Source organism: Girardinichthys multiradiatus, chromosome 5 (genome assembly GCF_021462225.1).
Source record: "Girardinichthys multiradiatus isolate DD_20200921_A chromosome 5, DD_fGirMul_XY1, whole genome shotgun sequence".
NCBI lineage: Eukaryota > Metazoa > Chordata > Actinopteri > Cyprinodontiformes > Goodeidae > Girardinichthys > Girardinichthys multiradiatus.
In genome coordinates this window covers 13,607,501-13,751,679 of record NC_061798.1, presented here as the reverse complement: position 1 = coordinate 13,751,679, position 144,179 = coordinate 13,607,501, and the positions used below count along the sequence as shown (strand labels likewise).

The window sequence follows — 144,179 nt, the reverse complement described above, 5'->3', positions numbered from 1 at the left end:
ATTGAACAAGGAAATTAGACTTCACTTGAGAACAAATATTGCTTTATTATGGTGTTTTTGACCTCCTCTAACTTTGTGTTTTTCTTGTGGCTGAAGAATAAGCCACGTGCTTGTTAGCATAAAGCCTGTTGGTTCCAAAATCTCCTTCAGTCACTGTTCTTCAATGTGTTTTCTTTCATTTGAAAGATTGTGGGTTTATTGGTGTGCTTTCTTTTTTGGTGTTGTGCATTAGCTACATTACCCTCATAGTAGAGTTTGATAGTGCTGCAAGTCAAACAAATTATTTGGGAACAGCTTGTCTCTCCCAGTCTGTTGGGCCTCTGTGTTTTAGATCACATTATGGTGACATGCCTTGGCTGTTCAGGAGGTGATTATATACCTAATGAAGTTATTAAATGTCTATCCTAATTTCTAATTTATTCTAACTCAAGTAGCTTTAAAGGTATTTACTCAAGAAAAGTGGGAATAGAGTACCAAAAGTTTAAGCATCAATATGATTGTTAATGCTTACATTTAATGGTAAGCGGTTTGAAAAGGTACAAGCATGCAAATGAAAAGTCAGTGTTTTGGCAGATTGATGACACAATTTTAAGACCTACATAATTAGTTCAAGAGAATTTATACACAGTTTATATGAAACAAAAAGACAATTTTAAAAGAAAGTATTGGATTTGCAGTGTTCAAAGACAAAATCTACAATTTAAATACAGCTATAACACACTAAAAGATCTGAAAGATTTGAAGAGTTAATCAATGTCTCACCTACAGGTTGCTGCTGCTTTTGAGCATCTGTTACATTTTCTGTAGTAAAATGAAGAGTCAAGTAAGTGAGTTCAAAAGAGGACAAATTGTTGGTGGACGTCGTGCTGGCGCATCTGTGACCAAGACAGCAAGTCTTTGTGATGTATCAACAGCCACGGTATCCAGGGTAATGTCAGCATACCACCAAGATGGACAAACCACATCCAACAGGATTAACTGTGGACGCAAGAGGAAGCTGTCTGAAAGGGATGTTCGGGTGCTAACCCGGATTGTATCCAAAAAACATAAAACCACGGCTGCACAATTAAAGGTGCACCTCAACTCTCCTGTTTCCACCAGGACTGTCCGTCGGGAGCTCCACAGGGTCAATATACACAGCCGGGCTGCTATAGCCAAACCTTTGGTCACTCATGCCAATGTCAAATGGTGCAAGGAGCGCAAATCTTGGGCTGTGGACAATGTAAAATATGTACTGTTCTCTGATGAGTCCACCTTTACTGTTTTCCCCACATTTAGGAAAGTTACGGTGTGGAGAAGCCCCAAAGAAGCGTACCACCCAGACTGTTGCATGCCCAGAGTGAAGCATGGGGGTGGATCAGTGATGGTTTGGGCTGCCATATCATGGCATTCCCTTGGCCCAATACTTGTGCTAGATGGGCGCATCACTGCCAAGGACTACCGAACAATTCTTGAGGACCATGTGCATCCAATGGTTCAAACATTGTATCCTGAAGGCGGTGCCGTGTATCAGGAAAACAATGCACCAGTACACACAGCAAGACTGGTGAAAGATTGGTTTGATGAACATGAAAGGGAAGTTGAACATCTCCCATGGCCTGCAGTCACCAGATCTAAATATTATTGACACTCTCGGGTGTTTTGGAAGAGCGAGTCAGGAAACGTTTTCCTCCACCAGTATCATGTAGTGACCTGGCCACTATCCTGCAAGAAGAATGGCTTACAATCCCTCTGACCACTGTGCAGGATTTGTATACGTCATTCCCAAGACAAATTGACGCTGTATTGGCCGCAAAAGGAGGCCCTACACCATACTAATAAATTATTGTGGTCTAAAACCAGGTGTTTCAGTTTATAAATACAGGTCCTTCTCAAAATATTAGCATATTGTGATAAAGTTAATTATTTTCCATAATGTCATGATGAAAATTTAACATTCATATATTTTAGATTCATTGCACACTAACTGAAATATTTCAGGTCTTTGATTGTCTTAATACGGATTATTTTGGCATACAGCTCATGAAAACCCAAAATTCCTATCTCACAAAATTAGCATATTTCATCCGACCAATAAAAGAAAAGTGTTTTTAATACAAAAAACGTCAACCTTCAAATAATCATGTACAGTTATGCACTCAATACTTGGTCGGGAATCCTTTTGCAGAAATGACTGCTTCAATGCGGCGTGGCATGGAGGCAATCAGCCTGTGGCACTGCTGAGGTCTTATGGAGGCCCAGGATGCTTCGATAGCGGCCTTTAGCTCATCCAGAGTGTTGGGTCTTGAGTCTCTCAACGTTCTCTTCACAATATCCCACAGATTCTCTATGGGGTTCAGGTCAGGAGAGTTGGCGGGCCAATTGAGCACAGTGATACCATGGTCAGTAAACCATTTACCAGTGGTTTTGGCACTGTGAGCAGGTGCCAGGTCGTGCTGAAAAATGAAATCTTCATCTCCATAAAGCTTTTCAGCAGATGGAAGCATGAAGTGCTCCAAAATCTCCTGATAGCTAGCTGCATTGACCCTGCCCTTGATAAAACACAGTGGACCAACACCAGCAGCTGACAAGGCACCCCAGACCATCACTGACTGTGGGTACTTGACACTGGACTTCTAGCATTTTGGCATTTCCTTCTCCCCAGTCTTCCTCCAGACTCTGGCACCTTGATTTCCGAATGACATGCAGAATTTGCTTTCATCCGAAAAAAGTACTTTGGACCACTGAGCAACAGTCCAGTGCTGCTTCTCTGTAGCCGCTGTTTCTGGTTCAAAAGTGGCTTGACCTGGGGAATGCGGCACCTGTAGCCCATTTCCTGCACACGCCTGTGCACGGTGGCTCTGGATGTTTCTACTCCAGACTCAGTCCACTGCTTCCGCAGGTCCCCCAAGGTCTGGAATCGGCCCTTCTCCACAATCTTCCTCAGGGTCCGGTCACCTCTTCTAGTTGTGCAGCGTTTTCTGCCACACTTTTTCCTTCCCACAGACTTCCCACTGAGGTGCCTTGATACAGCACTCTGGGAACAGCCTATTCGTTCAGAAATTTCTTTCTGTGTCTTACCCTCTTGCTTGAGGGTGTCAATAATGGCCTTCTGGACAGCAGTCAGGTCGGCAGTCTTACCCATGATTGGGGTTTTGAGTGATGAACCAGGCTGGGAGTTTTAAAGGCCTCAGGAATCTTTTGCAGGTGTTTAGAGTTAACTCGTTGATTCAGATGATTAGGTTCATAGCTCGTTTAGAGACCCTTTTAATGATATGCTAATTTTGTGAGATAGGAATTTTGGGTTTTCATGAGCTGTATGCCAAAATCATCCGTATTAAGACAATAAAAGACCTGAAATATTTCAGTTAGTGTGCAATGAATCTAAAATATATGAATGTTAAATTTTCATCATGACATTATGGAAAATAATTAACTTTATCACAGTATGCTAATATTTTGAGAAGGACCTGTATATATATATATATAAACAATATTAGAGAACATTCACATGCATTTAATGATTTCTTAAAGATGAATACTTACTTCTAAAGATGGCATTGTACTTCTGAGAATCATTAGAAGCAGATGCAGCAATTTCTTCGTTTCCTGCAATATGTACCGACATTTGTTTTTTTCTGTACTGGTATTTTCAATGTAACAAGTTTTTAAACTAGAGTTCTACTAGTATTTTCAGTGTAACAATTTGAAACCTTTTTTAGCAGTACCAGACTTGACGCTTGACGATGTAGACAACTCTGATGTCTCTGCTCTGGGACTACTGTGAAACTAAACCTGTTTTTTTTGCCAGCACCCTGAAATGCAAAAAAAGAGGTCCAATTACCATATTAGCTATTCATTGCACTGTTTCTTGTGGACATAACTCAGTGAGCTCTGACATGGGAGGCTGTCTCTATAAACTTGACCAAAATCAAAAAACAAGAATTTCCTTTTAGAAGCACGTATTAGCAATGAGAAACCAGCGAACATTGACATACATCAGGCCCTGGGAGTCTCACCTGTTCATGAACCTATGTATTGACTCTTTTGGAGGGGGGTTGAGAGAATTCTAATTACTTTATTGCCCTGTGTCACACACTTGGTCAGGAAATTGAATCAGAAGGCCGAGGGTGAGGTTGACTGGGAGTTCAGTTACAGAATAACTGTTTCAGTAAGACCTTCAATAACCTTTGCTCTAAGATGAAAAAAAAAATGTTTTAGAAAAGCTACAGGTAACTAAAATTATCATTCCTTTTCCTAAAATGGAGTCTCTCATGATTCAAAACAAACACATCATTGCTAGATTCAATTTATAACTTGGAAACAGTATACTGAGGGTTCGTAAAGTTTTTTCTGTCAATTTCAAATTTGTCTTACCTCTTTCTCCTGCTTTCCAGTCAGTCTGTTGACGCAGAAGTGGAAGGTTTGCTCGTTCTACCAATGTAGGGAAGCATAAACTTTATTTACTTTTAGGTCTTTTCTATTTTGAACTGATTTAGACTGGCTCATATATTCAGCATATAGGTCCTGCTGTAAAGCAAAATGAAATTCTGTCAGGTTACACAGTTCATTTTATTGTTAGGATTTCATGTGACAGGTCAGCATTAAGTTGAGTATACCTTTAAAGTATAAAGGCTGCATGTATTTTTTAGATGTATTAACGCCTGAAAAACATACAGATTATTAATAACACCCTTAAACAGACCCCTGGGTTGTAATTAGTTCATTTAAGGTATTGCCCTTCATGACGACAACCAATCAGCATGCACAGTTACGCCCCTCGGACACACCCCTGTTGACCCCATGACCTCCCCGCCCCCATGACCCCATGACCCCCCTGAAGTTCAAAAGTTCACCTGGCAAACATTTGATTAAAGGGTGTATTTTAGTCTCTATTGTCCAACCCCTGTATAACAACAGTAACATCTACAACAAACTGATATGGTAGAACTACTATATGTGAGGCTTGAAGTTATTAGAAACCCTCAACAACCAGACTTGACCTCTGCACAAGGTAAAGAAGCATTGAAATTTACCATGCTATGTGAGTCACACATTTATGTGAACATCGTAGCTGAATCAGCCTAATAGATCTCAACAAGGCTCTACTTCAGCCTTTAAACTGTTGTTGAAAGTTGCTTGACATGCTCTATTTTATAACTAGAGATAGAATATTATATATTACAAGACAATTGTCCAAACAGTATCTATCATCTGCAAAAAGGCATAATTCTTTTATCTAGTTATGAGCAAAAGAACAGTAATTCTCATAATTTATAGCCACAGAGGATAAGGCAATAAAATTGCTACCATTAAATGAGGTTTTCAGATATGAAATTAGTTTTCATGCAATTATGAGTCTCCGCTAATTCTTGACACACTGGCACAAAGCATGGAGAGGGGGAGGTGCGGTGCGTCAGCACAGGGGCATATTCGCACACACGCCCATGCAGACATACACCTCTGCATGTTCACACACCCGCAAACATGCACGAGCACACAGACACATGTTTGAACACCCTTCTGTAGGCATGATTGAGTGTCGACGGTCTTGTTAGTACCTTGTCGTCACAGGAGAATGTAGTTAATTAAAAGTGTATGTGATGTTTATTAAGTTTGCTAGCAAGACATCCACCCACACTTTCTCAATTCTTTTTTTCTTAACTTCATTAGCTGGAGCCAACACTTACAGCTCTACAAACTCACAGTAGATGATTGCTATTTCACAAGCTTTGTGTCGGCACACTTTTGCACAACCTTACAGAAGGAAGAGATTTGGCATGTATCAAAATAATCATATCACATTTTACTATTTAAAATCTACGCCGTGTGTATCCATGTGTGTTTGTGGGGGCTTGGGTGTGTGCGTCTCATGTACATAAGTGTAAAAGGTCCTTTGATTGAGGATGTCAAAGGTGGCTGCCCACGCAGCAATTAGAGGTGCCAGGAGAGTGACTGAATGTAGTGTAATTGTGGTTTTGGTGAAGGAGTTTTTAATAGAGGTGCAGAAACAGATGGCATGCATTCATTACCGCTTGATAGCTTAACACATCTGATAGCTATACTTCTTTCCATCTATTCCTCTAAATCCATTCTTGGTTTGCCAGCACGAAGAAACACAAGACCTACTCCCCCTTCATCGGACATGTATTTTTCTTTTTCTCTCCAACGACTAGAAGCAAAATGATTAAATATGCTGGAATGATGCTTTTTCAGCTAAGAAAAACTCAAACCTTCTTTAGTGCGAGAATAGGTTTCAACTCTAACTGCATTCACTGCTTTGGAGGGAATGTCTTTCTCAAAAAGAAAGCTCTGTAGACACTCTGCTGCAGTCCAGACCTGTAACACCTCACTGAAAGAGCTGAAATATTAAAATGCATCCTATCAATGGAACTCCTGAAATGTATGATATTTCGTCCCTTTCCCACCAGCTCAACCACCCCCATGCTCCAGTTTCTTTTCAGAAGAGATTGAAAAGTCTCTTAGAGTCTTCGTTCTCATTTCTATGGCTGTCTGGGATCTCAATGGTGAAGGAGAAAAAAGTGAGAGAAGATTGGAGGGAATATAGATCAAACACTTTATAATGTAGTCCAATGAAACTGGGAACTCCAAGCGCCATTACTGGCAATGACACGCTCCCAAATCACCATCAGAACCTCCTCTGTCTGCTTTTGAGGAAACTGACTTTTTTAGATAGAAGGGGGTTTAGACAGTCATGGGGTGTGGCTGAAAAAAAGGATCTGCTAAAACTCAGAATAGGAGGAGGAAACTCTAGATAAGAGCAGAAGATGAGAGGTAATTGTGTCTCTTATAGCAGAGTGGGGAAAGACAAGAAATAGTGTGAGGGGGAGAAGACAGAGAAGAGATATATAAAGTCATGCAGCTTTAAAAGGTCACCTGTGATATATATGCAGCTGTATTAGCCTTTAAAAGGTACACACAGATGTGCTATATCAACTGAACGATTTTCTGTTGCTTTATTGCTTCATGCCATCATGTATTCACATATAGCCACAAAGATTTGAATTTTTAATGTGAAGAACTGACAGGAAAGTGCTTACAGTGCCTTGCAAACATTCCTACCTCTTGAATCTTCGTTTCACATTCGTCATGTTACAACCATAAATCTTTATGTGATAGACAGACATTATAACTGTGCTGAACATGATAAGTGGTTTAGAATATTTTTGACAAAAAAAAAATTAAGACCAAGGAACAGAGTTCACAGGTCTGGGATAGTTTAAGAAATATTTAGTTTCTGAAGCATTGTCCTGAGTTTTGACCATCTTCCATGCCACCTATTTCAAGTACTCACCAGTTTTTCTAAATAAAATTACCATATCAGAATCAGCTTTATTGCCAAGTTTGTACAGACAAACAAGGAATTTGACTTTGGTACACTTTGCTCTCAGTGAGGAATTTGTTTTTTGGTATATATAATAGTGGAAATAAATAACATGTTTTTTAAATGTACATATATACACAACTAACTTTTCAAAATAATATAATGCGAGATCACTCCAAGTATGCATGGTGTTGTTCTGGACTGTCAAGTGTTCATCAGCGAAACAGCCTGGGGAAAGAAACCCAATAAAATACATTTAAATGTGTAGTTTTAATATGACAAAATGTGAAAAGGTTCAATGGGCATCCCTTTTACATGGCCTTTTAAATACAGTAGCACAAATATCTCTCAAAGGAGCAAATTAAAATGAGCATCCGTCTCACAGATAAAAGCTATCTCTGACCTATTTATATCTCTCATCTGTATCAGCTTATATCTCTGATACCTGGATGCATACGTGGTCAGCCTGCTTTCACCTCTGTTTAACTTTTTCTGTTTCTCTCTCTCCGTCCTTTACCAGTCCTTTCAATCAGAGAACCCAAAGGAGGTTTATCAGCATGTCTTTTCTCTTGAACCTTATTTGTTCTCCATCCCTGCCTCCTGTAAAGATCTCTCATCTTATGCTGCTCTTGTCTTCATGTGGGACTGGTGGCCTAGTGGTTAGAACAGGAGGTTTATGTTCCGGAGGGCACACAAGGGACCAGGTTCGTATCCCATAGATTGCCAATCTGGGTCCCTAAGCAATACCCTTAGCCCCAGAATGCTCCCTTGGTGCCTCACAATGGTGGCCCACTGCTCCCTATAAGGGATGGGTTAAATGCAGAGGACAAATTCATTGTAATGTGCAATGACTGATGATGATTATTATGTTCTTAGTCATCGGCATTCCTCCACCCCTTTCATGTTGCCCTTTTCTAATTTGGCTCAAATAAGTCCTACCATTCTCCTATATCAGCCTTCTTGCCTTTATACTCTACCCTCTTTTTTCTCCTTTTTATTGCTTTCTAACTCTTTACTTCCTACTGTCTGTTTCTATCTATTCTCTTTTAAATGTTAATCTTCATTCAGTCACAGTTTTCCGACACTCTTGCTTCTCTATTCCCCAGTTTTACTATCCTTTTGAAACTTTAATCACAACACCGCTCATCTTCTGTTCCCTATATCCTCCATACTGACTCCCCCCCTCCGTTTACTGCTTCTCTTTTTCCAGCTGCCATAGAGTCAGTGCAGCTGTCTGTGAGATAAGCCACCCTAGTGTAGAACCATCAGGTGCCTGACAAGATACAGCTCAATGTGTTTAGGTATGACCCACAGCCAGGCAGCCATTGAACCTGTCAGAGAGCCACTGGCAGTTTGGGGCACAAGATGGCTGCCAGGCAGACCATGTAGAACTTACAGAGGGGGATTGAATGAAATATTAAATTGTTGTGTAGACTCACTGGGGAAGTTTGACCTTGTTCAGTTCAAGTAGGCTGTCAGGAATTGTTGGTTAGATAGGTTTGACTAGAGGCCAAACACAGAAAGTTGTAGGCAGTAACGAGGCACCAGCATTAGATCCAGATCTAAGATCTTGCTTACTTATACACAGACCGACATAAAAGTAAAAGAAAAAGAACTCCATTAAGGGATTTGGCAGATAATGGCCTAGAACCACAGACATGACAAGGCTTGTCCACATACAAAATTATTGTGCATACATTTCACATTTGAAGCCACCATCATTCTCAATGGGGACACACACCCACCCATCTAGTGTCTGCTCCTGAATATCTAAACAGCTCCCCCGCCCTACATTGCACGCTTTCACAGAGGAGTTCCGGTGGGCCTGATTGTGTTGCATTTGTCTTGTAGTTGGGCCTGTGGCTCTAACCAGTTATCAGAGCAGAAGACAGAGATTTAAAACAGGTTGACACTGGAGTGTATTTTTCATGCTACAAGTCACACAGGCCCCACAAGCAAAGATCACAAGTAATCAGATCAGATTAATGTGCCAACATTGGCCAGATGACATATATACAGTAAAAAAAACTCTGCTTGTTAATTGTGAGTGTTTCTTCTTGAGGGTTTAGAATGAAAGGTTTCAGAGTGACGGTAATTGGGTGGATTCTTATGTGATGCTGGATGGATGAAGTTCCACTTCTTTTTGTGGCACTAAATAAATCTGTGATCCGATTTTTGAGTCACATATGTTGTTCAATACTAATATCAAGAAACCATATTTAGGGTGATGTCACTATTTCATGTCATAAGCATTTCATTAACTCCTGTTGGATATTGTTGTATTGTATATTGGACCAAAAACCTTAAACCTACAGGCATGTCGGCAATGGTGGCATAATTATTGGCAACTCTACCAACCTCTTATCTGGATTACTGGGGAAACTGAACCATTTTTTCATTTATACCTTATTTGTTTGTTTCCCTGGTTTAATAACATGACATGATACATAAGTCTTTTCCTATAAGCCAGTGACCACTAGACCTGACAAGGACCCATATTTATCTTGCTACCACACATAATGTGAAGGATAGAAAGTCAAATTTCACTGTTAGATAACTGCAGGGAAGTGTGGTATCTTGGCATCACCAAGTCAACATAACAAAAGTGGGATACAATCTAAATACCTTCTGGTTGTTTGGAAGACATCTGTCAGCAAAAGTCCTTTTCTGTTCTACCGTCACACATTTAAACCGGTGTAAGTAACTACACTTAAATGGAACTTTAACTGGAGCCATGTGCTTTGGTCAGATGAGACTGAAATTAAGCTTTTCAGCAACAAACACTCTAAATAGGTTTGATGTGAAACTACATAAAAATATGGAGAAACACCTCATGTCCACTATTAAGAAAGGTGGAGGACTTGTGATACTCTGGGCCTGTTATCAGGCTTTTTACACTGTTGTACCAGGGCTGGCAAAATAATTGTCTATAAAGACCTTAAATGTGAACCTGTAAGTTACTAAAGGTTTAGAGGGTACAGTAACATGGTGTTACTGCCTGTTCTCAATTCTTCAGCTAATGCAACGTTATCAGAGCTGGACATGCTAAAAAGGCAATACTACAGATGGCAGTTTACTGGCAGACCATAGTGCAGCATAGTTCTGCAAAAAACATGCAACCACATCATGCAGGATGTACCTCAAATAGAACCCAAATTATTGTGGACCATCTTCAACATTGTATTAGATTTTGCTGATCAACAGTGATCAACACTGTAGGATCATACTCTGCTCTCTTTGCAAGCTTGGACTATGCACCTGCTACTGCTGTTTTTACCTTGTATCATCATGTCAGACTCTCTCTGCAATCCCATATTACCCATTATTGGTGTGCTGAGAACTCCCCATTCTGTGTCGGGATCTATCAGCTGATTGCGAGGTGTACAGCACACTTCTGGATCGCCCAACAAAAGAATGATATGAAAGTGGTCTATTAAATTTTATGGTATTTGTTTTTACAAAAATATGGATTGTTGGAATTATGAATCTGAGAATATTATTTAATATTTAATATTAATATTTTATCAAATAATATTTTGGTCTGTTAAGGGTTGCCCTGTGAATACCAGCCCAGTAAGGCGATGGTATTAGGACAAAATAGAAAGGTGTGAGATGAGCTGTGACATTATTGAACAGCATAAACTGTGCACACATGGAATTAATTCACACAATTTCTTAAAATACAAAACTTTATTAACAAAAATAAGTAAACTCAAAGTCAAACATATTTCAATCAACAAACTCTTTACTATGCTAAAACAATCCAACTAAACTACCAAGCAGAATTAAAGAATAGGGAAGACTAATGGGCAATGTACAATATAAACAAGTTGATTAAAGATGATTGGAAATTATGACCAAAAGTGTGATGCAACATTACCATGCAATGTTTATGTCTGAACCAAGGATTATCTTGAAGTATCTGGAAATGAAGTTAAGTTAGTCTTGGAACCAACTTAACCAATAATCAGCAAACGCTTAGACAACCGCTCACAATGCAAGATCAGATAAAATATTATTTTATTAAAATAATGTTTTAAATAACGATCTGCTGAATAAAACCCACCTTCTGGATGACCAGTTCTCAACGGTGTCTAATTAGCTGCCTTTATCTATTGAAATAATATTTGAAGAAACATTATTAAGGGAGTATTTTGGAAAAGAGCCAAATCTTTCTGGAGAAATGGGGCTTAATGGTGTTTACTTAGTTACCAAATCTAGTAAATGATGTTTAGGGACTATTATTCACTAGCTTGAAAACTAACAACCTTTCTGTTAAATACTCTTTAGTAGCAAGCATGTGTTCTGACCAGTTAGCATTTGATCTAACAAAACAAGCTGATAGCTTAGCACCAGAATCAACACATACCTTTAAAATATCGTTAATAAAAGGGTTAAAATGCATAAGCGCGGACAGCGCGGTATGATCAATCTTCTGTTTAAAATCACCCTTCAAGTAAAGTTTGTCTTAACTTTAAAAACACACAAAGAACCCAACCTGAACACGTGTGCTGCAGATAGCCTGCTAGCACCAAGATAGCTAAGTTCAACACAAACAAAATTTCATAAAATGAAAAACGTTTAGATCATTTTATTCTAAATCTGTCTCTGCCCAAAACACCTAACCTCATGAACCGTGGTGAGGAATGTTGTCCAAGCGATGAAGTTTGAAGAAGGTATCCACAGTGAACAAAGGTTAGCCTCAGCTGACCTCCTTAGCTGTGGGGGGGTTGAAGGTGCTCTGGGAACAAAGGGTTAGTTCCCGCTAACCTCCAGCTGTGGATGAAGAACTGCTCGTTGTGTCCGTCAACCACACTGCATGTTACCGTTACCACGGTGGTGCGGTCTCTGCTGTCTTCTTTCCAGACTGGGAGACCGCTCCGCTCGGCTTCATAGAGACCGCTTCTCTGTAGGAAACTTCTGTGGGACAATTTGTTTCTGCAAGCCTCAGAGGAAAAAGTAAGCAACTCTTACGCCTTAATTTCCCCGTTCATGACTGAAAATACCGGATACACAGACAGTATTTCATTCGTACTTATCTTTGCATATGATCAATGATTGTATGGCTTCCTTGGATCCAGTTGAAGAGTTTATGTCTGTTTGCCAGCAAAGAGACATCAGTGCGCTGGGCCTCCCCTGACCGGTCCCACTAGAGGCCGTGTGGAAAGAGATCGGTTTGTTGGAGAGTGGGTGCTCTTATTCAGACATAGGCATCATGGGAAGTCCACTGCTACCCCCGATTCCTAAGTTGTGCCGGAAGTAGGATAATGCAATTTATTTTGAAAAGTTCCAGAAGAGTTCGTACCGGAGTTTAATGTTGAAATCCATGGCTATGGGTCCAAACAGGATGTTATTAAAAGAATCCAAAGATGTGAAAAAGTGAATTAGTGCATTTATTTATCGATTTACCTTTGACTGTTGGTCAAAACTAAACCCATTTACTCACATAAAAAGATTGTTAATTTAGTGATGGTGATAGTTTCTTCTAGTGAATATAACCAACTGTGAACATTACCTATGTGTGACTTTCACTCACGTACGTACCACACCATGCCTAATAAGATCTGTTTAGACCTAAGAGAATTACTGCATAGGAGGTTATGTCCAAGTTGACATGGTCTACATGAAGGCCCACACTGTGAAATTCAGCTGAGAGTACAATTTTGGACCAAACAGTTCAAACCCCCTGTCCTTTGAGGGTTGTATTGTAAAGACTTTTATTACACATGTAGAGCAGTTACAGTATTTGATCCCATACACATTTCTCCTGTTTTTTGTCACACTTGAATGTTTTGATCATTTATTAATTAAATATTATTATCAAACAAAGATAACCAGAGTAAATGCAAACAACAGTTTTCAATCACTGTTTTCATTGTATTAAAGGAAGAAAAGCTATCCAAAGCAACCTGGTGCTATACAAAAAGTATCCCTTTTAAATCTAACATTTGGTTATGCCAACCTTGGCGGTAACTGCTACCATCCAGCATTTGTTATACTGTATCAGTTTTTTTTTTTTTTTTTGGTAATTAAGGTTTTTGAAGAACTATGGAGATACATTTTCAGAGGAATGCTTAGTTCTCACAGATGGCAGATGTGATGGGTTCCTATCGCAACCAAAAAGTAAGGTTTGCATTGATGTTGTTTGAGAAGCTGCCAACTAAAAGAACATGTAAAATTAACACCTTTAAACTGAATAAAGGTCAAAGATAACTGCATGTACAAAAATTACATTTCAGAGAAAAATTGACAGATAATAAATGATTGTGCTGTATACCCGCAGCAAAATGTTTGGTCAGAGGACTGAGGTGAGACATTTAACCTATTGGAAGACTCTACCAACCAAATATTATAGAAGTAGCATCATTATGTAAAATACAAGCTTCATTTCCAGAAAATCAGTGCAGTTTGGTAACATTCTAGACTTGTTCATTCATGAACTTATTTTATATTGTTCACTTTCTTGGGCTCTGTCTTAAAGGCATTTCTTTATGGAATGTCTTTTGCCCTCATACTCCCAATACAAAGTTTCCATCTCAGACAAGGTTGCCACTTTGGATTGTTTCTATGAGGTTTATTTTAATAAAATATTCAACTATTGCATAATATGGCGTTAGGTACCTCACAGTCATGGTAATATATTACTATGCATTGTTTTCTAATTGTAATATATTAATACAAGTTTGGACCAATGTATAATTTCATTTAAGGAAAAACTTTTAAAACTGAACTTGGTTAAAATGGGATGATACACAAAGGTTAACATGTGAAAGGACAAAGAACTGAAAGGTAATTGTATTTTGACTACAATATAAATGTTACATTACTCTGATTAAAAAATAGTCATTTGAAAGCATGTTATGCATAGAATACCAGCACCTGTAGGCTAACAACTTTTAAAATAATTATTTTTGAAATCTGTTCACATGTTTTCAATTTGGGAGCCTTCCTATTTAATTTGAAAGCTATGTATTTTGTGAGACAGAGCAAGTGAGACAAAAAATAAAATCCAGCCTCAGTTTTAAAGAAAAGAGCAGAGACTTTCAAAATATAATATAATTATCAGACCGCACAAGAAAATAGAAACACAATTCAAGCCTCTGCTGGGCCCTGTGTAGACGGCGCATCATATCACCTGCAAGGGTGGTTTGCAGTAATAGATTTTAAGCATAAAAGTGTTTTTCCTACCTTTTACATTCATTACTTCTTCAAAACTTCTTCACCTGCTGACTTTATGGTGACTTGGATAAAAAATAGGGGCTTTTTCCTTTCCTTTCTCCTTGTTGGAAGCAACAAGTGTGTTGTCAACACCTTTTAAAGGGAAGTAGATTATCACATACCATACAGTCAATCTTACATCAATGCAAACTGTTGTGCTTAAGTACTGCTTCACTGTGTAAGTTATTTGGGATTTATGATGGCTGACAAACAACAGCTGTGTGCACCCAAATGCAATAAAAAAATATTTTTGTGTGCACCGCTGGTTTTTATGCACAGATTTAGAGCTTTTCATATGCAGTTTAAGAAATGAGGCCTGAGGTCAGTGATCCCAGAGTCTAGCTTTCCTCATTTCAATCGTGCACCAAATCTGTTTAATTGCTTTTGTGTCCCGTTTGCTTCTTTTCAAGAATGTATTTCTCTGCTTTAAACCCATTCTACCATTGAAAAGGACAATGTGTCTAATTCAGGGTTTGAAGCATATGAACATTTTCTATATTTGGAAATTGTTTTTTTTGGGAAGGCACTGTTAAATGTAAAAAGCCAGCTGTCTGACTCTGGTACTCGTTATAAAGTACATTTTAAATCTTTTCTGTGTGATATAAAAGATTTACATGTAAACAAAGCAGAGTAACATATACTGTAGGTATACTTAAATAAGACGTACATATTGTCCATACTTGTATTTTTTTTTTAGCATTTTTAGTAAAGTAAGTAAAGTAAAAACATGAGAATATCTAAGTATGTGACCAGTCCTGTCACCCACTACTATTCTTTTTTGTTTTACTTATTTTTGTTGACTTTCTTTTTTCTGTTGTGATTGTAGTATACTTTCTCTGATATGTTTACCTGTTTGTTTTACTGGGGTTTCTGCTTGTATGCTTTCAAAAGTAAACTAAATAAAAAGAATAAAAAAAGAATCTGCCTGTTCACAAGGTGCTGTACCCAAGCATATTCATGTTTGTTGAGTGGAAGGAAAGGTGTGTTTGGAAAAAGATAACACCAGCAATAAGGATAACCAGGACCTTGAGAGGATTGTCAAGCAAAATCCATTCAAGAATTTAGGGGAGCTTCGCATGTAGTGGACTAGGCTAGATTCAGTGCATCAAGAGCCGTTACGCACAGATTTATCCAATCCTGAACCTGAGATAATTTCAGTAAAGTCGTCACCGGGCTAAAGAGAAAAAGTAACTTTGGAAAGTAAAGTTTGCATTTAACTTGTAAATCAAGGCCCAGAGGCTGGTGAAAGTGTGGAGAGGCACAGAATCAACATTGCTCAAAGTCCAGTGTGACGTTTTCACTGTGTTTTATAAAGTCTACGGTCAACGCAGCCATCTACCACAAACCTTTCAAGCACTTCATACTTCCCTCTGTTGACAAGCTTTATGGAGATGTTGATTTTATTTTCCAAAAGGACTTGGTGCCTGCCCACACTGCCAAAATACTGGCTTGATGACTTACTGTGCTTGATTGGCCAGCAAACCTTGCGCACCTGAAGCCCATAGAGAATCTATGGAGTATTCTCAAGAGAAAGATGAGAGACACCACACCCAAATATGCAGATTCCACTACATCTCAGCAGAACCACGGGCCTCCATGCCACACAACACTGATGTAGTAATTCATGCAAAAGGAGGTCCAACTAAGCACTGAATTAATTTTTATTGGTCTAATATAATATTGTAATTTTCTGAAACACATAATTTGGGGTTTTCTTTATCTGTAAGACATAATCATCAAAATTACAAGAAATAAAGGCTTGAAATATTACTCTATGTGGAATGACTATATGAGTTTATCTTTCTGAAATAAGTGACAAAAATATTGAAATTCCTTACGACATTCACTTTTGTTTTTACCTTTTTGAACATTTCAGGATATTTTAACTTTTTTCAGGGGTTCCTGTATGTTCATTGAGTTCAATATGTTTTAATGAGTGTAGACATGCAGGTGCATAATAAGAATTTGTGTTCATATCCATCATCACATGTATTATATTTATTTAATACAAATCATCATCATGTCGGACCTTAAAGCAGATGTGCTACAGCAGCAGAAGACGATGCTGGGCGCTAGTCCTATCAGCTAAGAACTGGTAATTGGCAACATTCACACGAGCTTACCAAAATTTGGCGATAACAGTTTGGAAAAATTGTGACTTGGCTCATAAGTCTCGATTTCAACTTAAAATTCAGATAGTAGGATTATACTTGGGGAAACAACATGAATCATTTATCCATCTTGCCTTGAACCAACAGTGTAGGCTGCTGGTGGTAAAGTAATATTACTCGTCCTAAAAATACATTGTTACAGATTTTTGTCCTGAAGTTGGAGCTAGGAGAAAAAGGCAATAATTTTCCTATTTGTTATAAGCAATGTTAAAGCTTATATGTGGGAGTGGTGCCTTTGAAGTGGAAAGAAAGTGATTTTGGTGAGTATGCATTTGATAAGTGTTTTTGCTTGTTAGATGTGGTTCATGCAAGTGCACTGAGATTTGTTAGGAGCTGAACAAAAGCAAACACCAAACCACAGAAGTCAATACACATTTTTTGTGCATGTAAATGCTCCGGCACAGATGTATCTCATATTTATGCATGAATCCACTTCTGTCTGTTCATCCCTTATTTATGCATTTAAATAACACAAAACTAAAGAGGTGGCTGAAGCATAGGTTCCCATGATACGCTTCTGCTTACTGTCCCAAAAGCTTTGTCAACAAATATGGGCTTGAGCTGTATCCTGCTACTTGCCCTGACTAAGAAACAGCTCGCAGGAAGATTTCAGATTCAAAAAACATACTTTTCTCTCAGAGTTCAAAGCACTTGGAACAACAAGGAAACACAGAAAATAATTATTTTGGGAGTTGTTAAAGCTTTGAATTAGTTTCTGACTTACGTTAGGACCATAGGCATTTATCCCTAGCCCTCCGTAACCATTTTGCTCCAGCTGACACAAGTTTCCTATTTCTCACTTTTATATTTGAGCTCTTTTCCAGACTTATTGTTTTCCTTTGTAAGATGTGTACAGTATGATATGTCATCTTGCCTGCTTGCTAATCTCACAAGGAATTCCCTGTGGGAATTATTGCTACATGCCAAAGCTGTGAACAGCTAACTTTGTAAAATACCTTTCACAGTGCCTTTCAAAGGTATTCACACCCCTTCATAAACTGAAATGTTTGGCATGTATCTGTTTTCAGGTCAATTAATACTTTGTAGAACTACATGTTAATGTAAATAAAGCTGAAATTATTTCTTAGTATACCAACTATGCTTATTTAGAGAATTTGTATGCCCATTCTTCTTTGCAAAATACCCCAAACTCAACCAGGTTGGTTGCATTTCATGAAAGATTCCCAGTTGCATTTAGGTTTAGACATTGAGCCATTCTAACAATGGCTTTGATTTTAACCCTTCTATGCTAGATCTGCATTGTGTTTAGGGTTGTTGTGCTGCTGGAGGCAAACCTCTTTCAAAGTATCAAGACTTTTGCAGCTTCTGACAGGTGTTCTTCCTAAATTGTCCTGTATTTTAATCTGTTTCCCATGAACTCTGGCTTTCTTGTTCCTGTTGTAGAAAGGCATCTTCACAGCATTATGCTGCCATAATCATATTTCACTGTGTGTATGGTGTGTTCAGTGTGTTCTGCAGTGTAGTTGTTTAGCAGAAAGCTCTCTTCTTCAATATAGGCATAACCATACCCTGTCCTGCTGAGAGATTCTCCCATCTGAGCAGTGGATCTTTACAGCTTCTCCAGAGTTACATTGGCTCTCTCGGCCTCTCTGGTTAATGTTTTGATTGCCTGGCCTGTGAGTTTAGGTGGATGACCATCTCTTTGTAGTATTACATTTGAGTTAAAAGCCTTCCATTTCACATAAAGGATTGAACATAGCTCTGTGAGATGACCAAAGCTTAATGTATTGTTTTATAAACCACTCTGCTTAAACTTTTTCACATCTTCCTCCCTGACTTGTATGTTGTGTATCTTGGTCTTCATGATGCTGTTTGTTCTCTAGCAATCCTATGAGGCCTTTAGAGAACAGCTGTATATACTGAGATTAAATTACAGACAGCTGGGCCCTCTTTACTTATTAGATTAGTTCTGAAGGTAATTTGTTGCACTGTATTTTCTTAAATGTATCAAAGGCAGCTAAATACTAATGCACACAAGTCTTTTGGTGTAACGTGACAAAATGTGAACATTTTCAAGGGGTCTGAATATTTTTCCAAAGCTCTGAATGATCGTTTTGCACGTCCAAAGGGCTGAACTTGTGTGTGAGTGGTTGTGCAACTTCAGACCAATTTGGTGGTAAAGTAGCCCAACGAGGGGGGGACGGGTGGCAATGAAACCTCTCAGAGGATGGATAAATAACCTCTTTCTTCAGTGATTCCTGATTTGTGTTTTTTCTTTACTATCTCAGTCTGTTCCTGATTCCAAAAGGGGAGCTTTTTAGTTATCTATTTTTAATGTTGCTTGTGCGGTTTTTTTATCAGAGGAAAAAGTTCATTGTAAGCGTTCTGTGTCCCTTGAACCCCTAAAAATACCCCTCCTAATACCAACCACAACCTGCAAACCTCCATCAACTTATCCTTTCTTTGCCTCAAGAGGGATTTATGTATGGAACACTCTGTGTGTGTGTGTGTGTGTGTGTGTGTGTGTGTGTGTGTGTGTGTGTGTGCATGTGTATGTGTGTCTTTGTAGGAAAAAAAACAACAACTCATCTCCTTACTCATCTTCTCCCGGAACCAAAGCTTCCTGAGTGAATTTCACTTTCAGAGGCACAATATCCCCTCCAACAATAGCACTACATTTTAAAGATAGCATGCAGAACAAACTAGCGGAGATACATGAACATTTCAGTGAACAAAAATGGGGCCGGAGGGTCGGCGGAGCCGGGTGGGGTGGTGGTGGGGGATGGGGGGGGGGGTGGGGGGGGGGGGGGGGGGGGGGGGGGGTGGGGTGGTGGTGGGGGGGGGGGGGGGGGAGGGTGGGGGGGGGGGGGGGGGGGGGGGATGGGTGGGGGGGGGGGGGGGGGTGAATACACACAAGCATCATGTCAAGAATAGAATGGCATTAGTGGAGAAGTGAAGTAGAAGTTATACAAGGCGTTTCTGTGACGCTCAGAGGGAATGGGCAGATTTTTATGGATGAACACGTTTTCTGTGCTTCTTTCTTTGTGTAAAGCTCAACATATGTGATCTGCTTGTGGGTGTGAGCTTGTATTTTGTTGTGTGTGTGTGACAGAGAGAGCAATGAGCTGTCATCTCTGAATTGACAATACACATTCTAAATTTCTATTTTGATTTTTGCTGAATCCATTTTGCTGATGATACTGTATTAATCAACTAAAACTTACAAATATACAAATAATTATCTTAGCCAGGTGTCATCCTCATTACCGTCTCACATTTTATCTCTCCTGCTAAAATGAAAAAAGAAAAACTAATAGTTTATTTTAAATAATAATGCAGCAGATGTATAACTAAACAGAGTTGATTAGAGAGTATGTGTATGTGTGAGCGAGCTTGTGTATTTAAGGTTTCTCCATCAGAATATTCAATAGCGGGTGTGAGGAGCCACAGACCTGACCTTCAAGACACAGAGGAGATCAGAGCCACAGAACCCCCTACGTCAGAGCAGATTCGGCCATGGACACAAAGACCCGAGACCCAAGGACACACCACCCCCCAGCAGAAGCCCAACAGAGCCAGGGGCTCCACAAATTATGGGGCCTAAAATGATCCAGGAGGCAGCCCGAGTCAAGTCAAGTCAAGTGTATTTATACAGCGCTTTTCAGCAACAAGGCATTCAAGGCGCTGTACATAAGGAAAAACATTACAATGATACAGAAAATCAAACAACAAAGGTAATAAAAAAAAAATAAAGAGAATAGAATGATGGATAAGAAAACCAAAGGAAAACGGACTGAAAACTTAACTAATTATGTTTAGATAACACATTCAAAGGCCACTCTAAACAAATAAGTTTTTAATCTTGATATAAAGCTTAGCGTTTCTGCGCTTTTACAGTTTTCTGGGCGTTTATTCCAGAATAGTGGAGCATAAGCACTAAAAGCTGCTTCTCCATGTTTTGTTCTGGTTCTGGGTATGCAGAGTAGATTTGAGCCAGAAGACCTGAGAGGTCTGGGTGATTGATACACTGACAACAAGTCTGTAATGTATTTTGGTGCTAAGCCATTCAGTGATTTATAGACTAACAGAAGTATTTTAAACTCTATTCTCTCAGCTACACGGAGCCAGTGTAGGGACTTTAGAACCGGGGTGATGTGCTCCACTTTCTTAGTTATAGTGAAGACGCGGGCAGCAGCGTTTTTGATCAACTGCAGCTGTCTGATCGACTTTTTAGGCAGACCTGTGAAGACACCGTTGCAGTAATCAATTCTACTAAAGATGAACGCATGAATTAGTTTTTCAAGGTCCTGCTGAGACATTAGTCCTTTAATCCTGGAGATGTTCTTTAGGTGATAGAAGGCTGACCTTGTTACTGTCTTTATGTGCCTCTGAAGGTTCAGGTCTGAGTCCATCACTACACCCAGGTTTCGAGCCTGACTGGTGGTTTCTAGCTGTATTAACTGAAGCTGTGTGTTAACTTTTAAATGCTGCTCCAAAGATTATTACTTCAGTTTTGCCCAAGACCCCACTTGCCAAAAACAGGCACACACACTTACATGTTCCCACCCTCATGCTTATACATACAAACACTCACACCCACGCATCCAACATAAAGACATACAAGAATGGACACCATACACTCATTCGCTAGCCAACCAGAGTTGCCCCAGGATGAAACAGTCCCAAGTCCCCATTGAAATCCAATCTCAACCCCATGAACCTCCCAACCCCCCATTAACCCCAAAATTAACTTCTCCACTGAGGACACAGATATCAATCACATGCCTCCGAACACAAATGCTATGAATCTCCTCCCCACAGAGGCACAATACAACAAGAGAGCTCCTCCCCCAAAAAGCCAATGAAGACACATCCACACAAGGCGAGCCCCGCTCACAGTCCCTGCTCCAATCACCCCTGCTGCATCCTGCCCCCCACCACATAGCACGCTGTGACAGCAAGGCAACGGCCTGGTGCAACCCCAACACTGGCCACAGCACGGCTACACAACAGAGCAGGCACCATCGAGCTCCTTACCCAGACATACCCCCTGACCCTACATCAAGGCGGAATCAGCTCACTTGCCAAGCAGTCCCCGCTGGCGGCATGTGTCCAGAGCCAACAGTCTACAAACACACAACATCACTGCCACTGCAACAGTAGCCCAGGGAGAACCATCAAGTAGCTCAGCTCCATCATCCCTTCCAAGTCAATCCAAATGCTGGCAACCCCACATCTAAAAAGGCACTCAACACCCCCACTATACATGCTGCAAACCCTCCGCGGTACCCCCTAAAACGTCGCACCGACACCCTTTCTCCCAAATGAGCATGCTGCCAAGCCCAGGGCTCCGCAGTGTGCTGCTCCGAACGCTCGGCAGCTAAAAATCTCAAACGGCACCGTACAGACTATCACATTGCACTAAGTGCATCGTCTGGGAGAAAGCAGCCAGATAACTGCCTTTGGAGACCCATTGTTGCAAAGTTTGAACTTTAAAACAGAAAGAACAAGTCAAAAGCTGTGGTCGGGAACTGCGTGGAAGGAGTTACAGTGTAAATGATTAATTCCCAAAGAAGATCCTTGACCGCTGACATGCTAATTTTCCTGTGAGAAAGAAACTCATCACGAAGCACTGTAGTTACTATTGACATCAGATAAAGAATTAATATTTTCCCACTGGTTCACCACTCTTACTCCTGTATAGACATCTTTCTAATCAGCAACTCTGTAATGAAGGAGGTATGTCAGGCACAGGTTCATGCCATTTCCTTAAGCGACCATGCACCAGTAACTATGATGGTAATGGAAAAAGATGAACACAACCTATAAAACTTTGGAAGTTTAACACATTATTACTTAAAAATGAAAATGTCACTGAGTTATTAGAGAGAGAGTGGACAAACAAAAAAAATAATCAACCTAATATCAGTTCTGGTGTCCTCTGGGAGGCATCAAAAGTCAGTCAGTCATTTTCTACCACTTATTCCATTGTGGGTTGCAGGGAAGCTGGTGCCTATCTCCAGCAGTCTACGGGCAAGAGGCGGGGTACACCCTGGACAGGTCACCAGTCCATTGCAGGGCAACACACAAACCATGCACACACCTAAGGGCAATTTAGAGTGACCAATTAACCTAACAGACATGTCTTTGGACTGTGGGAGGAAGCCAGAGTACCCAGTGAGAACCCACGCATGCATGGGGAGAACATGCAAACTCCATGCAGAAAGACCCCTGGACAGGAATTGAACCCAGGACCTTCTTGTTGCAAGGCAACAGTGCTACCAACTGCACCACCGTGCAGCCCTACATCAAAAGTTATGTGCAAAATAATTTCTTATTCATCATACAAGATAAAAAAGAAAAACAACTGAATTGGAGCTAGAACAGAAAAGGAAAGACTGAGAAACAACTTATGCTACATCCCAGAAAGAGAATCTTTTAAATGAAAAAGGAAAAATAAAACTAGAATTCAATAAAATACTAGAGGCAAGAATATGATTTCAAAGACTGAGAGAATGGAGAACTTTGATCACAGAAATAGATATATCAAGCATTTTGCAAAGCAGTTGAAAAGGAATAAAAAAAGGTAACAATTTCAATAATACCCGACAGTTACAAAATCTATACTCAAATAATATATCTCTCCTGTTCTGACATAGATCATAGAAGAATTTTAAATTAAATGAAGAAAAAGAAAAAGGTTCTGGAGCAGCAGCTGAACTCCATGAAGCAGTTAAAAGTATGCCTAATGGCAAAGCTCCAGGACCTGATGGCTTCACTGTAGAATTCTACAAAGAGCTCTGGCCACTGCTGGCCCCCACATTTAAACAGGCAGTCATAGGAATTCAGAAAACCTTGATACTCTCTCCAAACATGAATTGTGCTAAAATAAATCTTATCCTCAAGCCAGACAAATATCCATCATTTCCGTCTACCTAAGGCCCAATGTTGTTTATAACTGCACATCCTAAAATCATCTGCAAGACGTTGGGCACAAAGCTTGAAAAGACAAGCTCTCATATTTTATATCCAGGCCAGACTGGGTTTCTTAAAAATCGGTAAGCAATAAATAATGCAAGAAGACTCATATATCAAATAGACAATTGCAACAACCAAAACAAAAATGGTTTAACTGTTTCATTAGATGCAGATAAGGCTTTTGAGATTTATTAAAAATGTGTATTGCTACCCTACACAAATTTGGATTTGGACATATTTTTTATGCTATGGATCAGGTTACTATATAGCTCATCCAAAGCATGTGTAAAGAGCATCAGTAAAGAAAGAGGCTGTAGACAGGGTTGTCCCTCTCCCCCTCACTGTTCACTAAATTCATTGAACCATTTACAGCTGCAGTTGGTCAAAGCTAAATTATTTATGGAATTCAAGCAGCAAATATAATTCACAACATTTGTTTATATGCTGATGGTGTGTTGTTCTTTCTGGAAAATACTAATAATCTTTTACACAGATAATCACCCTAATAAATACGTTTTCAACAATTTGAGACTACTGTATCAATTGGAACAAATTGAAGTCCTTCTCTCTCCATCCATGCCTTCACAGATTGGAAACATAAGGTACCTGGGCATCAATATTTCCAACAGGCTGAAAGAGCTGAAACAATTAATTTATATCCCATTACTTAAATTAGTAGAAGACGACCTCATACAGTGGTGAACCCTCCCTTTGTCTGCAATTAAAATGATGGTCCTCCCTAAAACAAACTATATTATCTCCATAATCCCAGTTAAACCAACCCAGACTAGGTTCAAAAACATGAATTCCATCATCTCAAAATTTTTATGGACATCTAAACCTCCACACATAAGTCTAAAACCTTTACAAAAGGCTAAACATTTAGGAGGATTGGAATTTCCAAATTTGTATAAACATTTCCTGGCACAAAGATTGCAATATATTTTAAGATTGCAATACTGATTTTTGCAAGCAGTCTATGGATAGAATTTGAACAAACACTATATAAGGAAATCTGTGTCTCAGGGGTTCAGCCTTTTAATTATGAGGCATAGCTGCTTTCAAAGCATCAATATCGGTACATCTTTGACAGCCTGGTGGAAATATCTTAAAATGAATAGGTCATCAATTCTCACATTTTGAACAACCTAAACATCCTGCAAAATCAAAAAGGCTCTTTTTAACATGGAACACTAAAGGAAGAAATCATTTAGAGGAAATAATTGATGAAAAATATTTCATACCCTTAAACGTTTTAGAAGATGACATTCATGACATTGGTAAAAATAAATTCTTTGAATTTCACTAACTAAAATCTTTTATCAAGTCCAAATTCAAGATTAAAGAAATAAACATAGAATTTCCTCTGCTAATAGTAAATCCAAATATTACATCAGTTTTTCTCTGCGGAATAGCTAAATAAGGTCAGGGACTTCCGGTTGATCAATTTCGCGTATCCGCCATATTTATTTCTTGCTGCGATTTTGGGGTCCAAGATCAAGCATGTCTACGCTGCAAGAGGATAAATTTGGTTCGGTTCTTAGGTGTATTAACACACCCTATTTATCACACTTCCCCCAGCATCAGAACATCTTCGAAGGGCCTGGTTAAATTTTATTTTTCATGAAAATCTACCCACATCAGTGGGGAAATTCCTATTTCCCCCACTTCAAGGATGAGTGCCTTCAGCAACTGCCGCCTGTATCATGAAGGATTTGCTGAAAGACTTCATCTGATCAAGGGGTCAGTTCCTTCTGTCTATGGAGGCGACGGACACAGCAAAGCAGTAAGCTCCAAATAACACTAAAATGAAAACAACTTTTTTGTAGACATGAATTTATTGTGTGTTGATATGACTTCCTGGCCAACGTTTTGATAGCAGTAGCATTGTTCCTTCTGCTAATGTTAGTGCTGTGTGCTCGCTTTTAGCTCCTTGAGGACATAGCCATACTGCATGTTTTGAATATTATTATTACATAAACAGTTTTGCAATGTTTTGCTGTTTTTGTCTTGTTTCTGAAGCACTAGATAATTGTTATCAAACTACAAAAATGGCCAAACGGGTCAAAGTGCAGCGGTCTTTGACCTTGAGGAGGGCGTGGTGTGAAGTGCCTCAACAGCATTTACAGAGAGCACAACAAAACAAGTTGCTCTCAGACGCACCTCAGAACAGGGGTAAAAGAGGGGCCTGTGGAGCTACAATAACAAGAAATTCAGACCAAAGCATTGGAGTTCCACTTTATATAGATCACAAGTGAATGATCTATGTATGAAAAGGAAGGATTTAAAAGCTTTATATGTCCCCTTTAATAAGTGTCAGTTGTTTTTAGTGGTAATGAAATTAACAACAGGTGCACTATAGGGGCAACAATGAAATGACCCCATAAACAGAAATGGTTTAGCAGGTGGAAACTGTACACATTTTTTTCCTAGTTTGTTTTTTTTTTTGCCTACTTTTCAGTAGTTTGGCATTTGACCAGGATCACTGTCACTACTAGTTTGCATGAAGTCAGCCCCTACCGAGGTTGCACAGGCAGTCCAACTCCACCAGCATGGCACATTAAAAAGTGCCATTGTCCGAAGATTTGCTGTGCCTCCCAGGACAGCCTCAAGAGCATGGAGGAAATTCCAGGAGACCCTCAGTTACTCTGGGAGAGCAGGACAAGGTCTTTGGAGATCCTTAACCTATCAACAGGACCAATATCTGCTCTTTTGTGCAAGGAGGAACAGGATGAGTACTGCCAGTAAGGAAAGTCACCTCCAGCAGGTCACTGGCGTGAATGTCTCTGACCAAACCATTAGAAATTGACTTCATGAGGGTGGCCTGAGGGCCCGACATCCTCTGTTAGGCTCTGTGCTCACTGCCCGTGGACTGACTGGCATCTGCCACAGAACATCGCAATTTGCAGGTTCAGAACTGGCGTTCTGCTCTTTTCACAGATGAGAGAGTATTCACTCTGAGCTCATTTGACAAAGGGACTAGAGAAGACCTGTACAGGATAAGCCATAAAGGATAAACGATACAGGATAAATGAATTGCTGATTTAGGTATTGTAATAAAATCCTTAGACCCATTGTTAGAGGTGGTCCTGGGTTTCTCCACGTGCATGATAATAACTGGCCTCCTGTGGCAAGAATATGCAGGGAAATTCTGGAGGATGAAGGACCTCAGACTTTCCAGGAGCTCAGTGATGACCTACTCAGAATCTGGGAGGAGATACCCCAGGACACCATCCTTCATCTATTTAGGAGCATGCCCTGATGCTGTCAGGTATGCATACCAGCATGTGCAGGCCATACAAACTACTGAGTACCATTTAGAGAATTGGATTAGTTTGCTGCATCCGTTTTTTAGTTTACATTTCTCTGTAAATTCGGATTAAGTTCTCCGTGGGTTGATCATTTTCATTTTCATCACATAATGTGAAATCATTTTGTCCCGAACACATTACCGATTCCATATCAGTGTGGATATCCAGCATGATTTTTCCCATTTGAGATCTGATGTTTTTTCTGAATCGTTATTTTTTTCGTAAATTTTTTTGAGCAGTGTAGTTTAACCTGCCAATCAATACTACACAGCAGAAATGCAAGTTAAGTTATTTTAACCTGATAAAATGTGCAGCAGTGGATGCACAATACATGCATAAATTTGAAAGTTAATATCATTGAGACTTATAGGTAATCTATGAAAACACCATACCTAAGCACAGATTGAATACTTTAAGTACTATAGTTATCAGATTTTAACCTAAGTATAAAGATCCGTATGCACATTATAAGCTTGTATTACAGGGTTGTAAGGATTATGATTATTGATTAATGAATATTCATCAGTCAGTCAGTCATTTTCTACCGCTTATTCCATAGTGGGTCACGGGGGAGCTGGTGCCTATCTCCAGCAGTCTATGGGCGAGAGGCAGGGTACAACCTGGACAGGTCATCAGTCCGTCGCAGTGAATATTCATCAAGAATTATAATTTAAAATCATAATTTGAAAAAAATGTATTTCTTAACCACAAATCATTACTTACGAATAGAAATCAGAGATGTCCTCTGGTGTTGTGATTATGGCTCAAAGCTCTTTAATAATTACAAATTATTAACCAAACCACAAACTGTCACTGTTTATTCAACCACTTCCCTTCAAGGTGGGGAACTTCGACCTTGTTTTGACAGATAAATCACTCTTGCACGAAATAAACACAAACGCTTCTCTTAATTATATACATGAAGATTTATTGAAACCAAATAATGCTGATATACCCTTATTCTGGTCCAAAAACCTTCACCTAACTAAAAAGCACCATTCTACACAAAGGGAATTAAAAATGACTACCTAACAATAATAATAAAAGAAAAATATATATATGCATTTACTGTCTATGAAGATCAAACCTGCAGTTTTATGGACAAAATGTGTAATTTGGGTTAAATGGAAAGATAAATCCTCCTGGTGCTGATGTCTCGATCGCAGCGATCAGCTGATAAAACGGTGGTGCCACGCCCCTTTAGCCACAACCAGCTGATCGCCCCAAATCCCGAACAAAGCGTCATAAAACTCTGAGGCGGGAACTCAGTGGAAAATCTCCAGCAATAAAATTGGAACAAAGAGTGGTCGGGCGAGGCCCAGACCGCAGTTGATTTAAATGAAAAACTTTTAAATGTCCAACTTCTAACTCCTGACCGATTTGAGATCAGCCGGATAAAACATTAACTACGCACGATTCAGCAGCGCTTGCGCACCAAATCAAAACACAGTTCAGCATAACATAATTCAATCGGTATTGCATGCAACAAGTTAATACCTCAGATTAACTACTGGTGATCCTAAATCACCTTAACTATGCCTCATCCTACTCAGACCTCTAAATGCACCTATCCGGTTTAATATGAAAAGAACAAAATTACTTTGACGTGGATTTATGCTCTCCACCGGTTGAGGATGGATCAGGTCTGAAGAAAAAGGAGGGGAGGGTGACCACGCGTCCGTGATCAAATAAAAAAAAAAAACGGTAATTTCTCATCCGTCCAGGAGGGAAAACGATGAACCATTAGTCGGCTGCATTACACAAGGAGGTAAACTCATTTCCTTGGACATAGAGCCTCTGTGGGTTTCCACCTGCACCAGGTGTCGGCGCGTTCTTCGATTGGTAAATAAATCTCCTCATCTTCTTGTATCAGACAGATTTCCAGCTTTCAAGCTCTTCCGGGAATGGCCTTGTGGAGCAAAGGTTCACCTGCGAGCTCGTCTCTCCAGATATGCGCCTCCGATGCGCTGTCCTGTGAGACAGGCGGGAAATGGCAACGAAACTCTGCATCTCAGCCGGTTTATGCTCCCAGTGATGTCAGAGCTGTGACGTCTGTTGAGCTGTGCATGTCAAAATGTGTGACCAAAATGGATGACCCCAACAATGTAATACAATATATATCTTGGTGTAGAGGAATAGAAGTAAACAATACAGCACATTAAAAGGCATGATCCATAAAATGTGTGATTTCTATTTACCCATGCTTTACCTTTTGAGTGAACTGGTTTCACCATTACTGTGGAGAACTTAGAATTCTTCCTCTGCCCATTCTTTCTCGGGTTCTGTTAGAGACCAGCACATCGACAATACAGAACAATGAACTACTTCAGGTTTTACATTAATCTATGGAACTGCTATAATTACAATGCCCTTGAAGCGTTTTATTTTCAGCATACTTTAGTTTCTATATTGTTATCATATTCTGTGAATAATTCCTAAAATTGCTAAATGCCTTGAGGGAATTCCTTCAAGTAAATCAATAGTGTCTCTCTTTCTACCTACAACTGAACACATTACTCAAATAATTGCATTTGTGCGCTTTGGGATTGTGATGTGGTCACTGTATTTTAGTAGGTTAGAAAGGCAGCAAAAACCTCCAAAATCAATGTTTAAATTTCAGATACTACTCTCCTATCTGTATCATCTTTAAATAGTCTGCCATCTTGTAGGAACATCTCATTTTGGCTATCACACTGTGTGACATTTTACACCGGCTTCAAATTAGAACTGGTGGGCAGACAGACAGTTTTACAGTGTTTAACAATAGTATTCACACCGCCACATTTTTTTCTGATGTTGTTTTTTGTTTCTTACATGTATAGCAAGTGTTTTTTGTAATTTTTCTTCCAGATTTGCACATGTAAAGCAGACATGTTCAAGTCTGACCGGAGATTCTGAACTGGATTTAGGTCTGGACCTTAACTGGTTCATTCTAATATTAGTATTCTTTTATCTAAGCCATTCAATTGTAGCTGGGTGTTCATTTAGGGTCGATGTCCTCAATTCAATTCAATTCAATTCAATTTAATTCAATTCAAAGATACTTTATTGATCCCTGAGGGGAAATTAGAATTGCAGTACAACCCATCCAAACATACATCATGACACAAGACAAGGGGGGGACGGGTCACCGAGGCTTTGCTGCCCACTCACAGGCGCTGCCCTTGTTAGATGAGAAAAGAGGCCACATTAGGTAAGTAGAGGGAAAAAAATCATATTTCACACTTTATCCTTAGCAGGATACAGTTTGAGATTGCAAAAAATCTCAGCACAAAGAAGCAACAAGTTTACAAAACAACATCATGCTGGGAACGGTGAAGGTGGTGTGAGGGGTGCATATGTTTATCTTGAGCATGTGTGTGTGTGCAAGTGAGTGTGTGCAAGTGAGTGTGTGCAAGTAAGTCCATGAAGCACTGTCCCAGAGGCCATTGTCCTTGATGGTACGTTGGAATGTTCATCAACCAGCCGTTCTGAGCAGGTCCACAGATGTCCTCAGGGAAGGGAGGGGGCAGAGGGAGCAGAGCGTCCTGTTTATGTCCTGCTGGAAATTGAACCTCTGCCTCATCTCATATCTTCAGCATCTAAAAGGTTACATTACAGAATTCCTCTTTATTTAACATTCATCCATCTTCAAAACAACTTAGATCACCTTGTCTCAACGAGCTAAAGAATAGCATCCCTACAGCATGAGTCTGCGCAACCATGTTTCACAGTGCAAATAGTGTGCTCAAGGATAGGTTTCTGCCACACAGCATTTTAAATGTGGGCCAAAAAAGTCGAATTTTGTACTCATCTGATTTGAGCCCCTTCTTCCATATGTTTACTGTGCCCCTAAATGGCTTGCTGTAAACTACAAACTGTCATAATTTTTAGAAAGCTTCTTGACCCACATGCAGAAACTTCCAGGAGACGGGTGAGTTTTGAATGTTTATTTTAGAAAGATAATATGCAGCATCACAAGGGAGCTTCAGCAGTTTGGTCAGGCACGCCACTAAGAAAGAAAACAAAGGCGATGAGCAGGGGTACAGCTTAGGGGAAAACGGTAAGGGTGAGGATGGCTTACACTCCGGGAGGGGGTGGCAGATCCAGGAGGGTGGTCTTGTCTGAATGATCTAAGTGGTAACCAGTTTGTTGGAGGGCGGACAGGATTTGCAACGAGGAGCAATGGAGACCTGGTTTGTGCAGGGGTCAAGCTGAGACCCGGTAGTGTGGAATCCAAGGAGTGGAGCCCGGAGCTTGTCTTGTAACAGACGGGCAGGAGGGGAAAAACAGCTAGGTTTTCAGGAGGCCCCTTAAAAAGACAGAGCTTGGAGTTTGCAGATTTGCAAAATTTAAATAATGAATACAAAGGCTCGAAGGGCAAGAGGTACCACTAAGGTTGACACTCAGGTGTCAAATGATCAGTAGCCTGCTCCTTTTAAGCTCCCCTAATTGGCCTGATCCATCACAGGTGTGAAGGAGGTAGCAGTACAGCTCCACTCTCCAGCAGAACCCACTATGAAAAAAAAGCAGAAACAATGACTGCACAAACCAGGATTCTGACACAAACTGGATTTTTCCATAGATTGTCCTGTCAAATAATTTCTCCACCTAAGCTGTAGTTCTAGAGTTACCAGGAGCCTCTTTGCCGCTTCTCTAAATCAGGGGTTCAGGGGGTTGGTGCTCCCCAGGGGGTTGTGAGACACCACGCAGGGGTCACGAGAGGATTTTCTGAATCTTTGTGCTGTGGCCTCAAATTATTTAACTATATTTAGTTATTTAAGAAATAATTAAATTTAGTGAAATAATTATATGTATTTTAAAGGGGTAGCCAAGTTGCCAAAATGGGGTCACCAGTCTCTTGTACTGTTATTGTGGGGGTTATGGACTGAAATGTTTGGAAACCCCTTCTCTAATTTATGCTCTGCTTTCTCAGCTTGTCAGTTTAGGTGGACAACCATGTCTTGGTGGATTTGGAGCTCTGTCGTAGTACCTCCATTCTCATATGATGGACTGATAAGTGCACCAGGAATTGTTTGGGATATAGTTTTGTAGTTTTAAATCTGCTTTAAACCTCTCACAAGCTTTATCCCTTTTTTTCTGTGGTGTTTCTTGGTCTTCATGACACTGTGTGTGTACTAATGTTCTCCAACAACCCTTGGAGGCCTTCACAGAAAAGCTGGATTTATACTGAAATTAAATTACACACAGGTGGACTCTATTTATTGATTGTAACTTTATGTGCTTGATTTTATTTAGGGGTATCATACTTGAAGGGACTGAATACAAAAGCAAACCACACTTACATGTTTTAAAATAATTTAACAATTTTGTGTCCTTTTTTCTCCCTATGTGCTACTTTGTGTTGATCTGGCACATACAATCCCAGTAAAATGCATTCAAGTTTATGGTTGCTAATTAAAAAAATGTAGGAAAGTTCAAAGCTTATAAATAATTTTGCACAACATTGTGTAGGGGACCTATATCATTGTTTTTGAGGGAGTAATTTCCAACTATTTCAAACATGTAAAACTTTTTTGTTTAGTAAATGAAGGCTAAAATTGAACCTCATTCTGTTGGGTCTTGAATTTATACCCTGAACTGCTTTGTTTTGAAGGGTGCCAAAAACATGCATTTATTCTGTTAATGATGCTACAACTTACAAAACATTACTGTGTGACAAGGGTGCAGCTACCTGACAAATAAAATACAAAGAAAATACAAATTTTTGTTGCCCACTGCAACGGCATTGTCAAATTTCAAGTCAGATCCACCTCTTTCTAGAAATCCGGAACAAAACCCAGAAAAACATAGAATGATTTTTCATCTAACAACTCTGCTTCCCTCTTTTTTGTTGCTTGACATATGCTATGCTGTGTTCTGTGTGTGGGCATCCTTCCTGTGGAGTTGGCCTGGTCATATTGCCACTGAGCTGGCTAAAATGCTCCACAGGTCACGCCTTGTCTCTCCTTGTCAGCGAGTGCAGGTAACACCGTGTAATGTATCCCCCCTCTCAATATAACCCAATGGCCTGGGGTTCTGGCTCAGCTTCAGGTCGGCGTGTGCAGCAGAGCAAGGGCCATCCTCCTAATTGAATTATCGGAGTGCAAAAACAGGCATCAGACAGGATTCGTGTCAAACTTGCCCTGAAGCGTCCAGCCAGTCAGCTGCACTAAGCAGGCGCCGGTTTCTGGTTATTCAGGGAAAAATAATAAAAATGCAGATGCGGCAAGCATGGATTCATGTGGGTCCATCAGCGGGCAGTGTGCGTTGCGTGTCTTTGTGTGCACGAGGATAAGGCCTGAGCCCATGCGCGTGTTTGTGTGTGTGTGCCACAGAGCTCCGAAAAGAGCACTCTAATTTCCGTCTCGCTGGAAAGTGTGATTGAACATGAACTCTTTCGCCAGCGGGTCGAAGCAGTCACACTCTACAACAACACAAGAGGAGATAAAAAAAAGGGAGAAGTCTTATTTTTCCCATATTTTCCCTCTGCTCTGTCTTTATCCTGGCTCTTCTCTACATTTACTCTTTTTCATTTCCCCTGTTCTAAGCGAATATCTTCCAGCCTTTACAGCATTTTTTATTCTGTTTCTACCAATATCAGGATGAGAGTCCACTATACTGCCAACTTTGTGCACACAAATAAGCCATTGGACTCCGGTACACTTTAGCTCTCAGTGAAGATTTTTGTTATTTTGGCCTTAGAGATTTAACAAATCAGATTGGTTTTCTGTGAGAATTAAAATCTGGATGTCATCCTGCATGAATTTATATTTGTATGCATCTGTGTGTGTGTGTGTGTGTGTGTGTGTGTGTGTGTGTGTGTGTGTGTGTGTGTGTGTGTGTGTGCGTGTGTGTGTGTGTGTGTGTGTGTGTGTGTTCGTGCGCTGACCATCTGGCCATGGACAGACCTGACTATGGTTACAATCGCAACAGATTAGAATGAGGTGGAGGGGAAAGCTCCTTTTCTCTCCTTCATTTAACTCGTCCCTCCTTGTCTCCTTCATTTAACCTGCCCCACTTAACTTAATGTGTGTGTGCATGTGTGTGTGTGTGAGATCTAAGCGCTCAGACCCTGTCACATTATGGATGACGGAAAGTAAAAAATGTTTCCGTAACGCAAAGGCTACTTTTATTGTTGAGGCTTTATGGTTATGTTTTGAGTATTGTTCTCCAGGCATTCATGGAAGCTCATTCTATTGATTTCTAAAATGACATACAGTTAAAAAAACAGATGTTTACATATGCTGTGTAAAAAGACACTTACATTTTTTTTCTCATTGTCAGAAATTACATGAAAAAAAAAATTTGTTTTAGGATTACTGAAATGATTTTCTTTTTTTTGGCTAAATGCCAGAATCATGAGATTTTTTAGATATATTTTTTTTTCTTTAGTTTTTTCCTAGGTTTACTTACGTTTTCAATTTGGTAACAATGGTTTTATACTACCGCTTCACCGAGTCTGTGTTAGCATGTCTGTCTTTTACTGGCTTTGGCCTTGGCTATTCCAGTGATAAAATAATAGGACAAGTTAAAAACAGCAAAGTATGGTTCCAAAGAAGACCCCAACGTGTCAGGACTTCTTCGGCTGGTGACCCATCACCCGACGTGATTGACTCCACGCAGAAACAGGTGGCCTCTATCTTCTTATCCAAAGGGATAAAGCTGGACTGTGACACAGTGGAAGCGTGCCACCTGCTTCCGAAAAGAGATAACAATGACAAACCTGCAATTATTATGCGATTTATGAACCAGAAACACAAAGCTGCTCTGCTAATACAGGGCAGGTTGCTAAAAAGATCCGACGTCTTCATCAGTGAGCACCTGACCAAGAATATATATCGCCAATATCGCGAGGAAGGCCCAGTTGCTGAGAAAGCAAAAAAAGATCCAGTCCATGTGGACCACGAACTGTAAGGTCTTGCAAAGGTGCTGGTCATTCGGGACATCGTTGAACTGGACAAATACGACTGAACTCTTTGAAGGACATTTGGAGCACAGATGATATCAAGCATGACTCACTATCACCATGTCACAGGTCACATAAACTTTACTTGATCATCTATGGACACAACACTAACACCTATCACTGTTAGTGAGTCAATAATTAAGGATATTAGTGATCATCTGCTAGTCTTTGTAGTTAGTGACAATTTATATATGAAAAATAAGGAGAAAATGAGTCAGAGTAAACGAATCTATCAAATCATTCAAGGATGAATTATTGGAACAAAATTGGGAGTTAGTATTGCGGAAAGATGATATTAATAAAGCATATGAAAATCTTCTGAATATCTTTAAATTATTTAATCATAAAAAACTGTCCAATGAAAAAGTTCTCATAAAAATAAACATTCAGAAGCTGCTTGGATCAAGAAGGGATTACAAAATGCTTGTAAAAAAAAAAACCAGAACAAGTTATATAGAGATTTCAATCTGAAAAGACTCACAAAGAAAGGCATGTCAATTAGAAAAGTTTTAATTATGTGAAATTACATGGTTATTTCTTGGCGCTCGGACCTGGGAGGAAGACATGAATGCTGAGAATGACATGACTTAATAAGAACTTTTGTAAGGTTTAGATTCAGGGATGTCTTTCCCCCGATCCGACACTGGTGGTGGATTGGCGGCCAGGGAGCGAGGAAACTGGGAGGAGATGGCAAGGAAGATGGTGGAGGTGGGGTGGAGGAGGGATGAGCTCAGCTGACAAGCGAGGATGAACACCACTGAAGGTCCTTTAAAAGCAAGACGTCGGAAGGTGATGGGATGGAGAATCGGGCAGACAGGTTGGTGATTGGAAGGCCGGGACACGCACAGAAGTGTCATTGGAAGGTGGAGGGGGTGAAGGTGAGTCTTTCATTCTGAATTTTTGTCTAAACTCCATTTCATAAAGCATAGATCATTAGAGACAAAGAATAAATATAAAACATATAAGAATAAATTAACTGCTGTATTACGGATAGCTAAGCAAGATTACTATAGTAAATTATTAGATGGAAATAAAATGATATTAAAGTAATTTGGAATGTAGTAAATTGTATTATCAAGAAAAACTCTGGACACATTAGTTTTCCCCAGTATTTCACAAGTACTGATGATAATAGGATCTGTAATCTGTCATTTCAAATGGGTAAATTTCCAGAAATGATCAAAATTGCAAAAGTCATTACACTTTATAAAACCGGGGATAGACACCATTCCACAAATAACAGGTCTGTTTCTCTACTTCCACAATTTTCCAAAATTCTGGAACAATTATTTGTGGGAAGATTGGATACTTTCATCAAGAAAAATAAACTACTCTCCAAAAGTCAGTATTGATTTAGATCACAAAAATTTACAGCAATGGTAGTCTTTGAATTAATACATGAACTCACCAGTTCCTTAGACAAAATGAAATTTGCTGTTGGTGTATTTATCAATCTCCAAAAAGTATTTGACATGATAAATCATGAAATATTAATCAAGACAATGGAGCGCTATGGTATTAGGGGACTAGTCCTATACTGGATGAAAAGCTATCTAAGCCACAGGCAACAATTTATGCAAATGGATGACTGCAAGTCATCATGCTTGGACGTTGTTTGTGGTGTCCCACAGGGGTCAGTATCAGGACCAAAACTCTTCATTCTTTATATTAATGACATAAGTAAAGTTTCAAAAATACTCTACTTTGTTCAGTTTGCAGATGATACTAATATTTTTGTACAGGTTATAATTTGCAGCAGCTCTTGGCTAAAATCAACCTAGAGTTATGTCAACTAAAGATATAGTTTGATATTAATAAATTATCATTAAACTTGGATAAAACTAAGTTTATATTATTTGGAAACTGCACAACAAATGTGCAAATTCTAATAGATGATGTTATTGTGGAGAGAGTAAATGAAAATTAAGTTTTTGGGAGTGATGATAGATTATAAAACTTGCTGGAACCCTCATATGAAATACATTCAACCTAAAATATCCGGAAGTATTGCCGTTCTCAGCCAAGCTAAACATTTCCTAAATTACGCTGCTCTTCATATTCTATACTGTTCACTTATGTTGCCTTATTTAAGTCACTGTGTGGAAGTATGGGGCAAAACTTATAAAACCTTGCTGCGACCATTATGCACATTGCAAAAAGAGCCATCTCAATGGTTCATTATGCAGGTTTCCATGACCATACCAACTTATTATTTATAGTCCTGCCTTCTCAAACTCCCAGATCTGGTAGAATTTCAAACAGCACAGCTGATGTATAAAGCTAGAAAAAACAACTACCAGATAATATTCAGAAATTGTTCACTGATAGAGTAGGGGGCTATGATTACTGGGAAAACCTCAACTTCAGAACCTTGACGGTTCAGATCACCATGAAAAGAATGTGCATTTCAGTCATTGACGTGAAGGGTCAATGAAGGGAAGGGTTTGATGAGTTGGAGTTGGATATAAGGATTATGTGTTATTTATAAGCTGTATGTAAATATCTGATTTTAGTTGTTTTTCTCAGGGCTTTAATAGGTATAGTTTATAGCTCTAAAATATATTTGCCATTTAAGTCATGTAAAAATCAGTGTGTATTTGTGTGATTGTCCACATTGCATTGAAGTCCAGGCTCCCTTCCGAAATGTCACTAACTGTGATTATCTTGTATTGGTCAGTAATTGAGAACAAGTCACCTATTGGCTGCTAAACTGCTGAATGTTAGCCCCCACAGGATAACAGTGCTGCCAGCGACTGTTAACTCTCTGCCGATTAAAAAAGATTAATAAGGCTAATGGATGAAAAGCAGTGTCACTTAAGGTTAAAGCACTCAAACAGCCGTGAGGGGGGATCGGGAGAACACAGAAAGGGCAGCACTGAGGAAGCGTGGAAAAGAGGGAGGCCGAGCATGTGTCTGGATTCCCCTCGTCTCTTCATCTGCTCCAGTCTGCTTGGCATTCATTCACCACGAGTGGCTGTGACCCCTGTTTTGGCATGCAGCGAGGGTAAGCTGTATTAATGTGTGTGTGTGTGTGTGGGGGGGGGGGGGGGGTGGGTGGATGGGTTCATAGATGCATTATAAATCCACGGGTCTGTGATCATTTGTATGTGTGACTGCGTTTGTTGAAAATTGGCTCAGTGTGGAAGGAGCTAAGTAGGAGTCAACTGGAGAATGATACTGGGCAGTTTGTCCCACGTGTCCATGCTGACGTAGTTGCTGCTGACCGGCTTCATCTACTATTAGGGGGCGAGTCATGGGAACTGAATGTGTCTCGCTGACTGACTGACTCCCCTTTGTAAAAATGTGCATTTACCAGATGATGCATGCAGTGCACTTGAAGCACTAAAAATTGACCTTGATGGGAAGATGACAGGAATTTGTTTGCTCTTTTTTATCATTCATTTTAAATTATTTGGGACTGTTATAAACCTTATCCTTGAATCTATATTTAAATTATTAGATTGATTTTACTGTATTTTACTGTCGCTACATTCTCATCCAAGTCACTGACTCGATGCAATCTGCTGGGTTTCCTTAGACCAATTTGAATATTAAACTAAATCTGGCTGCACTGCTTGATAGTTAAGATTAATTGGAATGCATGTATCCGACTTGAAATCTGTATGATTTGATTAAATTGACTTTGTAAAGTGCCTTGAGATGTTGTGTTGTTAATTGGCTTTATATAAATAAAACTGAATTGAATTGAACTGTATTTTGCAATAATCTGTGTTTCATTGTTTACACTGGATCACAGTATATAAATATTTCCTTGAATAATCTACATTACTGTTAGTGCAATGTCACTAAGGTTCAGCTGGCGGCTTAGATTACAGGTAGAAACAATTCAGCCTATGCACCCAGTCCCTTCAAATATTGTATATCAAACAACACCCTTTTTGTACCAAATAGTCACTTTATTAAAGAATTAGGCATTATTTTCCCTGATATAGTGTAGCTATACATGTTGTGAGATTTTTAACACCCTCACTATGGACATAACTATATTAGATTTGGGCTTTCAATGATTTAACTTAAATTATTTTTAAAACAAAGAGCGGAGTGCACACGAATTTATTCTGGATTTTATCTAATCCATACATGGCCAACATTATACACACCAGCTGAAATGTACACACATAATCAATAAATCAGAAATTGCCTTCTAATGAGGATCATTTACCAAATTAAAGGTACCTTAGGAAAACAACCTTTTAAGCAGGTTTTAAACATACCCTTTATTAAACCCAGATTTCTGTATTAACAATGTTTTATGTTGGTCTAAAGAAATATTCTAATCTTAAATTTTTTTTTTCAATAGCTGTAAGTGAAAAATCATTATATTTAATAGAAATAAATGCTTGAAAACATCAGTCTCTTTGTAATTAATCCATGTGTACTTCACTTAGTAAATTCAGTTACTAAAATAAATAAATTATTATTTTCAATAACATTCTAATTTATTAACCCATAAATCTAATATCTATTTTAAAAAAAATAAAGAAGATATACCTTGTTATCTGAAAGGACTGAGACAATTCATCTGGCCTAGTTCACTCGACTATGCTTTAAGTTTTGTCCACTGTCCACACCCAATTGGGGGCCTGTAAGATCTCTCAGCGAGTGACTGTGGGAAAACCAAGATTTTTACAATTTTGCATTCCAACAATATATATCCTGTTAAACAACTTTTACTTAAATATGGCCCCAAAAACATAACTGAAAAGCAAGATCTCAAGTCCAAAGAGGAGCGGGGAACAAAAACCCCCAAAAAATGTGTTGACAGCTTTGATGCAGCTGACACATGTGAATACAAGTACAAGTTTCAAACCTTTGATAAATTGATTAGTTTTATTTTTATCCCATTTTTACAAATGTGGCTTTAGTTTGTTTGACTGTTTTGGCATAGCTACAGCATCATAAATGTCTGGGATTAGGTTACAAGAATATCATGGCTTGGCAGAATATGCAGCCTTTCAAAGCCCTGCATGTTCCCCAAAAAGCATCACTGTGATGAGGTGGAAAGTGACAGAGATTTTTATGCGGAGGATACATTGAGATGAGTCATATGAAGGGTTTCTAGACACAGAAGGACAAACAGCATGGCTTTTCGCAGGTGACTCAGCTAATCTTAAACACACGTGACAATGCACGCAAAACCATATGTCTGGGAAGGCGGGGCAGTGTGACGTCAGGCTGCAAAAGAAAATGAAGACAAATGGATTACAAATAAGGAAACCACTTCAAGACAAGTGATGGACTGATGAAAAAAGAAGCTGGCATAGTTTAAAGTGTAGCACCAAGGCTTTTTCCAAAGCATGCTCACCCAATTTTGTGATGCTTATTTCCTTTAGCATGAACTAAAATAAAGCAGCAAAATCCATCCACAGAGAAACCTCCACCTTGAAGCATTTACCTTAGCCCTCTATTGAAATTGCATGGGTCTTGCAAGGACATTCAAGCCTCTGAATTATAAATAATGAAAGGCTATTATTTAAAGAGACAGCATGCATGTGGACCTTGACAAGAAAATTGTAACTGAACATTAAATTTAAAAAGAGACAACTTTTTCTCATTCAACTGTTGTGAAGACAAGCATGGATTTATCCATCAAGCTGTTTCAATATTAGATTAAATAAAAATGTAACATTTGTGGCCCAGGTTTTTGTTTGGCTTCAGTTTAATCAGTAGGAAAAACATGAGGGTGGAGAATTCATTTTTTGAATTGCCATCTTTTTTTCTTTAAAAAAATTAATTTATAATTTCCCACCAAGGTACAAGACCATCTGTTTTATACTAGACTGAAGCAATGGTGTACAAAGATTCACAAAGTAATTATCTGTTTCTGTGGCTGCCTGATGTAAAACGAGAGCATACACTGGCCTTTCACCCAATGCCAGCTCTGCATGATTTAAAGGTGCCTCAATACATGTTGTAGCCATAGTTACCTTACTTATTAAAAACATTGTTACTGCAAAGGTTCCAGGTTGAAGCTCAGAAGGAGGAATAAATGAGGCAAAAAACTAGGTTGTGACAAAATGTATTCATAATCCGCTCTAAACTGGTAGGCAGGTCTGTAGAATCTATGCTGTTTAGATGAATGATTAGGATTTAACCATTTAACAGGTTGCATCAGTTTATCATCCTTTGTTTTTGTTAAAACAGCACTTTTAGTCAAATGTATTTGGTATGTAAAATAAAGTTAACAGTTACTTGGGCTGATGTGAAATGATAACACCCAACATAAGATGAATGGCTAACGTATTGAAACCCCATGGATTTTTCACATTTTGTTACATCAAAACAACAAACTTCAGTGTATTATGTTGTCATTTTATTTGACAGGGGCAACACATACAATCACCGAACTGAAGTAGAAGGGAAAGCAATGGATGGAAAGATTAAAATTATTTTACAAATAAAAAAGTATGAAATGCATTAAGCATTATTTACTCTGATGGCCCTAAATATAAACATCACTGCCTTCAGGAGGCGCCTAATTAGTGAACAGAGTCCACCGGTGAACACAACATCATGCTGTGTAGATGCTTTAACAAATAAAGGACAGCTCTGAAAGAAACCCTGTAAAAAGCAACAAAAGACTTTAGGCTGGACAATGATCCTAAACATACAGCCAAAGCTACAATGGGACAGTTTAGATCAAAGCCTATCCTGGTGTGAAAAATGGTTAAAACAGTCCAGTCAAAGACAAGACCTGAATTTGGTTGAAAATCAGTGGCAAGACTTAAAAATTGCCGTTCACATATGCAAAGCCAACAGAGGTATACCAGCTCCAATCGTAAAGATAGTGGTTGTACAAAGCATTAACATGACTAGATGGGAAGGGGGAGGGGGGTACATAAGAATGCCACATCTTTCTTATGTTTTATATAAATCATGTGTTCTCTACCTTCCACCTCAGTTATGCAGTGCTTAGTGTTGGTTCATTACATAAGATTCCAAGTTGTGAATACTTTTTTAGGACAATATAGAGAACTCAAGACTTTTAAAAAAAGTAAGTATTTGGAAGCAAAATTATTGATAAACTATACACTGCACTTGCTGTGTACAACTATGCATGTGGGCACATTTAACTTAATATTCATGAGATAAATAAAAATCATGCTTTCCAATCTACAATAACTTACTAAATGAAAATTAACATTAGGAAATGTGTGAAAGTGCTACTAATTGAACTCTGTGTATTCACAAGAGAAACAGCCTAGAGTGAGCCCATGTAATCATAAAGCTCGGAAAAAGTAAAAACTGTAATAAAGCTTGCTTTTTTGTCATAATGCAGTGAATATTGCTCTCTTATGACTCAATAATATTTTTCTTTATGCACATAAGTAATTTTTCACCCGTCAGATACAATTAATATAAAGCAGTCAGTACAGGGTTGCAGATAACACCACAGCGCTAAATGGAGATGAGCGCAGTGAGTTAGTGTAATTGATGTGCTAAACAGGCAGATTCATTTTGTTGGTCTCAATAAGTAGCCACATTGCCATCTAGTGGCATCTAAAGGGGTTGTAATCTTAAAAAAAGTAAACGTATGAGCAGTTTTAGTGTAGGGTTGTGTTGGCCTTTTGTCTGCTATTGTATGGTTAAAAAAAACTCATGTTACTCAGGTTACCTCAGAGCTTTCATGTAGGTACCTCCTTAATCTTCATGTGGACAACAAAGCAAGTCCAAACATCAAGAAAATGTTTTTATTAATAACCTCATGAAAATGTTCAAATAATTACAATTTGAAAAATATTTTATTTTATTAAAATCTTTATATATTTCATGAAACAAATTTTTTATTTGCAAATATATTTTCATATAAATATTTAGCATTCCTTAATATAGTTTGCAGTCTTAGTCAAACTGATGACTACTAATATTCATGTAACTGTTCAGGAATAGGCAAGTTAACTATCCCTGAACAGTTACATGTTTACGATGCTTTGAGTCTAATAAAAGATTTCCTGTTTTGCAGCAGGAAAAGCAAAGCTTTTACCCAGGCATTCTTTATATGCAACAGCTAACAGAGGACTTTAAAGGTTGACCAAGCAGTTGACTTTTAAAGCACTGAAAAACCGTTGTGGTTTCAGCAGACCTCAGCCTGTGCATGAGGATGCATGTGGGCACAAACTGAAAAACTGCAAAGCTCAAAATCCTCTAGATAACATTTGCACTCAGATGCATGAAAACCTCAAGATGACAGTAAATGCATGCATAATTATGCAGCCATACCTAACATAGTGGGTGAAAGGAGAAAAAAAAACACAGTTTGGAGTGTGAAGACATTGCACATAATGTAAGTCTTTAAGCTAAGCTCTCTCATACACCTTTTCTGTTTACCTTGCTCCTTCGACTTGCATCTTAGGTCTCATGTTTTTTGGAAGTCTGGGTGCATGATTCAATAAAAATCTCTCTACGTCAAGGAACATTCACAACTTCAGATATGATTCCACCTAGCTTTAAAAAGCAGTGTGATCATAGCAGGATTTTTCTGAGGATTGAGAAGGAATATTTCAATTTGATTTTGTTAAGAAAAAGTTCAGTTAATCAGTTCAATTCACTATTCTGTTATGAAGTGGGCCTGCAAAATGATAATCACAAATAAAAAAGCAAAAAAAAAGGTAAAGTAAAAAAGGGGGAAAATGCATAGTAAATAAAAGGGAAAATCATAGTATATCTACAATGGTTGCAAACATGTTTATTTTATGAGAGCATCTAGTTTTCCACTGGGTTAAGTCTCATGGAAGTCATTTGTATCTGGACGATGGCCAATAGTGTCATCTGTGTGTCCCAGTTTTGCAAAACATCAATGTTTGGTCAGCAGATGGACTGGAATTAGGGGCACTTATGTTGATCACTACATCTAAATTCATTACATGACATGACACAATAATGTGATTTTAAATTTAAAAATATTTTTTATCCATCTAAAGCAAAATTTGGACAAACATGACGGATCGACTTAAACAAATAGCACAAATGCAAAATAAAAGCAGATCAAACTCTCAGGAGGCATAAAAATCAGGCAAAGTAACAAAGCTATGCAAGTTGTTTAACAGAGTATACAATCTGGCAGTGCAAAGTCATAGAAATCAGGAATTTAAATTACTGGGAAAACAGATGACAAAAGTTTTTTTTTTTAGATTTCTTGTGTAACTTATTTTTAAACCATATTCTGTAAGCCAAAGGTTACATTATTGTAATATGGTCTGAAAAATGTTTTAGCTTGATAAAATCTTGAAAAGGTTTCTGAATGCATGCAGAGCCTCCCCCTCAAAAATAAGTCAAAACAAAACAAAACACAAAGCAATGTCAAAAGAACTTGGGAAAGCAGAACAGTATTTGATGCAATACAAGGCTTTACTCTGCCCCCTCATGCGCATGACTGTCAAAACCGAATGAGTTAATCTGGAGAAACTCAATCAGTTTTCAGGCCAATACAGACATCTTTTTCAACAACGCCATGAATACCAAACATATGGTTGCAGGGAGTTTGGCATTTAGGATTTTCAACATCATCAGAACTTGAAGGATCTGTGCCTTGGAGGTTATATGAACACAACAGACAGACAGCAAAAGTGTCAGGGAACACAGACATGCACAGTCATTGCAGGTTGGTGTTTTGTTCCAAGGGAAATGGCCAAGCATTGTCGGCTTGTGGTCATGGAACCATAGAGGACCAGTACGAATGGAACAATATTGGAAGAGGAAATGAGAATGACCTAACTGTGTCAATACCCAGACAGCATAATCTCTGAAAAACGTTGTTTGCCATGTGGGCGATTCACATGGTCGGGCAGAGGACAAGGACCATGTAAGAGAGCTTCTGTGGACAAGTAACTTCATCCTAGCATAGTTTGTAATAAAGTGAGTTTATTGTTAAGCTCTTCAACCTGTCCTCGTTTCTGTCCATAAACAGAACCCAACATGGGCCAAGCAGAGACCCCTCCAAAACAAGCACATTTGCTAAGCAGTGTTTAGTCTAGCTCTGATCTACCGATTGTTTTAGATTTATTTGCATTTTCTTGTGTTCTGGTAAATGCGCAAACTAATACTTTTATCAAGATGCCAGCCATATTATTAAAGTATGGATGTATTTAACATTTTGCCATTGCAAATTAGGTTTTTAATATTTTGTTGCAATAAACTCTGTAGGTGGGACCTGTTGGACATCAGAGAGAGTTCTGTCTTAATATCTGAGCAACAGTCCTTAAATCCTAGTTGCCCTCAAATTATTTACAAAGAAAGAAGATTTTCATATTTTGCCATCCATACTTTATTATTCATAACATGTGTAAAGCTAGGTTTGTTATTTAAACCACTCATGTCAAATAATGATACAAGCAACATGAGTTTGAATAGAAATGTAAGGAAACAACATTACATAGTAGCATGGATAGTATAATGTGCTCTATGTTCTTGATAAATGATTAGCATGTATTTTCAGAGGTAAGCTTTTAAATTAAGGATAGTTTGTATTCTTTAGCTTCTAAAAGTAGCAAACATCGGAGAGATCAGTTTGTGTTTTGGATAGATGGATAGATAGATAGATAGATAGATAGATAGATAGATAGATAGATAGATAGATAGATAGATAGATAGATAGATAGATAGATAGATAGATAGATAGATAGATAGATAGATAGATAGATAGATAGATAGATAGATAGATAGATAGATAGATAGATAGATAGATAGATAGATAGATAGATAGATAGATAGATAGATGGATGGATGGATGGATGGATGGATGGATGGATGGATGGATGGATGGATGGATGGATGGATGGATGGATGGATGGATGGATGGATGGATGGATGGATGGATGGATGGATGGATGGATGGATGGATGGATGGATAGATAGATAGATAGATAGATAGATAGATAGATAGATAGATAGATAGATAGATAGATAGATAGATAGATAGATAGATAGATAGATAGATAGATAGATAGATAGATAGATAGATAGATAGATAGATAGATAGATAGATAGATTCTATCTATCATGATTCTAAATATTAAAAATGTCAAATCTCATGGTAAAAGCATGTGGTCTGCCATACTAGATGCCCATCCAGGGTTATACATTCTAAAAGTTGGATAACTGAAGACATAAACACATGTATAAACAGTAACGACCGAAGAAATACCTGCAATTTTAGAATGTATTCAAATATTTTCCGTTTTCATGAGTGAAAATGACTAAGCCAACCAGACTGTTTGATAGACAAAAATAAATATGCCGTGTTTTGCTTCTTATGAACCCCTTAAAGAACTTTACACGTTGTTTTTAAGTTCTGATAAAACATGACTTTTAATTTTCTAGGTCTCATTTTATGATAATTTCTTAAGTACTTATGTATGTAAAGTATCAGCCATGTAACCCTCACCAGAAACAGACAAAAAGGTACCCACACATCAAATTTTCTAGATACACAACATGTATTATTGAGGTCAGCCTTAGTCACATCATGTAGCTCATGTAGTGATAAACACACTTTGAGGAAACACTCAGGAAACAGGACCTCCAACAAGCAAACACACTAAAGTAAACAAACTTTTAACATTTTAAAAATTATAATAGTAATGTAAAATTCCAGCTTCTTAAACTGAGCATAAATTACTCAAATACCAAAATAAGACAACAACACAAAATCAAAGTTCCAAAGATGATGACATCCACTGTTTTTGTTCAGTCAGCTTTCTCATATAAAGCGCTAAAGGCAGAGAGCAAGCTCCCTGAAGAACTGAAAAAAATATAAAAATGATGTCATATTTTCCAGAGTAGCAATTGGATTTGAAGTTAGCAAACATGTCATTCAATTCAATTCAGTTTTATTTATATAGCGCCAATTCACAACACATGTTGTCTCAAGGCACTTCACAACAGTCAGGTACATACATTCCAATTAATCCTAACCATTGAACAGTGTAGTCAGAGTTAGCTTTTTATTCAAATTGGATAAAAAGTTTTACTGTCTAAGGAAACCCAGCAGATTGCATCCAGTCAGTGACTTGCAGCATTCCCTCCTCCTGGATGAGCATGTAGAGACAGTGGACAGTCACTGGCGTTGACCTTGCAGCAATCCCTCATACTGAGCATGCATGTAGCGACAGTGGAGAGGAAAAACTCCCTTTTAACAGGAAGAAACCTCCAGCCGAACCAGGCTCAGTGTGAGCGGCCATCTGCCACGACCGACTGGGGGTTAGAGAGAACAGAGCAGACACACAAAAAGAACACAGAAGCACTGATCCAGGAGTACTTTCTATGGGAAGGAAAAGTAAATGTTAATGGATGTAGCTCCTTTAGTCGTTTCATCTAGAAAGAAAGAACAGATAAACTCTGAGCCAGTTTTCAAGGTTAGAGTCTGAAAGAGAGCACATAGAGTTTGTTACAGTTAAGCTCAGTCAATCGCCATGTCTAGGAGAGAGAAAGGGCTAAACACTAAAAGACAGGGTCATGTGGATCATCGGTAGAGGGTGAGCATTAAGTTGTTGCCAGCAGAAGCTCAGACGATTCCCCTCTCCAGAAAGGTGTCACCGGTAGACACAGAGCCAGGCCAGGTGTAGCTTCTAGGAAGAGAATTGAGAGAACAAGGTTAAAAACTGAAATAACAGCAAATCTTCATCTTAGAACAAAAACTACTATACTGATTTAATTAATGCACTATGTCATTTGTGGTGGGACGGCCCTGTGGATTACTAATTGGTTCTAGCTTTTGCAGGGATAGATCCATTGGCTGGAATGCAGTAGGCATACTAAGCGAAAAAACCTGAGTTGGTCTTTCACCCATATACAAGTCCTTCTCAAAATATTAGCATATTGTGATAAAGTTCATTATTTTCCATAATGCCATGATGAAAATTTAACATTCATATATTTTAGATTCATTGCACACTAACTGAAATATTTCAGGTCTGCTATTGTCTTAATACGGATGATTGTGGCATACAGCTCATAAAAACCCAAAATTCCTATCTCACAAAATTAGCATATTTCATCCGACCAATAAAAGAAAAGTGTTTTTAATACAAAAAACATCAACCTTCAAATAATCATGTATAGTTATGCGCTCAATACTTGGTCGGGAATCCTATTGCAGAAATGACTGCTTCAATGCGGCGTGGCATGGAGGCAATCAGTCTGTGGCACTGCTGAAGTCTTATGGAGGCCCAGGATGCTTCGATAGCGGCCTTCAGCTCATCCAGAGTGTCGGGTCATGAGTCTCTCAACGTTCTCTTCACAATATCCCACAGATTCTCTATGGGGTTCAGGTCAGGAGAGTTGGCAGGCCAATTGAGCACAGTGATACCATGGTCAGTAAACAATCTCCTGATAGCTAGCTGCATTGACCCTGCCCTTGATAAAACACAGTGGACCAACACCAGCAGCTGACACGGCACCCCAGACCATCACTGACTGTGGGTACTTGACACTGGACTTCTGGCATTTTGGCATTTCCTTCTCCCCAGTCTTCCTCCAGACTCTGGCGCCTTGATTTCCGAATGACATGCAGAATTTGCTTTCATCCGAAAAAAGTACTTTGGACCACAACAGTCCAGTGCTGCTTCTCTGTAGCCCAGGTCAGGCGCTTCTGCCGCTGTTTCTGATTCAAAAGTGGCTTGACCTGGGAAATGCGGCACCTGTAGCCCATTTCCTGCACACGCCTGTGCACGGTGGCTCTGGGTGTTTCTACTCCAGACTCAGTCCACTGCTTCCGCAGGTCCCCCAAGGTCTGGAATCGGCCCTTCTCCACAATCTTCCTCAGGGTCCGGTCACCTCTTCTCGTTGTGCAGCGTTTTCTGCCACACTTTTTCCTTCCCACAGACTTCCCACTGAGGTGCCTTGATACAGCACTCTGGGAACAGCCTATTCGTTCAGAAATTTCTTTCTGTGTCTTACCCTCTTGCTTGAGGGTGTCAATAGTGGCCTTCTGGACAGCAGTCAGGTCGGCAGTCTTACCCATGATTGGGGTTTTGAGTGATGAACCAGGCTGGGAGTTTTAAAGGCCTCAGGAATCTTTTGCAGGTGTTTAGAGTTAATCGTTGATTCAGATGATTAGGTTCATAGCTCGTTTAGAGACCCTTTTAATGATATGCTAATTTTGTGAGATAGGAATTTTGGGTTTTCATGAGCTGTATGCCAAAATCATCCGTATTAAGACAATAAAAGACCTGAAATATTTCAGTTAGTGTGCAATGAATCTAAAATATATAAATGTTAAATTTTCATCATGACATTATGGAAAATAATGAACTTTATCACAATATGCTAATATTTTGAGAAGGACCTGTATAAAGACCTGGGTTCTGCACAGCATGGCGAAATGGGCTTATTTTACCCCTCCTGGCCATTGTTGTCCTCCAGGGTTAGATCTGGTCTGTTCAAGTTTGGTTTACATAATTTAAGACTCAACATTTACAATTAATATTGTCACCCATTCACATTGACCTGACTGATTTTACTCCATCATACACTGAACTATTGTTAGTATTGTCAATTTATTTTAAATAAATATTGTAAATCATTCTCTGGTGTCCTTTTCCTTTTTTTTTTACAACCCATGAGCCAGGTTGTGACAAAATGGGGGCTCACATGTTTAGAGTTTGTTTTGTGATATTTTGTTGCTTTGGTTAACATTTTATTTTCTGTTTGTTTTGATTGCTGTAATTTGTGGTGTGCTTCTGTTGAACATGTCAACCTATTTATCTTGTTGATCATGATGAACAAATGCACCACTTGTTGTGGTTTATGTGTAGTTTGGAGTTTGTTGATACACTTCCACTCTGTGTGTGCCTTTTTTTGGTGATGCACAGTTTAGAACATTTTGACCATACAGGTCGTTGATGAGGGAAAGGACGTGACATTTAATAGTCCAATCTGACTTTGTGTTTTTTGTTTTTTCAGACTGGCAACTATGTTTGAAGAAGAATTTTGGGGTTTTGGTCTGGAAGAATTGGGTGGTTGTGGCTTGATCTTGGTTGCTTGGTGCATTTCTGGGTTGATCACATGCTTTGTTTTTCTTTTTCTTTTTTTTTCTGCGCATAGTAAAGCAGTGTGGAGTGTTCCTCTGTAGGTTTAGTGACTTTCCTCTTTAGGATTGTTGCGAAGGTCTTCGTAATGTTACAGCCCTTTGTGGTTAAAGCTTTGCTTGGGAGTTCATCTGTGGATCCCAGGAGGGTTGTAAGAGCCTCTAGTCGCCCCCCTCAATTTTAGATAAAGTGGAGACTTCATACTTGTGGTCATTTACATATGTGCAAGAAAATCTCAGTTTCAAGCTGTGCAACTAAAAAGAATGGCCTGTGTCAGTAGATGAGTTTGTGCTGCTCCATGAGAGTAACTTTCAGGAAGTTATTTTCACCTGCCATCAGGAAGTGATAACAGGTGACGGTAAGGGGGGAGGTTTTGCTTTGGTTGTTCTGGGAGATGACACATGACCAAGCAAGGTTGGTTCTTTTACATTTGATCACAAAAACAGACAAAAGTCTGATAAATCTGTTTCCTGCAATTATTGTCATGAGGGGCCACTGGAAGGTGGAATGTCCCTGGTTGAAGGTTAAAACCAAAGGAATTAAATCTCATATTAAACCTGCTGCAGCTTCTCCACTTGTTCCATTTGGTTAGTACAAAATACCTAATGTTTTTCCATTTTGGTTGCTTATGCCTCTTCTGTTAGGGATGGTTTTGTTTCCTTGGTAAGGATAATGTCCCAGTTAAAATTCTGAGGGACACAGGAGTCTATGAGTCCTATATAGTGGACTCAGTGTTGCCCTTTTTGCTAAAGTCTGACACAGATGACTATATCTTAAGTTGTGAGATGGGTTTTACTATTCTTCCTGTTCATTTGCATAAGCTAATTTTGAATCATGAACTCTTTCAAGGAAAGTTTCTGTGGGAGTACATCCAGCATTGCCAATTGATGGTTTTTACTATATTTTGGGCAATGGTTTGGCTGTTAACATGGTTTGGGCAGATGTTCCTCCTTTACCCATTGTGACATTGTTTCCACTTAAAGCAGTCTCTGAGGACAGTGTCAGTGAATTTCCAGACATTTCTTCTGCTTGTGTGATCACACGTGCCATGGCAAGTGGAGTCTCTGTTGCGTGCCTATTGCATAGAGCTTGGTAGACACTGTGAGGAGGGTCTGCCACGGCTAATTTTGGCAGCAAGAGAGGCAGTCCAGAAAAGCAAAGGGACCAAGTTTTGGCAATGTTGCCAATTGTGGGATCTCCATTTCAGGCTCGATATGCAGGTCCTTATATGATTAAACAAAAACTTTTTCATCTGAACTACTTGATTTCAACCCCAAAACATAAACATTCCAGTTCAGCTCTGTCATGTGAACTTACTCAAACTGTATTATACAAGTGACCATAATTCTGGTCAGAGTGTTAAGGAGGTTGTGCAACCCTGTTTTGTCTGTTTCTTTGCTTGCCAATAATGCTGAAATACCAGAACCTGGTAACAATTTGGTTTATGGACGCTTGACAAATTCTGAGTCTCTTGGTAACTTGGAAAAATTGCTGTCTCATTTACCAGAAAATAAATGCAGTGAGTTAATGGAACTGATTTTCAAGTATCCATGTTTATTAGGTGATGCACAAAATGGATTGAACTTGATGTTGATGTTGGAGAATTATGTTGGACCACATGTTGTGCTGAATATTGGACCATTTGCACGTTCCTGGACGCTACCAGGCCTTTTGGCATCATCAGCCATTTTGTATCCCAGGATAGTCCACGACTACAAATCCCAGCGGACACTGCGGCTTATAAGACGGGGCATCCCAAGTCTGACGTCACAGGAGATTATAAAGGAAGGTGACCCCCTTTAAAGAGTTGCCTTTAGCTGGAGACCTCGACACGGTTACCACGCAACTGAAGCATCCCTCTGGAGAAGAAGAGGTCCCATGTGGATTCTTCATTTATTCTCCTTCGTTGGCCAACGAAAAATTAATGAAAGAGGTTTCTGGAATAAGAAGGCCAGAAATTTCACTTTGCCGATCGAAGACGTGAGTTTAACACGTAACCAAAAAACTACAGAGTTTCAAGGAGACGCAACTTTCCCTCCTTGTTTTGTACCAGTCAACTACTGACGGTCCGTCATACTTTTTCTACCTTACTGCCACAGAGGCCACCAAGGAAGAAAACGGACTGCTTTGCTGAGTATCCGCGGATGCACAATGAGTAGAATCGCCACTTAAAGTCAAATGTGTTCTGAATTGTATGTGCATGCCATTGTTCTTTTGAAACGTGATTACTGTTGTTTTTTGAGGCCGCCGAGTCTAGCAAGATTGTGCTTTCACCATGTGAACACCTGAGAGCAGGTGCGCTGTGAAACTGGACTGCTATAATAATCTTATGGTGAAAATCAACCATTTTCTTTGTCTTCAACTTCATGTTTTATGAGTTGCTGCCAAAAGTTTTATAACCCTTTGTGTTCTCGAACATTCCCAGCGGCTGGGGGATGTTTTATGGCTCACCGTAACTAAGCTTCACTTTCTGTCGGGCTGCGCTCCCAAAGCTTCGTTCAACAATATTCCCTTTTTATTTTGCCATAACTGCCATAACTGCTGGTTTGATCTCATACACACCCACTGCTGTTTTGTTTATTTTGTTTAGTTAGATATTTTACCCTTTTTGTGTAGAACTTTGCATGTTTGATTAGGTGAAGATTATTGAATCCGATAGCAGATTGTATCAGGCTGTTGATTTAATAAATATTCACGTAGATGAAGAGAAGTCGTTTGTGTTTATTTTGTGCAAGAGTGATTTGTCAGTCAAAATAAGGTTAAAGTTCCACACGTTTCGGGAGAAACGGTTGATTAAACAGTGACATCTCTGGTAATAGTTATCAATTATTACTGAGTATTTAACGGTTGTAATTATCAAAGGCGTTGAGCCACAATTACAACACCAGAAGACATATCTGGTTTCGATTCATAAATGAGGATTTTTGGTTAAGAAATAAATGTTCTCAAATTATGATTTTAAATTATAATTGTTGATAAATATTGATTAATCAATAATCATAATCCAAACAATTACAGCCAAACAAGCAGCGATTTTATTGCATGTCACCAGAGAAGCTGAAGTTTCTTTTATGCTCTGAAATGACATACCTTCTCCTTTTTCCTCCAGCTGGGCTTACCCATGTATCATGGTGCCAAAGCCAGATAAAACGTTGGTGATGTGCGGCTGAGATCTCACGAGAGTTATGCATAAGTAATATGGCAGTATACTGGTAAACAGATACGACAGAAATCAGGTTAAACAAGCCAATATATTCAAAACAAACGTGTAAAATATTAACCACTGTCTCATATTTTCACAATAAAACAAACTGGACAGCCTGGAGAGCTATGTTGACGAACGCTTTGATAACATTGTAATGGGCAACCAACAAAATTCTCCAACCATGGGCAGACCACCATCAAAACGCACCCGTTCAGAGTGCTCGGCCAGCACCTCCACTATCTCTCCAGAGAAAAGCCACGCTGACGTCCTGGACTCCATCGACAAGAAGCTAACCAGCCTGGATGCTCGTCTCGGTCTGGTGGAAATTCTCCTCAAGGAATTTCAAGCTCTGAGGGAGTCTCTGGAATTTAGCCAGGAACAACTCACTTCGCTCACAATTGAGAACCAAACGCTGAGGGATAGCGTGAAAACACTTACCGATGAAATGAGGCAGCTGTCCGGAGAAAATAAAAAAATGAAGGAGACCATCCTGGATATACAGGCTCAGGCATGCGGAACAACCTTCTCTTCTCTCTGGCATCCCAGAACGGTCAGAAGAGGACGCTGAATACACGGTCCGTAAATTTCTCCAACGTCAGCTGAAACTCCCAAGTGACGAGGTAAAAAGCATCACATTCCATCGTGTTCACCGGCTCAGAGGTAAGAAGCCCGATCGCAACCGACCTCAGCCAATGGTAGCAAAATTCTAGGACTATAAGCAAAAAGAGCAGGTCAGAAGTTGGGACAGAGAGCTGCGGGGACCGAACTTCAACATTAATGATCCATTCCTAAAGTAGATCCTGGATCGGAGGCGAGTTTTATTTCCAGTCAGGAAGAAATACTGGTCCTTCTCAAAATATTAGCATATTGTGATAAAGTTCATTATTTTCCATAATGTCATGATGAAAATTTAACATTCATATATTTTAGATTCATTGCACACTAACTGAAATATTTCAGGTCTTTTATTGTCTTAATACGGATGATTTTGGCATACAGCTCATGAAAACCCAAAATTCCTATCTCACAAAATTAGCATATCATTGAAAGGGTCTCTAAACGAGCTATGAACCTAATCATCTGAATCAACGAGTTAACTCTAAACACCTGCAAAAGATTCCTGAGGCCTTTAAAACTCCCAGCCTGGTTCATCACTCAAAACCCCAATCACGGGTAAGACTGCCGACCTGACTGCTTTCCAGAAGGCCACTATTGACACCCTCAAGCAAGAGGGTAAGACACAGAAAGAAATTTCTGAACGAATAGGCTGTTCCCAGAGTGCTGTATCAAGGCACCTCAGTGGGAAGTCTGTGGGAAGGAAAAAGTGTGTCAGAAAACGCTGCACAACGAGAAGAGGTGACCGGACCCTGAGGAAGATTGTGGAGAAGGGCCGATTCCAGACCTTGGGGGACCTGCGGAAGCAGTGGACTGAGTCTGGAGTAGAAACATCCAGAGCCACCGTGCACAGGCGTGTGCAGGAAATGGGCTACAGGTGCCGCATTCCCCAGGTCAAGCCACTTTTGAACCAGAAACAGCGGCAGAAGCGCCTGACCTGGGCTACAGAGAAGCAGCACTGGACTGTTGTTCAGTGGTCCAAAGTACTTTTTTCGGATGAAAGCAAATTCTGCATGTCATTCGGAAATCAAGGTGCCAGAGTCTGGAGGAAGACTGGGGAGAATTAAATGCCAAAATGCCAGAAGTCCAGTGTCAAGTACCCACAGTCAGTGATGGTCTGGGGTGCCGTGTCAGCTGCTGGTGTTGGTCCACTGTGTTTTATCAAGGGCAGGGTCAATGCAGCTAGCTATCAGGAGATTTTGGAGCACTTCATGCTTCCATCTGCTGAAAAGCTTTATGGAAATGAAGATTCCATTTTTCAGCACGACCTGGCACCTGCTCACAGTGCCAAAACCACTGGTAAATGGTTTACTGACCACGGTATCACTGTGCTCAATTGGCCTGCCAACTCTCCTGACCTGAACCCCATAGAGAATCTGTGGGATATTGTGAAGAGAACGTTGAGAGACTCAAGACCCAACACTCTGGATGAGCTAAAGGCCGCTATGGAAGCATCCTGGGCCTCCATAAGACCTCAGCAGTGCCACAGGCTGATTACCTCCATGCCACGCCACATTGAAGCAGTCATTTCTGCCAAAGGATTCCCGACCAAGTATTGAGTGCATAACTGTACATGATTATTTGAAGGTTGACGTTTTTTGTATTAAAAACACGTTTCTTTTATTGGTCGGATGAAATATGCTAATTTTGTGAGATAGGAATTTTGGGTTTTCATGAGCTGTATGCCACAATCATCCGTATTAAGACAATAAAAGACCTGAAATATTTCATTTAGTGTGCAATGAATCTAAAATATATGAATGTTAAATTTTCATCATGACATTATGGAAAATAATGAACTTTATCACAATATGCTAATATTTTGAGAAGGACCTGTATATCACTACAGGCATCAGAGCTACAGTGGCTGTAGATAAACTTGATGCCAATGGTCAGTTGTTCAGGGACCAGGAGATCACCCCATGGCTTTATTAGGACAACAGCAGGTTGGTCTAAACCTGTTCCACTGGTTAGATAAGAGGTTAGATCATTGTCAAATATAATCTAATTTAAAGCAGAGCTCAGCATGATGTTTACATTGTTTGATGTGGGCGGGGCCAAGGCTGGGCTTTTGGGTATTTGCTCCCTTTTGTCTACTCTCATCTACCTCTCATTTACTCTCCTTACTCTCCGTCACTCTTTTTTCTTTCTGTCACACTCAAACATGCGCACTCACACACACACAAATATTTCTTAACATAACCTTATATCTCTCACCCCTCTTACCCCCAGCACCTTCTTAATTTTCTGTCTTTATCTCTGCTATATCTCTGCTTCTGGACTTCATATCAGGCAACCCCAAGCACTAACTACGATTTCACTTGGGTCTATATGCTTCTGCGGTGACATGCGCTGTCCAACTTTAGCTACACAGACATCTTTTTAAAAGAGAATTATAAATCTGCCACTGCTGCAAATGATCTTAAATCACCTAAGTTTCCTAATTGGTTTCCTGCCTGCTATAATTCTAGGCAAGGAGGAGTGGCAATTCACCCTAATCACAGAGAATATACATTCTTCTCACATCTCCATCACTCTAACACTCGTCTGGATTATTTCTTAGTCAGCAGTTTGTTTTTGACTGACATTTCAGACACTGAGATACACCCTATAGCTGTCAGCAATAATGCACCCTTCTCCTTAACTCTACTAAATAAGAAAGAAAACCCACAAAGTAATAACTAGAGGGTCAATACATCATTGCTTAAGGATGAAGAATTTATCAGATATTTTAAAGAAGAGTGGAATTTATATTTGGAGTTTGACGACCTCCCGGAAACATCAACATCTTTTCTCTGGGAGGCTGATAAAGCAGTGATGAGAGGTAAAATAATCTCATTCTCAACAAATAAGAAAAAAAAAGAAAAGAAAACGTATTCAGGAATTAGAATAAACCATTAAACTGTTAGAAGCTTCCCAGGAAGAGGAAATGTTGGGCAAACTGCGGAAAGCCAAACTAGAATTAAATAAAATTATTGAAAAAAAACCAATTCTTGTGTACATTGTGTACATTTTATCTATGGATGGATGTTTAGTCCAGTGATCCTTTTTGGAGTCACTGTCTTTATGGGTGGGGATGTGACGTTTCTGTGGATAACTACTTGGTTCGAGCTGTTGCATTAATCCATTGGCTGGAGTGCAACAGGCATACTAAGTGAAAACACTTGAGTTGGTCCTTTACACTTATATGAAGGCCTGGATGTTGCACAGCAAGGCAGGAATGTGCTTATCTTTCCCCCTACTGGGCATGGTTGTCCTCCAGTGTTAGATTTGGTCTGCTTAAGTTTGGTTTACTTAATTTAAAACTCATTATTTACATTCAACATTGTCACCTATTCACATTGACGTGACCGATTTTACTGACTCCATGAGCCAGGTTGTGACAGTAGTGTGTTTGTATGACATACCTGTTTTTTATGTGTTATTCACTCTTAATATTTAAATTTCTTTTCATTTATTGTTTTTTCTCCTGACCTTCGTGGACTTGTCAATGGGACTGCAGATGCAAATTAGCTGGAAAATAAATACTATAATAAGGTGCAGAACATATTTTCTCCCTGATCTTAATGTTTTCTGTACATGGGCCAGATAAGTGAAAACAAAATAAACACTGATCAACATATATTCAAAAACGTAACTGTCAAACTACATAATACAGCTTCCAGTTTGAAATTTCAAGCGAAAATGGATGTCTAACTGTTGTCATGTTTAAATTTATGATTTGGATAAAATGCCTATAGGAACAGATATGCAACGTGAACCTTTGAACAACTGCTTGTATCAAAACAGGACCATAACAAATCAACCTTGATACTAATACATAGTATAGACCACAGTGCCATCGAGTGGTTTCATTTTGTAACTTCAGATTCTAAGAATATTAATAATTTAAATAAAGGGGTGAGTAGTTAGAAAAATAATGTCATTGTGATATCAAAACATTCTTTAGTATCTAATTCTGCTTAAAATGTAAATATTTTGTCTAATTTCTTTAAAAAATTATATACATAAAGTAGTTTATATCTTATTTACCTTTGTGATAAACATGTTTCCTTTATTTTGAGGTCTATTCCCTGATTTATCATGACGTTGGGATGCCTGTATATCCACTGAGTTTCTCCTCCTTCCCTTCCTGTGCTGTTAGACTCCTCCATGAGTGGGATTGTCCTGAGCAGCTGCTTTCTCCTAGTAACACCTGTTAATCCCTGGGTTTGAGCTGACCACCTTTTCACTTGGGAATTCAAAGGGTTTGGAAGGTATTCTTCTCACTCTGAGTCTGAGAATTTTTAAGATATAACCTCTGTACTTAAAACCTTTGTTGTCATGTTTAAATAATAAACATTTGCATAAATAAATAGTGAAATAATGAAAATATCTGAATGAAAATAAAAAGAAAGTGCTTTTACTTTTTGTAAGCTGAAATGTCTTTGTAATGGAGTGAGAGAGTGTTGGATGTAAGATATGCTTATTTTATTCTGAAATTATCCATTTAGCATTTTTCTTTATTAAACTATGGGAAATTTGTGTTTCCAGGTACACTATAATGCTAGATTAATATGTTGTGATTGTTTATTTCATCAACAGAAAAAAAATATTGAAACAATACCTTCATAAAATTCCACATTTAAGTTTTTTTTAAATTGTTGGTGAGATGTAACTGTGATAACTTGAACTATATTGTTTTATAACACGAGGAATACCATACAAATGAATGTAGAACTTATTTAAATTGTAGCTTTAACCTAGTAGATATCAGCTTACTGTAAATCAAGCTGCTTTATTCTGGCCTTGTCTTAGTCAGTTTGTTTTGGTTAGATGCACTATTCAAGCCGTAGTGCTATAGAGAAGACAGGATCATCATTCCAGTTCTGGATGATGAGTCCGGGATCTGCATGCACTGTTGGACTGTCACCTGACTGGTCACAACCAAAGGGACATAGAGTGAGCATTAAACTGATGAACTGAAAATAAATTAAGATACTAAAAATACTATACAAATGGGTTTTTTTGCTTTATTTTTTAAAGAGCATCCTTTTCGGTTGGAATTATGGTTATAATATGAAAACCTGGATCCATTCACCATTTAATCAGTAAACCAATTCTTTTCTATCAAGAGTGTACCTTTTCCTCTGTTTTCCCCTCATCTAGGCCCCTATGAATCCAGTCTTCAGATTGGCCCAACATCCCTTATTAGTTGATATTAATAGTGTTAAAGTAACTTAAAACAGATCTGTATCGTATTGTAGCTCCACAGGTTCCTCTTTTACCCATTCTGAGGTGCATCTGAGAGGAACTCGTTTTGGTGCAGTCTCTTTAAATGCTCTTGAGGCACATGACAACCCACCCCCCTCGAGGTCAAAGAGCACTGCACTTTAACCGTTCTACCATTTTTGTAGTTTGATAACAATTATCTAGTGCGGCAGAAACAAGACAAAACCGACAAAAACAATGCAAAACTTTTTATGTAATAACACTATTCAAAACATAGTATGGTTATGTCATTAAGGAACTAAAGGCCAGCACACAGCACTAACATAAGCAGAAGACACAATGCTACTGCTATCAAAACAATGTCCAGGTTGTCATGGAGTTTAAACAAAAATTCAACATGGAAGACTCACCACCCCCGCCACGTCCAATCACTCCTCACTGGCTGCTCCAATCAAGGGCAGGTCCGCACTCCTACTCAGCCAATCATCTCCCAGGGCATCACTTTTAAAGACCCTCTGCATGGAAAACACCGCTCTCCTGCTGCGCTTCGACCCTTTGCATGGAAAACACTGCTCTTCTGCTGTGCTTCGACCCTCCTCCACCCCTTCTCCACCATGGGCTCCCAACTCCTTCCATACCAAAGGCCTACACCACCACCAAGATCAGATCCCAGGGGGGGAAGACGTACCTAATCATAATCCTAAGATGTTTATTCAAACCTACTTCATCCTCAGCGTTTACGTCTCCCTCAGGGGTCCGAGCGCCAAATAAATAATCTTTCATTAATAAATTCTTTAACTGTCTTCTTGTTGTTTCTCCTTTATGTGAGTCTTTCCAGGTTGAAATATCAACACACAAAAAAAAATTATGTCTAAAATAAACTTTTTTGTCATTTTAGTGTTATTTGCAGCTCACAGCTTTGCTGCATCCGACGTTTCCATAGACAGAAGGAACTGACGAAATCAGATGAAGTCTTTCGGCAAATCCTTCTTGATACTAGCGGAGGTTGCTGAAGACACTAATCCTGAAAATGGGGACAATGGGAATTTCCCCACTGGTCTGGATAGATTTCCCTGAGAAATGAAACTTAACTAGGCACATCGCAGAGGCTCTGATTCTGGGGGATGGTGTATTGAATTGTGTGGGTTAATACACCCAGCAACTGAACCAAACTTATCCTCTTTCAGCGTAGACATACAGGTCCTTCTCAAAATATTAGCATATTGTGATAAAGTTTATTATTTTCCATAATGTCATGATGAAAATTTAACATTCATATATTTTAGATTCATTGCACACTAACTGAAATATTTCAGGTCTTTTATTGTCTTAATACGGATGATTTTGTCATACAGCTCATGAAAACCCAAAATTCCTATCTCACAAAATTAGCATATTTCATCCGACCAATAAAAGAAAAGTGTTTTTAATACAAAAAACGTCAACCTTCAAATAATCATGTAAAGTTATGCACTCAATACTTGTTCGGGAATCCTTTTGCAGAAATGACTGCTTCAATGCGGCGTGGCATGGAGGCAATCAGCCTGTGGCACTGCTGAGGTCTTATGGAGGCCCAGGATGCTTCAATAGCGGCCTTTAGCTCATCCAGAGTGTTGGGTCTTGAGTCTCTCAACGTTCTCTTCAAAATATCCCACAGATTCTCTATGGGGTTCAGGTCAGGAGAGTTGGCAGGCCAATTGAGCACAGTGATACCATGGTCAGTAAACCATCTACCAGTGGTTTTGGCACTGTGAGCAGGTGCCGGGTCGTGCTGAAAAATGAAATCTTCATCTCCATAAAGCTTTTCAGCAGATGGAAGCATGAAGTGCTCCAAAATCTCCTGATAGCTAGCTGCATTGACCCTGCCCTTGATAAAACACAGTGGACCAACACCAGCAGCTGACACGGCACCCCAGACCATCACTGACTGTGGGTACTTGACACTGGACTTCTGGCATTTTGGCATTTCCTTCTCCCCAGTCTTCCTCCAGACTCTGGCACCTTGATTTCCAAATGACATGCAGAATTTGATTTCATCCGAAAAAAGTACTTTGGACCACTGAGCAACAGTCCAGTGCTGCTTCTCTGTAGCCCAGGTCAGGCGCTTCTGCCGCTGTTTCTGGTTCAAAAGTGGCTTGGCCTGGGGAATGCGGCACCTGTAGCCCATTTCCTGCACATGCCTGTGCACGGTGGCTCTGGATGTTTCTACTCCAGACTCAGTCCACTGCTTCCGCAGGTCCCCCAAGGTCTGGAATCGGCCCTTCTCCACAATCTTCCTCAGGGTCCGGTCACCTCTTCTCGTTGTGCAGCGTTTTCTGCCACACTTTTTCCTTCCCACAGACTTCCCACTGAGGTGCCTTGATACAGCACTCTGGGAACAGCCTATTCATTCAGAAATTTTTTTCTGTGTCTTACCCTCTTGCTTGAGGGTGTCAATAGTGGCCTTCTGGACAGCTGTCAGGTCGGCAGTCTTACCCATGATTGGGGTTTTGAGTGATGAACCAGGCTGGGAGTTTTAAAGGCCTCAGGAATCTTTTGCAGGTGTTTAGAGTTAACTCGTTGATTCAGATGATTAGGTTCATAGCTTGTTTAGAGACCCTTTTAATGATATGCTAATTTTGTGAGATAGGAATTTTGGGTTTTCATGAGCTGTATGCCACAATCATCTGTATTAAGACAATAAAAGACCTGAAATATTTCAGTTAGTGTGCAATGAATCTAAAATATATGAATGTTAAATTTTCATCATGACATTATGGAAAATAATGAACTTTATCACAATATGCTAATATTTTGAGAAGGACCTGTAGGCCCCACATTAAAATAACAGGTACACACAGTCACAATAACACATTCTCACCCTCGTGCATACACATAAAAACACTCACACCCACGCACCCAACGTAAAGACAAACATCAATGGATGTAGTACACTCACTCACACTCCCCATATATACTCTATACTCCCAGGTCCAGGTGCTGATACCCCATATGGAAAGGGGGCCATGTACAAAGGAGGGGTCTACATGCTCCAAACTAACCCGCCAACATGAGCTGCCACAGGATGAAATATTCCCAACCTCCCAATGAATTCTGATCCTAACCCCATGAGCCAACCACAGCCTGGTGCCCAGCCAGGGCCCAGAGCCACAGAAGGAAGCACTGGAGGAAGGCCAACACAGCACACCAAGGACTAGGCACCCCGCCAACACCACACCTAAACCCCGGAGGTGCCGCAGCATAGAAGTGAAGGGCTAAGGCTACATTTCCTAACCTCTTTGTTTTATTTTAGAAATTCATGACAATAATGAGTAGCAAACTGTCTTCCTTCATAAACAACTTGTAAAAATGACAGTTTGTGACTTTGATGTGCTACAGCTGAGAGCTGTAAATAGAAAGCCCATTTTTCAAAACACAACTTGTTCTTAACAAGTAGTTATGGATGTTTATAGGTTAATCAAAAATGGGGAATTATGAATCAAATTATTACTTTAAAAAAAGCTTTATAGTTACTGTAAGAGTATTCTCATAAAGGTAGATTTTTGCTGGGCCTTATTTCTATTTTTGTTTAAGTTTTTTAACTAACAAGTTTCCCTTTTAACATAAATTCAATTTCTCTAGTTGGGCCATGATACAAAAAGATTCACAGGTGCTGATAGAGCTGTGAATAAAACACAACTGAAATACTTCATCTAATTAGTAGGTTGACTGCTATGAAAAAGGAGCAGATGTGCTAGAACAGAATTGTTGGGAGTCTTCCAAAGGAAAGCTTGCATCAACCAAGACTTTGCATCAAAGTGGCCCCACATTTGAAGAACCTGTTACCAGATTCAGGATGGGAAAGCAATCGTGTAAACCCCTGATATGGTATATCTAACAGGAAACCCACAATGACAAACAGGCCCCCATACTTCTGCAGAGGCTTAGGTGCAGACAGACTAAATCTCCAGATAAGAGCAATGTCACTGACCATAAATCATCAGTTATGTCAGGAAAACAATTATGTTAGGGGAGACACAAATAATGACAAACATGCAGTTGTTATATTAAGTTTTAGGTGATTTTAAAGTATACAAAAAAGGACAAACTACATATATGTATATGCTAACAATACAGATGAAATGGCTGTGACTATAAGAATGACTTAAACCAAAGACCCTTAGCTGTCAACCACTGGAGCTTTTCTGTTAATGTTCTATTTAATTGAGATAAATAACTGATCAACAGAAGACTAATGTAGAAAGTCTTAGTCATAACAGAGCCCAGGAGTGACCACAGACCACCACTAAAAAAGATGATTTATTTCTGTACATCTAATCACTACTTTTCTCATGGTTCCACTTCTCTACATGTTCCAGCCAATGTGCAAACATAAAAGACAAATGTATAAAAGCAGAGTCCAACATTACTGTGTTTTATCTTTGGGATCATGAATGTGATGTCAGTCCCAATGATTGACCTGTTGAACTGCAGAAAATAGCTAAATACAGCTTTTTCCTGAAGATCTCTGCCTATTTCTAGATAAATGGCTTTGCAAATTTTTTTTGAAGAGAGAGATTTTGATAATGAGTCTGACAGTGACTTTGAAAAAGACGAAATGAAGTGGTGCATCAGCCAAAGCGTAGACAAGCCCAAGGTCAACCCTGCCAACAGCAAACCCAAGGACCATCAGGTGAAGAAATAGGGATCTCAAAAACTGGTGAAATTGACTGCATCATGGACTACATTAACATTTGTGTGGACAACAATGTGCCTCTTACAAAGGTATGTTTTTCTCTAAAGACAACCCCAGGATCAACTGTGAAATAGAGACTATTCTCAAGGAGAAAAAGGAAGCCTTCAGATCATAAAACAAGGAGTAGCTGAGAGCTGTGCAGAAAGAAGATAAGGAATGTAAGGAAGATAAGGAATGGAAAGGTGCAAGCAGCTGGTCCTCTACCTAACAACATCTTTAACAAAATCTTTTGGGGTTTGGGAGAGCCTAAACACATTTTCAGGTCAGAAACCGAAGGCCGTAGGAGATTTAGGGTGATGATCACCCCAGTCTCCCCTGCTGCAACTCCACTTACCTTCAACGCCTGTTTTCTTTTCTCTCTGTTCTGTTCTGTCCAACAGAGTAGCACTCAGAATTGTCTGAGTGCCAAGAAAAAGCCCAACAAATTTACTCTGATAAGTGGAGTGTTACAACTAATGCTATAATGCTCTGCAGATTTATATAGTTGGGAGAACAAGTATTTGATAATCTGCCAGTGTTGCAGGTTTTCCCACTTGCAAAGCATGTAGAAATCTTTCATTTTTATCATCGGTACTGTCAGGTTTAAACAACCTAACAATACTTATAACAACACAAAAAGAAAAGAGAGACAAAGTATTAGTTCCTTTTACTCGCTTTGCGAGGAGAAACGGTCAAGATTTGCTCAGTTACAGATCTCGCACCGCTCTGAACAGCATCTGTCCGCCTCCTCTTTTTATTGTCTTTCGGGGGTCCCTAGTTTACAAAAACATTGTTCTCTAAAGGATGGGGGAAAACAACAACTGCATCGTAAACAGGTCATAAACAGCTTTATACATTAACAACACATTTCCCACAGTCTCCTCCAACTGGTAGGGTCAGCTGTGACTTTTGTTGTTGAGTGTAATCAGCCTTCATCTTTATGACCTCCTCAACTGGACTGCTTCCTTCTCTGCTAGTTCAGCTCCATTTATTATCCTGCAGACAAATTCATCACATCCTTTCTCACACATACATCATGAAAGGTTGTGAGATCAAATAGTCAAGTTAAAGAATAGGAGAAAATATAAGATAAATCTCTATTTAAATTATTCCAACATTTCCCCCCTGTATATCTTATATCTGCTCATATTCTCATATCTCTTAACAGCCACTTCTGTCAAATTTTTTAACTGTAAGATTATTTTCATGAGTACAAAGACAAGAGGTACTTACTGACATTTAAATCACAGAATCATATAGAAATGGATCTGCATACAGGTCAGAAAAGTGATCAATACCATCCTCGTCATCTTCATCATCCTGATGTTTAAATAACGGATAGAGTTGTGTAACTCTGCTTTCCATAGGAGAAATAGCTGTGGTGATGAGACGGTTAAGAAGAGAACGAAGGCAGGGAATACAACAACATCCACACAATGTCAAAAATTGCAGCAAACACTGCAAAGGAAATTATTACTGATGATACTAAAATTTTATACTTCCCAAACACATCCAGCCAGGAGTCCCACATCAAGGTGTCTACTCCAGAATGCTCCTTAATTTTGCCATTTAGAGATCTCAAACCTTCTATGGCTTTAGTTAGGCTGCCGTCAGTCTTCACCAGTGTTGTTAGGTATAAATGTGCAGCATTGTTCTCCAAAAATGGCACAAACTCCTCTTTTTTCAGTTAACAACATGTCCAAAGCAATTCTATTCTGGAATGCCATCAGGGAAGTTGAAACCAATTAGTCATGGACAGCTTCAAACCCGCTTTGTGTCCAATTTCTTAGTTTTTGAACATTGTAGTGGATATAGTTGATCCTGTCTATGTTTTTGTTCATTATACACCACCAACAGATACTTGATTCAAATCTTGCGGCCACTTGATCAGTTAATTTATCTTCATCTATAGCATCTATGTATGTAGAGTCTCCCTCATTCTGCCAATCTACTGCTCTGCACTTTCTATTACGCCAGTCATGTGGGTTTAACACTAGATAGTCCATCTATTACTTCATCTACTGACATAAGATATACTGAAACTGGTAACAATAAAGTGACTAGAGCACAGAGCCCCGTTACTTTTGAAGGTAATCAATCAAACAACCTGTCGTCATCTTACCACCGCCAAATGTCTCCTCTAGAGACTGGTTTAAAATACTTATTTACTTTTACAGTTGTAGTACACCATACTGCAGTGAGATTTCCCAATTTATTGCCACTCTCTGTCATATTTATACATGTGTAGTTTCCAGTGGTGACCCGTTTATGGAATACTGATTTGTTCTTATCTGCTCTAATTACAGGAAACACAGAATCCCAGTGCTGACACATTTCATTAGGATTGGTTTGATTCATTACTTCCATCACACAGGGTTGTGGTATCACAGCTGGAATTACTTGTAATAAAAGCCTGGGACCCATACACACAACACAATCTCTTTTAGTCATTAGTTAAGTACCAATTATATCTGTTACAATCCTGTCCTTTCCTTCCTCGTTTGGTCAAGCTAATGAGTGGGATCAGCACCACAGCTGTGGTATTAGATTTCACGCACATTTGAATGCCATAAGTATAAGAAGTTTGTTTAGTACACATAGTTAGATTATCTTGCCTTCCTTGGTTTAGCGCTACCTGTTTCATATGACTCATAGCAGGTGTTGTTACATTCTGTTTTATCTTGACTGGTTCCAAGAGGTACCAGAAAAATATAAATGCCCAGCAACGGAATGCATTGCTAATCCATCTAAGAGTCATTTTGGCTGGAATTTTGACTCCTCTAAGTGGTTCCAGTGTCTTAATTTTCTTCACTGACTTTCAGGTCTCTCCAGCCTCTAAATGTCTGTGTCCACCCTATTATCAGACTGTAAATCACTTCCCCTGGCAGAGCTTTCAACCAAAATGACCTTTTTACAATGTGTAAGGTGAATCCAGGATGATCTCTCAGCTATTTTTACTGCTGTAGGAATGGTTAGTAATACCTGATATGGGTGAAATACCAATGTTTCTTTTTTACACTCCTTAGTAACACATTCTTCACATTCATTCTTTCCACTAATCCAGCGCTTTGATGGTAATCGCAATGGTTTCTCAGTTTTATGTGAAACATAATTCCAATTTTCTTTATTATTTGATTTACAAAATGGGCTCCATTATCACAATATATTTTCTCTGGAATCCCATATCTGGGAATGATATCTTTACACAGTGCTTTTGCTACAGTTAAGGCATCTGGATGTTTAGTTGGAAATCGTTCTTATCCATTTAGAAAATGCATCTATAATGACTAAACAGAACCTTTTCCCTGCACTGTGGTTTAACTCAATAAAATCCATATGAATTGTTTGAAAGGGGTATCTTGGTTTTGGAAATTGTCCCCTTCGTGGTCTTAAATTCCCTTGTGGATTATGTTTTGCACATGTTAAACATGTTTTACAAACATTTTTTGAATAAGAATTAAATCCATATGTTATATAATAATTATGGATCTGTCCCACCATTCCTCCCTGTTGAGACATGTGAAACACGATGGCTCAATATTGCCGCCCATTTCTATAGGTTCTTTGGTAGGACAGGTTTATTATCTGGTCAAATATAGATTTCATCTTTTAATGCAGCTCCATATTAGAGAGACTAAATGTACATCCTTCAATCAAACGAGTTGTGAAGATTTTGACAGGTGGGCGGGACTTCCAGTGGCGGGATTTCCGGTGCCGTAACCGGATATCGTCATTAACCGGATGTTGTTATTAACCGGATGTTGTCATCACAAGGACGCAAATCTTTCTAATTGTATGTTTTTAGATGTTTTTTGCATCTAAAAACAAAACATGTAGTCCATCCACTTTAAAGATCACTCAGGTCAATGCAGGCACGTCACACAAAATTCTGATAACAAGAGAGAACCTGACAGAACTGTAAATTTATTTTGTTTTAACACAGGGGTTATTTAGATGGATGTTTTTACATCTAAAAAAAAAAGAAAGACAAAAAAGTAGATACAGAACCTTTCTTCCTCTGCTCAAATGTTTGAGAAATCTAATCTGCACCAGCAACTTGTAGAGATGATCTAAAAACAGAGAAACAAATTAACTGAAAAAAAAAAATAGTTAAAAAGTAAGCCAAACATGGAATTATCTAAAATTTTATGAGTGCTCAGTATCCTTTTTCCAAATTAGAAATGGATTCTACAGCTAAAAGACTTTGTTTGGAATCATGGTAAAATGGATGATAATTTTAGTTACCTTAAGCTTTTCATCTTAGAGCAATAGTTATTGAGTATTTAGAGAAAATAGTTTTCTCCTCATCCCACGTGGGAGCCAGAGGTTGTAACCTGTATGTGTGGTCTATGTAAAACGTCACAAGAAACTGAAAAAATAAAAAATGAAGGTTATAAAGTCCTCAGACATATCAGTGTTTATTGAATTAAGGCAGACATCCACAGCTGTTTCTTGTGTATTGTCTCAGACAAAGTCTTCACACTGACTGTAGTCAAAGTAATTAAGATGACTGTGCTCCTTCCTGGCCCAAAGTCTCGAGCATTGCCTCTGACAATTCACATCCCCTGTTTATTGAATTAACGCGTCTGCGCTGTTGCTGAGGTGTCTCGGGGGTGTGTGGCCAAGGGGCATAACTATGCGCGCTGATAGGATTTTGTCATTGGAAACAGAGAAGGTGGCGTAGTCAGTCATCCTGGTTCTATCGAGAGATACAGCGCAATCTTTACTGGGAGATCGGCTTCAAATCTGGTAGCTAAAAGTTTATTTTTAACCAATTACACTGAAATATTTTTAGAACACTTGTAAAGAGAAACAAAAAATGTCGGAACATATTTCAGGAAACGAAGAAGGTGATGAACATTCTGCTTCTATCGAGAAATACAACGCAATCTTCAGTAGTAAGTATTCATCTTTAAGAATTCTTTAAGTGCTTGTGAATGCTCGTTGGATAATAATAATGTTTAACTTATATTCTTTAGAACCCACGAGTGATGAGCTGGATGGTATCGTTTTTACACAGTCTGACTATGGTAATTATAACTGCAACAACATCTGGTTTAGTCAACTGGTGAATGCTATTTTGTGATTTAAAAAATAAATAAAATAAATTCTGCTTACAGATTTAACGAGAGACGTATTCCTGAACGTTGGAGAGGTCAGCGTTTGTAACCGTCTGCCTCCGAAAAAATCAAAGTTGAGACGGAAACTTGTCTTTAAAAAAGACAATCCGATCCCAGCTAAACATATCCATGAAAGAGATGGCGAAGCCATTCATACGTCACAGTCCCCTGACCGTGCGCCGGAAAAATTAACAGCTCCGGAAGAGGAGAGTAAGTAAAAAAAAAAAAAATATATATATATATATATATATATATATATATCTATGCATATGTTTTCACAGGTCTATGAGATATTGCAGACTTGTTTTAACCCCTGATAAAATATTTTACAGATATATCGAATGATTTAAACCAGAACCCAAGCCTGGATAACATTCAGCAGAACTGTACTAGTTCAGTGCAGGAAGAGTTGGAACCGCCCGGAACCATTCAAATACCCCGTAAGTTATAGTATTTCAAATTCTGTTCCATCCAAATCTTCACAGAAAGCAGATTTTTTTTTTTTCAAAAGACCTGCATTGTAAGGTAACTTTATTTTGTTTCACAGAATATCTTAAATTGAGGAAAAGACGGCGACTCTGTGCTCTTTATACCAGGGCAAGGCTTGTTAGAGGTTTATTGAATGGTAAGTTTAATTCTTCTTATACTCATTTACCTACTGAATTAATTCGTATATTTCATTAATTTATTTTTTCTTTATCTTTCCAGAGGCAACGTTGATGGTGGAGCAGATTTCATCGAGACCTGGACAGCAACAGCGCAGACAGAGAGTTCCCCTATCCTTACGTGACCGTTGTAATAAAGCATCAAGTTTAACGCTTCTGGCTGCATGTCAGACACTGTTACTGAAACATTGCGCTGATATCAAGGTAATTTACACTGATCCCTGGGTCTTATTCTTCTTCTTCTTCTGATACTCATGTTAATGTGGATAGCCAGATCACACATGCGCTGAATGAGATATGTAATGTTGTTGCTCATCTCAGTGAAATTCCCGTTAATGCAGAAGTAGCAGATAACATCGGATTAAATTCATCTCCTGCTAACAACAGTGAAAATGTAATAAATCAAAATCTGCACAGTGACTTTTTACGCTCATTAGAACAGGTTGTTGAAGATTTAAATAGAACACCGTCTCCACCCAGCATTCAGCAAAATGAATCAGCTGACTTACAAATTCCTTCAACGTCACACGCCGCTGATCATACTGGGCAGCATGGCGGTAATTTCAATCCAGAGGTTGCAGTCAACCCTGATCAGATTGAGGGAGATCTTCCTGCGACTGTTGAACATGAACGTTTTAATAACATTGAAATAAGAAGACCTTTCATGGGTGGTTTGGATGATCAGACAGCAGTAACTTTCAGCAACATTGGTAAATTTGAAAACATTCTAAAGATAAAAATTGTAGTGTTTCACAGAACCGTTACAGGCTCTGCAGCTCTGTGTAAATTTGAGAACAGTTTCCCTGATCGATCAAACCCTCTCTTTCTGCTGTTATTTCAAGGTCACTACTATGGGATAAAAAATCTCAAGGGTTTTATAGGATCGAGATACATCTGTGCATATTGTTACGGGAGCTATGAAAAGCCAGACACACACGATTGTGAAGGCTATTGTCCGGTGTGTCACTCATACCAGTGTATGCGTGAAATTAACGAACCTGTCGCCTGTGCAGGTTGTCACAGAATCTGTCATAATTCTTCATGTTCCAGTAGACACAGGGAACCCCGCAACAGACCTAGTGCTGACAGGCCTATGAGTGACTGTGAGTTGGTAAAACTGTGCAAGGTGTGCAAAAGGATATACATTATTCCAATCAGCAAGCAGGATAAACCACACGTGTGTAATGTAAAATGCCGTATTTGCGGTGAGAATATACCTCCTGATTTAAATGTGACATGCGATGGTCATTTGTGTTACATTCAAACCACCCAAGCCTGTAATCAGTTAGATGATAAACTGGTTTTTATGATTTTGAATGCTTCATCGATGAGAACGGTGTGCACATCCCCTATCTGGTCTGTGTTAAAATGCTGAAAGGTGAGGAATGGCATGCTTATGGACTGAATTGCACCCAAAAATTTCTTCTCCATTTCAGGAGACCGATGTACAGAGGCTTTACCTTAATAGTACGCAACGCACGTGGGTATGACAGCTACCTGATTCTCACAGCTATGCTGCAGTTAGGCATTAAACCTCATCTCATCATGCAGGGAAGTAAAGTTCTCTGTTTAACCGACCCTGATTACAGGTTAAAATACATTGATAGCCTGTCCTTCATGTGAAGCTTAGTGCGATGCCGAAAGCATTAGGTTTTAGTGATCAGACCAAAGGTTTTTTCCCTCACCTATTCTCCTCTGAACAACGTCTCCAGTATGTGGGGTCTTTTCCTCCTCCATCCTCCTACGCTGTAGAACGCATGAGCCTTCAAGAACAACAGGTGTTTAACAGCTGCTACAGAGAAGTGAGCAAAGGGGTCTTTGACTTTGAGAAGGAAGCTTTTCGTTATTGTAAAAATGATGTGGACGTTCTATTTCAAGGTTGTGTTAAATTCAGGAAAGAGTTCTGTAAGGAGACAAGTGTGGATCTGCTTAAATGCGTCACGATAGCATCAGCCTGCATGAAGGTTTTTGTAACCAATTTCCTTCCTCCTAAAACCTTGGCTATCCCCTCACCTCTGGACTACAGGCGTAGTAGTAAGACGTTTTCCAGCACGTCCATTCAATGGCTTGGCTGGATTTCAGACAGCAGAAAAATAGACATCGAACATGCATTAAACAAGGGGGAAAAGAAAATTGGTCCATATTCTGTGGATGGGTATGCAGAGATTAACGGTGTCAAAGTTGCGTTTCAATTTTACGTCTGTTTTTTCCATGGCTGTAAAAAGTGTTACATGTCTCATGACAAGTGTCCGTTGAGAGGGGTCGCATTCGAACAGTTTTACGCAGCCACTGTTGAGAGAAGCAAGGTACTCCAAACTGTGTACGGCCTTCGCCTCAAGGTCATCTGGGAGCATGAGTGGACTGAAATGAAAAAATCAGACCCAGGGGTGATCAGCTTTCTTGAGAAAGTTAATGCACCCGAACAGCTGTCACCCCGAGATGCTCTGTATGGTGTATGCACCTGCCCTATGAGGTTGAGGTACACAGCGGGGCCAGGTGAAACTGTACACTATGTGGATTACACATCTCTGTACCCTTATGTAAATGCTAGCTGCGTCTTTCCCCTTGGGCACCCCACCATCATTTACAAAGATTTTGATGACCTCAGCAGCTACTTTGGCCTCATCAAAGCTGTGGTCTACCCCCCACAATGTCTCTTTTTCCCTGTTTTGCCTTACAGAACATCCCAAGGTAAACTCGTGTTTACTCTCTGCCGAACATGTGCTGAAATAAATAACCAGTCAGGTCCCTGCAGGCATAATGATGCCTGCATAATGAAGCTCTGACAGGTGTGTGGGTGAGTGTAGAGTTTTGTAAAGCATTGCAGTGTGGTTATCGCCTTGCCAAAATCACTGCAGTTTGGCATTTTGAGAAGACCAGCGACACAATCTTTAAAGGTTACATTCACTGCTTTTTAAAGGGTAAGCAGGAGGCTTCATGCTACCCTTCTGAAGCGGTGGATGAGAAGAGCAGGTCAAAGTATGTAGCAGACTACAAACTCCACCAGGGTATCCAATTAGACCCTGAGAAAATCGAGGTGAACCCTGCCAAAAGACAGGTAGCAAAACTGTGCTTAAACAGCTTTTGGGGAAAGTTTGTGCAGCGAAGTGATCTGTCTCAGACCACAGTCATTGCTAACCCTGATGAGTTTTTCAGCTTCATGTTCTTGAGTAAATACAGGGTTAACTACTTCCATTTCTTCAACCCTGAAATGTGTGTAATGCAGTGGAACTACAGCAAACGTGTCATCTCTCCCCCAAGCAAGCAAACAATGTGTTTATTGCTGCATTCACTACCGCTTATGCACGTTTAAAACTTCTCAGCAGCATGGAACAATTGCAGGACAGATTGATTTATATTGACAAAAAGTGGTGAAACTTCTTTAGAGCTTGGAAATTATCTGGGTGATCTCACTGACGAGCTCGTGGGAGACACAGTATTTCGGAGTTTGCATCAACAGGACCCAAGAGTTATGCATATCAAACCAAAAACCAGAAAAAGCTAGTGATACGTGCTAAAGGCATCACTCAGACACGTGAATGCAGCGAGAGGGTCAATTTGGACATCATCAAAGGGCTGGTTGAGGGCTACTTAGAGGGGTCAGGTGAGAGTGTCATTGAAATTCCTCAGCACACAATCAGGAGGGATAAAAAGAGATTCCTCTTAAGAAATGCTACATTTGTTAAAAGGTTTTGGTTGGTGTATGACAAGAGATGCCTTTTTTCTGACAGGAAAACTCTGCCTTTTGGTTATTAGAGCATAAGAAGAGGAAGAAGAAAGATAAAATAAAAAAAATAAAAATGTTGCATTCTGCCAATTTACAGGAGGTTGATTTTGATCCTAGAGCGCCTTTCTCATGTATGATAATAGGACCCAGCGGTTGCGGGAAAACCTTTTTTGTAAAAACTGTTTTGCAAAATTGTAACCATGTCATGGATGTTGTTCCAGAAAATATTGTGTGGATTTAAACATCTTTTCAGCCGATGTATGTGGAATTGCAGAAGATGAATAAAAATATTAAATTTGCGGAAGGATTGCCTCATTCTTTTGAAGATGAAAACCTGTTTCCTCCTGATCAGAATCATCCGATCATATTAGACGACGTAATAGCTCAAGCCTCAGATGATGAAAACGTGATGAAGGTCTTTATCCAGTTTCGTCACCATCGTAATATGAGCGTGATGATGTTGACTCAGAATGTTTTTCATCAGGGAAAGTTCAGTCGCACTATTAGTTTAAACTGTAATTATATAGTGTTGTTTAAAAACCCGAGAGATAAACTGCAGTTGAATATACTAGCCCGCCAAATGTTTCCATTGCAAAAGGGAGTCTTCCTGGAGAGTTTTGAAGACGCAACGAGAGAAGCTCATGGTTATTTAACCATTGATTTCACGCCTACCTGCCCAGAACATTTCAGACTGAGAACAGGCATACTTCCTCACCAGTGGCCTGCTGTGTACATGCCCAAAACAAAGTAAGTCATCATGTCTGCACGTATAAAAAGGAATGTCCCATTATTCAGAGCTCTGTACCAAGCCAGTCCACAGAAACGTAAAGATATTATCGCACACTGCTCTCCCGACTTTCTTCAGGCTCTGTGTGAGATTGCTCTGAATATTTTAAAAGGAAACATTAAACTATCACCCTCTCAACACTGGAAATTGAAGAAGCAAAGAAAAATCATCAGGTTGTTGGCTGGTAAAAGAACTTGTATCAAACGTAAACAGCTGGCTCTCAAAAACCAGGGAGGTGGTTTTATTCTCCCCATCTTAACAGCTCTTGCCCCCTTGATCGGTGATCTAGTGGGTGGAATCATCAGGAGATAATGTCTCTCAGAACATCGCAGAAGATGTTTCTCATTGCCCTTCATCAGTTCAGGCGTCTGACCCAGTCAGAAACATCCATCAGACAGACGGCGGAGGAGAATTTGGATGCTGAAATGAGAGTGATATTGAATGACCCCGGTTTGACTTCTTATGAAAAAATAAAAAAATATGATGCACTTTTGCAGAGGTATCTCACTCTACTCAAGCAGTGTGTGAAAGAAGAACAGCGGGTGAGTTTGACCCTTCAGCGTGACACATCGAGCGAGACTCCAGACCATGAGCAGCATGAAGAAAAACAGGTCCCGGGGCATGACCAGGTTGCTTCGGATCAGATTGTTATGGATGTACTGAAAAGCCTGCCAAAGCATAACCGTAAAAATGCTGAGTACATTTTGAAGAAATAATCCGAAAGAACTGGGGGTTGGACTTCACGAGTAGAATTTGTATTTAAAGGAAATGTTGTAAAGGGGTCTCATATGATTGACTTGTTGAAAAATCTCATGCTACCGTTTAAAAAATCTGGAGGACCGCTAACCCCAAGGATGGTCAGACTTTCTGCATACTTTGTCAGAGGTAAACATCCCCATTTCTTCAGTCAATAACCCTTATGCTCGTGATGAATATAGACGGTTCAAAACAGAGGGTACATCTATTGAAAGTGCTGAAGCATTCCCTCGCATTAAGCAGAGAAGACAAAAGCAGAAAACTCTTTCTCCCCATTGGTCGAGATCCGAGCAGGAAGACCCTAGAAATACTACCATGAAGCCAAAAAAGTCTCTTTGTAAAACAATACTACCTCCCCGATGGATCACATTTTCATCATAAACCGTTATAAGAAAATGAGACGAGTAAGCTATTTCCGTCATTCAATAAAATCTTTATTGATTATATTTTTATGTCTACCATCATGCTCTACTTCACATGCACACACACACACTGATATATATTTTAATTAGAATTTAAGCAGAAATTAAAATCAGAAAAAATAAAATAGACAATTTAAATTCCATAACAATCCTGAAACATCTCCAAGGAGCATGCACTGTGAGTGAGAAATGTTAAACTCTGATTAATGACACATTTCTGGTATTTTTTTTACAAAGTTAGATACCATTAAATCATTCTTAACAACATCTCCGGTGTATTTAGTCAATACTTGCTGCAGTGATAGACCGCATGCTCTATGACAGAGGTAATAAATACAATGGTGACCGCACACTGTGGACAGAATGTTTTGAAGCTGGTTATTGTGATACAATATTTTTGATGATCTGTCTTTTAAAAATGTTACGATGCTTGATGGGTAGAAATCAAAATTCGGAGGGAACCCATAAGAGTCAAAAAAGCTGCCTTCACCATTCTCTTCCAGAGTCAGAGCCAACCAGTGTTCTCCAGGCATGTGTGAAGGATGTGTGTTCACGATAAAGTATGCGGGCCCTGTGAATGTGTCAGCGAGCAGCAGCAGCTGGTCGCACGCCCACACACCGTAAAACAAATCTCCCAGCAGATGATGCAGTAGATCCTCAATTTCATGATTATTCATGTCTGATTAGATTAATAATAATCCACCAGCACACGCCTCTTTGAATCAATCTCTAAAATGGAGTCATAACAAGCGTAGATGATCAGTGTGGTGGTATGAGGCAATGGTTGCCTAAATTGCATCTCCAATCTTAAATTCCCAATGAAAAGTAGAGATAGAGCATCTGTGTCCTCACCCGGGTTAAGATTAAATGCGAATAGAGTGTATCCTTGATTAAATTCCTGACGCGTTATACTCAGCGGAAGATCTTTTAGATGTCGTCCTGTAGCAGTAAACAAGTTCTAATACTCTCTCACAGAATTACCTTGGTTAAAATTGCGCTGAAAGGCCTTAGCTGGAATTTGTCTGCCATCCTTACACAAAGCTAAATATTCCGTATCAAAATGATTAAAGTCAAACGGATTGAGATCGCGTGTTCCTGTAAAAGCGTCACGATCCAGTAATGCAATCACCACATACTTGGGAAAGATACCTAAGAAAAGATTCTCCTGGGTGCACACCCTTGAATTTTCGGGGATGGAATATGTTTTTACATTAACATGTGAAAGTGGATACAGACCATTTGCTTTCATTAAAGCTGTAGTGTGGCCCAATCGAACGGCTGGAGAGACAGAAACTTTTTTTGATGAAAAGAGATGCTCCTAATATCCTGAGTTTGAAAGTGGAGTCTCTTGTGGCCATGAGACAAAAAGAATCGTTGGCTCTTGTAAGTTTTAATTTTGAGGTCAACAGAGTTTAAAAGAAGTCTCTCGCAGAAAAATATGTCTGCATGCAAAGGTCCTAGAAGATGTACCTCCCTGGAATTTGCCGTAAAGCCTGCTCTGCTGTTAAGACCTTGGTTAGGGCCGTTAGTTGTAACAATAGAGTTCAGAGCCCCTGCAGTGTCTTTGAAAAAAAGACCAGAGCTAAACTGGCTTTTTAAAGAATCCTCAGAAAAGTTTAACAATGTCTCAATCATGGCTCTATATGGATGTGTAGCTCTGGATTGTGAAATCATTCGATCTCCGAGAGTGACATCACACTGACTGAAGATGGTGTTTAACGGGTAGTTGATGAGCCCTACCGGTGCATCATTCGGTAGGTTTTTTTCCATCCTCGTTAGTAATTTTCACTCTGAGATGCAACAGTGTATCGTTGAGATCTAGATACTTTTCTCCATCTCCCAGAATGAAAAACTCGATCGGGCCTCCATTGGTGATTGCTGATAAAGGCTGGATCTCGGTGTAAATTTTATCTTCAATCGATAGCTGCGTCATCGGGGCAGAAAATAAGTCCAACTCTGCCAGCGTGCACTCTGATGATTTGTTATGTAAAAGAGCCATTATTTAAATATATCAAAACTTGCGGATGACTTCCTTCCTCTTCGTTTGTCAGCTCCAACTGATCTCCTTTTTCGTGTTTGTCGTTGCTTTTTAACCGTCCTTAAACGATTACCAGAGGGTCTTGTTCTGGGTCTTTTGGATAAAACCATAATTCCTGAACCTTCTTGACCGTCGGTGTGTGTAGAACCACTCATTTTACTCATGGCCTTACCTATGACATCCGAAGCGATATTTGATGCAGCCGTTTTAAGATGGGGTTTTGCAATAGCAAATCCTTTTTTAACCAGAGTGGATATGAAGCGGAATAATTTTGAAAATAATGATCCAATTCCGCGTCCTTACATGACCGGGGCCCCATAAAACCCTGGCAGATTACCACCTGATTGACTTACATAGTAATTTACAAAGCGATTTGGATAACGTCTCAAACTTAGCTGTGCCATGTTCTCTCTTGCTTGCTTGGTGCAGTGTTGAAGGACCAGGGGAATATGAATGATAATCAATCAGTCTTAGAGGTTATATATATCTCTGTTTATACAAATAAAATGTATCTCAGGCTACGTTGTGATATCACCGGTTTGAAGTGTAGTCTTACGATGGTCTTTCCATAGACAAAATTTACAGGAACATTTTGGTCCAATTTAATTTCTATATGGATATTTTTAATATGTCTTCTGGAAACTGGAAGGTAGTGGGCGGGGTTAAACGTCAGAGTAGCCATATCACTGAATTTGCCTTGTACTTTGATGGTCCTCAGTAAAGGTGCAAAAGCGTTGCCTACTATTTGCGGGCTGACCACTTCGCTGTAGCAGTATAGGTGATAGAAACCAGCCTTTATATCCGCCGGAAAAGGAGCCAGTGTTGGTTCAGCTGCATGAATCCATTCCTCTGGTTTCACACCCAGCATATAAGCTAGAGTACTGAAGAAGCGTATTTCATACTGACCGCTTGCTTGAAATGCAAATCTCTTTTTAACTGAATTTCATGCAGATATCCGAGTTTATTTTTTTGAAAAACATTTCCATCTCTGTCTCGAGTTGAATAACGCTGTTATAGTAGCCACCTCTGATCCTTTGCGTATGGATCTCCACATCACCAACCTTCCTCCATTCAAAGTAGGCTACATTATTCGGTAAATTATACCATGTATGGGGATATGAAATCTCTGCTAATGCAACCAACCATTGGCCTTCTAAATCAATATGTTGATCTAAATTTACATGGAAACTTGAACTGGTATTTTTAAACACTTCCTTTCTAGCGTTAGAGCGAAGGGTAACGTAAAAACCGCCATCCTCTGCCTTGCTGTCCATGATGCTGTATGAATCGTAAGGTTTTAGCACACACCTATTTTATACGTTTCGTAGTTCATCAAACCTGATCCAACTGTTGAATTTCTCAGGCCAATTTTTCCAGCATACAAAAACCTGTTTGACACCCTTAACAGTGCGTCGATTTAATATTTTCTCCACTTGATACATCTTGTCCTTAAATATTTTTAATTTTTGAAGTTCCTCAGTGTAAAAAGAACCCTCAATAGGTTCTCCATCCAAATCTTTGAGTTTGTATACAGGAGGAGATCGGGTTATCCGCTCATACACTGTAAACACTTCATCTGTAAAACTCTGTATTTTTTGTCAAACACTCCACGTACCTTGGATATTCTGACAAGATCCCCCTATTTAAACATTGTCGTTGAGGCCCTGCAATATCTGTTGGAGGTAACACCGTACAGATTCTGAAACACTTGAAAGGCATTTTCTGAGGTCACTTCCATAGGGCTCATTTTAATGCTGGTGTGGTAGCTGTTGTTGTAGCTTCTAGCTAAATTTTGCAGTACATCAATGTACCGCCGGGTGTTGTTAGCAGTAAAATATCTCCACATCCTTGTTTTTAACGTACGGTTAAACCTCTCAACCACAGAGGCTTTTGCTTCACTTGCTGTGGCAAAATATTAAATACCGTGTTTCTCCATTAGAAGCTTAAATTTCTTGTTAAAAAATTCTTTACCTGCATCAGTCTGAAGTTTTTTTGGGAACTGACTTTCTTTAAAAACTGATTCAAAAGCCTTTAGCACTTCTGCAGCAGTTTTCCTCTTCAAAACACATACATACGCTCTCTTTGAAAAGATGTCAATGACTGTTAATAAATAATTGTAACCATCATTTTCCTTGGCCAGAGCTTGCATGTCACAGAGATCGGCTTGGAAATGTCTCAATGGTCTGGTGACAAAAACTCTGTTTCTCGGGAACTTTATTCTTGCAGGTTTATGTAGAGTATAGGTATCTTCTCCCGATAAAAAATCTTTAACTTTTTCAACCGCTACCTTCTTCCCCGTTTCATTTTGCAAAACCCTCCTCAACCTTTCTATAACCCCTAAAACATCCCGGATTTGATGGGTTATAATATACATTTTTCATGATCCTTCTTTCAGACATCCCAGACTTATGCTCACTCTGACGACTACTTGTTAAATAATGAAAAACAAAACACCTGAGGGTATATTTATACTTCTTTTTTAATAGAGAAACAGAAAAAAAACCCATTCAGATAATAAAGATCAATTCAAACATTGCAATCTTTAAAAAAACAAAACTGTTATATATGTATACCAGTAGAAAGCCGATAGAGAATACAGAAAAGACAAAACAAGTCATCAATCATCTGAGGTCGGATCGTAGCACTCTGAAACAGAGTTAAGCTGCTTGAGACAATCATTATCGCTCATCTTATCGTACATATCAGTGATTGCACTATGGAAGCCTTGTACCGATTTCAGTTCATATAAAACCGTCTCTGCAATCGTTTTCACTGTGAAGTCATCTGCTTGTATGCGTCGAAGTGTCAGAAGTTTCTGAATAGCAGGAAGGAGCTTGGGGTTTATGAGTCGTCGCACGATGCGTTGAAAGTTGATTTGGTAATACTCCTCCTCCAATATCTCCAGGCACTGATGCTGTCGTTGGCTCGGGTGGTTCGTTATGCACCCGTAACAGGTTTCTTTGACATAGTTCAAACAGGTTATGTTGAATAAATGAAGTATCACTGTTTTCACCATATTGATGAGAGCAGTTGAGATCCAGCCGTCAATTTCATCACCCTGATTACTCTCCTGCTCCTCTGGTGAAGGTTGAGGGGCAGGTATCGGGTCTGGAGTTTGTGCGGAAGGTGAGTAGCTGATGGTTGCCTTGTCCTCCACGATCGCCCTCTTGTCTTCAGGTTGGATATCTGTGTGTACAGACTCAGCCACGCATAGCGGTGAATAGAGGTCGGGAGAAGGCGGATGATACGATCTGAGGTTGTATCCTGTAGGTGTGCCTGGACTGAATAGGGACTCAAAGAGTTGCGACGATGAGGTGGCTGGTGAGTAGAGGTCTGGAGAAGGTGGATGATACGGCCCGGTGTTGAAGCTTTCATCATGATCAGGAGAGAAGACGGTCTCTTCTTGCTGGTTGTAGAGGTCCCAGTATGATGTTTTCCTGTACGCTCCATACATTCTCAAGGTCGGCCGCCCGCCGTTGTGAAGAAGAAGAGGGTGTGAGCTCGCAGTTAGACCCTGATATATAGCGCACAAAGGTGGGAGGGTCTTCAAGAAGGGGAGTGGGTCCTCAAAAGAGGGTGGGCTTTAGATCCACAACAGGGAACGTCAACATTCTTTTTACTGACATAACATCAATCCAGCAGCGTACATTTTGGAAAAGATTGGAAAGACGCTGTCCAATTTCATTCATCTTCTCAACCAAAGCATCATACGGTAGAGCAAGCACTGTCTTGAATACACCGCAGTTCTGACTGAATGCCTCCAACACAAACAGATCTGAGGGGGTCATCTGGTTGTTCTTGCTTTTGCTTGCCTGAAAAGACCAGCGGCCATTTGCTGTGGTTTTTGACCCCCACACTGCACTAAAGAGAGGTTCTCTCGCAGCTATTTCAACATCGGAAGGACACATTCTCATCCTTTTTGCTAGTTAAGGAGAGCTTTCATCTTCATCTTCCCTCTCGTATACTGAGACTGATTCAGGATTATCGTCAAGGTGTGGGATTGCCAGCCGTAACACAGCCCAGTCGTTGTGGGTGAGAGTACACAGAGCCAATGATCCATTAAATACCTAGTCTTGATCCAATTGATACAGGCAGAGCTCTCCTATTTCGTACATGAAAATATACTCCAAGCTTCCACTCAGGCCATATGGTTCCAAAGACCACTCTTCCTGCAGAGTGTCGAACGGAGGCAGTTGTACCTTGCATAGGTAATATGTTGATTTCTTCGGGGCATCCAATTCACGGCATGAATGCCTGTAGATGGTTACTGGGGTTTCACACAGAGAAGACGTACGTCTTAGCTGACCTGAGGCCTGTTTTTCATCCATTGTTGTTGGTGAAGTTGGATCATCATCTGCAGAGTATGTTACGATAGGAATTCCGATAGGTATCTCAGATGAGGAAATAGATGATGTAGATGGTTGCTCATCATCTCGGCACACCTTGCTTTTCTCCCCGGTTTGATAAAAAACTCTTTTAACTCTAACCATTGTTCAACGAGTGTTATTTTCACGCGAATGCTGCAGGTAAATTGCTGTGTTTTCTACTAGTATTTAAAACAAACCTCAGCAACAGTGCAGACACGTTAATTAAATAAACAGTGGATGTGTATTGACTGAGGCAATGCTCGAGACTTTGGGCCAGGAAGGACCACAGTCCTCTTAATTACTTTGACTACAGTCAGTGTGAAGACTTTGTCTGAGACAATACACAAGAAACAGCTGTGGATGTCTGCCTTAATTCAATAAACAGTGACATGTCTGAGGACTTTATAACCTTTATTTTTTATTTTTTCAGTTTCTTGTGACGTTTTACATAGACCACACATACAGGTTACAACCTCTGGCTCCCACGTGGGATGAGGAGAAAACAGTTTTCTCTAAATCCTCAATAACTATTGCTTTAAGATGAAAAAAGAAAAGCTTAAAGTAACTAAAATTATCATCCATTTTACCAAATGGAGTCTGTCATGATTCCAAACAAAGTCTTTTAGCTGTAGAATCCATTTCTAATTTGGAAACAGCATACTGAGCACTCATAACATTTTAGATAATTCCATGTTTGGCTTACTTTTTAACTATTTTTTTTTTCAGTTAATTTGTTTCTCTGTTTTTAGATCATCTCTACAAGTTGCTGGTGCAGATTAGATTACTCAAACATTTGAGCAGAGGAAGAAAGGTTCTGTATCTACTTTTTTGTCTTTCTCGTTTTTTTTAGATGTAAAAACATCCATCTAAATAACCCCTGCGTTAAAACAAAATAAATTTACAGTTCTGTCAGGTTCTCTCTTTTCATCAGAATTTTGTGTGACATGCCTGCATTAACTTGAGTGACCTTTAATTTTATCAGAATTTTGTGTGATGTGCCTGCATTGACCTGAGTGACCTTTAAAGTGGATAAACTGCATGTTTTGTTTTTAGATGTAAAAAACATCTAAAAACATACAATTAGAAAGATTCGATTTCTTGTGATGACAACATCTGGTTAATGACAACATCCGGTTAATGACGATATCCGGTTACGGCACCGGAAGACCCACCACCAGAAGTCCCGCCCTAGGATGTCTCGCCACCGGAAGTCCCGCCCACCTGTCAAAATGTTCACACCTCGTTTGATTGAAGGATGTACATTTAGTCTCTCATGTTTTTTCCACATTTCTATCTCCTGTGGTGGGATTTGTTGCATTTCTTTTAACACTGTATCTTTCGTCACCAATGCATATCCTGTTTTTGTCTTCCCTCTCTCATCTTTTCTGGAGGAACCATTCACATAAACTTTTTCGCCTTGTGCCAGAGGTTGATCCTGCAATCACTTCTAGTTTTTGCTTCTTTTTCTGCTAATTCTTGACAATCATGTTGAAATTCCATCTTCAGGCGTGGGTAACAATGTTGCTGAGTTTAAGGTGGTGCACCTTTCTATAGTTAAGTGTGGTTGTGACAGTAAGGTAGACATGCAGGACAAAAGTCTAGCAGGTGATAGAAAAGTCATATTTGTTTGCAGTAATAATGATGAAACTGCATGGGGAACTCTTAAAGTTAAAGGGTGAAACAACATTATTGTGGCACTGACTTCAACTGCCATTGAGGCTGCATTTACAGCTCTCACACAATATGGTTGCGCACACGCAACATTATCTAGTTTTGATGAGAAATAAGCTATTGGTTTCATTTTATCTCCATGTTGTTGAACCAGAACTGAAGTCATAAAATGTCCCTTGCAATCTACCATCTGAACAAACGGTTTACTATAATCTGGTAATGCTAAAGCAACACTGGAAACTAGAACTTGTTTTATGTTGGTAAATGCTTCTTCAGCTTCTACACTCCATTTCAGTTCAGACGTCATTTTCAGCTCTTCCTCATACATTAATTTGTTTAATGGAGTTACTATTTCTGCATAATTTGGCACCCAGTTTCTACAATAATTAGTTAGTCCAAAAAAGGACATCATTTGCTTTTTTGTTACTGGTTTTGGAACTTGTAATATTGCAGTCTTTCTTTCTTCTACTGTTGTGCGTCCCCCTGCGTTAAGATTGTGGCCTGGGTATTTAACCTCATTTTTGCACAACTGTAGTTTCTTTTTACTGACTTTGTGTCCCTTGCAGTTATTAAATCCTTTATTACTGGTTTTATTCCTTCACATGCATCATGTTTCAAAGGGTATTGTTTTACACTGGGCCTGTATTCTGTTTTTGCTCTAATTTGGACAGGTAACGCTCCTTTTATTAAGCCTACGTCAGTAGGGTATTTTGACCATAACTTATCAGGGACTCCACTCAATAACTGTTCCTCCTGTTCAGTAAGGTATATTTCTCATTGTTGCTTTGTATGCAAATGTATCCCTTCCTGCACTGTCACTGTCCAGAATAATGGCTTCCTAGTTAATCCTGTGGATGCACTGATTTCTGTATGCATTGTTGTTGCAAACCAGTCTGTGGCATCCTTTCCCCTCTGCACTATTCTTCCCATGTCCTGCCACTTGAGTTCTTTATCCTTGGATAAAGATATGTGTGGAGGTGTCCACATTTTGCAGAGCTTCCTAGTGTTTTCCGCTAACACTACTTCAGTAACTGACGTACTCTTCCCATCTGCATAAGCATAAATTACCATGACTTTGGTAGAGGTTACTTTAGTTAATGCTTCTTCATAAGTTTTATCTGGTCCAGGAGTATTTTTATACCACATGGTAATATGTAGATCATCTGGTGTCATCTGATCTTGTAGTCGAGTAATGACATTTCTTCCTTCTGTTAATAAAGCTGTCCCTATGTCTAGGGGTGGTTTGTTCGGAATATTAGAATAGATAGCTGACATGACTGTCCATTGGGATCTCTTATCCAAACTGATTCACACTCACAGACTTGTGTCAATTTCCCACTATCTGACCTTACTGTTATTTGCTGATCACTAAGTCTGGAATTTGGGATTGTTTCTCTACAGGTGGTTCTGCATGCTCCGGTATCACAAAGAAAAGTAATTGATTTTCCATTCAATAGTAAGGTTACTTCAGGTTTAATGCTATCTAAGGAGAGAAGGTCCTAGAAATTTAGGAGGACATCCTGCCCCTGTGTTTTTGGTTTTTTGTTTTCATCAGTGTCTGAGGTACTAGGAACAATTTCACTTGTATTCTGTCCTAGTCATGCTGAATTATTATTTCTCCTTTCAGGACAGTCTCTGGCCAGATGTCCTTCTTTTCCACAAAACCAGCATCCTGAGGTGTATTGTCTGTAGTTTCCTCTGCTTACTCCTCTCTGACCCCTGCGATTTTGTCCTCTGCCTCTAAATCCTCCTCTTCCTCTGTAGTTATGATAATAAATCTGTTATTCTTCTTCTTGCTGAAAAAAGGTGCTGGCTATCTTTTTCTGTTTCTTATCCTTCATTACTCTTTCTGCATGGAGGGCATGATTAACATAGTCTTCTAGATTTGCTGTGGGGAACCCTATAACATGTCTCCTTACCCAGGTATTAATTGCATCCCTGGAACCAGCATGTAGTACATTTTTTAACTGCTGTCAATAAGCTCCTTGCTCGTCTTCATCTTCTTGTAGACCACTGTGTATTTTGAACACTTTTGTCAGTCTAATTCTATATTCTTGAAAAGGCTCTTCCTCTTTTTGTTTCACTCTGGCTATTTCTGCGTAGTCAGCTCTGCGTCTGTATCTAACTATAAGCCTATCGATTAATCCCCTCACACTGTTTGTTCTGCTGTTAAAAAGAGTAAAATATTTTCTAAGGTTACACAGAAAAAAACGTGTCATGCCATGAACCTCCGTGACACGCTGTATCAACACCCTCCAGCGTCTCAAAACAATAATTAAAAAATAAACACAAATAAAACATACATGAGGTACAGCCATGGTGGGGATGGATTTATTCACCAAAGGGACTAATTTTAGCCCATCCAATCCTGTCAAACCTCATCAGATCTTTGGTACAAAACAAAAACTTTCCACCTACTCTTTTTACTCACTTTCGTTTGTCTTGCTGTTCTACTTTGCAAGTCCATAAAAAATTACTACTTAGCATTCCGACTTTTTCTGCTTTCCACAAAAACGTCCATTCTTATCTCCTGCATCACATCTCTCTCTTTTTAGTTACTTTTAACCAATAATAATCTTTGTCCATTTTTCTTAAATCACGTTTTGTACTTTTAATTATTGCATCCTGTAGATTAACAAATTTTTTAGAGTTTACTCGACCATCATAATGATATGTGGTTATCCATTTATCTAAATATTTTATTTTTAATATTTTAATTTGATCCTGTGCTTCTACAAATTTCCAATCTTTTCATTATTATTCATTTTTAGTTTATTTTTACTCGCCCCTTTTCCCATTTTTATTTTTTTTAAATTTGGTTCAGTATATAAATACCTAGGGTATTCTAAATGCTGGATTATTCTGCTCAGTAGGGTGACAGAAAAATCTCCTTTTGTGGTAATTCTCACTTCAACTCTTTCGAGTGGAGAATTCTTGCCTTTGCATCCACAAAAGTTAGTCACTTACAATCCTACTGCTTTGGTATGAGGCAAACCTAGTGGTTTAAATCCTCCATTCATTTTTCACATTCACACATTTTTTTAAACACGGACTTTTTTTAGTATTTTTGTTTAAATACTTAAACAGGACTCCGTCGTCCTTGAAACACGGAATTTTTAGTATTACTTCTTAATACTTCGAGGACTCCGCCGTCCCCTTTTTTAAACACGGAATTTTCAGTATTACTTCTTAATACTTCGAGGACTCCGCCGTCATTTAAATACTGAATTTTTAGTATTACTTCTTAATACTTTTCCAGGACTCCGCCATCCTACTTTTACTTGTTAGGGCCTAGGATTCACAGGGTTTTATTTCACGCAATGACCCCCAGTCATTCGTCATACTTTTTAATCCAAAGTCAAACTTACCACTTTGTCTTCCCCCACTCTCTCGGAGTTCCGTCAGCCGTCAAACTCCAGTGGGCGGGCCGAGATCCAGTCCCGGAAAGGGTCTGAGAGTCTCCATGATGAAGCCTGCCATGCGCACAGTCTTTACTGGAGTCCAACAACCCGCTGGAATCCTCAGGCATATTTGGAATCCGGCTCCGAAGGACCAAATAATGTCAGGTTCAAACAACCTAAAATAATTATAACATCACAAAAAGAAGAGAAAGACAAAGAATTAGTTATTTTACTCGCTGCGAGGAGAACGGACAGAGATGTGCTTTCAGTTACAAATCTCCTACCACTCTGAAAACCATCTGTCCGCACCTCTCTTTTATTATCATTGGGGGTTCCCTAGTTACAATAAACGTTGCATGCTGTGAAGGATGGGAAAAAACAGCTGCAACGTAAACAGGTCATATACACCATTATCTTGTAATAGCACACTTCCACAGTCTCCCCCATCTTAAGATCAGTGTGTCTTCTGTTCAACACAATCAGCCACCCCTTTTATGACATCCTCAACTGTGACTGCTTCCTTCCCAGCTCCATCTTTGATCCTTGCCTGCAGACAAAATCATCACATCCTTAGTCACACATACATCATGAAAGGTTATAAAGATCAAATAGTAAAGTTAAAGACAAGGAAAAATATAAGATGAAAGGAAAAATATAAGATAAAACTATATACAATTATTCCAACACATAAATTCACATTGTGTGATTTTTAAGTGATTAATTTGCATTTTATTGCATGACATGAGCATTTGATACATCGGACAAACAAAACTTAATATTTGGTACAGAAACAACTATTTGTAATTACAGATATCAGAGGTTACCTGTAGTTCTAGACGAGGTTTGCAGACACTGCAGCAGGGATTTTGGACCACTCCTCCATACGATCCTCTCCAGATCTATCAGGTTTCAGGATTGTCCCGGGCAATATGGACTTTAAAGTCTCTCCAAAGATTTTCAGTTTGGGTCAGGTTTGGAGACTGGCATGTATGGCTCACGTATGAAGCGTAAATGCAAGCAAACATTTGACCTGCTGTAAAAATGCGCGGTAGCCACGCAAACATTTTCAGTCGACAATAATATACTACAGAAAACTAAACCTCACCTAAATATACTGAAATATGACTCAATTCGGTTTTATTTAAACCCAGTTTTATTCAAACCTGATGTTTTTTCATGAGTTTGAGCTTTTATGGTTTAAACCAGAGCGATGAAACTGAATCACATTTAGCCTCATACAAGAACGTAACACACCTCAGAAAATGATGCAAACAAACTCAGTCGGATGTAAACTGTGAAACTTCCTCTGTTCTTGTCACCTGTAGATAGAAATGCTCATCGGTTTGTGCGCTGAGGGACATCAAATGTATGTGAATCATCTAAAGGACAATTTCATTCTCACTGAAAAAAAATTTGTTGGATTATCATATTAATTCCTAACAAGTCAAGTTTGATGATTCCTAAAATGGACAAGCTTGAGACAATCACACATGTCCATAAATAGTTGCGTAAAGTTACGCGTAATGTGGAATTGTGGAATGTGGAATTGTGTGGAACTGTGGAAGCTTTGGCACAGCTGGAGGATATAGAAGAAGTTGTAGTCAGAGGTCGAAGTCAGAGATCGTATTGCCCTGCTGGTACATGATGATGCAAATTACCAGATTAGATTAGATTGCCCAGTGCAATTACTTTGTAGCTCGCATGGAGCTGGCCTCAGTGTTACAAAGGGAAACCAGGAGTTACCGTGCATCTTCGGTGATAGTTCCAGTTCTCAATATGTCTTTTTAACAGGAGCTTTTCAGCTGGAGCTGAAGAGCCAATGTTTGAATGTAATCAGAGCTATGGACTGCACTCATACTATAAGGGCAAGTGAATATGTAAATGAATATGCTTTTGTGAATAGAAAGCATTTTCATTCAATATATGTTGCATCCTGCCCTCCTTGAACCGCCACCTTGACGAGGTGGAGGGGTTTGAGTGCTCAAATGATCCTAGAGGCAATGTTGTCTGGGGCCTAAATGCCCCTGGTAGGGTCGCCCACAGCAAACAGGCTCTGGGTGACAGGTCAGACAAAGAGCGGTTCAAGACACCTTCATGAGGACCATGCAATCGAGGCACGTGACGTCACCCGGTACAGCGGAGCCGTGGTCCCACCCTGGAGCCAGGCCTAAGGGTTGGAACTCGTTGGAGAGCGCCTGTTGGCCAGGTTGCTCTTCTTGGGACCCAGCCGGGCCAAGCCCGAATGAGAGATGCGGGGCCATTCTCCAGTGGGCCCACCACCTTCAGGTGGAATTATGAGGGACTGTTGCAAAGAGAACTGTGCAGCGGACAAAGGTGCAGACCTCGGCGGCCCGATGTCCGGGTGCTACTTAGATTGGGTCTAGGGATGTGGAATGTCACCTCGCTTGGGAGGATGGAGCCTGAGCTTGTGTGGGAGGTCGATAGAAATTGACTAGAAATAGTCAGGCTAACCTCAACGCACAGCGTAGGCCCAGGAACCCATCTCCTTGAAAGGGGCTGGACTCTCTTCTACTCTGGAGTGGCCCGCAGGGAGATGCGGTGGTCTGGGGTGGGTTTGCTTGTTGCCCCCCAGCTCAGCCATCTCGTGTTTACCCCGGTGAATGAGAGGGTCGCATGCCTGCGTCTTCAGGTTGGGGACAGGTCTCTGACTATCGTTTCAGTGCGGAGTACCCAGCCTTCTTGGCGTCCCCGTCGGTAGTGGCTGCCCCTCTCGGGGACTCCATTATTCTGCTCGAGGACTTCCACGCCCACGTGGGAAATGATAGTGACACCTGGAGAGATGTGATCTGGAGGGTATTGGAGAGTAGAGTGCCATCTGGTATCTGTACAAGTCGGACCGGTTCCCGGTATTTTTTATATGACGTCCTGAATGGCTGGAAAGACTTCAAGTACTTCACAGTGTGTGTGGTGACAGTTTTCCTAAAATAAATGTAGGAGGTACATTCACTTCATTATAATGATCAGCATTGTGCTATGAAAGAGCTCAATGCAGCTAGATGGCGCCGTTCTGATCTGGTGCAGACATTGTAGAACTAATCGGTTTTGGGCCGACAACCGTTTTATTTTCAGCCAGGTTTGAGTTGCTGATGTCATTCAAGTAGTTGTTGGTTTGCTGTAATTCACTACAAACATCCCTCATGGTGTGTAGACACAGTATCTCTTGGTGTTTTTCCACCGAAACGAACCCGTTCAGACTGTCATAGCACCGTTGCCATGGTCGTTGCCATGGACCGTTGCCATGGACACATGGTGGGTGCCTTCCGGTCATTTATACTACTTTCCATATGTATTTCTGGGCAGAGACTGGGCGGTTCAAACTCCACGTGCAGCTGCGCAGATTTCCCTGCAAATTGTATCTTTCAACACTTTAGGTAAGAAACGGGCTGCGGAAAATCAAGAAACAAAAGGCTTTAGTTTTGGATGCAGTTGAGTTGCAGCTCATCTACAGCTGAGAGGAAACTGTTAGACAAGCTCATCAGGAAGGCCAGCTTTGCCCTAGGATCCTCTACCCAGTGCAGGTGGCAGGAGACAGAAGAACTCTGGCAAAAATAACATTACTGTTGGATAATGTCTCTTACCCCATGCATAACAGTGACAGATTGCTGCATCTTAGGTGTACAAAGGAGTGTTATCGCAGGTTCTTTTTTCCAGCAGCTGTTACTTTATAACCATCTCTGCTCCCAACAGTGATGGTTATACAGACTCAATAAGTATTACATTTCTGCTGTTATTAGCAGTTTTTACATTTCTTGTAAATAGTCTGCGTTTTTTTTATGCACAAATATCTAAATCTTTAAAATGATCCCTACTCAGTTGCCCATTTCTTTGATTGTATGGTATTTTTAAGGACAGCACAGTGTTTTTTTCAATTCAATTCAGTTAAATTAATAAATTAAATTAAATTAAATTGTATTTATATAGCGCCAATTCACAACACATGTCGTCTCAAGGCAATTCACAAAGGGTTTGGAATGGTGCGGAGTTTGTTAGAGAGCTTAGAATAAACTGCTGAGTGTTAGAGTTTGGACATTTTAGAATGGACTATGCGCAGGTATACCAAGTAAAATAATAAACTGATAAAGTTTGTCCATCTAGAGCCCACTGGTGGCCATTGTTATACTAAAACCCACAAGGATTTAGGGAACCACTCTCTGTCAGACAGATTATAACCATTGGAAAGAGAAGGGGTCACACAGATAGCAGAAATGGAGGGTGTGTTTGCACCTCAGCCATAACTGAGCCAGTTTAGGCTAAACCTGACTCCCCCTTACTCTATCGTAGAGGTAGGAATGCCGAGGTAAAAATAATTGGAGAGTGTTGTTTCCTGTTGCATTGTGTGAAAGGTGGGTAACTTTAAAATGGGCTAATTCAATTCAGTCAAATAATACAGATTTCAAGTCAGGTACATACATTTCAATTAATCCTAACTATTGAACAGTGCAGTCAGATTCAGTTATTTACTCAAATTGGTTAAAAAGTATTTCTATCTAAGGAAACACAGCAGAATGCATTTGTTATGGATGTATGATTCTGTGGCCTTTTCTAATCATCTCTTTGCTGCCCTAATTAAATATCTCTGCCCTTGTTGCTTATTTGCAGCACCGCTCACTGCTACAGCTTACACACCATAACCTCTGTTCACATAAAATGCAACACATAGTCAAGGATAAACTGATACAAGAGGATGACACCCTTTAGGAGGATTAAGAACAGGCATGGATAAAAGCAGGACTCACGCTCCATTCTTTGCTCCTCTCGGTTCATCCCTAAGATGGGCAGAGGGGGGCCTGGTACCGAAGGTGAATGTCACTCTGTATCTGTTCAATTGTATACTCTGTACACTGATCATTTTGGCAATAAATCTTGATTACCTAACCATTTCTCATTATTTCACAAGGTAAATACTGTACTGGTTTTACTGGGTGGGTCTCTGAACTGGAGAGAAATGGACCCGGTGGTGCACAGGGAGAAAAGAGAATAAAACTCCCATTTTACAACACATCGAGTCAGTGATCTGTAATTCAATTCAATTCAGTTTATTTATATAGCGCCAATTCACAACATGTCGTCTCAAGACACTTCACAAAAGTCAGGTACATACATTCCAATTAATCCTAACCATTGAACAGTGCAGTCAGAATCAGTTATTTATTCAAATTGGTTAAAAGGTTTTTCTGTCTAAGGAAACCCAGCAGATTGCATGCAGTCAGTGACTTGCAGCATTCCCTCCTCCCGGATGAGCATGTAGAGACAGTGGACAGTCACTGGCATTGACTTTGCAGCAATCCCTCATACTGAGCATGCATGTAGCAACAATGGAGAGGAAAAACTCCCTTTTAACAGGAAGAAACCTCCAGCAGAACCAGGCTCAGTGTGAGCAGCCATCTGCCATGACCGACTGGGGGTTTGAGAGAACAGAGCAGAGACACAAAGAGAACAAAGAAGCACTGATCCAGGAGTCCTTTCTATGGGAAGGAAAAGTGAATGTTAATAGATGTAGCTCCTTTAGTTGTTTCACCTCAAAAGAAAGAACAGATAAACTCTGAGCCAGTTTTCAAGGTTAGAGTCTGAAAGAGAGCACATAGAGGTAGTCACCGTAAAAGCTCAGTCAATTGCCATGTCTAGGAGAGAGAAAGGGTTAAACACTGAAAGACAGGGCCAAGTGTGTCATCGGTAGAGGGAGAGCATTAAGTTGCTGCCAGCAGAAGCTTGGACAATGCTCGTCTCCAGAAAGGTGTCACAAGTAGACAGAGTCAGGCCAGGTGTAGCTTCTAGGAAGAGAAAAGAGAGAACAAAGTTAAAAGCTGAAATAACAGCAAATAATGCAAAATTGGAGAGTAGTGTGAGAATGTAGCGAAGAGGGTGAAAGTGGTCATTATGTCCTCAAGCAGCCTATGCCTATAGTAGCATAACTACAGAGATAGCTCAGGATAACCTAAGCCACTCTAACTCTAAGCTTTATTAAAAAGGAAAGTTTTAAGCCTAGCCTTAAAAGTAGACAGTTTGTCCATCTAGAGGCCACTGTCAGATTGACCATAACCATTGGAAAAGAAAGGGGGTCATACAGGTAGCAGAAATGGAGGGTGTGTTTGCACCTCCACCATAACTGAGCCGGTTTAGGCTAAACCTGACTCCCTCTTACTCCATCCAACAGGGAGGGAGGAAGGCTCCCTCTCTGATAAACTAGGACAGAGGTAAAAAATAAGGAAGATAGCTCAGGATAACCTAAGCCACTCTAACTATAAGCTTTATCAAAAAGGAAAGTTTTAAGCCTAGCCTTAAAAGTAGACAGTGTCTCCCTCACAAACTAAAATTGGGAGCTGGTTCCACAGGAGAGGAGCCTGATAACTAAAGGATCTGCCTCCAGTTCTACTTCTAGAGACTCTAGGAACCACCAGTAAACCTGCAGTGTGAGAACAAAGTGCTCTATTAGGAACGTATGGAACAATCAGATCTCTGATGTATGATGGAGCTAAATCATTAAGGGCTTCTGAGATCTAACAGAACAAGTACAGACACAAGTCCATTATCTGAGGCCATACAAATATCATTAGTGACTTTCAACAGAGTTGTTTCAGTGCTATGATGAGCTCGGAAGCCTGACTGAAACTCATCAAACAGGTCATTGCTGTGTAAATGCTCAGACATTTGATTAGCAACTATTTTCTCAAGAATTTTACATAAGAATGGAAGATTGGATATAGGTCTGTAATTTATTAAGTCATCTCGATCAAGCGAAGGTTTCTTAAGCAAAGGTTTAATTACAGCTACCTTAAAAGCTTGTGGTACATATCCATTTACTAAAGATAGGTTAATCATATCTAAAATGGGGCTGGTAATCAGAGGGAACACTTCCTTAAATAATTTGGTTGGGATTGGGTCTAACATATAAGTTGAAGGTTTAGATGAAGCTAATATTTCTGATAACTCAGGAAGCTCCAAAGGATCAAAGCAATCCAAACACAGATCAGGTTCTACAGTTACTTCCAATGTTGTCTCACTTGCTGAGGATGAAGTAATCATCTTCGGGAGTATGTCAAAGATTTTCTTTTTAATAGAATCAATTTTATTTTGGAAGAATCCCATAAAGTCATGACTGCTGAGAGCTAAAGGAATGGATGGCTCAACAGAGCTATGACTCTGTGTAATTTTTATCAACTGTACTAAAGAGAAACCTAGGATTATTCTTGTTCTCTTCTATTAATGATGAGAAATAAGCTGTTCTAGCTTGGTGAAGTGTCTTTTTATACAACAGTAGGCTATTTTTCCAGATTAAGTAGGAATCCTCTAGGTGTGTAGAGTGCCATTTTCTCTCCAATTTTCTAACATTGTGCTTTAAATTACGCAGCTCTGAATTAAACCAGGGAGCTAGCCTCCTATGAATAATTACCTTCTTTTTCAAGGGGGCTGCATTGTCTAATGCATCACGCAATTATGAAGAAACACTATGAACAAAAGAATCAATTTGTGAAGGGGAAGAAACAAAATTATTGCCCTCCACTGTGCTTTTCTGTGATAATGAAGAAATCAAAAGTGGAGATTATTTAAAGGTTGTTACAGCATTGTCTGATAATGATCTACTATAATGAAATTTTCCTTCAGGTGTGGAGTACTCGGTTAAATCAAACTCAAAGGTTATTAAAAATGTTCAGACAGGACAGGGTTATGAGAAAATATTGTTATCGCTTTACACTCAATGCCATATGTCAGCACAAGGTCCAGAGAATGAAGACAAAGGTGGGTAGGTTTGTTAATGTTTTGAGCAAAGCCAATTGAGTCTAAGAAAGCATTAAAGGCTATATTTAAGCTATCACTTTCAGTGTCAACATGAATGTTAAAATCCCCCACTCTAATAACCTTATCTGTATTTAACACTAAATCAGATAAAAGGTCTGAAAACTGATCTAAAAATTGAGAGTAAGGGCCTGGTGGACGGTACAAAACAACAAACAGAACTGGTTTTAGTGCTTTGCAATTTGGATGAGGAAAACTAAGGATTAAATATTCAAAAGAGTGGTAGCTATTGATTGGTCTGGGACTAGTCAAACTGAAAGATGGTTGCTACTCCTCCTCGCACAGTATTTCGAGGAATGTGAAAATTTAAATAATTAGTAGGAGTTGACTCATTTATAGTAACATAATCCTCTTGCTGCAGCCAGGTTTCTGTGAGGCAAAATAAATCAATCTGATTGTCACAAATCCGGTCACTAACTAGCAAAGTCTTTTAAGAGAGAGATCTTATATTCAGTAAGCCACATTTAATTGTTTTATTTTTCTTTTTAGTCTGAGTTGTGTTTATTTTTATTAGATTTTCCTGACTTCCTTGTTTTAGATTATTTTTTAATCTATTCAATTTTGGCTGTGGGCGAGACAATGTCTTAATAGGGTAATGGGTGGGTAGCAGTACAGAAGCTGCAGAGAGGAGTGTTAAACTACGACCCTGCTTCCTGGTCTGAACCCTGGGTTGTCAGAGGTTTGGAGAACTAATAAATTCGGCCAGATTCCTAGAAAGAAGAGCTGCTCCATCCAGAGTGGGATGGATGCCGTCTCTCCGGATCAGACCAGGTTTTCCCCAAAATGTTATTATCAATGTAGCCCACATTGTTTTCTGGACACCACCTAGACAGCCAGCGGTTGAATCATAGCATGCGGCTAAACATGTCGTCACTGGTCAGATCAGGGAGGAGACCAGAGAAAATTACAGAGTCTGACATTGTTTTGGCAAACTTACACATCGAAGCAACTCTAACTTTGGTCACCTCCGATTGACGTTGTGGTGTTGGCACGGGGGGAACTGTGGTTTGGCTGTGTTGTTTTTGCTTGGCTGGCCTGAATGTTGCTGGTTCTGCATCTCTGGGGGGGGGGGGGTGGGGAGTTCAGCCTCTTTGCTTCACATGCTGTGGCCTTTGCTGGGCTGGCGTCTTTCCTGTGGAAACAGGTGGTGCATCGGGGGTCCTCTGCGGCATGTGGAGAAGGTTGAGGCAGACTTGGGGTGTACAATGACGGGCATCTGGAGACCTGGCGACGGCTGAGCTGCAGCAGCAGAGCTCTGGAGACCTGGCATGGGCTGTTCAGCAGCAGCAGCCTGGAGAGGATGGAGGTGGGTGGCAGTAAAACTGCCTTACTGCTGTACGGTAATCCTCCTCCATCTGCCTGATTTTCTCCATAAGCTCAGGAGAGGAATACAGGAGACTGGTCCTCCTGAAGCTCTTGATCTGATGAGCAAAAAATCTCAAATGCTCCTCCAGCTCCTCAGGCGTTGCCACAGAACCCCGGACTGGAGCGAGCAAAGACGGCATGGGCAGAGCTGCAGCGAGCCTGGGAGACTGTGGCAGACGAAGACGCGGGAATACTCGCTGCTGCCTTCACATCAGCGGGCATGGAAACCACCTCCTTGCCACCCGAACCACAGGAAATCACTCCAGACTGGCGTTTCTTGCGGTGGGAGGAAGATGACGGCTTCGCAGCCAGATCAGGGTGCACAACCAGGGAAGCAGGCGGAGAACGGTGCTGAACCGCCTCACACTCCATCTGCTCCAGCAGTAGTGGAGAGGGCAGAACCTCCAGATCGGCCGGCAGAACCTCCAGATGTCTCATTGCCTCCTCCATCTGCTGCTGAACCCAGCGATCCCTGGCGCTCTCCTGCTTACCGTCTGTGAGGTCCATGTTTGGCTGAAACATTCTGTCAGGGCTTGTGTAGCGGAGGACCCCGGAATGCAGACAGACAGGCAGCATGATGGTAGGTGAAATGGTTTAATGAACAAAAACTTACTTCAGAGGGTGATGGCAAAAACAGACATGGGCAGGCTGACAAGACAGGCTTGGTATGAGCAAAAGGACAAGACATGAACAGAGTGAGTGAATGATCCAAAATGTTTCCGTGAGGAATGAACAGAACAGATGTGTATATATAGAACAAGAACAAGGTGAAATGAGGAGACTGATTTGCTTAGTGCAGGTGAACCGAATTAAGTTAATTGACAGACAGGAGAAAACACAACGTGACTAGAGCAAAACAGAAATTCAAGGATACAAACTAATAAAAACATAACAAGAAAAACATGAAACTAAAGCATAACCAGATCCAAAAACCTAACTTGACAAAACATGAACTAGAAGACAATAACTAAAGCATGACCAGGAAAATAATAAACTGAAGCATGATTCAAAACTTTAACTGTGAGAAACATAAGAGGAAAAACCCGCAACCAAAAACCAAACAACCCCAAATCATAAAACCATCACACTACCACTCATTGAGGGCCTTGGGGTGCAGGTGCGTCATTGGAGTGCCGCAAGGGTTTTCATCTCTTCGGTCCCATGGCAGCCTGTGCCCCAATTTTATTGTACAACTTAGACACTCTCAACATTTTCATGACATTCACGTTGGGCGCGCTCAATGGCATCAAGAGGGAATGTATTTTATTAACCTAACCTCTGGTGCTTGCACTCACCTCTAAGGGTTAAGTTGCATGCAGACATTGAGGGTTCTGGGTGGGGGGAGGAGGTGTGGCAAACCCTCTTCCTCACCTGTTTTTCTTTTTAAATGCACACTACAACAACCTGCATCAACACCACATTTTAGCGGGCGGAGGTAGGCTTGGGGTCTTTTCACCCCACCCCTCGTTCGCTGTTTGCTGTATGGGGTCGGAGGCCGGGAGGGGGAGCCGGCCTTCTGGTAGGGTTGGGATTCGGGTCTTGGGGGTTGTCTGGTGCTGGGGCTGGTATTTTGGCTCTCTTAAGATCGCTTGGATTTCCTTGGATCTCGGTCTCTGATTTTGTTGCCCAGTCCATTGGTTGGGGGGGTGACGGGGTCTAGCAAGGGGGTCTTGGCCGGGCAGTGTGCGGTATTCAGAATCAGAATCAGCTTTATTGCCAAGTTCGTGCATACAAACAAGGAATTTGACTCCGGTACACTTTGCTCTTTTGTTCTGTTTTTGCATTACAGAATATACAAATTTACAATTTACAATGTACAATATACAATGTACAATGCAATATTCTGCATTACAGAATATACAAATTTACAATTTACAATGTACAATATACACATATCTAGTAGAAAAGGTGCATTTGCAACATCTATATGCTGTTGTTCTGTACTCTATTGAATGTTCATCAGACAAACAGCCTGGGGGAAGAAACTGTCTTTGTGGCGGCTAGTTTTAGTAAACAGTGCTTTGTAGCGGCGGCCTGAAGGTAAAACTCTAAACAGTTTATGTGCAGGGTGTGTGGGGTCTGCAGAGATTTTGGCAGCTCTTTTCTTGACCTAGACCTGTACAGGTCCTTCTCAAAATATTAGCATATTGTGATAAAGTTCATTATTTTCCATAATGTAATGATGAAAATTTAACATTCATATATTTTACATTCATTGCACACTAACTGAAATATTTCAGGTCTTTTATTGTCTTAATACGGATGATTTTGGCATACAGCTCATGAAAACCCAAAATTCCTATCTCACAAAATTAGCATATCATTAAAAGGGTCTCTAAACGAGCTAAGAACATAATCATCTGAATCAACGAGTTAACTAAACACCTGCAAAAGATTCCTAAGGCCTTTAAAACTCCCAGCCTGGTTCATCACTCAAAACGCCAATCATGGGTAAGACTGCCGACCTGACTGCTGTCCAGAAGGCCACTATTGACACCCTCAAGCAAGAGGGTAAGACACAGAAAGAAATTTCTGAACGAATAGGCTGTTCCCAGAGTGCTGTATCAAGGCACCTCAGTGGGAAGTCTGTAGGAAGGAAAAGGTGTGGCAGAAAACGCTGCACAACGAGAAGAGGTGACCAGACCCTGAGGAAGATTGTGGAGAAGGGCCGATTCCAGACCTTGGGGGACCTGCGGACGCAGTGGACTGAGTCTGGAGTAGAAACATCCAGAGCCACCGTGCACAGGCGTGTGCAGGAAATGGGTTACAGGTGCCGCATTCCCCAGGTCAAGCTACTTTTGAACCAGAAACAGCGGCAGAAGCGCCTGACCTGGGCTACAGCGAAGCAGCACTGGACTGTTGCTCAGTGGTCCAAAGTACTTTTTTCGGATGAAAGCAAATTCTGCATGTCATTCGGAAATCAAGGTGCCAGAGTCTGGAGGAAGACTGGGGAGAAGGAAATGCCAAAATGCCAGAAGTCCAGTGTCAAGTACCCACAGTCAGTGATGGTCTGGGGTGCCGTGTCAGCTGCTGGTGTTGGTCCACTGTGTTTTATCAAGGGCAGGGTCAATGCAGCTAGCTATCAGGAGATTTTGGAGCACTTCATGCTTCCATCTGCTGAAAAGCTTTATGGAGATGAAGATTTCTTTTTCAGCACGACCTGGCACCTGCTCACAGTGCCAAAACCACTGGTAAATGGTTTACTGACCATGGTATCACTGTGCTCAATTGGCCTGCCAACTCTCCTGACCTGAACCCCATAGAGAATCTGTGGGATATTGTGAAGAGAACGTTGAGAGACTCAAGACCCAACACTCTGGATGAGCTAAAGGCCGCTATCGAAGCATCCTGGGCCTCCTTAAGACCTCAGCAGTGTCACAGGCTGATTGCCTCCATGCCACGCCGCATTGAAGCAGTCATTTCTGCAAAAGGATTCCTGACCAAGTATTGAGTGCATAACTGTATATGATTATTTGAAGGTTGACATTTTTTGTGAGGGGCTGCACAGTGGGCTGCACGGTGGCGCAGTTGGTAGCACTGTTGCCTTGCAGCAAGAAGGTCCTGGGTTCAATTCCTGACCAGGGGTCTTTCTGCATGGAGTTTGCATGTTCTCCCCGTGCATGCGTGGGTTCCCACCGGGTACTCCGGCTTCCTCCCACAGTCCAAAGACATGCCTGTTAGGTTAATTGGTCACTATAAATTGCCCTTAGGGGTATGAATGAGTGTGTGTGTGTCATTGTTTGTGTGTTGCCCTGCGATGGACTGGCGACCTGTCCAGGGTGTACCCCGCCTCTCGCCCATAGACTGCTTTAGATAGGCACCAGCTCCCCCGTGACCCACTATGGAATAAGCGGTAGAAAATGACTGACTGACTGACTGACGTTTTTTGTATTAAAAACACTTTTCTTTTATTGGTCGGATGAAATATGCTAATTTTTTGAGTTAGGAATTTTGGGTTTTCATGAGCTGTATGCCAAAATCATCCGTATTAAGACAATAAAAGACCTGAAATATTTCAGTTAGTGTGCAATGAATGTAAAATATATGAATGTTAAATTTTCATCATTACATTATGGAAAATAATTAACTTTATCACAATATGCTAATATTTTGAGAAGGACCTGTATAAGTCCTGGATGGAGGGAAGGTCAGCTCTGATTATTCGCTCTGCAGTCCTGATTATTCGTTGCAGTCTGGATTGGGATGTGGCTTTGCTTTGGTGGAGTGACTGGCCCAAAGGCCTGCGGGGTGTACTGTGTGGGAGTGTGGGTGGCCGGCATGCTGGGGCACCTCTGGGGTTTGGGTGTGAGGTTGACGGGGTGCCCGGTCCTTGGCGTGCTGTGGTAGCCTTCCTCCAATTCTTCCTTCTGTGGCTCAAGCCCCTGACCGGGCTGCGGTTGGCCGTCGGATGGGTGGGGCGGTGGAGCATGTCTTGTGCCTGCACTGGGGCAGCTGTGGGGTTGTGCTTGGCCTGGAGTAGTTGGCCTGCCCGGCCCGGTTACCTGGCTGGCGCATGTTTCCCACTCATGGACTGATGGGCAGGGGCTGCTGGCGCTAGCCAGATGGTTGGGCTGACTTGGTGGTGTGCTGCTCTGCTGGCTGCCATGTCCGGGACAGAGATTGGGGCAGTGGGCTAGAGGGTGGTGTGGAATGGCTGCAGTGTATGGGGTGGGGGGCTTGTGTCTTCTTCTTGGATGTGGGGTCACCGGCATTTGGATCGGCTGAGCGGCGATGGTAGAGCTGAGCTGGATAATGTTTCTCCCTGGGCTGTTGTTTCAGTGGCAGTGATATGGTGTGTTTGTGTGGTTATGGTGGGCATGGTGGAAGGCACCAGCCCCGGGGGCTTGTTGCTGGCCGAGGACCTCTTGCCGGTTTTGGTGTGAGGTCAGGGGTTCCATTGCGGGCAAGGTGCTTGGTGGTGTCTGCCCTGTTGCGCCTGTGTGGGCGGAGGCTGGGGTGGCATTGCACGGAGCCCTTGCCTTGCCATCGTGGCATGCTGTGTAGTGGGGGGCAGGATGTGGCAGGGATGCTTGAAGCGGGGCTGTGTGTGGAGCTTGTGCTGTGTAGGTGTGCCCCTGTGGGGAGGGGATTCGTGGAGTTTGGGTTCAGGGGCATGCGTTCAATATCTGTGTCCTGGTTGGGGGTGGCCCTGGAGTTCATGGGGGGTGGGTGGCTCATGAGGTTAAGATCGGAATTCATTGGGGGGTTGGGACTGTTTCATCCTGTGGTGGCTCTGGTAGGCGGGCTCGTTAGGACCAGGAAGACCCCTCTTTTGTACATGGTCATTGGGGACTGGGGCAGGGGGTCAGGATCCGGGCCAGGGTCACTCAACTTCAGTTAATGCCGGCACTTGTCTGGGCTGGTGCGGTATGCCTGTCTCCACCCCGGGGGGAAAGGGACCACCTCCTGGGTCTGGGGGCCGTCTGGGGAATGTATGATTGTGACTGTGTGTGCCTGCTTTTTGTGTCATGTTGGGTCTTGGACTGCTCCCTCTTCTGGATCAGTTTAGGCCCCCCATCAAATCTGAGGCCTATTTCCTTCCTGCCACACTACCTGCCAGTGATTGGTATCTCTGCCCGCTGGTGTATTTGTGGTTTTCGGTGTCCAGGTCTCGGTTCTTTGGTGTGTGCCAGCTCACTCCCAGTGGCTGCTTGCCGGGGCCTGGACCCCTGGGCTCTGTCGGGCCTCTGCTTGGGGAGTGATATGTCCCGGGGTCTTAGGTCTCTGGGTCCATGGCTGGATCTGCTCTGGCGTAGATGGCTGCTGGTGCGGCCTGTGGACTCTTTGCTCCAGCTCCCTGGGGCTTCTGAACTGTGGTTGCTGGGAGGTTCCCCTGGGGCTCTCTTCTGCTCTGCATCTGCCTCTGGGTCTGAGTGGGATTCAGGTGTTAACAGATACACAAATATTCTATATTGAGCAACATTATTGAGCTGCATTTGCCTCTAATTACATTTTGCATGCATAAGTACTGTGCACTTTTCGGTGCATTAGATTCTGTTATAGGAGTGTCTGCATCAAAGAAAAGTGCATTAAACTTGCCATCATTGATCAGTTTAGCTTGCGCCTTCACAGCCACCCTGTGCCTCTGAAGCCACCAACCTTCTCATAAAGCATGTCTTCCGTTTCTACACAATCCCTTAAGAAATCGTCTCTTACCATTGTCACCAATTTATTTCTTATGCACACTTACACTATGTGAACACAGTGGTTCTGTGACAAGACTTTGCTAGGCTGCCACCAGTAGCAACAGCCCACTTCAATGAACACAGCAGCAGCTTTTAGTTTTGAGGTGTTTCTTGGGGTTTGAAGTTCATGGTCTAGGTAGGAAATTCACACTTAAGCATTTATTGACGTGAACGCGTATCTCAATGACCCACCAGCACATCCTGTGGGTTTTTGTTACATAAATGTATCTTCTTAAGACCTGTGAGATTTTGCAGCAACCTGTTTGAAGGTGTGAAATAATGTGAAACTCAGGACAAGGGTGTTAATTTGAGACTTAAAACTTGAGACCATTTCCGCTGTTTAACAAGTGTTTTATGTTTTGTTTTTTTGTGTTTTTTCCAGCCTTCTTTGTTTAGAAGGCACTTGTTACTTTCACAATGTTTCACAATTCAATACTTTTGTAAAGGTAAGAAACAACTTTCTGGACGAGTGAGAGAATAAGCTCATTAGATTTTTTCAGATATAAAATGCTGGGCATTTGTTACTTACTACATTTGCAAAGAGCTACATCTCCCACATAGAATAAAATCCCTCCAACTTAACATGTCACTTGTGGTGTTTGTTGCAGTCTGTGTCTCATTCAGTGATCTCTCTTCTTAACATGTATTATTAGCTTCGGACAGTGAAATAACTCTAATCCGCAGGTTCAGTCTGAACTTCTGCAGAGGCGTCAATGTCTCTGCCATTCTGAGTTTCCTTTTTTACTGAGCGTAGAGGTGAAGGGCTAAGACTACATTTCCTAACAACAACGAAGCTAAAACATCCTTCATAAACAACTTATAGAGGAAGACATTTTGTGACTTTATTCAAAGTGCTACAAATGACAGCAATAAATAGAAAGCACTTTTTTCAAAACACAACTTGTTCTAAACCTGTATGGTAATCATTGTTTACAGGTTAATGTTGGCAAAAATGGGTAAATTTGGATCAAAGTATTATTAAAAAAATATTTCCTGTAAGAGTATTGTCATGCAGGTAGATTTTTGACTGTAATTTATGTAGCACTACATGAACTATGAAACTGGGTCAGTGGAGCGACATAGTCTGCACTATTAGCTCTACAGATCCAGACCTAAATTGAAGAGAAAAATACCTCCTGTGAATTGACAGCACAGTTTTCAGCTTCAGTTTTATGATGAGATTTACACCCTTTTTTGATTATTTTGATTTTCTGCATAATAATTCTTTGAAAGAGGTTTATAAACTTTTAAGTTTTTCCTTTTAACAAACATATTTTTCTTTATTTGTGCCGTGGTACAAAAAGATTGACCACCTTCCTTTCAGTGTTGTCATATCACAGGTGCAGATAAAACTGTGAATAAAACACAACTGAAATACTTTATCTAATTAGTAGGTTAACTGCAATGAAAAAGGAGTAGATGTGCTAGAACAGCATTGTCTAGTTGTGTTGGGATCTTCCAAAGGAAAGCCTGCAGCAACCAAGACTTTGCATCAAAGTGGCACCACCTTTGAAGAACCTGTTACCAGATTCAGGATGGAAAAGAAATTGTGTAAACTATTGGTTTGGTAAAACAGGAAACCCACAAAGACAAACAGCCCCCCATGCTTCAACAGAGAATTAGGTGCAGACAGACTAAATCTCCAGATAAGTGCAATGTCACTGAACGTAATTCATGAGACATGTCAGAAAAATATTTATGTTAAGAGAGACACAAATTATGCCAAAATGAAATAGTTCTGTCATTTGATTTATAGTAAATCTTAGAAGATGTTGAAGTATACAAAATAAGACAAAATACAAATTGTTATATGCCAACTATATTTTTTGAATAGTTTTATCAGAGGCAGATGAAATGGCTTAACCAAAAACCCTTAGCTGTCAACCACTCCAGCTTTTCTGTTAATGTTCTATTTAACTGAGACAGAAAACAACAAAAGACTAATGTAGAAAGTCTTAGTCATAACAGAGCACAGGAGTGACCACAGACCACCAATAAAAAAATAAGATTTGTTTCTGTACATCTAATCACTACTTTTGTCGTGGTTCCGCTTATCTACTTGTTCCAGCCAATGTGTACATACAAGATAAACAAATATATAAAAGCATAGTTAGTCCAAGACTGCTGCCTTTTTTCTTTGGGATCAAGGATGTCTGTTGGAATATCCACTGTGGTCGCACTTGATCCAGAAAGAGAATTACATTTACCATGTTAAATTTTCTCACTTCACCCAAGTAAGAAGGCATGGAGTGTGATGTCAGTCCCAATGACTGACCTATTGAACTGCAGAAAATAACTAAATACAGCTTTCCCTTGGGGATCTCTGTCCATTGCAATTTTTTTGAGAGGAGATTTTGATAACAATATAGAGGAAGACATCTCAGAATGTGAGGACCACTTTTCTGAAATGGAAGAGTCTGACAGTGACTTTGAAGAAGAAGAAATGAAGTCCTGCATCAGCCAAAGCGTAGATAAGCGCAAGGTCAACCCTGCCAACAGCAAACCAACGGACCAGCCGGCCCGCAGGTATCAGGTGAAAAAATACAGTATGCTTCTCAAAAACTGGTGAAACTGACTGCGTCACAAACTACATTAACTTTTGTATGGACAACACTGTGCCTCTCGTGAAGGTACAGTGTTTCTCTAATAACAACCCCTGGATCAACCCTAAAATAAAGCCTCTACTTAAGAAGGAGACAGCCTTTAGATCAGGAAACAAGGAGAAGCTGAGAGCTTTGCAGAAGGAACCAAAGGGGAAGATAATGAATGGAAAAAGACCCACAGAAAATGGAAGACCAGCTACAGCAGAACAACATATGTGGGGTTTGAAAGAGCCTAGACATTTTCAGGTCACAAACCAAATGCTGTAGGAGATTTAGGGTGGCCGAATGATCTGATGGTCTCCCCTGCTTATCTTAAACAACTGCCTGCTTTTCTTCCCAGAACTTCCCAGATCATCACCCATCACCTACTCTCTCCTCTTTAGAGAACTCCATCCCACAGCCTCCCTCCTCCACCACCATACTGTCCCTTTCAACACTTTAAGTGGGGAACAAATTATGGAAAATCAAGGTGAAAAAGGCTACAGGTCCAGATGGCATCAGCTCCAGGCTCCTGAGCTGCAGCTTATTTTCAGCTCAGAGAAAGGTGTTAGACAAACTCATCAGAAAGGCCAGCTCTGTCCTAGGATCTTTGATCCAGTTGGTGGAAGACAAAATAACTCAAAAATAACCTCACTTTTGGACAATGTCTCCTACCCCATACATAAAGCTGTTGCAGAACTAGTAAGCTTCTTCAATGACAGACTGCTGCATCCTAGGTGCACAACAGAGCGTTATCGCAGATCTTTCCTGCCAGCAGCTGTTTCTTTATAACCATCTCTGATCCCAAGAGTGATGGTTATACAGACGCAATAAGTTATACATTTCTGCTGCTACTCTCACAGTTGTTTCTCTGTACAAATATACATGCATATTTGGAAATTTTTTAAATCATCTCTAATCAGTTGCACATTTCTTTGAATCTGAGTATGCTTTACTTTTAAGGTCAGCACAGCATTTTGCTGTTCTTTCATATGCTTTTAATTTGCCTTTACTGTACAGTCTCTTATTCTTACTTTCATTTTGTATATTTTTACCTTTGTGTGAATCTGCACACTTCAACTTACCTGTCACTTTGCTGCTGGTACACCTGAATTTCAACGCAGAGGAACAATGAAGGTTATTTCAATTCAATTCAATTCAGTTTCAATTCTAATATAAAGAATAGGCCTGTCAACTCTTTCAGGTTTGTGAACATGGCCTACACATATTAGGTATCCTAAGTGTCAAAGAAAAGCAAGAATATGCTACTCACGAGCACACTGCACAGGTATGGGAGAATGTTTGGTCAGGAGCATTAAAAAACAGAAATTATCCTAGATTATAATATCACAAAAGGAGTGGTGGACAGTATCGACAAGCTGGGGACTGCCTACATCTGCAAAAAAAGGACCCCAAGCTGGCTGCTGTTGGTAATTAAAAAATATTTTAAAGTGAACTGCACATTGCAGTGTATTTTGCTTTGTGCAGCCTTTTAACATATTTAATAAGGAACGTTCATTTTTGTAATGAAGCTGATCAAGTTGAGTATTAGGTCGAATTAAAAGCTCCTTCAGCTGTTCATCCATTAAACTCAATGTGAATACTCACAATGTTGCAACACCCTAAACACTCCCCAAATTGACATCATGCACCTAACCCAGCTAAAGAAAACCTCAAAATAAAATGTTCCATTCAAGCAACCAATCAGTTGCTACATCTACTTTCACGGAAAAATCTGCGTCATAACTTCACCCAATAAAACTTGAGAAACTGTCACTTAGGTCACTTAGGATCCAGGTCACCATCACTCATGGATGTATTGCAGATTATTCTGGTTGTCCTCTGTGGTAATTTTAAGATTTACCAACATTTAGATAACAATGACTATGATCTGTAGAAATATTCTAAAGAATATTCCAAGTTTAAACCTGCTTAATGTCTGAGCTTTAATACCGGAACAATATGTATATGCTTTCTTAACTGTATTTCTGTTTCAGGACTTGTTTCCTGGAGTCAACGCTCCATTTCTGCTTCAATGCTGGAGACGACTGTATGGCGTGGAGACAACGTCACCCTCTACTGTGACTGCAAAGTTTCGACTGGAGTATATATAGTTTGGTTCAGGAATTGTTCCCATCAATATCAGCCTACTCTTGTTGTAAAAACGATATACCGAGAGAAAAATCGTGAATTCGAAAATATATTTCCTCGTTTGAAATTTTTAAAGAATGAGTCGTCCAACTCGTATGACCTGGTGATCAGAAATGTCACAAATTCTGATGAGGGACTTTATTACTGTGGAACATTTGAGACAAAGGTGGAAAAAGACACAAACAAAAACATTTTAAGTAAAAAAATTTACATCTATGGGAACACCACAAGAGTCTCATTATGTAAGTATAATTTCTAATTATATCATAATAACGGTGCCTCTGTAAATATAATTATTTTGCAAACGTTTGAACAAATGTTTCTCACATTCATATGCAACTGTTGTAAAAACACGTGAAACATCACGTGTTTACCAAGTATATTTTTGTTGTAAATGTAATATTTTAAAAATACAAATAGAAAATTCTTGAGAAATCGTTCAAATGCTATATTAGAGAGAATCATGTGCTGTGTCCATTTAAAAATCTGACCATATCTGCGATTGAGAAGGTGACCTCAAATTTCTTTGGTTGCTTAGGATCGACTCATCCTTCCTGTTGATTGTTATGATTAATTAAATGCTGCAAATTATCAAAATTTATTGGTAGAGATCAGGTGTTACAGCTATAAACATCCACAGTCTCTCCAGGTACATAAAACAATAATTTTCATCTCTTTGTGTTGGACCTACACTCTCAGCACCCATTTAGCCATTATTTGTTGATGCTGATTTTAAAAACCAATAATTGATAAATAATCAACTGTTTCTTTAAGATTGTTTTTAGCAATGGATTTTCAACCATTCTGGAGGGAAAATGCATAAATAATTCACTAAATGTGAAAAAAGATACTATTTCAACCTTTCCAAAATATTTTACTCTTTAGATACAGGGTCCAATTTCCTGCATCCAAATATTTCCAGAACAGTTGAGGACTGTGGCGTGTGCTGGAAGCTGTTGTTCTCTGTGTGTCCGGCTGGTTCTGTTCTCTCAGCTCTCTTCTCCTCACTTTTGGTTTACCTGCTTTGTCAAAAGTCAGGTACTTACAATATTTGTCACCTTCCTGCCACTTTCCTGTTTTAAATTTAAATTTAAATTTTTTTCATTTTCAATTTTGTTACATTGGACATTTTTTCATATCTGCAGCAAACACTCAAGCTGAGAAAAACAGACGTGACACTTTAAGACAAACAGAAGAAACACAGGTAACAAACAAACAACCATTTATGCATTTTTATGGTAATTAAACTTTACCACATGGTAATAATTTTGATTATTAAATCCTAGGATGAAAATGTGTGTTATGCTGCCCTTGAAATCAATCAGCCATCACAGAGGACAAAAAGGAAGAGGACGATCCAGATTTCAGATTTCAGCACATACTCTGCCATCAAGACATTCCATGTGGAGGAGAATCATATTTAAGTTAGAGGTTAAAACAGAAATAGATGGGGAGTCTTTATTGTATTCTTTCGTCTTATGTCCATCTAAAACTGAAGACAAATAAAAAATGAGAAGCGTTCCGTCTTCATAAATATGTAGTTTTCAGACAGCTTCTAATGTGATGGTATTTAAATCTCTCTTCATCAGAATGAAGCCCTTTTCACTCATGGACTGACTTTTCCTGACCTATCTGCAGTGACTTCATGTCCGAAAGCAAATGTATTCAACATTTATTCTAGTAGTCTAGTGCGCCATATCGAAACAACTTTGCAAAAAACAGGAGGTAATCTTCTAACACACCGTACTCTTTTCTAATAATAATCTTTCTGTTAATTTGCAGTAGCAATAATAATACATGCATGTTTTCTTTTTTTGACTTTCGACATAAAAATATGTTTGTTACCAATTACAATGTCATTTACTTTAACTTGAATTTAATTTGTAATGGCTTTGAACATTTTAACATCAGATCTTCTTTGACAATTTACTTTTACAACCAACTTTGTACTGTTCACCTGAAAAATTAAGTCTGTTTTAAGTCTTTTACAAGTAATAAAATACAAATTTCCACTTGTGGCCATTTGCAGAGAAATCCCAACCCAATCAAATTTATAGAACTAAGCTTGATTGAATTTTTACAAGACATCTCACATAATATTTAAAAAAGCTACTTCAGGTTTAACTGACAGCTGTGATATTTTAGACTCAAACAGTGGTGTTAGAATATACACCATGTTTAGTCAATAAAGTCATCAGGTAGGTGGCTTATTGACAGAGGACAAGATTTTCAAGTTATTCATAAATGTGAGTTTTGTAAGAACTAAGTTTTAAAACCGTAACTTAAATAATTTAGTAAAATATTTTAAGATGTGAATAGTTGTTAAACCTGGAAGAGTCATCAAGGCTACAATTTCTAAGTGAAAACTAAATTTTTGGATCGTGGTCTGCTACCTCCAGCAACCAAGCCTGCCTGACATCGACATCACATTCAAGCCAGATTATTGTGACCACATGATGTACTGTATGTACACATCATGTTCAATAAAACTCCAAATACAGTAGTGTGAACAAGTTTTTGCCACCTTCCTGATTTCTTTTTTTTCTGCACGATTGTCACACTTGTGTTTTATGAGGGGTCAAAGTAACAAAAATTAACTTGAAACAAATTGAAAGTGTGAAATACTGAACATGGTAAAATTGAGTGCCGTAAAAACCAACTTGTAATTAATAGAATGGCAACTTTTCGCCTCTGTGAAAAGTAGAGTTTGTGAATTTGGAGGTCATTAAAATGTTAACATGGTAAATATTAAGTTATAAATATTAAGGTTATCAAATTTAACATTGCCTGTTTTCATTCACTGCCTTGATTTTAGCGCCCCGGTTTTTACCACTTCAATTTTATCATTCATTGCGTTCACAGTGTAATTTTTGTTACTTCTGGTAGATCAGAATACGTCAGCATTCCCGGTGCGACAACAAAGTACTTGTAGTCTGTTGCCATTCTCAAGCGTTTTCAGTCATAGGCAGTGATATCGCTCACCCTTGTATGGGAATGGGACAGTTAAAGATTTGCTGGAAGCTCTCTAGGGTTCACAACTCGGCATACAGCACTCTCGAAAACTGCCAATATAAGTGGGATGCTGTAGGATTATTTTCAGACTATGTGTGGTGGCTATTTGTCAAATGAAACAAATCAACCAAACTAAGGACTTAACTCAAATAATCACTGATGCACACCCTGGGTTTGCGGTTTAGGCAGTACACTGTAAAAACATATTTGCTCACTAAACTTGACTCAGTCTAGTTTACTTGTTGCTTTGACTCAGTTAAGTTATGTCAATTATAACTGTCAAGCTCATAACACTTCATCAAGGATTTTGTTACAACTTTAGTTAAGTTGACTAAACTGTCTTTAGCAATTATGTTTAACTAAAAATGGTCAGTTAAGAGAAATAAAGGAAATAGTTGCCCCAACTTCTTTTATAAAGTTCTTACATTATTACATTAAGTTGATGGAACACAAAATTTTACATTGTTACAATAGCAGTGACAGTCACATGCACTCATTTTTACAAGTTTTAACAAATGCTCAGCTGGTTGGATCAAAATGGAATTCTCACTTTTAAACTCATATTTTTAAGTGAACCCTAAGTGAACTATAAAATGTTCATTTTTTTACTGTGTACAACTTTTTACAACTTTAAATGTTCAATCTTTTTAACAAATGATGTAGTGAGTCTAAATAAGAAACAACGTTTTATGAACAAGATTTTTTTCAAATCTGGTCATTTTTCAAAATAAATGCAAAAATATTGTTTTACAAGTTTCCACTAAAAAACAGAAAATACTTTTCTTTCTAACTTCTTTTGAAAATTGTTTTTCCAATATACTTTTTAATTTTTCTCAAGGACAGTGATGAGAAACAAACCCTCTAACAAGAAGACATAGTTGTATATATTAACTACTGAAAAGCAAAATCAAATTTGTTCTGAGGTTTTTCTAAGACACAAAACCTGTTAAACATTTTTAAAGGTTTTAAATATTTTCATACTTGTTTAAACATATTTTAAGCAAGTAACAAACACAAAAAATACACTTGCCATTCACATTGAAAGATGTGCATTTCTGTAACAATGCCTGAGTAAACTAGTGCACTTAATTTCTGTATGACTATTTGCTTTAAAAATATCGTATTCTACCCAAACCTCTAAGAAATCCTCAAAAGTGAAATGTTTTATGAGAATAACAAATTTAACTGAACTTTTTATACATACTGGTTTGTTTCATTTCAGATGTTTTAGCAAATAGAAACTACACTAAACAGAGCATCTGAGTTCAATGTTATGGATTTATGAGCATTCAATAATGCCTTATGGGAAACTCCAAGAAACAAGTTACAATAATATTCCTAAGTTGTACAACTTGCCATGCTTACATTTGTATCTTAACTTTAACTCAACCTGAAAGGGAAAGAATGGTTTTCTTCAAAGGACAAAAACACAGCAGTCCCTGGTTCATATGAACAGAGTAACTTCATTTGAACAGGGTATTTTTTAAGGAATGGACCCTAGCAGAGCCCGAGTCGCTTCCAATTCCCAAGAAAAGATGCTGGATTACTTCAAAAGTGTATTTTAGGTCCCTGGGATAGTTCAAGTTCAGTACATACATCAGTCCCATCAGTGTCATAAAAGCGCTGGGTAGATCACATAGGTGACGAATCACATGTTTGCCTCAAGCACAATGGCAACATCCTGGTAGGAGGACGGAAGTGGTTCACTCACATCTTCCAAGACAAGAAGGATTCCTACCAGCATTCCATTGATGACATCATCTTCACAGTCTGTTGGCTTCATGGAAAAAAACTAAACAACAAAAGACTAATTTAAGGAAGCACAGCTAAGAAAGCCACTAGAGGTCTCTAACTCCGGTCCTTGAAAGCTACTGTTCTGCAAATTTTAAATGTGTCCATGCTCCAACAAACATGAATTAAATGAATGGCTCTTTGACCTTTGCTAGGGATGTATCTAAAAATTGCAGGGCAGTAGCGCTTAAAGACTGGAGTTGGGGAACCCTGTCCTAGATGGAAGTATTGCTCTGCAAAGTACTTTGTTTTCTAAAAAGGAAACCATAAACACAGAGATATCAAATTAAAATAAATTTTAAGCAGAGTTAAATGATATCTCCAACTCTGAACTGAATGGGAATAAATGATACAATTACCCGGGGAATCTTTAAAGCCAAATTTATAAAAAAAGTTTTTATAAAAAACAGGAAAGTTCTAAAACAAATACTGTACCATTACACTTCATATTCTTATGTGAAGATATTTTGGGTAAATACACAATTTAGGTAATCTACAAGTATGATCTTAAAAGACTGACAATCCTTTCTGATAAACTACATATGTTTGAATTTGAAACGTTTCTTAGACATCTTCACACATCTTTAAGAGCGGGAAAGGTTTCTCTCAGCAGAAGCAGTTTCTGGAGATTTCCATCTAGTCCTTCATAGAATGAATAGAGGTCCACTGACATCAAATGGGTGAATTCCTTGACAATCTTTAGGGAGAATAACAAATATTTAGGACCAAAAACAGAAAACCTTTTTTTTGATAGCAAGAAGTTGTAGGTATGAAGTATAAGGTTTTGAAAAATTAAAATGACTGACCTGTCTTTCAGTAAAAAGGGCAGGCCTGAAGGAACACACACAGTCCCCATAGACACAGGGAAGAGAACAATTTCTTGCCTGATTACAATGCTTCAGTTTGTAATGGGTGATTAGTGTGCGCTGTTTTGGTGAGGAGAAACTACAGCACTTGCAGTACCATCTCATTGAAGAGTTACACACCAGACACAGCAAAGCAGAGTGGTGCAACCTAAAAGAGACAAAATAATAAAATTGAATTGAACGCACCGATCTCCTTGGCAACCGCTGTTTTGGGTGTAAGCGCGCATGCGCTCTTGTGTATCGTATGTGAAATCTGGTCGTAAGCGGTGTTTTCGAGCTGTACCATGTTGTTGTAATTCAGCAAAATAACATGACATGTAACACGAGTTACTCTGTCTTTGCTTTTAACTGGGATATTTAGCAGCGAGCAGAAAGACATTAAACGTAACGGTGCTCGTTTTAAAGGCTGGCCATTAACAAAAGCCTGGAGCTCCCGAGGGAGGAGGCAAAGCAAGAGCATTGAGGCTCCAGCATAGCAGAACAGTTCAGAAACAATTTGGAATGAGGGGAAAATAGTTATATTTATAAACAGATTAAGTCATGTTTTAGACTGCCTATTGATAGCGGATCTGATCTTCTTTGCTTCTTTGTGTGCTTGTGAATTTTTTGCAGCGTAACTGGTTCTGGATGACGGCTTCATAGCAGACAGCCATTCTTCTCGATACTTCGTGCCGGCGCAGTACCGGACCATATCAGCTCACTTTCACCCCTATCCAGCACAGGCCAAAGCAAGCACTGAACGCGAGCACTAAGCGCATTCATGAGAAGCAGGGATCAGAACCAGGCACGCGCCAGTCAGTGTGTGAGCGCGATAGAGCCGAGCACATCACAGTGCATTCAGAGCAACAGTTTATCAGAGTTGACCGTGTGTGAGATTTAAACGCACACACCACACATTTTTGTTTGTTGACATAGATATATGCGCTCACGTTAGTGGCGCAAATATAACACCACAAAGTATTTGAGGAAAACTGTGGGAAAAGTGACGGTGTTGAACCATCTCACAATGATTACAGCTGCAACGCCCATAATCTGAGCATTTTATGTATTTTAGAATTTAAACCATCTTTATGTCATCAGTGGGTCTAAAATACATTTATATTGTAGTTTTATCTGATTTCAATTATATTCGTACCTTTACAATTTGTATTCTCTATATCCCTCTTGTATCCAAGTTTTTTTCTGTCTGTCGAAGGCAGGCAGTGAAGCTAGCCGACAGCAGAGCAAGGGAAGAGCGGAAAACGGACAAAAAGCGAGCGGGATAGGAGGGGTTACCATGAAGTAAAGCTCAACGCCACGGGAAAATTACATTTTAATATTTTACTAATATTTTAAAACACTTATTAGTTGTCCAGGTAAAAAATTACCAACGTTTTTAATTTTTTTGGAAAGGTGCCCTAGCTAGCTAGTTCCCTTAAAAATTAAACATAAATATAGTATGAAATACGGAATTAAAAACATTAGACGACTGTTTAAAACAAAAACATAGTTAAATCAAACAGTGTTCTCAAATAAATCCTATAAAGTATTGAATTAAAGTCTACTTACTCTGGAAGGATGAGAGACCCAGCAAGAAAGAAGATGGCGGCGAATCATTCTGAAAATTTTCTGACGAGTGTACCATGTGACCGTTGACATTACGTAGTGGCGCATGCGTGTTCAGTGGATCACGGCTGGAACTACTTTTCATAAGTGTGCAGAATGGATTATTTGTAGTTTCTCTCTCTCTTTATAAGTTGACGTTCTTACAACATATTTTAATCAGTTCAATGAAGTAATGTACAGACAACTTGATTAAATAAGCTCAGCTGACAAAAACCAATAATTGTTTATTACAGTGTAGCCTGTTACTCAAAAGAGTCCAATACAAACAAAAGTATAACTTTTCAAAGGTTTATTTCCAGGGAAACAAAAAAAAAAAGACAATGACAAATGTTGGTTCCACCCAGTAGTTAAACCGAGTGGTAGGTTCAACACGATGAGCTGAGAATCAGGCAACGTTTCCAGAAGAGGGAGGGAGCACTGCTCCGTCGGACAGCTGCCGAAACGAGCTGGCGCAGAGAAACACCAAACCTCTTTTTTTAAATTTTGTGGAATCTAATAAACTAGATATTTGAAGTTCATAAAAACCTACACTATTGCCTAAAAACATCTTAAAAGTTTATTTGGGGTCAAAGAAAGTGTATTATTTACATTTTTTATTCAAAGTTTTTGCCATCATCGTCCGCCATTGTTGTCTGACCTCGACCAATCTGCTTGGACCCACAATGAATCATTGGAAATTATGGGTCACGGACTACATACCTCCGCTGTCGCGCCAGGGCTGCTGCCGTATTCTGATCTAGCATAAGTAACAAAATTACATTGTGAAAGCAATGTATGAAAAAGGGATTGCCACCTAAACCTAATAACTAGTTTAGCCACCCTTAGCAACAACAACAGCAATCAAGCATTTGCGATAACTTGCAATGAGTCTTTTACAACGCTGTGGAGGAATTTCGGCTCACTCTTGTTTGTGGAATTGTTGTAATTCAGCCACACTGGAATCTTTTCAAGCATGAAAAGCCTTTTAAAGGTCATGCCACAGCATCTCAGTTGGATTCAGGTCAAGACTTTGACTATGCCACTCCAGAGTCTTTATTTTGTTTATGGAGTTTTGACGAAAATTCACAATGAAAGACTCACCTTCACCGCCTCCACCTTCCAGTGACTTTTCGGTGCGTCTCCCGGCATTCCAATCAGCATCCTGTCCCTCTGATTCTCCATCCAATCACCTTCTGACACCTTGCTTTTAAAGGAGCTTCTACCGTGTTCATCTTCGCTTGTCAGCTGAGCTCATCCCTCCTCCACCCCACCTCCACCATCTTCCTTCACATCTACTCCTGGCTTTCTCGATCCCTGGCCGCCAATCCACCCCCAGTGTCGGATCAGGGGGAATACATATTTAAATCTAAGCCTTACAAATGATCATCTTAGCTCATGTCATTCTCAGCATTCATGTCTTCCTCCCAGCTCCGAGCACCAAAGAAATAACCATGTAATTTATCATCATTAAGACTTTGTGAGTCTTTTCAGATTGAATTGTTTTTTCAACCATTCAGAGGTAGACCTGCTGGTGTGTTTTGAATCATTGTCCTGCTGCAGAACCCAAGTTCATTTCAGATTGAGATCACAAACAGATGGCCGGACATTCTCCTTCAGGATGTTTTGGTAGACAGCAGAATTCATGCATCCATCCCAAAAATCATGGGAATCACCAAGATGTTTTCTGGAAAAATTGAGACGAGCCTTAATATTTTTTTTGCTCAGCAGTGGCTTTTGTCTTGGAACTCTGCCATGCAGGCCATTTTTGACCAGTCTCTTTCTTAAGGTAGAGGCATGAACAGTGACCTTAACTGAGGCAAATGAGTCCTGCAGTTCTTTGGATGGTGGTGTCTTTTGTGACCTCTTGGATGACTTGTTGCAGCGCTCTTTGTGTAATTTTGTTCTGCCGCCACTCCTGGGAAGGTTCACCACTGTTCCATTCTTTTCACCATTTGTGGATAATGATTTTCAATGTGGTTCAAAGGAGTCTCAAAGCTTTAGAAATTGCGTGTTTAACTTTTTCCAGGCTGATGGATCTCAGTTACTTTCTTTCTCATTTGTTCCTGAATTTCTTTGGATCTCAGCATGATGTTTAGATTTTGAGGATCTATTGGTCTACTTCAGTTTCTCAAGGAGGTCCTATTTAAATGGAAGGATAAATGGACTGAACTTACTCTACCGGTCAAATGTTTTAGACACATTTTCTCATTTAATGGTTTTCTTTGGGTTTATGACATTGAATGTAGATTCTCACCGATGGTATCAATTCTGTGAATGAACACATATGCAATTATGTAGCAAATAAACAATTATAAAATAACTTTAGATATGTTTTATATTTTAGATTCCTTAAAAGTAGCCGCCCCTTGCTTTGATGATTGAAATATTAACCTTTGGCCATCACTCAGTTAACCTCTGGGAAGTTCTTTCAAGACCCTTTGGAAAACCATTTCAGGTGACCACCTCATGAAGTTTATGGAGAGAATCCCAAAAGATCATAGCAGTAATCAGAGCTTAAAGTGGCTGTTTTGAAAATCTAACAAATTTAAAATATTTAGTTATTTAACACTTTTTGTTTACTATATAATTCCATGTGTGTTCATTCACAGTTTGGTTGCCTTTGGTGAAAATCTACAATGTAAATAGTCATGAAAAAATAGTTACCCATTAAGTTACACAATCTATCTAAAACTTTGACTGTTATTCTATATAGCGGCTTTTGAGTCATGCTGACCACTAAAAACAATTTACACTTGAGCCACATTCACCCAATCTCTTTCAGAAATGCACACACATTCATACATTGAGGTAGGCAACTTGGAATTAAGTGTCTTGCTCAGGGGCAGATCGACATTTGGCAGGAGGAAGCTAGAATTGATCCCATCGGATTGCTAGACAAATTCTCCTCCCACTTAGCCACGGTCATCTCATTTAAGTGATTTCTTGATTAAGAACAGGTGTGGCAGTAATCAGGCCTGGGTGTGTCTAGAAAGTGAACTCAGGAGTGATAAACCACAGTTAAATAAAGGTGAAAGAAACAGCGTAGCAGGGGTAGCAGGACAGCAACAATCCTTCTGGTACCGCTGATGAACAGCAAACCAGGTCCACAGTTCCTGTGATTAATGAAACAAATGTTAAACCAATAGTTTCTATGAGGCAATGTATTAAGCAGACATTACATATTGATCAGGAGGCACCACTCATACAATAAAGAAAGAGACAGTATTAGCTTAGCCCACTAAGTTGTTTACAAAACACCAACTTAAAACAAGCACAGTATAAGAAGGAAAAACAAGGAGTTAAATATACAGGGGTTGGACAATGAAACTGAAACACCTGTCATTTTAGTGTGGGAGGTTTCATGGCTAAATTGGACCAGCCTGGTAGCCAGTCTTCATTAATTGCACATTGCACCAGTAAGAGCAGAGTGTGAAGGTTCAATTAGCAGGGTAAGAGCAAAGTTTTGCTCAAAATATTGAAATGCACACAACATTATGGGTATCAGAGTTCAAAAGAGGACAAATTGTTGGTACACGTCTTGCTGGCGCATCTGTGATCAAGACAGCAAGTCTTTGTGATGTATCGGTATCCACGGTATCCAGGGTAATGTCAGCATACCACCAAGAAGGACGAACCACATCCAACAGGATTAACTGTGGACGCAAGAGGAAGCTGTCTGAAAGGGATGTTGGGTTGCTAACCCGGATTGTATCCACAAAACATAAAACCAAGGCTGCCCAAATCACGGCAGAATTAAATGTGCACCTCAACTCTCTTGTTTCCACCAGAACTGTCCGTCGGGAGCTTCACAGGGTCAATATACACGGCCGGGCTGCTATAGCCAAACCTTTGGTCACTCATGCCAATGCCAAACGTCCGTTTCAATGGTGCAAGGAGCGCAAATCTTGGGCTGTGGACAATGTGAAACATGTGTTGTTCTCTGATGAGTCCGCCTTTACTGTTTTTCCCACATCCGGGAGAGTTACGGTGTGGAAAAGCCCCAAAGAAGCGTACCACCCAGACTGCCAAGGACTACCGAACCATTCTTGAGGACCATGTGCATCCAATGTTTCAAACATTGTATCCTGAAGGCGGTGCCGTGTATCAGGATGACAATGCACCAATACACACAGCAAGACTGGTGAAAGATTGGTTTGATGAACATGAAAGTGAAGTTGAACATCTCCCATGGCCTGCAGTCACCAGATCTAAATATTATTGAGCCACTTTGGGGTGTTTTGGAGGAGTGAGTCAGGAAATGTTTTCCTCCACCAGTATCACGTAGTGACCTGGCCATTATCCTGCAAGAAGAATGGCTTAAAATCCCTCTGACCACTGTGCAGGACTTGTATATGTCACTCCCAAGACGAATTGACGCTGTATTGTCCGCAAATGGAGGCCCTACACCATACTAATAAATTATTGTGGTCTAAAACCAGGTGTTTCAGTTTCATTGTCCAACCCCTGTATATATATTGCCAAAACCATTACATCAATTCAGTCTTTGCTAAATGTTTGTGCTCAATGCAGATCCAAATATCTGTCATCCACATATTACCCAAACTGTGGAGAACTGTGCTGCATGCTGGAAGCTGCTCTTCTCCCTGTGTCCATCTCTTTTCATTACTTATGGTCTTATTTCCTCAGCTGTGGTTTACCTGCTTTACTGGAAAACAGACAGGTACTTGCAAAATTTGTTTAACGTTCCTTTATAGCTTTGTCACCATGACTCTTTGATCTTGACCTTTGTTCTAAGCAGTTGTTCTTAAAGCTAAAAAAGCTCAAGATGGCAACAGAAGACAAGACACAAGAAAACAAACAGGGGAAATGCAGGTGAAAAGCAAAACATTTATTAGTTTTTCTATATACCTTTGAGAACACTTAATCTGGTTATGACAAATCCCTGTCATTATAAACTGACACGTAACTAGAACAATTTTCTACTTGGTAGTCTGTCTAAAATATTAATAAAACCAGTTTGTCAATATAACTTAGAGTATCCTGAATCTTAGGACGCTTGTTACACTGCTCTGGAAATCCATCAGCCATCACAGAGACCAAAGAGGAAGAGGAAAATCCAGATTTCAGACTTCAGCACATATTCTGACGTCAAGACATCTCTGGTGTAGGGAGATTCACATTGACCTCAGATGTTAGACATAGATAATGAGTACTAGTTGTATTCTTTTACCATTTTCTCAAATTCTACCAGCAGATTAAAAACAAATAATTCCCATCGTTCTTTTTTCAGGTAACATTTTCTTTTTCACCCAAATTCCATATTTTCTTCTTTTCAATTTTTTACACTGGAACTTAAATTTATATCTAAAAATTGCCTAATTATGAGCCTGAGCTTCAAAAGGTTTGCATGTCCAAAACCCGACGCAAACCTTTTTGCATCAGCAAAGCTGATCTACAAACGAGTTGGTAATTGGATGGCATGTGCAAAATCAGCGGTACTGCAGACGCAAACTTTTTAGCATGTCTGCCTTCATGAATATGCAAAACATATGATAATGACACAAATGCACAAATTCATGGGGAGAGGATATGCAAATGTGATCTCTTACCACCCGCGATTTTTAAGGGGTCAGTTCCTTCTGTCTATGGAAGTGACGGACAGAGCAAAGAGGTAAGCTGCAGAGAACGGTAAAATGACAGCAAACTTGATTGCTGAGTTGTTGATATGACTTACTGGCTGTTGTTTTGAAAGCACAGCATAGTGTCTCCTGCTAATGTTAGTGTTGTGCGCTCGCTTTTAGCTCTTTAAGGACATCAACTTATTGTATGTTTTGAATAACAATATTAAATAGTTTTGCAATCTGTTTGGTTGCCCTTTTTGCCTTGGGAAACACATGATCCAAACGCATTCAGTGACGTTCTTGATGCTACCATTAGCTAAGTCGTAAACTATGTTTGGGTCTTGTTTAAAAGTTGTGTTCCTTCAATTTGTAGTAGCATTAATATTTTTAAATCTGATCTGATGTTTTCTGTACATGGCCAATATAAATATAAATAAGATAGGTTTAATTTGCTCTGAAATTATCCATTTAGAATTTTTTTTTGTAAGCTAGAGGTAATGTGTGTTTCCAATGCATAATATAATGCAAGATTAATATAATGTAATTGTGAATTTCATTAGCAGAAAAAATATTGAATATTGAGGGGTAGAGACTAAAATACACCCTTTAATCAAACTTTTGACAGGTGAACTTTTGAACTTAAGTGGGGGTCATGGGGGCGGGGAGGTCGTGGGTCAACAGGGGGGTGTCCGAGGGGCGTAACCGTGCATTCTGATTGGTTGTCGTCATTAGGGGCGATACCTTAAATGAACCAATTATAATACAGGAGTGTGTTTAAGGGTGTTATTAATAATTTGTATGTTTTTCAGGTGTTAATACATCTAAAAAATACATGCAGCCTTTATACTTTAAAGGTATACTCAACTTAATGTTGGCCTGTCACATGAAATCCTAATAAATGAACTGTGTAACCTGACAGAATTGTAAGTTCATTTTGCTTTACAGCAGGACCTATTTGCTGAATATATGAGCCATTCAGAAAAACATACAGAAAAACTTTACGAACCCTCAGTATACTGTTTCCAAGTTATAAATTGACTGTAGCGATGATGTGTTTGTTTTGAATCATGAGAGACTCCATTTTAGGAAAAGGAATGATAATTTTAGTTACCTGTAGCTTTTCTAAAACATTTTTTTTTTCATCTTAGAGCAAAGGTTATTGAGGGACTTACTAAAACAGTTATTCTGTAACTGAACTCCCAGTCAACATCACCCTCGGCCTTCTGATTCAATTTCTTGTCCAAGTGTGTGACACAGGGCAATAAAGTAATTAGAACTCTCTCAACCCCCCTCCAAAAGAGTCAATACATAGGTTCATGAACAGGTGACCCCTGGGCCTGATGTATATCAAAGTTTGCTGGTTTCTCATTGTTAATACGTGCTTCTAAAAGGAAATTCTTGTTTTTGATTTTGGTAAAGTTTATAGACACAGCGTCCCCATGTCAGGGCCCACTGAGTTTTGTCCACAAAGAAACATTGCAATGAATAGCTAATATGATAATTGGACATCTTTTTGCATTTCAGGGTGCTGGCATTAAAAACAGGTTTAGTTTCACAGTAGTCCCAGAGCAGAGACATCAGACTTTTCAACATCCTCAACAGCGTCAAGTCTGCTACTGCTAAAAAAAGGTTTAAACTTGTTACACTGAAAATACTAGTAGAACTTGTTACATTGAAAATACCAGTACTGACAAGAAAAATGTGTCGGTACATATTTAAGGAAACAAAGAAATTGCTGCATCTGCTTCTAATGATTCTCAGAAGTACAATGCCATCTTTAGAAGTAAGTATTCATCTTTAAGAAATCATTAAATGCATGTGAATGTTCTCTAATATTGTTTATATATATTGTTTCTTTGTCTTAGAACCCACCACTAATGACCTTGAGGATTTCATCTTGACACAATCGGAATATGGTAATTAATGTTAAGTGCAACAATATTTTATAGTTAACGCATAAATCGGCTAACATTGAACAAATTTATAGATTTGATGAGAGAGGTAAACCCGAATGATCAAGTTGGAGGGGTCAGCGGCTGGAATCGACCTTCCCCCCGACAATCAAAGTTGAGAAGGTGGGTTATCTCCAAAAAAGAAAACCCGACAACATCTGAACTTTCTTCTAACAAAGAAAGAAAATCGGAATCGCTAAATGCGCCTCTGCAAATTATCATCATTTCCCCTGAAAACCCACCGGATAAGTTACCAGCTGCTCCCGGGCCAGAAAGTAAGCCATAAAAAACTATTTGATTTCTTTGAGAGTGAATGTGTATTATTAGAGACTTGTTTTAATCCTCAGATAAAACTGTTTACAGATTTGACGGAGAACGTATCTCTGAAAGAAGCAGCCGCAGTTGATTTGATCAAGCAAACTAAAGCCAATAACAAACTTGGAATACAGCCATCAGCTGTGGAGCAGCAAGGTGAGTAAAAATAAATAGAAAGAACAATAATATATATATGTATTTTAAGCAAGCATAGTTCAATAAAATAATATCATATAAATCTGTTTACAGATGCACCCAAAGATGCGACACTGAAGCCGCCCACTAGAAGGTCACTTTTCAAAGATCAAGACAGCGTTTAGACACAAGCGCATCAGTCCAGTGCAACAAGAAGCAAAATCTGGAGCTTTTATCGCACAGACCCAGCCCCGGAGTAAGTTATAGTATTTCAAAATTTGTTTATAAACCTACAAGTAATAAAGTTATAGGGGTTCACTTCCCCTTTAAAAAACTCTTTTTTAAAAAAACTATTATTATCGTTTATTTATGAGCGCTGTGCTGCGCAGTGTAAGGTAACTTTATTTTAGTTTTATTTTTTTACAGAATATTTAACCCCAGCCAAAAGGCAGCGACTCTCTGCTCTGCATACCAGAGCAACGCTTGTGAGAGCCTTAATGAGTGGTACGTTTAATTCATACCTACTGAATTAATTTGAATTCCCCCCTTTTTTTTTCAGCTTTAATTTGTTTATTTCAATATATATATATTTTTTGTTGTTCATTCTCTTTACAGAGATAATGTTGATGGTAGGACAGATCCGTTCTAGACCCGGACAGCAACCTTGCAGAAAGAAGGCCTCGCAAGATGCATGGGACCGTCGAAATAAAGCCTCATCCCTAACACTTTTGGCTGCATGTCAGATTCTGTTACAGAAGCAGTTTGGTGACATCAAGGTGATTTTAAACTGAACTGATCACTGTGATTTGTTTTGTTTTTTTGTTGGTTTGTTTGATTTTTCTTATGCTCATTGTTGAGAATTAAAATCATGTAATTTCATGTTATTAGTTTAGTTTGCATGTGAGAACATTAAACTGAGATTTAACATGAGTGAGCCTTGGGGAGAGAGTCAGTAAGCGCAGGGGTCAGTGTGAAACGGGTTTGAAGGTTCTTGGCAGCTGCAAGCCGTAAAAGCTGGCTATAGGGACAATTAAGCAATAAATGTCAACTTTTGGCCATGGTATAGATGCCACAAGGGAGCTTGGCTGATTTACAACACCTGACGGAAAAAGGGGAAGGCAAAGTCAGTAAGCTTTGAAGTCCACAGTATAAAGATGTACCTGGAACTTGAAATGACAGAGACATCTGGGTAAAGACAGCCATGCTTTGCTGAAAGTCCATCTCTCTCCGTAAGGGCCCTTATGTAAATTTTCTATTCTTCATGTAATTTTCTTTTATTGTGTTATTTGCTTTATTCATTGTGCATTAGAAATCATTGGACTTATTATCTTCAAAATTAAACTTATGTTAATCTTAATTTCCTGCTCTTCATCTGTTCTTTCTCACGACATCCGGACTGGGAGGGGTTGAGGCTGCAGGAATATCAGTGATAGCATTATTTTACCTCAACATCATATAAATGGATAACCGAATCAGACTTGCCCTGGATGAAGTAAAAAATTTAGTAGCTGAGCTTAACGAAATACCTATATCTGCACATTTTAGAGGATGAATCATCTCTTGTTAACAACCACAATGAAGATCAGCACGGTGACTTTTTAAACTTATTAGATCAGGCTATTGAAGAATTAAACAGACCGTCTCCACCTGACAGTCATCAGAATCCTTCAACATCACATGGTGCGGCGCAGCACGGGGGTAATTCCAATCAGGAGATAGCAGTCAGCTCTGGTCTGATTGAGCAAAATCCTCCTACTGTTGTTGAACGTGAACGTTTTAATAACCATGAAATAAGGACACCTTTTACCATCCCACCGCCCTGTCCGGGTAACGTTCCAGATCTTGCAGCATTCTATACAAACCTCATGCGTATTCTCATTGAATTAGCCGACGCCGCAAGATCTTTAACTAGACGTAACAACGTTGTGCAGCTGGAATTAGTGGGTGAAAATCTCAATCGTCACGTCACATTTACTGTTACAGATGATGGAAATATGATCCTGCCTGCTTTCGAGGACTTTTTCGACGAGTTAGTACAGTCGAATGCTGATGTGCCTGTAGACAATAACCTGGAATTTGTTCTTCAGGTTGTTAATGATCCGGCAGGAGGGTCTAAACGTAAGGCTAGAGGAACGTTAGACTGTGAACTGATTAATAAGAAAATGCGTCACCTGTATGTTGTAGATAATACCGGTAATCAGTTACGTTTTGCAATCTGCCTCGCACACGTCTCTGACCCTGAGCTTACTGATGACCGTGCTGTAGAACTGGGGAGGGAGTGGCAGCACCAGGCAGGCCTCGATGAGCAAACAGCAGTTACTTTTAGTGATATTGGTAAATTTGAAAACATTCTGGAGAGAAAAATTGTAGTGTTTCACAGAACCACAGGCTCTACAGCTCTGTCTAAATTTGAGACCGATTTCCCTGATCGTTCAAACGCTCTGTTTTTGCTGTTATTTCAAGGTCATTACTATGGGATAAAAAATCTCAAAGGTTTTATAGGGTGCAGATATATCTGTGGGTACTGTTACAGCAGCTATGAAAATGCAAACACACACCATTGTGAAGGTTATTGTCCAGTGTGTCAAACATATAAATGTATGCAAGAAATTAACAATCCTGTAACCTGTGCAGGCTGTCAAAGAATCTGTCGTAATTCTTCATGTTTCAGCAGACACAGAAAACCGCGCAACAGAAATAGTGCTGAAAGGCCTATGAGTGACTGTGAGTTGGTAAAACTGTGCAAGGTGTGCAAAAGGATATACGTTATTCCAATCAGTAAACCGGCTAAACCAGACGTGTGTAATGTAAAATGCTGTATTTGCGGTGAAAATGTACCTCCCGGGCTAGACATTACATGCGATGATCATAAGTGTTACATTCAGCCTTGTAGTGCAATTAATCAGCTTGATGATAAACTGATTTTTTATGATTTTGAATGCTTCATCAATGAGAGCGGTGTGCACACCCCCTTTCTGGTCTGTGCTAAAACGTTGAAAGGTGATGAATGGCATGCTTATGGGTTAGACTGCACCCAAACATTTCTTCTCCATTTCAGGAGACCAATGTACAGAGGCTTCACCTCAATAGCTCATAACGCACGTGGGTATCACAGCTACCTGATTCTCACAGCAATGCTGCAGTTAGGTATTAAACCTCATCTCATCATGCTAGGAAGTAAAGTTCTCTGTTTAACCGACCCTGATTACAGGTTAAAATACATTGATAGCCTGTCCTTCATGTGTATGAAGTTGACTGCCATGCCGAAAGCGTTAGGTTTTACCGATCAAAGCAAGGGTTTTTTCCCCCACCTATTCTCCTCCGAAGTGCGCCTCCAGTACATGGGGTCATATCCTGCTTCATCCTGCTACGCTGTAGAATGCATGAGTCTTCAAGAACAACAGGTGTTTAACAGCTGGTACAGAGAAGCGAACAAAGAGGTCTTTGACTTTAAGAAAGAAACTATTCGTTATTGGAAAAATTATGTTGAAATTCTTTCTCAAGGCTGCTTAAAATTCAACGACGAGTTTTTTAAGGAGACAATTGTGGATCCGTTTAAATGCATTACGATAGCATCAGCGTGCATGAAGGTTTTTGTAACCAATTTCCTTCCTCCTAAAACCTTGGCCATCCCCTCACCTCTGGACTACAGACATAGCAGCAAAACGTTTTCCAGCGTGTCTATTCAATGGCTCAGCTGGATTGCAGACAGCAGAACCATATTTATCGAACATGCATTAAATAGGGGTGAAAACAAAATTGGTCCATATTCTGTGGATGGGAATGCAGAGATTAACAGTGTCAAAGTTGCGTTTGAATTTTACGGCTGTTTTTTCCACGGCTGTAAAAAGTGTTACATGCCTCTTGACAAGTGTCCTTTGAGAGGGGTCGCATTTGAACAGTTTTACACAGCCACTGTTGAGAGAAGCAAGGTACTCCAAACTGTGTACGGCCTTCGTATCGAGGTCATCTGGGAGCATGAGTGGACTGAAATGAAAAAAACCCACCCGGGGGTGATCAGCTTTCTTGAGAAAGTTAACGCACCCAAACCGTTATCACCCCCCGAGATGCTCTGTATGGTGGACGCACCTGCCCTATGAGACTGAGGTACACAGCGGGGCCAGGTGAAACTGTACACTATGTGGATTACACATCTCTGTACCCCTATGTAAACGCCAACTGCGTTTTGCCCCACGAGGGCTCTTTTTCCCCGTTTTGCCTTACAGAACGTCCCGAGGTAAACTAGTGTTCACTCTCTGCCGCACATGCGCTGAAATAAATAACCAGTAAGGTCCCTGCATGCATAGTGATGAGGACAGAGCTCTGACAGGTGTGTGGATGAGTGTAGAGTTTTGTAAAACGTTGCAGTGTGGTTATCACCTTGCTAGAATTACAGAGGTGTGGCATTTTGAAAAGAGCAGTGACACAATCTTCAAAGTGTATATCAACACCTTCCTGAAAGGTAAGCAGGAGGCTTCAGGCTACCCGTCTGAAGCAGTGGATCAGGAGAGCAGGTCAAACTATGTAAGAGACTACAAACTCCATTAGGGTATCCAATTAGACCCTGAGAAAATTGAGGTGAACCCTGCCAAAAGGCACGTGGCAAAACTGAAATTCCTCAATGACACCCTCACTTGACCCCTGTAAGTAGCCCTCAACCAACCCTTTGATGCTGTCCAAATTGACCCTCTCGCTGCATTCATGCATCTGAGTGATACCTTTAGCACGTATCACTAGCTTTTTCTGGTTTTCGGTTTGGTATGCATAACTCTTGAGCCCTGTTGATGCAAACTCCGAAATAGTGTCCCGTCTAACTCGTCAGTAAGATCACCCAGATAATTTCCCAGCTCCAAAAGAGTTTCACCACTTTTTGTCACATAAATCAAACTGTCCGTGTCAATATAAATCAGTCTGTCCTGCAATTGCTCCATGCTGCTGAGAAGGTTTAAACGTGCATAAGCGGTGGTAAATGCAGCAATAAACACATTGCCTTGCTTGGGGGAGAGATGACACGTTTGCTGTAGTTCCACTGCACTACACACATTTCAGGGTTGAAGAAACGGAAGTAGTTAACCCTGTATTTACTCGAGAACATGAAGCTGAAAAACTCATCAGGGTTAGTGATGACTGTGGTCTGAGACAGATCACTTCTTTGCGCAAATTTCCCCCAAAAACTGTTTAAACACAGTTTTGCCACGTGCCTTTTGGTGATCAGTTCAGTTTAAAAATCACCTTGATGTCACCAAACGGCTTCTGTAACAGAATCTGACATGCAGCCAAAAGTGTTAGGGATGAGGCTTTATTTCGACGGTCCCGTGCATCTTGCGAGGCCTTCTTTCTGCGAGGTTGCTGTCCGGGTCTGGAATGGATCTGTCCTACCATCAACGTTATCTCTGTAAAGAGAATGAACAACAAAAAAATATATATATTGAAATAAACAAATTAAAGCTGAAAAATAAAAAGGGGGAATTCAAATTAATTCAGTAGGTATGAATTAAACGTACCACTCATTAAGGCTCTCACAAGCGTTGTTCTGGTATGCAGAGCAGAGAGTCGCTGCCTTTTGGCTGGGGTTAAATATTCTGTAAAAAAATAAAACTAAAATAAAGTTACCTTGCACAGCGCTCATAAATAAACGATAATAATAGTTTTTAAAAAAAATAGTTTTTTAAAGGGGAAGTGAACCCCTATAACTTTATTACTTATAGGTTTATAAACAAATTTTGAAATACTATAACTTACTCCGGGGCTGGGTCTGTGCGATAAAAGCTCCAGATTTCGCTTCTTGTTGCACTGGACTGATGCGCTTGTGTTTAAAGGCTGTCTTGATCTTTGAAAAGTGACCTTCTAGTGGGCGGCTTCAGTGTCGCATCTTTGGGTGCATCTGTAAACAGATTTATATGATATTATTTTATTGAACTATGCTTGCTTAAAATACATATATATATTATTGTTCTTTTTATTTATTTTTACTCACCTTGCTGCTCCACAGCTGATGGCTGTATTCCAAGTTTGTTATTGGCTTTAGTTTGCTTGATCAAATCAACTGCTGCTGCTTCTTTCAGAGATACGTTCTCCGTCAAATCTGTAAACAGTTTTATCTGAGGATTAAAACAAGTCTCTAATAATACACATTTACTCTCAAAGAAATCAAATATTTTTTTATGGCTTACTTTCTGGCCCGGGAGCAGCTGGTAACTTATCCGGTGGGTTTTCAGGGGAAATGATGATAATTTGCAGAGGCGCATTTAGCGATTCAGATTTTCTTTCTTTGTTAGAAGAAAGTTCAGATGTTGTCGGGTTTTCTTTTTTGGAGATAACCCACCTTCTCAACTTTGATTGTCGGGGGGAAGGTCGATTCCAGCCGCTGACCCCTCCAACTTGATCATTCGGGTTTACCTCTCTCATCAAATCTATAAATTTGTTCAATGTTAGTTGATTTATTCATTAACTATAAAATATTGTTGCACTTAACATTAATTACCATATTCCGATTGTGTCAAGATGAAATCCTCAAGGTCATTAGTGGTGGGTTCTAAGACAAAGAAACAATATATATAAACAATATTAGAGAACATTCACATGCATTTAATGATTTCTTAAAGATGAATACTTACTTCTAAAGATGGCATTGTACTTCTGAGAATCATTAGAAGCAGATGCAGCAATTTCTTTGTTTCCTGAAATATGTACCGACACATTTTTCTTGTCAGTACTGCTATTTTCAATGTAACAAGTTCTACTAGTATTTTCAGTGTAACAAGTTTAAACCTTTTTTTAGCAGTAGCAGACTTGACGCTGTTGAGGATGTTGAAAAGTCTGATGTCTCTGTTCTGGGACTACTGTGAAACTAAACCTGTTTTTAATGCCATCTCCCTGAAATGCAAAAGGAGGTCCAATTATCATATTAGCTATTCATTGCAATGTTTCTTTGTGGACAAAACTCAGTGGGCCATGACATGGGGACGCTGTGTCTATACACTTTACCAAAATCAAAAACAAGAATTTCCTTTTAGAAGCACGTATTAGCAATGAGAAACCAGCAAACTTTGACATACATCAGGCCCTGGGAGTCTCACCTGTTCATGAACCTATGTATTGACTCTTTTGGAGGGGGGTTGAGAGAGTTCTAATTACTTTATTGCCCTGTGTCACACACTTGGACAAGAAATTGAATCAGAAGGCCGAGGGTGATGTTGACTGGGAGTTCAGTTACAGAATAACTGTTTCAGTAAGTCCCTCAATAACCTTTGCTCTAAGATTAAAAATTAAATGTTTTAGAAAAGCTACAGGTAACTAAAATTATCATTCCTTTTCCTAAAATGGAGTCTCTCATGATTCAAAACAAACACATCATCGCTACAGTCAATTTATAACTTGGAAACAGTATACTGAGGGTTCGTAAAGTTTTTCTGTTAATTTCATATTTGCCATACCTCTTTCTCCTGCTTTCCAGTCTGTTGATGCAGAAGTGGAAGGTTTGCTCGTTCTACAGATGTAGGGAAGCACAATCTTTATTTACTTTTAGGTCTCTTCTATTTTGAACTGATTTAGAATGGCTCATATATTCAGCAAATAGGTCCTGCTCTAAAGCAAAATGAACTTACAATTCTGTCAGGTTACACAGTTCATTTATTAGGATTTCATGTGACAGGCCAACATTAAGTTGAGTATACCTTTAAAGTATAAAGGCTGCATGTATTTTTTAGATGTATTAACACCTGAAAAACATACAAATTATTAATAACACCCTTAAACACACCCCCGGGTTGTAATCGGTTCATTTAAGGCCTTCCCCGTAACACCCTTAAACCCACCCCTGTATTATAATTGGTTCATTTAAGGTATCACCCCTAATGACGACAACCAATCAGCATGCACAGTTACGCCCCTCAGACTCACCCCTGTTGACCCATGACCTCCCCGCCCCCATGACCCCCACTTAAGTTCAAAAGTTCACCTGTCAAAAGTTTGATTAAAGGGTGTATTTTAGGGTGATCCGCCAGGAGGGTGGAACAACAACGAAGCTGCACACAGAGGAGACCGGAGCTGGCAGGTACTAGACACTCGTTGTAGGGCATTGAGGTTCTGGTGGTGGTTTTATTGTGATGGAGGGTGGAAAGGGTTCGCTTACGGAGGTCCGTGGTTGATCCAGACAGGAAGCTGCCATCCAGTTGTGAGAAGACGAAGTGGGCAGGAAGCCCAGGCTTTAATCCACAAGGTTTGGAGATCAGTCTCCAGAGTCACAAATCCAAAACAGCAAACAATGCTGAAGGCGAAGTCAGGTTCAGGTATTCAGCCTGCGAAGGAGCATATACAAAGTTAATCAATGGCAAAAACAAAGCAAGGATTAATGTGGTTTTAGCTTATACCACTGAGAGCAACACTCTGGAGCTGAACTGCTGGCAGCCTCCATCTTAAATACGCTCCAAGGATGATTAAGGAGATAGGGAACACCTGTCACCACTCCTCACGGTCTCAGAGCCACCTAGAGGCCAAACACGGTGAACAACGCCAGACACAGCACACAGATCCTGACACATACATTCCAATTAATCCTAACCATTGAACAGTGCAGTCAGATTTAGTGATTTATTCAAATTGGATAAAAAGTTTTTCTGTCTAAGGAAACCCAGCAGATTGCATCCAGTCACTGACTTGCAGCATTCACTCCTCCAGGATGAGCATGTAGAAACAGTAGACAGTCACTGGCGTTGACTTTGCAGCAATCCCTCAAAATGAGCATGCATGTAGCGAGAGTGGAGAGGAAATACTCCCTTTTAACAGAAAGAAACCTCCAGCAGAACCTGGCTCAGTGTGAGCGGCCATCTGCCACGACCGACTGGGGGTTTGAGAGAACAGAGCAGAGACACAAAAATAACACAGAAGCACTGATCCAGAAGTACTTTCTATGGGAAGGAAAAGTAAATGTTAATGGATGCAGCTCCTTTAGTTGTTTCACCTAGAAAGAAAGAACAGATAAACTCTGAGCCAGTTTTCAAGGTTAGAGTGTGAAAGAGAGCACATATAATTAGTTACACTAAAAGCTCAGTCAATTTCCATGTCTAGGAGAGAGAAAGGGTTAAACACTAAAAGACAGGGCTATGTGGATCATCAGTAGAGGGTGAGCATTAAATTGTTGCCAGCAGAAGCTCGGACGATGCCCCTCTCCAGAAAGGTGTCACAGGCAGACACAGAGCTAGTCCAGGTGTAGTTTCTAGGAAGAGAAAAGAGAGAACAAGGTTAAAAGCTGAAATAACAGCAAATAATGCAAAACTGGAGAGTAGTGTGAGAATGTGGCGAAGAGAGTGAAAGTGGTCGTTATGTCCTCCAGCAGCCTAAGCCTATAGCAGCATAACTACTCAGATAGTTTCAGTTCAGATTATTTAGTAAAACGGCGCTTATTTACAACAAAGTCGTCTCAAGGCATCCCAGAAAGGGTCCCACTGATGGTCATTGTTGTACTAAAAACCACAAGGATTGGGATACCTCTCTCTGTCAGACTGATCACAACCATCGGAAAAGAGAAGGGGTCACACAGGTAGCAGAAATGGAGGGTGTGTTTGCACCTCAACCATAACTGAGCCGGTTTAGGCTAAACCTGACTCCCCCTTACTCCAACCAACAGGGAGGGAGGAAGGCTCCCTCCCTGATAACCGAAGCCACTCTAACTATAAGCTTTATCAAAAAGGAAAGTTTTAAGCCTAGCCTTAAAAGTAGACAGGGTGTCTGCCTCACGTACCAAAACCGGGATATGCCTCCCATTCTACTTCTAGAGACTCTAGGAACCACCAGTAAAGCTGCAGTCTGAGAACGAAGTGCTCTTTTAGGAATATATTGAATAATCAGATCTCTGATGTATGATGGAGCTAAATCATTAAGGGCCTTATATGTGAGGAGGAGAATTTTAAATTATATTCTGGACTTAACAGGGAGCCAATGAAGGGAAGCTAAAATAGGAGAAATATGATCTATCTTTTTAATTGTCATCAGAACTCTTGCTGCAGCATTTTGAATCAGATGAAGGTTTTTAACTGCATTTTGTGGACATCCTGATAGTAACGAATTACAATAGTCCAGCCTTGAAGTAACAAATGCATGGACTAGTTTTTCAGCGTCACTCCTGGACAGGATATTTCTAATTTTGGCAATGTTCCGGAGATGAAAGAAGGAAATCCTAGAAACCTGTTTAATATGGGATTTAAATGGCATGTCCTGGTCAAAAATAACACCAAGGTTTTTTACTTTATTATCAGAGGTCAATTTAATGCCATCCAGGTTAAGTGATTGTCTTCAAGACATGCTTGTAGTCTATCTAACTGGTTGGGCTCATCAGGATTTATGGATAAGTAAAGCTGAGTATCACCAGCGTAACAGTGAAAATGTATCCCATGCTGCCTGATAATTTGACCTATTGGGAGTATATATATAGTAAAGAGAATTGGCCCAAGTACTGAACCCTGTGGTACTCCACAATTAACCCTGGAGTTTAAAGATGATTTATCATTTACATGAACAAACTGGAATCTGTCAGACAGATAAGATTTTAACCAGCCTAGCGCTGTTCCCCTGATCCCTACAGCATATTCCAGCCTTTCTAAGAGAATATTGTGATCGACTGTATCAAATGCAGCACTGAGATCTAACAGAACCAGAACAGACACAAGTCCATTATCTGAGGCCATAAGAATATCATTAGTGACTTTCAGCAGAGCTGTTTCAGTGCTATGATGAGCTCTGAAACCTGACTGAAACTCTTCAAACAGGTCATTGCTGTATACCGGATGTCTCCTGGACGCCTTTCTTCGGAGGTGTTCCAGGCACATCACACCGGGAGGAGGCCCATTGGACGGCCCAGGACACGCTGGAGGGACTATGTCTCCCGACTGGCCTGGGAACGCCTTGGGCTCCCCCCGGAGGAGCTGGAGGAGGTGTCTGGGGAGAGGGACGTCTGGGTGTTTCTGCCGAATCTGCTCCCCCCACGACCCGGTCCTGGATGAAGCAGAAGATGACGAGTATGAGTGTATATATATATATATATATATATATATATATAAAATTGTATATATATATACAATCTTTTACAATTTTTTGTTTGCTACATAATTGTATAGGTGTTCATTCACGCTTTTGATGCCTTCATTGAGAATCTACATATAATATAAATAGTCATAAACATAGACAAACAAAAGACTGCTAGCACCATTACCAATCAACCCAATCCTGCTACATTAGGCTTGATGCCCTTTACAAACAATTACAGACAACGCTCTTCTGGAGAGGTTTCTTCAATCCACCGGCATCATGGGAAGAGTCACATCGGATATCAAGGATGCCGTTTATTAGGCCCTCCATGCTAAACCTGACCCTAACAACAGCACAGTCCATGATAGGTTCCCATCTTCGTCAGCTCCCGAGTCATCCAATGGGTTTACACTGCAAAGTTTTTTCTGTCTTACAGAGGTTAGTCAAACTATCACCCTGCTTTATTAATAGTTTTGGTAGGCCTCCCTAAACAAATAGTCTTTGTGCCCATTCACAAATCTAGGTCCTGAGTACCCTTGCTACAACCTCCAAGTCATCCATTGTATCACATAACAATAGATTATGTCACAGGAATGTCTGCCTCAAAGAAAAGTGCATTAAACTTGCCATCAATGGTCAGTTTAGCTTTTCCCTTTATTCGCCTTCAGCCACCCTCTACCTCTGGAGCCACCAACCTTCTCATAAAGCATGTCTTTCATTTGTAGACAATCCTTTAAGAAATCATATCTTACCATTGTCACAAATTTATTTCTTACACACATTTACACGCAGTGAACACAGTACACAATGGTTCTGTGACAAGACTTTGATAGGCATGCTGCCACCAGTAGAACGTTCAGTTCAATGGATTAAGTCTTGCCATCCATTAGCAACAGCTCCCTTCAATGAGCACAGCAGCAGCTTATAGCCAAACTGTAACTTTACCTTAAAATTGCTATTCAGGCATTTCTTGAGGTTTGAAGTCCAAGGTCTAGGTAGGAAATTCACACTTAGGCATTTATGATGTGAACGTGTATCTCAATGACCCACCAGCACATCCTGTGGGTTTTTGTTACATAAATGTTTTGTGAGATTTTGCAACAACCTGTTTGAGGGTGTGAAATAATGTGAAACTTGGGACAAGGGTCTTCAATTTGAGACTTAAAACTTGAGACCTTTTCTTCTTTCCAGGATTCTTCATTTAGAAGGTCCTTGTTACTGTCACAATGTTTCACAATGTGTCACAATTCCATACTTTTGTTAAGGTAATAAAAAACTTCCTGGACGAGTGAGAGAATAAATAGATCCTTAGATTTTTTTCAGATATAAAATGCTGGGTATTTGTAACTATATTTGTAAAGAGCTACATCTCCCACATAGAATTAATATCACTACAACTTAACATGTCACTTGTGGTGTTTGTTGCAGTTTGTGTCTCATTCAGTGATCTCTCTTCTTAACATGTATTATTAGCTTTGGACAGTGAAACAACTCTAATCTGCAGGTTCAGTCTGAGCTTCTGCAGAGGTGTCAATGTCTCTGCCATTGTGGGTTTCCTGTTTTACTAAGCATAGAGGTGAAGGGCTAAGGCTACATTTCCTAATAACTGTGTTATTTCAGAAAAGCATGATAACAATAAGACTAAAACATTCATTCTCAAACAACTCATGAAGGACGACATTTTGCAACTTCAATCAAAGTGCTACAGCTGACAGCTATAAATAGAAAGCATTTCTTCCAAAACACAACTTGTTCTACACCAGTATGGTTATGAATGTCTACAGGTTAATATTGGCAAAAATGGGTAAATATGGAACAAAGTTTTATTAAAAAACACTTTCTGCAAGAGTATTGTCATGCAGGTAGATTTTTGCTGGGCCTTATTTCTATGTTTTACTTCTAATGACTGTAATTTATGTAGCATAAACTATGAAAGTGGTTCACGGAGCGACATAGTTTGTACTATTGGCTCTACAGACCCAGACCTAAATTCAGGAGACAAATACATCCTGTGAATTAACAGCTAAATTTTCAGTTTCAGTTTTATGATGACATTTACACCCTATTTTAATTATTTAGATTTTATGTATAATAATTGTTCAAAAGAAGTTTATTAACTTTAAAGTTTTCCTTTTAACAAAACATAATTTTCTTTATTTGTGCCGTGGTACAAAAAGACTGACCACCTTCCTTTTAGTAAAGTCATATCACAGGTGCAGATAGAACTGTGAATAAAACACAACTGAAATACTTTATCTAATTAGTAGGTTGACTGCTATGAAAAAGGAGCAGATGTGCTAGAACAGCATTGTCTAGTTGTGTTGGGATCTTCCAAAGGAAAGCTTGCAGCAACCAAGACTTTGCATCAAAGTGGCACCACATTTGAAGAACCTGTTACCAGATTCAGAATGGGAAATCATTCGTGTAAACGCTTTGTTTGAAAAATCTAACAGGAAACCCACAATGACAAACAGCCTCCCATGCTTCTGCAGCGGCTTAGGTGCAGACAGACTAAATCTCCAGATAAGTTCAATGTAATTGACCATAATTCATAAGTCATGTCAGGAAAACAATTATGTTATGAGAGACACAAATTATGCCAAAATGAAATAGTTCTGTCATTTGATTTATAGTAAATCTTAGAAGATGTTAAAGTATACAAATCAAGACAAAATACATATTTTTAGAATAGAGAATATAATAGAATAGAATTCTTTATTTGTCATTGCTCCACATAGCTGCATTGACATTTTCAAAACAAAACAAAACAGAACAAAAAAAGTGCAGGCCAGTAGTGCAAATTAAAGAAAATAAAATAAAAAGTTAAAAAAGTTATAAAGTTATAAAAAGTCATAAAAAGTTATAAAAAAAAAGTTATAAGAAGGATTGTGCAGGTGGAAAAAAATATATATACAAGAATATTGACAGGTTGTTCTAGTATTGCACATGAGGTAGCATATTGCACTTAGTGTTGAAGAAATTGCACGGAATGTATTTACTGTTTACGTCATTATTGATAGTAACAGTTGTTACAGTGTACATGAGGTGTTCAGGACAACAACAGCTTTCTGATATATAATACCAATTCTATTTTTTGAGTAGTTTTATCAGAGGCAGATGAAATGGCTGTGACAATGGTAATGACTTAACCAAAAACCCTTAGCTGTTAACTACTCCAGCTTTTCTGTTAATGTTAAAAAATGTGATTTGTTTCTGTACATCTAATCACTAGTTTTGTTGTGGTTCCGCTTATCTACATGTTCCAGCAAATGTGTACATACAAGATTAACGGATAAATAAAAGCATAGTTAGTCCAACATTGCTGCTTTTTTTCTTTGGGGTCAAGGATATCTGTAGGAATATCCACTGTGGTCGCACTTGATCCAGAAAGAGAATTACATTTACCATGTTAAATTTTCTCACTTCACCCAAGTAAGAAGGCATGGAGTGTGATGTCAGTCCCAATGACTGACCTATTGAACTGCAGAAAATAACTAAAGACAGCTTTCCCCTGGGGATCTGTGTCTATTGCAAAAATTTTTTGGAGAGGAGATTTTGATAATATAGATGTTGGAATTATGATTATTGATTAATTAATATTTATCAAGAATTATAATTAAAAATCATAATTTGACTAAATTAATTTCTTAAACAAAATCCTCATATATGAATCGAAACCAGAGTTGTCCTCTGGTGTTGTAATTATGGCTCAAGGCCTTTGATAATTACAAGTATTAAATGTCACTGTTTGATCAACTGTTCCTGCCGAAACGTGTGGAACTTTAACCTTATTTTGACTGACGAATCACTCTTGCACAAAATAAACACAAAACGCCTTCTCTTTATCTACGTGAAAATGTATTAACCCAATCAGCCTGATATAATCAACTCTTCGATCCAATAATCTTCACCTACTCAAACATGCAAAGTTCTACACAAAAGGGTAAAATATCTAACTAAACAAAATAAAGCAAAACAGCAGTGGGTGTGTATGGAATCAACCAGCAGTTATGGCAAAAGTGATAATATGACAAGGGATGTGGTGGTGAACCAAGCTTTGGGAGCGCAGCCCGCCAGAAAGTGTAGCTCAGGCAGTCATAAAACTTCCCCCACCGCTGGGGATGTCTCTCAGGTGTTCGCACACTAAAAGCAAAATCTTGCGAGACTTGGCAGCCTCAGAAAACAACAGTAATCACGTTTCAAAAGAATAATAGCATGCACATACAATTCAGAATACATTAGACTATAAGTGGCGATTCTACATCGCACTAAATCTCCTCTACCCTGCCAAAGCTATTCCTAATAAAGAAATAAAAATAAAAGGTGGATTTTACTTGTTGAAGTCTTCCTTCTGGGGCAGTGAGTGAGAGAGAAAAAGGGGTTGAAGAGTTCCTGCGAGTCCGCAGTTAAATTCCAAGAAAGTGGTCAATCTCCGTCTTTTGGCCTCCTTGGCGAAAAGGAAAAATATGATCTGACCGTCAGCAGTCGACTAGTACAGAACAAGGAGGGAAAGTTGCGTCTCCTCGAAACTCCGTGTTTTTTTTGGTTACGTGTTAAACTCACGTCTTCGATCGGAAAAGTGAAATTTCTGGCCTTCTTATTCCAGAAACCTCTTTCATGAGAATAAATGAAGAATCCACATGGGACCTCTTCCTCTCCAGAGAGGGATGCTTCAGATGTTGATCCAGTATCCAACGTGAAAAGCAAAGTGTGGGCCATCTCATACACCATTTATATAGTTCAGTGGGGCATTGGAACTGGGACGCCCTGCCCTGTCTTATCAGCCGCAGTGGCCGCTGGGATTTGCAGGACAGACTATCCTGCGGAACAAAATAGCCGATGACGTTGGAAAGGCATAGTGGCGTCCAGCAACATGCAAATGGTCCAATATTCAGCAAACAAGTGGTCCAACATAGAGGAAGACATCTCAGAATGTGAGGACCACTTTTCTGAAATGGAAATTTAGAGTCTGACAGTGACTTTGAAAAAGAGTAAATTAAGTGGTGCATCAGCTAAAGGTGAGGAACAAGTTACGGAAAATCAAGGCGCAAAAGGCTACAGGTCCAGATGGCATCAGCTCCAGGCTCCTGAGCTGCAGCTTATTTTCAGCTCAGAGAAAGGTGTTAGACAAACTCATCAGAAAGGCCAGCTCTGTCCTAGGATCTTTGATCCAGTTGGTGGAAGACAAAAGAACTCAAAAATAACCTCACTTTTGGACAATGTCTCCTATCCCATACGTAAAGCTGTTGCAGAACTAGTAAGCTTCTTCAATGACAGACTGCTGCATCCTAGGTGCACAACGGAGCGTTATCGCAGATCTTTCCTGCCAGCAGCTGTTTCTTTATAACCATCTCTGATCCCAAGAGTGATGGTTATACAGACTCAATAAGTTAAACATTTCTGCTGTCATTTTCACAGTTTTTCATTTTTTGTAAATAGTCAGTTGTTTCTCTATACAAATATACATGTATATTTGGAAATTTTTTAAAATCATCTCTACTCAGTTGCACATTTCTGAATCTGAGTATGCTCTACGTTTAACGTCAGCACAGCATTTTGTTAATTTGCTGTTCTTTCATATGCTTTTCATTTGCCTTTACTGTACAGTCTCTTATTCTTACTTTCAGTTTGTATATTTTTACCTTTGTGTGAATCTGCACACTTCAACTTATTTGTCACTTTGCTGCTGGTACACCTCAATTTCCCCAATGAGGAACAATAAAGGTTATTTCAATTCAATTAAATTCAGTCCAATTTGATTCAATTCAATTCAATACAGTTCAATTCAGTTTCAATTCAGTTTCAATTCTAATATAAAGAAAGGGCCTGTCAACTCTTTCAGGTTTGTGAACATGGCCTACACATATTAGGTATTAAGCTGGGGACTGCCTACAGCTGCAAAAAAAGGACCCCAAGCTGGCTGCTTTTGGTAATTAAATAATATTTTAAAGTGAACTGCACATTGCAGTGTATTTTGCTTTGAGCAGCCTTTTAACATATTTAATAAGGAACATTCATTTTTGTAATGAAGCCAAGTTGAGTAAAGTTGCAACACCCTAAACACTCCCCAAATTGACATCATGCACCTAACCCAGCTAAAGAAAACCTCAAAAATAAAATGTTCCTTTCAAGCAACCAATCAGTTGCTACATCTCCTTTCACGGAAAAATCTGCGTCATAACTTCACCCAATAAAACCTGAGAAACTGTCACTTAGGTCACTTAGGATCCAGGTCACCATCACTCATGGATGTATTGCAGATGATTCTGGTTGTCCTCTGTGGTAATTTTAAGATTTACCAACATTTAGATAACAATGACTATGATCTGTAGAAATATTCTAAAGAATATTCCACGTTTAAACCTGCTTAATGTCTGAGCTTTAATACCGGAACAATATGTATATGCTTTCTTAACTGTATTTCTGTTTCAGGACTTGTTTCCTGGAGTCAACGCTCCATTTCTGCTTCAATGCTGGAGACGACTGTATGGCGTGGAGACAACGTCACCCTCTACTGTGACTGCAAAGTTTCGACTGGAGTATATATAGTTTGGTTCAGGAACTGTTCCCATCAATGCCAGCCTACTCTTGTTGTAAACATGATAGGCTCAAAGCACATTTGTGAATGGGAAAATATATTTCCTCGTTTTAAATTTTTAAAGAATGAGTCGTCCAACTCTTATGACCTGGTGATCAGAAATGTCACAAATTCTGATGAGGGACTTTATTACTGTGGAACATTTGAGACAAAGGTGGAAAAAGACACAAACAAAAACATTTTAAGTAAAGAAATTTACATCTATGGGAACACCACCACAAGAGTCTCATTATGTAAGTATCCTTTCTAATTATATCATAATAATGGTGCCTTTGTAAATATAATTTTGCAAACGTTTGAACAAATGTTTCTTACATTTATATGCAACTGTTGTAAAAACACTTGAAACATCATGTGTTTACCAAGTATATTTTTGTTGTAAATGTAATATTTTAAAAATACAAATAGAAAATTCTTGAGAAATCGTTCAAATGCTATGTTAGAGAGAATCATGTGCTGTGTCCATTTAAAAATCTGAGCATATCTGCGATTGAGAAGGTGACCTCAAATTTCTTTGGTTGCTTAGGATCGACTCATCCTTCCTGTTGATTGTTATGATTAATTAAATGCTGCAAATTATCAAACTTTATTGGTAGAGATCAGGTGTTACAGCTATAAACATCCACAGTCTCTTCAAGTACATAAAACAATAATTTTCATCTCTTTGTGTTGGACCTACACTCTCAGCACCCATTTAGCCATTATTTGTTGATACTGATTTTAAAAACCAATAATTGATACATAATCGACTGTTTCTTTAAGATTGTTTTTAGCAATGGATTTTCAACCATTCTGGAAGGGTAAATGCACAAATAATTCACTAAATGTGAAAAAAGATACTATTTCAACCTTTCCAAAATATTTTACTCTTCTTAGATACAGGGTCCAATTTCCTGCATCCAAATATTTCCAGAACAGTTGAAGATTGTGGTGTGTGCACAAATGTACCATTTAGATATGTTTCTTATAACATTTGTGGAGCTTTATTAAAGCTCAAGTTGGTGAAACATCATGTCAGAGAATACTGTCTACAACTTTAAACAAAACAAAGAAAATGTTTGGTAATCTGAGGGATTTCATGTGATGTGTAACTCCCATCCTGTTATGTTTACCTACAAATAATGTTTTCACCAGTATAAGACTGTTTTACACAGAGATATGGAAAATCAGGTCAAACTGTGGAAATGGTTACATAAATATTTAATATTGAAGTTTGTAATATTGCCGATTAGTGTGCATTTAGCTATAGCTTTGCCTTTTTAAATTGATTCTTAAGAACCTATAAAGCTGTATTTAAATCTGAGGACAGAAAAATGTCAGTTCAATTTGTAAAAATTGTTTGTTGCTTTTTGTTCGATGCAGATTCCAGTGTTGCTCAACCAAATATGACCATGTCTGCTGAGGACTGTGGTGTATGCTGGAAGCTGCTGTTCTCTCTGTGCCCTGCTGTTTTTATTATTTCAATCTTCTTTTCCTTAGTTTTTAGTTCTCTCCTATGCTGGAAAACAGGTACCAGTAAAATATATACTCTTCCCATATTTATATTACAGTACTTTCATTTGAGTTTTCCTAATGCCACTCTTGTCTTAATTCTTGCAGCAGAAATGCCTCATGACAAGGAAAAGAAATGTGACTTCTTGAGACCAACAGAAAAAACAAAGGTAATTAAACAAAACCCAGGTTTTAAGAATAGATTTTTTGGAAAAGCCAGAAAAAATAACTACACTTCATGCACCCTTTGTAATGTAGTTACAGTTTTTTGTCAGTGCTGACTTTACTACAAATATTTCATTAGTTAACAGCATTGTCATCATTGTGAATAAGAAATGTTAATTATAGGGGCAAATTGTTTGTTTTGCTGCCCAGGAGATCCATCGAGTATTTCAGAAACAAAAGAAGACTCAAAAGGAGATCTACAGCTCAGACTTCAGCATGTTTACTGCTGTCGTGTACAACTTGAAAGTTGAAGATTAAAATGCACTGTAAGGTTCTGATGACCCATAAAGCATGACTGTGCATTGTTTATTGTGTATCATTTATACTCTCCCTAAAAGTCTAAAATCAGTTTTCTGCAGTTTTGCAAATCTTGGTGTTGTGAGTGAATAAATGAATGAGCAACAAGCTGATGATAAAATACTTTGTTAAAACTATTTACAAATACTTAATTATCATTGAAATGTCATAATCAATGATTAATCAGTAACAGTTTTTTTCAGCTAATAATTATTTGTAAGCTTTGAACTCTTGTGTCAAAAGCTGAATTAGAGATGATTATTCAAGTTTATTTTTAATCTCATCTTGATTATTGCAACAGCCTTTTAATGTGTTTGAATAAGAAAGATCTTGATCGTCTCAAGTCAGTTTGGAATGCCTCTGCAACATTGGCTACCGGCGCAGTTTAGAATTAATTAAAAATGTTGTCTGTACTTTTATGCAATCAAGCCCCTGACTATCTAGAGCTCTACACCTCTTCTCGCAGTCTTAGATCTTCCAGGCTGACAATAGTTCCACGAACACATTTTTGGACCGGAGAGAATAAATCTTTTAGAGCTGTGGCCCCCAGAACGTGTTGCCTCCATCTTTGTGCTGTCTTGATTCTGATTCTTTTAAGAAGCAGCTGAAGACTCGTCTATTCAGACTGGCTTTTAGCTAGTATTGTGCTGATTTGATCTTTTTTATGTTTTTATCCTCTGTGTTTTATATGCTAGTAATGATAGCAAAGCACTTTATTGTTTCTTACATGTGAAAGGTATATAAATAAAGTTTACTTACTTACTTAACAATTCAGACAAGTGGATAATTTTTCAGCAGTGATTATTTATTACTTGCTTCAGTCTGTTTTCAGGTTTTTCATTAGTTGTGAATCAGGCAGACTCTAAGAGCAATCATAGTGTCACTGACCAGTCAGTCATGTGAAATGTTGTGACATGTTTTGAGGTATGAATCTCAAAATCCGTTGGATTTTGAGTTTAACTAGTTTCGTCATTCTAGTCTAGTGGTAATTCTTCAGTGTTTTTTTTCGAGTACCTTCCCTGTGGCTTAGCTTCCCTGCGGCTGCTCTACCACAGCTGCTCCCCATCTGACCAAAATAACCAATTAACCTTACAGTAACGCTTTAGGGCAGTAGAGGAAGCTGGAATACCTGTCAAGAACACACACTTGGACGGGGATCATTGTTAAACTGCCAGAAAATGATCATCAAAGCAGCAATGGAGATGTACAGTAATGCATGGGTGAGCAGCAACTTCATACACAAAATACAGAAATATCCACGTGTTCAAGTGAAGTAATGGCAAAACCAACAAATTCTAAAAGATACATCTGGAACAAGTTAGTATTGCTGAACAAAATGCTGCACAAGTTCTCAAACACAGTTGATATTGATGCATTTGTTAGGTAGTTTATAAACCAAAACTTGTTTTTTAACTTATTTATTAAAAAACAAAAGTACAAAAAAATCACAAACAGATGTGATTCTTATATGCTTATGTAGAGTACAAATGATCCAAATTTAATTGATATTATGGCAATTAATTCCAAAACTATCTAGTCATATAATTACATTCAGATGTAAATACATGCTTATATTTTATCCTAATTATAATACAACACTAGTAAAATCAGCTGATTATATAATGGCAGTTATTTTATTCTAATTGTCTTCACACTTCTTTTATTACCACTTTTTACATTGCTAATAATATAACATGACATCTTTTCTGTCACTTATGTTTTCTTTTGGCATTTAGTATATATATAGTGTTTATGTAAACCAGAGATGATTTGAAATTTGTCAAAACAGTCCAATGTCATGATCCTGAGGCGTGTAGGTTTTCATTTTCTTTGTGTTTATTTTTGACCATTTACTTGCTGTTTATGTTCTTTAGGTCTATCTGTGCTCTTTATTTGTTAGATTGGTGTCCCTATATTTGTTAATATTCTTGTGTGCAGGTTCTTAGTTTATTTCTTTGTTCTGTTCTTGGTACATTAATTAGTTCTGTTATATCTCTGTTTATCCTTTCCCCTTGATTGATAACTTTTCAGCTGTGTATTTGGTCTCCCTCCTTCTCTGCCTTTCTATCTACCTCGGCTGCAACTCATTTCCTCTGATTAGCTCATCTGGTCTGCAGGTTATTTCTCCATCCTGCTTGAGTAATATCACTGGTTCTCATTGTTCTCTACAGGATCCTTGAGTTACTATATATGCCTTTTCCTCACTGTTTTACTCAGTTCTTTGTCTGTGTTTCACACTCAGTCCTCCTTGTGCCTGTAAGTTTTTGTATTTTTATCATTAAATTATGTCAACTCACCAGGATGCTTCCACGGTCAGCATGATGGTCCAGCTCCTACCTCACAGTTCATGACAGGCCAGATGGCAGCTTAAAACAGAAACCTAAAAGTCCCAAGTAAAAGCTGGTCCTGGTCAGAGGATGGCAGCTGGAAAAACTTTGATATCCTTGATGTCGCCCTTTATGTCTGAGGCACACATCAATGCATGCATTGTTGTGAAAGTTCACTTTTAATAAAAGATGTCATTCCAAACTCAATTCAGAAAGGTTCAAAT

The 144,179-nt window shown here is 39.6% G+C and overlaps 2 protein-coding genes and 3 long non-coding RNA genes across 6 annotated transcripts; 4 read left to right on the top strand and 1 right to left on the bottom strand.

Moving 5' to 3' along the window:
• The first annotated feature begins 37,796 nt into the window (after positions 1 to 37,796).
• Positions 37,797 to 109,268, top strand: LOC124868013. 2 transcript variants are annotated; one of them, XM_047364777.1, is made up of 5 exons: positions 37,797 to 37,915; positions 106,602 to 106,997; positions 107,641 to 107,793; positions 107,901 to 107,959; positions 108,042 to 109,268. In XM_047364777.1, the coding sequence occupies exons 1-5, from the start codon at positions 37,819 to 37,821 to the stop codon at positions 108,177 to 108,179; spliced, it is 843 nt and encodes a 280-aa protein (XP_047220733.1). In that variant the 5' UTR covers positions 37,797 to 37,818; the 3' UTR covers positions 108,180 to 109,268. The 2 variants fall into 2 exon arrangements, with proteins under 2 accessions (XP_047220733.1, XP_047220734.1); XM_047364778.1 differs by lacking the exon at positions 37,797 to 37,915 and adding an exon at positions 106,408 to 106,451.
• Positions 109,269 to 111,924: 2,656 nt separating this feature from the next.
• Positions 111,925 to 114,060, bottom strand: LOC124868015. The gene is made up of 3 exons (XR_007038221.1): positions 113,973 to 114,060; positions 112,365 to 112,572; positions 111,925 to 112,255 (listed from the first exon to the last, which is right to left on the bottom strand). It is a non-coding gene; the product is annotated as an uncharacterized LOC124868015 (long non-coding RNA).
• A 7,058-nt stretch (positions 114,061 to 121,118) lies between these two features.
• On the top strand, positions 121,119 to 121,789 carry LOC124868017. Its single transcript, XR_007038223.1, has 4 exons — positions 121,119 to 121,219; positions 121,311 to 121,373; positions 121,456 to 121,506; positions 121,578 to 121,789. It is a non-coding gene; the product is annotated as an uncharacterized LOC124868017 (long non-coding RNA).
• Positions 121,790 to 121,819: 30 nt separating this feature from the next.
• Positions 121,820 to 123,225, top strand: LOC124868016. The gene is made up of 4 exons (XR_007038222.1): positions 121,820 to 122,013; positions 122,107 to 122,248; positions 122,419 to 122,496; positions 122,608 to 123,225. It is a non-coding gene; the product is annotated as an uncharacterized LOC124868016 (long non-coding RNA).
• A 16,018-nt stretch (positions 123,226 to 139,243) lies between these two features.
• Positions 139,244 to 142,402, top strand: LOC124868014. The gene is made up of 5 exons (XM_047364779.1): positions 139,244 to 139,299; positions 139,450 to 139,848; positions 140,978 to 141,124; positions 141,215 to 141,276; positions 141,482 to 142,402. The coding sequence occupies exons 1-5, from the start codon at positions 139,263 to 139,265 to the stop codon at positions 141,587 to 141,589; spliced, it is 753 nt and encodes a 250-aa protein (XP_047220735.1). The 5' UTR covers positions 139,244 to 139,262; the 3' UTR covers positions 141,590 to 142,402.
• Positions 142,403 to 144,179: the final 1,777 nt, after the last annotated feature.

Bases quoted from the DNA above. Each gene is read 5' to 3' on its own strand.
- LOC124868014 (XM_047364779.1), top strand. From the start codon at position 139,263: ATGGATGTATTGCAGATGATTCTGGTTGTCCTCTGTG. The intron at 139,300-139,449 runs GTAATTTTAAGA...TTTCTGTTTCAG, and splicing joins GATTCTGGTTGTCCTCTGTG to GACTTGTTTCCTGGAGTCAA. The intron at 139,849-140,977 runs GTAAGTATCCTT...TGTTCGATGCAG, and splicing joins CACCACAAGAGTCTCATTAT to ATTCCAGTGTTGCTCAACCA.
- LOC124868013 (XM_047364777.1), top strand. From the start codon at position 37,819: ATGTGTCTGGATTCCCCTCGTCTCTTCATCTGCTCCAGTCTGCTTGGC. The intron at 37,916-106,601 runs GTAAGCTGTATT...TTTCTGTTTCAG, and splicing joins TGTTTTGGCATGCAGCGAGG to GACTTGTTTCCTGGAGTCAA. The intron at 107,794-107,900 runs GTACTTACAATA...TCATATCTGCAG, and splicing joins CCTGCTTTGTCAAAAGTCAG to CAAACACTCAAGCTGAGAAA.